At 51.2% G+C, this 121896-nt stretch overlaps 1 protein-coding gene, 1 long non-coding RNA gene and 1 pseudogene across 11 annotated transcripts; 2 read left to right on the plus strand and 1 right to left on the minus strand.

Moving 5' to 3' along the window:
* Positions 1-3647: 3647 nt before the first annotated feature.
* FHAD1 (forkhead associated phosphopeptide binding domain 1) lies at positions 3648-121123 on the plus strand. 10 transcript variants are annotated; one of them, XR_008292229.1, is made up of 34 exons: positions 3650-3844; positions 3935-4041; positions 23206-23412; positions 31690-32011; positions 40734-40843; positions 43876-44112; positions 47986-48109; positions 52598-52728; positions 55542-55631; positions 56666-56770; positions 60414-60521; positions 63190-63273; positions 64028-64180; positions 65372-65567; positions 74230-74300; positions 76798-76950; positions 79791-79898; positions 80134-80241; positions 83896-84003; positions 87298-87405; positions 92978-93151; positions 94739-94955; positions 96305-96389; positions 96921-97027; positions 98863-99022; positions 100214-100346; positions 103674-103800; positions 104456-104580; positions 107815-107904; positions 108329-108549; positions 109034-109199; positions 116996-117358; positions 117458-117568; positions 120899-121123. XR_008292229.1 is itself a non-coding variant. In XM_053207393.1 (34 exons), the coding sequence occupies exons 1-34, from the start codon at positions 3733-3735 to the stop codon at positions 121013-121015; spliced, it is 4545 nt and encodes a 1514-aa protein (XP_053063368.1). In that variant the 5' UTR covers positions 3651-3732; the 3' UTR covers positions 121016-121123. The 10 variants fall into 10 exon arrangements, 2 of the variants coding, with proteins under 2 accessions (XP_053063368.1, XP_053063351.1); XM_053207393.1 differs by lacking the exon at positions 117458-117568 and adding an exon at positions 114368-114448 and having other exon boundaries at positions 3651-3844; positions 31690-31957; positions 116996-117049; XR_008292230.1 differs by having other exon boundaries at positions 3652-3844; positions 31690-31957.
* Positions 49000-52561, plus strand: LOC113599530 (60S ribosomal protein L19-like; annotated as a pseudogene).
* Positions 65563-88506, minus strand: LOC128312669 (uncharacterized). The gene is made up of 3 exons (XR_008292251.1): positions 88186-88506; positions 87202-87563; positions 65563-65728 (listed from the first exon to the last, which is right to left on the minus strand). It is a non-coding gene; the product is annotated as an uncharacterized LOC128312669 (long non-coding RNA).
* Positions 121124-121896: the final 773 nt, after the last annotated feature.

Raw genomic sequence — 121896 nt, forward strand, 5'->3', positions numbered from 1 at the left:
TGTTCTGCCCCCCTGCAGAAGGGGCTGGTCTGAAACAGGTGACATGGGGGTGGCGGGAGTTCTTGGGATTTGCATGTTTCCTCCCTCCAGCCCGGTGCCCATGGTGGGGGCTTCAGGGACAGTGGTGACTGATGCAGGTCAACTCTGGGACCCAAGGGATGTCTGTAGAGATGAAGAACAAATGAATGAATAAACGTCAGTGTTGACAAGAAAGGGCAGGAACATTGTTAGCGGGGTTGGCGGTTTGGAAATATCCTTTTCCCAGCACATGGGAAAAAAGCCTCATTCTTTCAAAATCGTTCCTTCCACTCCATCCCCCTCCCATCCCCCTCCCACCTGGGTGGTGGTCCCCCCCCAGCTTACTCTATTTTCTCGTCTGCAGCAGAGAGGACTAGAGATTCGGGTGGGACAGGAGCTACCAACCCCTGAGCTTCTCCGGGTTCAGCACCTTCCCCCTCCCACCCCGTCTTCACGCCTCCAGCCAGAGCAAAGGATAGTGCGCAGGAAGGATTCTCGCGTCGGCTCCTTCCTCGCTGGAAAACCGTGGCCTATCTCTGTGACCTCGGAGCCTCCGTGTCCCCATCTGTGAAACGGGCCTGTGGAACCCCTGGTGGCGGGCCCGGGGATGCCCCAGGGCGCCGCCGCAGGCTGGGCTCCTCGAGGGCTAGCCGCGCACGCCGCCGGGGTCCCCACGCCCCCCGCCCCCGCCTGCCGCGCAGGCCACGCCCCTCACGGCGGCCCGGCGGCGTTGCCATGGCGACGCACGTACACAGGCCGGGCGGGCGCGCGGGGTGCTGGCCGCCGGCTGGAGACTCCGCGGGAGCGCGGCCAGGCCGCCTCGCCCGGGAGCGGGCCGGGCGCTTCCCGAGCCCGCGGGGCTCTCGGAGGGCGACTGGGCGTGGGCTTCTCCCTCCGGCCAGGTGAGTGCGGCACCGGGAGGAGGCAGCGGGCGGAGACCTGGGGCCCCGACCGGGTCGGCCCTGCGAGGTCAAGAGCTTGGAGAGGAGGCTCGGGACCCGGCCCCACCCACCCCGAGCTCGAACTCCTCTCCGGTCCACACTTGGGTCCCCGGGAGCACCCCAGAGCAGGTGTCCCGACAGCAGTCCGTCCTCCCTAAAATGCAGGTCCCCCCACCCACTCTGCCTCCAGAAGTAGCCTGCGCGGGAGCTTCCAGAACCTTCCTTGGCACCACATGTGCCGCTTTAAGCTATCCGATGGGGTACAGCCGAGATTAGCGGGGTGCCAGGGCAGGTGACTGAGGTTCTTTTGCTCTTTCCTATGCCTGGTGTTTCAGGGCACTAAGAACGAATTTACAGAGTTTAACACGTTTCAAATTACTTTCTACCGTGTTTTCAGGCAGGGGAGTGACTGCACAGGGCAAGATTAAGGTGGAGAAATACCGTCCAACCCAAAAGCTACAGATAGAATTTAGGTTTTCCAAGAAGGATGTCTAAGGCAGACGCTGAATAGGGAGATTCGTAGCCAACTGGCTGCACAGATTTGCTTTGATGTGCCGTTTGTATTTCCCTTCATTCGGCTAGTGTTTATTGAGCACCTACTGTGTGTCAGACACTCCTCCAGGTGCTGGAGATGGGGTAACCAGCAAAACTGCCAGGAACTGCAAAGGGTCTGAGGTTTTACCTTGTGTGTGAGCTAGTGAGTTAGCCTGGCCAGCTTATAGATGCTGGCAGAAGACACAGGACAAAATTTGTCAATGCCTTTGCTCCAAAGATGGGTACCAACACGAGATACCCATGAAGAATTGTCCCTTAACAAAAACAACACAGTTCTGGCTCTCCTGGAGCACACATCTCAGCGAAAGGGAAACAAACAACAAACACAACTAAAGAAAGGAACAAGAAAATGTCAGAGAGTGATGAGTACAAGGAAGGAAACGAGGCTACGTGGCAGGTGGCCACAAGGAGGGACATCTGAGCAGAGAGAAGGCACCAGCCCTGGGAACCTCTGGGGTGAGAGCTAAAACTCAGACATGCACCTGGCCCAAGTTCTGGGGTTCAGTTTAGTGGCATTTCCCGTGGTTTTCCTGCAGAAGAGACGTTTCTCCCAGGTTTGCGTTAGGTTTGAACGTGTGGCTTGACAACGTGGTCCTCTGCAGCTGAAGTAAATAACTGAAGTCATTTGATGACAACAGAGCATGGTTCTTTTGGAAGAGGAGATGCCTATCCCCTTCTGTTAGTGACAGTGGACTTAACAAAATGTATCTCTCACTCTATGAGATCATCAATACTTATGAGGCATCTGTAGCTCTCGGAGTTTACAAATAGAAAACAAACTATCTGGCTTATTTTTATTTCTCTTACTCCCCCCAACACCCGTGGGGTCTTTTCTTCCTTTCAGGGGGTGGAATCCTGGTTGTCAAGGACTCTCTGTTACTGCACATCCCAAGGGTCGACGGACAGTGCAGCTCCCCCCAGCCCGCTCTGCCCCACCCAGCATTAGCGGAGTCGTGCCGAAGGCTGAGCTGCGGGCGGATGGTCCAGCAGTTACATGCAGAGGCTCAGAGTTGCCTCCCTGACACTTGCCGCAGAGTGACCCTAATCTCTCCGAGTCTCAGAGGGACTGTAGAGTGGGACAGTACCAATATACCTACCCCGCAGGGTTGTTCTGAGGTTGAAAAGAAGCAGTTGTGTGTAAAAGGATAGCACAGTGCCTGGCACTTAGTAGGGATTCAATAGTTGATGATGGAGACGTCGATGAAGAGTAGAACCAGACCCGAGACTCTGTACGATCACGGCGAGAGGGTCTTTGTTTTTCTCCGCAGTCCGACAGCTTCACGTGTCAGGGACCGTTCAGTTGAAAAGAGAGGGACTTCCGTTCCTTGGCCTGGCCGTGGCGATGGGGGATGTCACACTGTGTGACTGGACGTATCTCAAATCAGAATCCAAGCACCATATGAATTATTAGCGTTTTGGATCCTACTGAAGTCACTGACATTTTTCCATGTGAGGAAACCAGTATAGAACTTACTTTGAAATGCATCAGACTATAAAATGGTTAGGTGAATGGATAGATGGATGGAGGTGTGGGTAGAGCAAAAATAGCAAAATGTTACTTGTAGGATCTAGGTGGTGGACAGGAAGGAGTCCTTTCAGCGGTCCTGCATCTTGGACATCTTCCTAATAAAACATTGGGGGAAAATAGGTGCAGAGTCCTGATCATATCTCCAAGCTAGAGTCTTAATACTTTGCCTTTCAAAGTCACCCCTCTTCCCTTAAGTGTATCAAGGAACGGAGTGACTCACCATGATTCAAAGAAAGTATCGTTTAAAGTCCATTCCCTCACCGACTGACTCATCAGTTTCAGGAATTCTGTAGAAGCTTAGAATTCTTTAGATCCAAGATTTGTAACAATAATAATAATAGGACAGATGTCCACTCTGAATGTTTCATACGTATGTTTGCATTTCATCCTCATGGAACCCTTCGGGGTACAGAGTATTATTGATCCCGTTTCACAGATGAGGAAACTGAGGCATAGAGAGAGAAGTAACTCACCCAAAGTCACAGAGCTAGTAGGGGGCTGCTTAGGAACACGATTACTGACTGTGTCAGATAACTCCCCTTGTGCTTAATGGGAGGCGCACAGCGATTATCAGTGGAATTCAGATTTGTCGTTGGGTTTTTTCAGCTACTGGTGGTTTGTGCTCCGAGTCATGTAAAAAAAAAAAAAAGTCTCCTGTCTGATTGTCAGAACCAAGCTCGTCTTTGTTAAATGTCACTGTTTAAAAGGGGAGTCTCAGAAATCTGCAGAATCAAAAGTGTGATCATTGGGGAAGTCCGTCTACCTTCCCCTACCCCTGCTGATTTCTCCTTGGAACGATACGGTGCGTTTCGTCCCGTTCTCAATGTGGTGGTGTTGAGTAACCAGAAGACTGCATTTTCCTAACGGAGTTTTTTCTGAAAACCTTATACAGGGAAAGCAGAGAGTATGAAAGCCTACCTAAAGAGCGCAGAAGGCTTTTTTGTCCTGAATAAAAGCACTACTGTTGGAAGGCATGAAGACTCAGACCTTGTTTTAGAGGTAAGAGCTGTTCCCCCCGCCCCCCCCCCCCCCCACGCAGCCTTACTGTTCTTGTGGATTCCAGGCTCTTCTAAAGCGCACCCTCTGGCTTACATCTGTGCTTCACGTGCTACCAGTAACCCAACTGCCGAATATATTGGGTCTTCCCAGCATATGTAGCAGGGAAGGGTATGAGGCAAAGTGTGATGTGCCGTCTGTCCTCTGCTGGCCACGTGTACAGCTGTCCCACCCATTATCCCCTCCCCAGCACCCATTTAGAAGGGGGGCATGGAGCCCTGCTCTGGGTGTTTGACCCCTGCTCTGGGCCTGACAGCGAGGGCCATCTGAAGTACCTGGCTTGGGCAATGGCCTCTCGCCCTTTCTAGAGCTTTCGGAGACTGTTGTGATGTGTATAACATTTTGAAAATGTTATATAAATGGACCTTTTGAGGTCATTTGTGGGTTTTTTTTCCCCTCACTTAGCATAACGTCCTTGAGATCACCTGTTATTTTTTATTGTTGAGTAATATCCCGTGGTATAGATGTTGAGTAATATTCCATTTGTTTAACCGTTCACGTATTGAAGGGCATTCTGGTTGTTTCTAATTTGGGGGCTGTTACGGATAAATCTGCTTATGAACATTTGTGCACAGGTTTTTGTGTGAACGCAAGTTTTTATTCCTCTGGGATAAATGCTCGGGAGAGTGCTTGCTGGATCATATGGTGGGTGTATGGTTTCCAAAGAAAGTGCCAGACTGTTGTCCAGAGCGGCTGGACCATTTTGCATTCCCACCAGCAGTGTATGAGACACGGTTTCCCTGCATCCTCACCAGCAACTCGTGTTATCACTGTCTTTTATTTTACCTGACTTTCGAAAAATAAATTTCAGGTTTTTTGAAGTCTCATGCTTTTCGAATCACGTCTAAGAACATGTCACCGGGTCCTTGATTCCCGAGGATTTCTCATACATTTTCTTCTGAAAGCTTTATAGATATTTTATGTTTAAACCTATGCGCCATTTTGAGTTCGTTTTTGTATATGATGCGAGATTTCAGTCCGGGTTCATTTTGATTGCATGTGGATATGACGTGGCTCCGGCACCATTTGTTGGAAAGACCATCCTTTCTCCGTTGGACTCCTTTTGAAACTGTCAAAAACCACTTAGCCGTACTTGTGGGGGAGCTGTTTCTGAGTTTCCTGTTACGTTTCGTGGATCTAGGTGTCTGTCCCTCTACCAATACGACGTGGTCTTCGTTACTGTAGTTATGCGAGTCTTGAATCGGGTAGAGCGGTTCCTCCCACTTTATTTTTCTTTTTTAAAAAAATGTCTCTTTACCTATTTTAATTCTTTTGCCTTTCCACACAAATTTTAGTAAAAGCTTGTCTATATATACAAAATATCTTGCTGGAATTTTCTTTATTTTTTTAAAAATTTTTTGGGGCGCCTGGGTGGCTCCGTCGGTTAAGCGTCCAACTTCAGCTCCGGTCACGATCTCGCGGTCCGTGAGTTCGAGCCCCGCGTCGGGCTCTGGGCTGATGGCTCAGAGCCTGGAGCCTGCTTCCGATTCTGTGTCTCCCTCTCTGCCCCTGCCCCGTTCATGCTCTGTCTCTCTCTGTCTCAAAAATAAATAAAAACGTTAAAAAAAATTTTTTTTTTAATTTTTTTAAGTTTATTTATCTATTTTGAGAGAGGCAGAGACAGCATGAGAGGGGGAGGGGCAGAGAGAGAGAGGGGGGGAGAGAGAGAGAATCCCAACCAGGCTCCGTGCTGCCAGCACAGAGCCCAATTCAGGGCTCAGACCCACAAAACTGTGGGATCATAACTTGTGCCAAAATCGAGAGTCAGACGCTTAACCAACTGAGCCACCCAGGTGTCCCTCTTGCTGAAATTTTAATAGGAATTGTATATAAGCCTATAATCAGTATGAGAATTGGTATCTTTACTATATTGTCTTCCAATCCATGAACATGGTATGTCTCTCCTTTTTTTCAGGGGGTCTTTGATTTCTTCCACAAATATTCTGTCATTTTTAGCATACCAGCGCTGTGCATGTTTTGCTAGATATACACTTAAATATCTTTTTTAAAATGATTATAAGTGATGTCATATTGTTGGGGCACCTGGGTGGGTCAGTTAGTTAAGCATCTGACTTCAGCTCAGTTCATGATCTCACCGTTCATGAGTTCAAGCTCTACATTGGGCTTCCTGCTAACAGCATGGAGACTGCTTGGGATTCTCTCTCTCTCCTTCTCTCTCTGCCCCTCCCCCACTCTGTCTCTCTCTCAAAATAAATAAACTTGAAAACGGTATTATAGTGTTAATTTGGTGTCCCCATGTTCATTGACAATATAGAGAAACAATTGATTTTTGTATACTTAAATGATATCTTGCAACTGTAACTGAGCTTTCTAGAAAGTTTTTATAGATTTGTTGGGATTTTATACATAAACAGTCATGTCATCTACAAATAAAAACAGTTTTATTTCTCCTTTCAGGAAAGGAGATCTGAATACCCTTAATTTCATTTTTTTTGCTTTATTGCACTGGCTAGCATTCTGTTGCATAAAAGTGATAAGAGCAATGTAAATCTTTATACTTGCCTTTTCCTAGTTTCTGAGAGTGTTTATCATAAACTCTCAGACTTAAAAATAAGTCAGTGGACCTCCCCTTGAGGTTCTCATCCATGGTGTGGTCTCCCTACAAGGACACAGAAAACCCGTTCAGTGCACAGTCAGGGTAAAGAAAAAGAATTGCAGATTCTTCTTTATCATAACAAGGGACAGGTCTTGGGTAGTTTTATTTCTTGTCTGGCCAAGGTAGAAATAGAGATCTGTGTTTTGAACCTGAGTATGATATTAGAAAACTATAGTAATGTTTAAAAGTTCAGGCTTTGGGGGTGCCTGGGTGGCTCAGTCGGTTGAGCATCTGACTTCAGGTCGTGATCTCCCAGTCTGTGAGTTGGAGCCCCATGTTGGGCTCTGGGCTGACAGCTCAGAGCCTGGAGCCTGCTTTGGACTCTGTCTCCCTCTCTCTCTGCCCATTCCCCACTCAATCTCTCTCTCTCTCTCTCTCTCTCTCTCTCTCTCTGTCTCTGTCTCTGTCTCTCTCTCTGTCTCTCTCTCTCTCTCTTAAAAATAAATAAACACTTAAAAAAATTAAAAGCACAGGCTTTGGAGATAGACAGACAGGCCTGGGTTTGAATCTCACTAAGTCACTTGCTGGTTATGTGACTTGAAGCAAATGACTTGATCTCTCTGAGCTCATTTTCATTGCCTATAAGCCACTTACCTGACAGGATCATTGTGAGAATTAAGTGAGAAATGCACAGAAAGTGCCTGGCACGTGCTTCTAACTAAATGACACCACGGTCATTATTATGGGCTCATAAAATGGAGACTGAGAAGAATCCTCAAAAGTGCACAGACAGGGGCGAGACGAGGAACCGTATGGAAAAAGGAACTAATGAGGACAATTTTTACACAGACAGGAATTGAGTTGCAGTCACCGTATAAAAATAATTGACTGCCTCCCGCTCCTCAGACTTAGTTTAAGAAGTAAGTCACCACCGCCAGCCACAGTCGCACTGATTTATGAAGCAATCAGCTGTGTTTCCAGAGGCACAAGCTTATATTGGCTCCCCAGAGAACAGATGACACACGAGTTGCCAAATATTTTGTGAGCAGACTTTTGATGGGTGCTTCTATCTGCTCTTAGACAAATCCTCTTCCCAAAGCTTAAATGGATTTGGGAGAGGAGATTTGCTTTGAAAAGGGTTGTAGGGACACCGGTCCATTTTGAAGACCTGGAACCCGCAGACGTGACAGCATTTTCTAGTTTTATAAAACAAGACAAAGTGAAAATCGCTTCTCTGCTGACTTCCTTGGGTCTTTCTGATTAGAAGAATCACCCTTGGGGACACCCAGGTGGCTCAGTCGGTTAAGCATCCGACTTCGGCTCAGCTCGTGATCTCGCAGTCCGTGGGTTCGAGTCCCGCGTTGGGCTCTGTGCTGACAGCTCGGAGCCTGGAGCCTGCTTCCGATTCTGTGTCTCCCTCTCTCTCTGCCCCTCCCCCACATGCACTCTGTCTCTCTCAAAGATAAATAAGCATTTTAAAAAATCAAAAAAAAAAGAATCGCCCTTGGTTAGCTATGGTCCACGCTGAGGAATAATTCAACAGTCGATTTATAGTTCATGTTATTTGTGCTACTATAGGTCATTCCCCTAAACAAAGTTCAGAAATCCATATTAATAAAAAGCCTTCTTCAAAATTAGGCAGAGGGCACAGCCAGCAAATAAAAATGATTGTTTTACTTACCTGAGTAAGTCCTAAAGAATAGGCAGTCATACTTCTCGAGATTTAGACTCAACTGGCCAGGCTGACAGATTGTTCTGGTCATCGATGTTGCCACCATTCACTTTTTCTGATAACAGAAGGCAGTTACGTGCTTATTGTTTTAAAAAAACTGGGAGAAAGCAAAGTGTAAGGGAGAAAATAAAAATCACATGTAATCCTCTGGCTCAGGGAAAAATCAATATTGATATTTGCAGGGTTTCGCCCTATAGACCTTTTTCTGTATCCTGTAAGGAGTTTGGTTCCCCGACGGCAATAGGAAGCCTGTGTTGGCGGGGCCAGGTTTTACCACTGTTATCACCCATTCCTTCCACAAATATTTACCTGGAGCCTCAGCACTGAGGCAAACCTGGGGATAAGGCAATGGCAGAATCAGGCATGGTCCGTGCAATCAGAAAGCTCCCAGGAGAGAGACACAGAAGTCAGGGGATCCCACAGAGACATATGTTGTTTTATTCACACTGGGGCTCTAAAGAAAAGGAACATGGAGGATAAGGACAACTTAATGGACAAGGGGGAAACGGAAGGACATGTGCAAAGGCCCTGGGGTAGAGGAGTGTATTATGAGCCCAAGGGACTGAGAGAAAACCAGCGTGTCCAGAAGGAAGAGTGGGAAGGAAGAGAGCTTAAGAAATGAGTAGGCCTCCTTCAGGCCACCCTGTCTGAAGAGAATGGGAAGAAACTGGGGTACTCTGAGCAAGGGAGGCGACCTCCATTTTGGAAATTTTGAAATGACCAGCCTGGCTGCCACACACAGACTAGCAACGAGGGGCTCCGTTCAGAATCTCCCCTCTCGCATTTCACACCGTTCAAAAGCCTCGGCCTTGCTCATTTCAGACATAAACCTCGTGGATTTTAGTTTGTGTGATTGGCTGTGGCCTGTGAACTGGGATTTTTGGAGTTTAGAGCTGTTACTCAGACTCCGCCGAGAAAGGAGCTCAGTTCCTCCAGAGTGAAGAAATCCTGCCAGCCTGTAGTTGTCGAATTTTCCGCACGTGTCCGCGTGCTTGTTAAACGTGAACCCCTAGACATGCTGCCCCACAGGGAATCTTCACATGAGACACGCTCCCCAGACTCAGGTCGGGAGTGGGGTTCCGTGGCGATGGCTCCAGGATCGTGCTTCAGCACCCTCCCTCTCTCTCCTCGGCCACCCGTGGCTCCCCCCTCATGATGCTGTGGGAGCACCTGTGTCGACGGAGGAGCGTGCATGCTGTTCCAGTGAACTCTGTTTAGAGGTGAGGAGAAGGAAGAGCTCAACAGTGGGCAGCTGACCCACCCCAGCCCCTCCCCGAGAACTCACCCGGCCACACCGGGGAGGTTTCTGAATCCCCTCCAACACCAAGCTATAGACCAGCCCAAGGCAGCGCAGCGCTGTGGCTGGGAGGGTGGGGGGTGAAGGAGCAGAGCAAAGGACCGAAATAACGGGGGGGGGGGGGGGGGCGGGGATGCTTGCTCCGCCCTGGCCTGTCCACCCTGGGTGTACAGCGCCCTACCAGCTGGCTCCTTCCCGATTGGAACAGTCTCGCGTGTTGCACCCCCTTCTCGCGGGGGATCTCAGGATCACGGAACAAGATGGATCTAACACACACCCCAGCACCCAGACAGCTGGTTGACGCTTGTCCCTTTGGCTCCTGCCAGTTCTGGGCTGCCTCTTGGAAAGGAACCATCATCATGAGTTCGAGCCCCACATCGGGCTGTCTGCTGTCAGCACAGAGCCTGCTTCCGATCCTCTGTACCCCCTTCTCTGCCCCTCCCCTGCTTATGCTCTCTCTCTCTCTCTCTCTCAAAAACAAAATAAACATTAAAAAAACAATCATCAGAGCCTACATCGTATTCTTGTTTATTATTATTAAACAAGGCTGCGGTGATCGTCCCCTCGTTTACGTCATTTCTCAGACGTGTGGGTATATCTGCTGTGTCAAAGGCCACGAACATCTGTGCCTCTGATGGGCGTCTCCAAATAGGCCACCAGGGGTCCACCGACGCGGTGTCCTGCCAGAATGGACGCCTGTTTCCCAACCCTCCCCGGTGCGTGTTGTCTACCGATTGGATCTCCACTGACCTAACAGATGACACATCGCGCCTGTGTCATTCTAATTTGTGCTTCTCTTATGAGCGAACCCCTACGTGTTGAGAGACGGGGTGACAGGTGGACCTGGTCCGGAGAAGCATTCTCACCCCTGCTCAGAAATCCCCTGAAGATCACAGCCCGGACACAGAGCAGGTCTCCTCTGTCCTCGGGAAACTCTTCCCTCCCCTGTTGGAGAGCTGGCAGCCGGAACACGGGGCCGGTCTCATCGATCACTTCCCACCACAGCCATTTATGAACCTACCTTCCCTCCGGCAGGTGGAGGGCTTCCAGGGGGGATAAAGCTCATAGAAAAGGGCTGATCGCATTTTGCTCGCTTTTTAAAAAAATTTTATTTATTTTTTTTATCGCGGCAAAGCGCACATAACACAGAAGTTTCCATCTTGCCATTTCTTCAGAGTACAGCTCAGCGGCATTAAATGCATTTACCTGGTGCAGCCATCACCCCCGTCTGCCTCCAGAGCTCCCCGTCTTGCAAAACCCTGTCCCCCTCCGCCAGCCCTGGCCACCACCCTTCTGGTTTCTGTCTGTGTGAATCTGACCGCGGTAGGTGCTCATGTAAGTGGACTCAGACAGCATCTGCCCTCTTGTGGTTCGTCCGTGGTGTATATTCCATGGCATGTTTTCAGCACATTTTGCTTATCGGCTCCTCTGTCAGTGGATGCCCGGGTTGTTTGCACCTCTGGGCTGTTGTAAATAACGTCATGAACATGGGCGTACAGATATCTCTTCAAGCCCTTGCTCTCCATTCTTTTGGATGTATACCCAAAGGTGGGCTTGATGGGTCGCACGATAATTCTATTCTTAATTTTTTGAGGAACCACCATATTGTTTTTCACATCAGCTGCACCTTTTTACATTCCCACCGACGGGGCACAAGGTTCCACTCTCTCCACATCCTCGTCAACATTTGTTTTATCCTGGTTTGGTTTTGTTTTCTTTTTAGTTTATTTGTTTATTTTGAGAGAGGGGTGGGAGGAGGGGGAGAGAGAGAATCTCAAGCAGGCTCCGAGCTGTCAGTGCGGAGCCTGGCGCGGGGCTCGATCCCATGAACTGTGAGATCGTGACCTGAGCCAAAAACGAGAGTCGGATGCTTCACCGACGGAGCCACCCAGGCGCCCCTTATCCTGTTTTTCTGATAGTAGCCATTCCAATGGACGTGAGGCAGAAGATCACAATCTTTTCGATAACACAGATGATACAAACAGCTACAGCATGCGTTCGTAGACTACTTTACCTCCCATGACTTTATACATATTGTACATCCTGAGTACGTATGCAGAAAATTACATTCTCCAAAAAAAAAAAAAAACAACCCTGTGGTGTAGGAACTGCTATTATCACTGTTATCCTCATTTAAAGATGTGCAAATGGGATGCAGAAAGGTCAAGTGAAAAATCACACAGCTGGTCACAGGGGAGGTGGGGGCCAAGTTTCAGATTCCGGGTTGTCTGACTCAGCAGTTCCAGAGAGAAGAAGTTTCATGCCTTGAGTGTAAATTTAGCTTTGGGAATATCTGAAATTCCTTCCGAGTTCCCTGGAATATCAAAGTAGCTCACTAAGCTAGGGAGGTTCCGTCGGGTGACATCCAGAGTGAGGACCGTCCGTGAAACGCGACGTGCATATTCTTGTGATTGTCCTTCACGCGACTAGCTGGGGTGGCGCCCTCCAGTGGGGGGTTCGTGTGGGGATGGAATGTTGACGCGGCACCCACTGATCAGGAGCGTGGGGGTTGTGAATTGAAGCCCCCCACAAGAGTCCTCTCGGGGGGTCAGGGAGCTCCTCAGAGAAGGCCAGACTTGAGCTGCCTCTTTAAAGAGAAGCCTGGGGAGGCCTGGGTGGTTCCGTCTGTTAAGTGTCTGACTCTTGATCTCAGCTCAGGTCTTTTTTTTTTTTTTTTTTTAAGTTTTTAAATTTATTTTGAGAGAGAGAGAAAGGAGGAGGGGCAGAGAGAGAGAGAAAGAGAGAGAAAGAATCCCAAGCAGGCTCTGCACTGTCAGCACAGAGCCCGACACGGGGCTGAAACTCACGAATTGTGAGCTCATGACCTGAGCTGAAACCAAGAGTCGGACGCTTAACCAACTGAGCCAGCCAGGCACCCCTCACCTCAAGGTCTTGATCTCACGGTCATGGGATCAAGCCATGTGTCAGGCTCTGCCCTGAGGGGGGAGCCTTCTTGAGATTCTCTCTCTCTCTCTCTCTCTCCCCCCCCCCCCCCCCCCCCCCCCCCCCCCCCGCTTGCACTGGAAGGAAGGAAGGAAGGAAGGAAAGACAAGGAAGTCTGGGGATTTTCCAGACAGAGCAAGTAGGAAAGGACACCCCAGATGTTGAAAAAGCATGTGCAAAGGTCCGGAGATGTTTGGGGAACAGTTTGGCTTGGGAGAAAAGGACGAAATGGCATGTTGGTGGTGACATTGCAAAATGGAAGCCAGGCTAAGCACGTGAAGAGGAACCTCCCCCTCACCAAAAGGCTTTGAAGCTGGGGAGGAGTTGGTGATCTTTGTTATTTGGTGGGAGAAGAGCAGGCGGAGTGGCCCCGGGACAGAGCAGTCACGTGCGTGACCTTGCCCCACCGGGCGGCCGGTTCAGAGCCTGGCTCCGCTCTCGTGGGCTGGAGGGTCTCAGACAAGTTATGCAGCTGTTGTCGGCTGGGGTCTTTGTATACGTGCCCTGGGGGTGGTTGCTGGGACCGTGTTTTGAGAGCGAATCACTGTCAAGGGCTTAGATCAGTACCTGCTGTTGTTGGCACCGTAGTAAATGTGGGCCATTGTATTTGTGTTCTATTTACAACACAGAGAGATGATCTCCCGGTTTTGTACTTCGGAAGTTGGGGTGGACTCAGCTGGTTTCTCTGTCCCTGGGCCCCCAGGTAAAATCAAGGTGCTCAGCGGACCTGGGCTCTTCCAGAGGCTCCAAGGAGAATCTGCTCCCGGATCTGTTCGGGTGCTTGGCGCAAGTTAACCTGTGCTGTTACGGACCGAGGTCCCCTTTCCGGGCTGGCTGTCAGCGGAAGTGGTTCCCAGCCCAAGAGGCCACCCGCATTCCGAGCTTGTGGGCCCCTTCACCTTCAAAGCCAGCAGCATTGGCTCAAGGCCTTTTCGTGCTTCAGATCTCTCAGATCCCTGGGGTGCCTGGGTGGCTCAGTCGGTTAAGCGCCCGACTTCGGCTCAGGTCATGATCTCGCAGTTCATGAGTTCGAGCCCCGCGTCGGGCCTTGTGCTGACGGCTCGGAGCCTGGAGCCTGCTTTGGATTCTGCGTCTCCCTCTCTCTCTGCCCCTCCCCACTTCACTCACACTCTCTCAAAAATATTTAAAACAAAAGAAAACCAACAGATCTCTCTGATCCCCTGTTCTGACTCATCTGTCCAACTCCAGCCAGAGAAAGTTCTTTGCTTTTAAGGGTTCATGGGATTAGATTAGTCGCACCTGGACAGTCCAGGATGCTCTCCCTCTCTTAAGATCACAGACTAGTAACCTTTACATCTGCACGGTCCCTTGTGCCCTGTAGCAGAGCATCCTCGCAGGATCCAGATTTGGGGCGTAGATCTCTTTTGGGGACCATTCTGCCCTGCCCACTGTGGTCAATCCTGCCTCTCACCTGCACTGTTGCCATGGGGAGGGTGTGGTGTCACGGGGCTTGTTGGAGAGCTTTTTGGAGGAACTAGTAGGGACAATGTCAGCAGCCGTGGAGAGGGGTGGTCCGTGGGCTGGGCGTGTGACGACGCCATTACCGTCATTACGGAGAGGGTTTAGGGGACAGGAGGAGGCAGGAGGCAGGAGGTGAGCGTGTCAGCATCCAGGGGCAGGTGGGCACAGGGAGGCCTGGGGATGAGCTAGGGGTTGAAAATACACGTCGGAGAATTAAGGCTCTGCAGCGGCCCCGCGGGAAGGAGAGGGAGCCAGCCCTAGAGTAGAATCTTCAGGAGCCGTGCGAGCTGGGGGCAGGTGAAGGGAGAGGCGCCAGCGTGGAGGCCTAGAAGCAGCCACGGCAGCGGCAGAGCCAGAGGCCGTGGCCGGGCCGGAGAAGGGAGCAGTAACGTGTCCGTAACGCAGCGAGGGCTCGCTCGGTGCCCGGCCCTGTCCTTGGCACGTCCGTGTGTGTTAACTCATTTCATCCTGACGATCGGCATCCCTACGAGGCAGGCGCTATCATTTCCCCCATTTTACAGATGAAGAATTTGGGGTCACACAGGGCGGGTCGGAGGCTGGAAACCACCCTCAGGCAGGCTGATTTTAGGAACCAGCCTCTTCCTGAGGCCTCACCCCTCCACGGGGCTTTCCCAGGAGGACCTGGGCGGGAGGGTCTCTGTGACAGAGGGAAGCAGAGACATTTCCCCTTCCCTTCTCCTCCCAGGCTCACGTCTCGCCAGAGCCTAGCTGTTTCCCCATATCCTCATTCTTCTGGAAACCCCAGTTTTCACTCTTTCTGCACTATGTCTCTTTCTCAAGGCAGTAAAGGGGATGTGCTGGAGTTGGGGGGGATGCATTGGCCAAGACCCAAAAGGTAAAAAAAATAGATCACACACACACACTCACGCAGACCCCACTTAACTGAAAAAATGTTATCCTACTACCTTGAAAGTTCCTCCCAACGGTACCTTTTGTCAGTCCTGTGTAGCACAGCATATCAAACCCACTTTTGCAAGGGAAGCAACCAGAGAGCAGCAAGAGACTCGCCCCAGAAGATACAAGAAGGAGACCCTCAGTGAGCCAGGACCAGACCAGGCGGGGTGACAGCAAGACCACTCTGATCCCCTTGGCAGCTGCAGGAAGGGGACTTGAAGGCCATGCCGGAGAGCTGCTCACTGCTGGAACTCTGGGTCCTGGCAGGGAGCAGAGGGCCGTCCAGAGTGGGTGCTTCATGAAGGGACACCGACAGAGGCAGTCAGGCTTAAAGAAACCAGCCAGGATGGTGTGGCACCCAGAGCCACTGAGAGTGAGGAGCTGTCCCCACCCCCCAGACCCGAAGGGTGAGGGGGTTACATCTCCTGGAATCCCCAACGGCAGCTGTGGCTTTTGGTGGAGGGTTGGGACACCAGCCCATGGTGTCCCCACAGGGAGGGAGCAAGGGGAATAAATACCCCAACCTCTCTCTGCCCTGCTCAGATCTCTGATCCCCCACTGGCCAGACCCAACCAGAAACCAGAGACAAGGAGCCCATCAGCCCATGATGCAGCCCCGTGGCCGGCCTGCTGGGGCAGAGGGCCAGGGGGAGAGGGTGGGTGAGGATTGGAGGGCAAGTGGAGGATGTGACAGGGCACAGAAGGTGAGGACCTAGAAGGCTGTTAACAAGGTAGAATGAAAAGCCAAGCACCAGGGACCGGTGGCTGGGGAGCCTGAAGAGAGCAGCATGTGACCAGACTGGGCCGACTTGAGGACAGAGTGTGAGGGTGGCAGGGAGACAGGGACAGAGGTGGAGTTGGAGGAGGTGGTGGGCCAGGCCAGGGCAGGTGAAGGGGAATGCCCACGTCAAGTGGGTGAGGGAGCAGAGGTCACGAGGAATCAAAGAGGAAGGGGGGGAGGGTGAGGAAGATGGGGGTCAGGAGGTCGTGCTCTGAGACTGGGTTTCTGAGTTCCAGAAGATGAAGGTTGAGAACTGGCTCTGAAGGAAGGTTCCAGATACATCAGGAGCTTTGCGGCAGGCTAACGGCTTCTCAGGGAGGCTTCCTCAAAGCCCAGTGGTCACCAGAGCAGATGTTTATCATTAGTAGATTTGTCGAAGTCTCAGTATTTTATGGACTCACTAAATACTTTTAAAAGGTATTTAAAATGCAGGGCACTTTTTTTTTTAATATTTTAGGAAAGATCATCTCTTTCCTCATTTGAATTGCCTTAATTTTTTAAATAGTTGTTAATGTTTATTTATTTATTTTGAGAGAGAGAAAGAGAGCACGTGTGCAAGCAGGGGAGGGGCAGAGAGAAAGAGGGAGAATCCCAAGCAGGCTCTGCACCATCAGCACAGAGCCCAACGTGGGGCTCCAGCCCGTGAACCACGAGATCGTGACCTGAGCCAAAATCAAGAGTCAGATGCTTAACCAACTGAGCCCCCAGGCACCCCTGCAGGAGACTTTTTTTTTTAAATGCATGGCCCATATTCAGTTCCACCCCACTCCTCTCTCACTATTAAATCACCGTCTACTCTCGGGGCACCTGGGTAGCTCAGTTGGTTAAGATCCAACTTCAGCTCAGATCATGGGTTCATGAGTTCAAGCCCCACGTCAGGCTCTGTGCTGACAGCTTAGAGCCTGCAGCCTGCTTGGGATTCTGTGTCTCCCTCTATCTTTGCCCCTCCCCTGCTGGTGCTCTGTGTCTCTGTGTCTCAAAAGTAAATAAATAAACGTTATATAATGTAATTAATTAATTAACCACTGTCTACTCTGAAAAGCATAGGGGACAAGTCAAGGGCACAGATCTTGGTCCCAGAAGTGCCACGTGCATCTTGATGTTGGGTGAGACACTTCATCTTAGCCACGTTTAAAACTGTGGTGAAACATAACGTTTACCATCTGAACTGTTTGTTAAGCATACGGATTAGCAGCGTTAAGTGCGTTCATGCTGTTGTATAACCAACCGGAACTTTCTCATCTTGCGAAACTGAGGCTCTATGCCCATTAAACCGTCAAACAATTCCCAGTTTCCCCCTAGGCCCTGGCAGCCGCCGTCTTACTTTCTGTTTCTGTGAGCTTGGCCACTCTAGGTACTTCGTACTGGTAGGATCATACAGCCGTCGACTACTTAGCACTGGCTTATTTCACTCGGCGTAATGTCTTCAACATCCGGCCGCGTTGTAGCGTGCGTCGGCGTGTCCTTCCTCTTTAAGGCTGAATAATATTCCATTTTATGTACGCGGCACATTTTGCTTATCCGCCCACTTCTCAGTGGACACTGGGTTGTTTCCACCTCCCCGCTGTTGGAGTAGAGTCGTGAACACGGGTGTACAAATCTCTCTTCAAGCCCTTGCTTTTCGTTCTTTTGGATGTTTACCCAAAAGTGGGCTTGATGGATCTTATGATGATATTAGTCTTAATTTCTTTAAAGTGGATTTATTTATTTTGAGAGAGAGAGAGAGGGCGAGCGTGAGCGTGGGGGAGGGGCAGAGAGAGAGGGAGAGAATCCCAAGCAGGCTCCGTGCTGTCCGCACAGAGCCCGATGCAGGGCTCAGTCTCATGAACGGTGAGATCATGATCTGAGCCAAAGTCAAGAGTCAGATGCTTATCCAACTGAGTCGCCCAGTGGCTCACACCCAGTGTGAGTAGCGGGACAGCTCAGCAGGACGGAGCTCATACATTCAGCCTATATTAGCAGCAGGGCTTCTGTCCAGTAATAGCTTTTAGCAAATCTCCAAGGAAGCGGAGGGTCTCATATTATAAGATAGTCCCAGGAAGCACTCTCTTGGCCTAACCTGTGGCAGAGGCTCCTCCCACTTTTATGGAGTCATTCAAAACTTCCTGCTTCCTTTGATTTCTTAGTAATGGCCAGGCAGCTACTGAGGAACGGAGAGGAACGAGGCTCGGGAAGAGGAAAACAAAATGCAGCACATAGAATTTCTCTCCTCGATGGGTTATCCAGGGTTCATGGAGTGTAGGGATCAGTGGGTATGGAGATGACCATGACGTGAGTGGAATTTCCCAAAGAGCTAACGTGCTGTAGTGTTTTTTTAAAAAAATGCTTTCTTTTTTTTAGAACGGATTGAGGTTTATAGGAAATTGAGCAGATAGCGTACAAAGTTCCCGTATACCCGCCCCCAGCACACACAGAGCTTCCCCTATTATTAACATCTTGCTTTCACATGGGACATTTGTTACCACTGACAAACCAATATTGGTATGTTGTCACTAACTAAAGTCCATAGTTGACATTAGGCATTGCATATTCTGTGGGTTTCGGCCCATGTCTGATAAGTACCCGCCACCGCAGCGTCATACAGAATAGTTTCACCACCCTGAACCCCCTGTGTTCCACATGTTCATCCCGCCCCACATCCACTAGAGCCCCTGGAAACCACTGACCTCTTTACTGTCTCTATATAGTTTTACTTTTTTCAGAATTTCATGTGGTTGAAGTTATACACTCTGTGGCCTTTTCAGACCGGCTTCTTGCACCAAGTGATGTGCATTTGCATGGTTCCTCTGTGTCTTTTTCTGGCTCGGTAGCTCATTTCTTTTCATCACTGACTTTTATTTCATTGTGTGGATGTACCACAGTTTGCTTATCCATTCGCCTTTTAAAAGACATCTTGGTGGCTTCAGTTTTAGGGATAACGATCCTATAAACATGTGTCCAAAGTAAATGAGTCTTAAAATTCAACAATAAGGAAACAAACAACCCAATTTAAAACTGGGCGAAAGATATGAACAGACACCTTACCCAAGAAGATCTACAGATGGCAATAAGCTTATGAAAAGATGCTGGCCATCAGGTATCATTTAAGGAATTGCAAATAAACACAGGCTATCTTTTCATGTATTTGGATCTTCTTTGATTCTTTCATCAATGTTTTATAGTTTTCTTCATATATATCTTTGCATATTCTGTTAGACTTCTACCTAAGTCTGTCTGTCTGGTCTTTCACTCTTTCTTAATCTATCTTCCTTCCTTCCTTCCTTCCTTCCTTCCTTCCTTCCTTCCTTCCTTCCTTTCTTTATCTTTTTTTTCTTTTCTTTTCTTTCTGCTGCTAATGTAAATGGTGTTGTGTTTTTCACTTCTGATTCCAGTTGTTCATTTCTGGTATATAGGAAAGCAACTGACTTTTGTATATTAATTTTGTATCCTACAACCTTGCTATAATTGCTTACTAGTTCTAGGAGTGTTTTTGTTGATTCATGGGGATTTTCTACATAGGCACTCATGTCATCTGAAAATAGAGACAGTATTATTTCTTCCTTTCCAATCTGTATACCTTTTATTTCCTTTTCTTGTCTTATTGCCTGTCCTGGCTAGGACACAGTACCGTGTTAAAAAAGCAGTGTGAAAGAGGACATCCTTGTCCTGTTCCTGATCTTAATGAGAAGGTTTCTAGTTTCTCACCATTAAGTATGATGTTAGCTTTAGGGTTTTTGTAGATGTTCTTTATCAAGTTGAGGAAGTTCCCCTCTATTCCTAATTTGCCACGTGTGTGTGTGTGTGTGTGTGTGTGTGTGTGTGTGTGTGTGTGTGTAATCACAAATGGCTGTTGAATTTTGTCAAATGCTCTTTCTTCACCTGGCTATGATCATGTGGCTTTTCTTCTCTAGCCTGTTGAGGTGATGGACAGCATTAATTGATTTTCAAATGCTGAACCAGCCTTGCTTAGCTGAAATGAATCCCACTTGCTTGTGGTGTATACATTGTTGGATTGGATTTGCTAATATTTCGTTGAGGATGTTTCATCTGTGTTCATGAGAGATACTGGTCTGAAGTTGTCCCTTCTTGTAATATCTTTATCTGGTTTTGGTATTAGACTAATGTCCTCACAGAATGAGTTAGGAAGTGTTTCTTCTGCTTCGATTTTCTGAAAGAGGTTGTAGAGAACTGGTATCATTTTTTCCTTAAGTGTTTGATGGAATTCACCAGTGAACCCATCTGAACCTGGTGCTTTCTGTACCAGGAACCAGGTGCTTTCTGGAAAGTTATTCATTATCGATTAAAATTCTTTAATAGATATGGGCCTATTCAGATGATTTCTCCTTGTATGGGTTTTGGTACCTTGTATCTTTCAAGGAGTTGGTCAGCTTCGTCTAAGTTATCAAATTTGTGGGCATAGAATTGTTTATAATATTCCTTTGTTATCTTTAATATTTATGTGATCAGTAGTGAACCTCTCTCTTTCACTTCTGGTTTTAGTAACTTGTACCCTCTCTCTCTTGTTCTTGGTTAGCTTGCTAGAGGCTTGTCAATTTTACTGATCTTTTCAAAGAATCAACCTTTGGTTTCACTGATGTTTCTCTATTATTTTCCTGTTTTTTATTTCATTCATTTCTGTCTGAATTTTTGTTTCATTTCTTCTTTTTGGGTTAGGCTTTCCCAAGGTGAAAGCTTAGATTATTGCTTTGAAGTCTTTCTTCTTTCCCAATGTATGCATTCCATGCTATAAACTTCCCTCTTAGCCCTGCTTTCACTGAATCCCACAAATTCTGATAAGTTGTATTTTCATTTGCATTTACTTTCATTTCATTTAGGTAATTTTTTTTTTATTTTTCTTGAGGCTTCTCCTTGACCCACAGGCTGCTTAGAAGTGTGTCATTTAATCTCCAAATATTTTGTAATTTTCAGTTATTTTTCTGCTATTGATTTCTAGTCTGATTCCATTGTAGGCTGAAGGCACGCTGTGTAGGAGTTCTGTCCTTTTAAATTTGTTATGGTCTGTGGCCCAGAATGGGGTCTATCTTGGGGAACGTTCCATGTGAGCGTGAGAACAACGTGCATCTTGTTGTTGTTTGGTGAAATTGTCTGTGCCTGTCAATTAGATCTAATCGATTAACGGTGTTGTTCAGTTCAGCTTTATCCTTACTAACTTTCTGCCTGCTGGATCTGGCCATTACTGAAACAGGAATGTTGAAGTCTCTAACTCTCATAATGAATTTGTCTATTTCTCCTTGAACCTCTATCAGTTTTTGCCTCATTTATTCTGATGCTTCATCGTTAGGCACATACAATTAAGGATTGTTATGTCTTCTTGGAGAACTAACTCCTTTATCACCATATCCTTGTATCTTCTCTTTATCCCTGAGAATACTCCTGGCCCTGAAGTCTTTTCCGTCTGAAATGAATATAGTTACTCCTGCTTTCTTTCTGCATTTCAATATGAAATACTTGAGTGCCCAAGTGTATGATAAAAATTTGCAAAGTGAGTAAGAACACAGACATTTGAATCAAGCAAATCCGAGTAGAAGCCAGGGTAGTCAAGCTGGGTAACCCTGCACAAATGTGATCATTCTGTGCCTCAGTTTCCTTATCTACAAAATAGAGAACTATCCCTTTGGGCTGTTGTGTAGATGAAACGGATAATGCAGGAGAGCACTTAGCACATTTCCTGGCATGTAATGTTTAATTAATATAGTCTATTAATACAAGCTGTTGTATTGCTATATAACAGCATAACATGAGCAATTAGTCTATTATTGATACAAGTGACTGGTTATTATTGCATTTTGAGACTTCACTGTCGATTTCTAAGTGCAAGTACTCTTTGTATGAAAGTTGGATGAGGCACTCCAGGAGGAGACATTTAAATGTTTATTTATTTATTTTGAGAGAGAGAGAGAGAGAAAACACACAGGTGCGTCCAAGCAGGGGAGGGGCAGAGAGAGAAGAGAGAATCCCGTGCAGGCTCCACAGTGTCAGCACAGAGCCCCATGCGGGGCTTGATCTCACGAACCGTGAGATCATGACCGGAGCCGAAATCAAGAGTTGGACGCTCAACGGACTGAACCACCCACGCGCCCCACGAGAAGATAAATTTAGAAAATAATTGCAAAGTCGCAGGCTGAAGTGGATGTCTCATAGGCAGTGTCCTGAAAAGAGAAGGGCTTCACATATGCCCTGCAGCCACAGTCCAGAGCCCCACGGCCAGGGGCATATGGTATTTCCTTCTGGCCACTGGGCCCTGCTCGGTCTTCTGATCAAAGCGAAATTACAGCAGAGCCTTCTGCCCTCCACTGCCAATTCACAGACACACCGTCTGGGGTCCCTCTCTTTTTGGAAATGTAATCACACCAGGCCTCCTATTAAAAAGTAGATCATTGGGGCACATGGGTGGCCCGGTGAGTCAAGTGTCCGACTCTGGATCCCAGCTCAGGTCTTGATCTCAGCCATGAGCTCAAGCCCCGCAGTGGGCTCCACGCTGGGCATGAAGCCTACTTACAAAAAAAAAAAAAAAAAAAAGGTAGATCATCTTCGATTAGATAAATTCTGAGTGGCTTTTAAGAAGCAATAGAAATAGCTAATCACATGGGAAAATCTTCATTGCACACCAAGGTTTTCTAAAGGTAGTTATAAAACTAGGTGATGTGCTGTGATCTCAATTTTCTTTCAACTTTTTCACAAGATTGTCAGCACAGACAGAAGACTAGAAGGATGTTCACGGCGCCTGGCTCTGGGGGGATGGGAGCCTAGGTGATTTTCATGTCTTCTTTGTGCTTTTTTCCGGTTCTCATTTTCTGTAATATTTTTTGAAATGTTATTTTTTTAATGAGTTGAACACAAAATTAATGAACGCCAATCATTAGGAACACCCCCCCCCCCCCCCCCGTTTAACTCTATGTACTTTATTCCATGAACTTGGTGTTTTCCTTACAGGAAGGTGGACAGTGGTCACTTGCCAAGTGACCTTTCTGGTTTGGGTGTGGGGCCATTTTTGCTTTCTGTCCTGCCGTTCGGGACGACCAAAAGCATACCTACGTGGGGTCAGGGATATAGAAAGTGGCCGATTCCCTGGCCAGACACGTGCTCATCCAGACTCCACAGAGTTCCCTTTGCCTCCGTGCTGCCGGATCCCCAGCCAACAACTTGGGCACCTGCTCTGGGGTCTGGAGTCAGAGAGAAGACATACCCCAGCCCCACCAGACACTATCCATGTGACCTTGGCCGGGTCGCTATCTTCCCTGACTCTACCTGTCATCGTTTTTAAATGAGGGCTGTGGTGACCAGCCAGCCATGCGAGGCGCTTAGCACCTTCTGATACCCAGTCCTCAGCAGTAAATGTGAGGGGCCGCTGCTGTTTATTCTTGTTTTCTTGGTTACAGCCACCTTCCTTATGTATTTCAGTCTCCTGACATCGACAACCATCATGCGCTCATTGAATATAATGAGGCCGAGGACAGCTTTGTTCTCCAGGACTTCAATTCCAGAAACGGCACCTTCGTCAACGAGTGCCACATTCAGAATGTGGCCGTGAAGCTGCTACCCGGAGACATCCTGAGATTTGGGTCTGGAGGGCTGACCTACGAACTGGTCATCGAAAACCCATCCTCGGTGAGACCAGACCCCTGTGCGTCCGAAGGGTGGTCCTTGTCCACCGCGCGCCCCTCGGATTTCACGCCATGCACACCGGTGACGCTGACCGACTGGACCCCGGCAAGGTTCACACCTATCCCGGTGGATCCTGGCGGGGCGTGAGTCCTGGCGCCCTCTTCTGGGCATTTCCTGGAATGACATGTAAATTTTGCACCGTGGCAAACCCAGAACTAAGCGTAGCGTTTTGCTGAAAATGCAGAGCTTGATCAGGGCAGATGGAAGGCAGGATGCGCTTTTGAAACCTCAGAGATGGATGCTTCTTTTTAGGCAGATCAGCCGTCTGCAGCTTCCTCGCTCTGTGCCCCCGAGCAGGGTTCTTTCTAGGCCTGGGTCTCGGGCTTGCCAGCACGGCCTGGCATTGATCTGGCTGTAGAGCCCCAAAGTCAGCGTCCGCCCTGAGCAGACACTCAACGCATAGCAGCTGTTCTTATGCCCCCGATCAGAAATGTCCCCGGGGTCCTGACCCCGAACGTGGCCCCGGTTTAAGCCAAATGTAATACAGAACTTACCCGTTAAACCTCAGTCACGAGGAACGTGCTGTTTACCAGAGAGGTGGGATGGGGGCGGGAGGAGGGGGTTAGCAACCCAGGCTTTGATCAGGATCCCAGCTCTGCCACTTGCATACTTTTGTGCGCTCTTGAGCGAGCCACCGGACCCCTCAGAACCTCTGTTTCCTCACCTACAGAATGGGGCCAATGGCAACAATGACCTTGCAGGCTCATCTTGAGGGTTGAGATGATTATAATCGTACAAGTAGCACAGCGCCCATTCCCGGTGAGCACGGAATGAATCTCTGCCACGCGTGTCCCAGAGAGATGGCGCATTTATCTCACCACCCCCAAGAATGCTACGTTGAGTGAGACCTCCAAGGCTTAAAATCCCTTCTGGGACAAGGCCGAGTATAAATAAATTAAATTTAGAGGATCTACACAGAATCCTGGGGTTTTGAGCCCTCAGGCAGCCCTAAATATGCACCCCAGGCAGATCAACAGAATCCCTCAGGCTGCAGGAGCCACGATGTCACATCCATCACCTTTGGCTTTGAAGATAAGGGACAGATTTTTCTGCTACTGCACAGCTGCCTTATCCCCCTTAGATCATTAAAGTGTGTTTGCTCATGGACCGTACCAGGGTCCTGTGGCAGCACCGAGGAGGGGCTTCTGACCCGGAAGGTGTTGACCTGATCAAGTTTTCAACGTGGGCTCCAAGGACCCCCCAGTACTTCAAACCCTGTGGGGAGCAGACCAAGCATGCAGATCCCTGGGCCTCACCCAGGCCCAAGGACTCGTACTTAAGGTTGACAGTTGGGGCGCCTGGGTGGCTCAGTTGGTTAAGTGTCAGCTTCACCTCAGGTCGTGATCTCACGGTTCGTGAGTTCGAGCCCCGCGTCGGGCTCTGTGCTGACAGCTCAGAGCCTGGAGCCTGCTTCGGATTCTGTGTCTCCCTCTCTCTCTCTGCCCCTCCGCCGCTCATGCTCTGTCTCTCTTTGTCTCTCAAAAATAAATTAAAAAGTTAAAAAAATAGTTTTAAAAAGATTGACAGATAAAATACAGGACACCCAGTTAAATCTGAACTGCAGATAAACGCCAAATAATTGTTTAGTGTAAGTATGTCCCAAATACTGCAAAAGGCCACTTATGCTTAAAAAAAATTATTTGGGGGCGCCTGGGTGGCGCAGTCGATTAAGCGTCCGACTTCAGCCAGGTCACGATCTCGCAGTCTGTGAGTTCGAGCCCTGCGTCAGGCTCTGGGCTGATGGCTCAGAGCCTGGAGCCTGTTTCCGATTCTGTGTCTCCCTCTCTCTCTGCCCCTCCCCCGTTCATGCTCTGTCTCTTTCTGTCCCAAAAATAAATAAACGTTGAAAAAAAAATTTAAAAAAAAAATTATTTGTTGTTTATCTGAAATTCAGAGTTAATTGGACACACTGTATTTTATTTAGGTTTTTTAAAATTTTTTTTAACATTTACTTATTTTTGAGGCAGAGAGAGACAGAGCACGAATAGGGGGAGGGTCAGAGAGAGAGGGAGACACAGAATCTGAAACAGGCTCCAGGCTCTGAGCTGTCAGCACAGAGCCCGACGCAGGGCTTGAACTCACGGACCGCGAGACCGTGACCTGAGCCGAAGTCGGATGCTTAACTGACCGAGCCTCCCAGGCACCCCTAGATTTTTTAAATCTATATATTTATGTTAAATCTGGCAACCCTCCCCAACCTCCCTGGGAACGGGGCATGCACTGGGGAATATGCGTTCTCACAAGCTCCCTGGTGATTCCGACGTGCCCCCAACACAAGGAAAACCTAAATTTGGAACTCCTCCTCTAAAGCATTTACGGATTGTTTCAGGAACCAAAGAAAACAGAGTCTCAAACGCCAAGCCTATAAACCCAAGTCTGTGAAGCGTGAGTCAATGTTTGTCAAACACGTGTGATTGATTATAAGAATGTATTTGGAATGTCCGATAAAATTACAAGTTCCCAGGCCCCCTGCCTGGGAGATTCTCATTCTGTGGCTTGCCAGTAGGGGACAGGGGGACAGACGACATCTGCCTGTTTTCACACAAAGGTATTTATGGAAATGTTATTTATAGGGACACGAAAATTGAAAGCTAGCTATCCATCAAAAGGGGACGTCATTTAAAAAAGTACAAGGAGTTCTTCGTATACGGAAAACTGTGCCGCTTTTTTTTTTTAGACACTTTATTTATTTTTGAGAGTGTGCAAGCTGGGGAGGGGCAGAGAGAGGAGAGAGAGGGGATCCCGAGCAGGCTCCGCAAGGTCAGCGTGGAGCCCTGTGTTCCACGAACTACGAACCTCGAGGTTATATGACCTGAGCCGAAATCGAGAGTGGGGCACTTAACTGACGGAGCCCCCGGGCGCCCCTGTGCCGCTTTTTAAAAACCGGCTTTTGGAGATAGACTGACAGGCAAGAAAGCCGCAGGTGTTTAAAGGATGTAACTTGATCGACTTTGACTTAGGCGTGTGCCAGACGGACCATCATCAAGGCAGTGAGCAAACTCATCACCCCCAAAGGGTTCCTCGTGACCACGTTTGCTTGCCTGCTTTTAACAGCTTCCTTGAAAATAATTTGCACCACACACACCTCACCTGTTTGTACGTGTGCCGTTCGGTGTTTGCACGTTTACGGGGTTCCGTAGCCGTCACTGCCACCAGCTTCCAGAACCTTTCCATCCATTTCTATCACCCTCCCCCAAACCTTGGAAGCACTTCGTTATTTTTGTTTGTTTTTCATTTTTAGATTTTAAAATGGTGGCAAAATACCGAAAACATTTACCATCTGAACCTCTTGTGAGCATATAGTTCCGTCACTGCACTCACACTGCTGTGCAGCCATCTCCGGAACGTTCTTCCTCTTCCCAATCCGAAACCCTGTGCCCGTTACGTGAAAGCTCCCTCCCTCTTCCTTGCTCCCCCAGCCGCCACTCTTTCTGTCTCTATGAACTTGACCGCTCCAGGCCCCTCACAGAAGTGGAATCTCACAGTGTTTGTCCGTTGGTGACCATCTCCCTTCGCTTACAGAGTGTAATGTCCTCACGGTCCGTCCGTGTTGTAGCAAGTGTCAGAACTCTCCTCTTTTTTTTTTTTTAATTTTTTCATGTTTGTTTATTTTTGAGAGAGAGAGAGAGAATGGGGGAGGGGCAGAGAGAGGGAGACACAGAATCCGAAGCAGGCTCCAGGCTCTGAGCTGTCAGCACAGAGCCCGACGCGGGGCTTGAACCCACGAACCGTGAAGATCGTGACCTGAGCCGAAGTTGGACGCTTAACCGACTAAGCCACACAGGTGCCCTGCATTGTTAACATTTTCTCCAGAACCTTCTTCAGTGTGGACAGTTGACAACACAAAACAGATCAAGCTGTGATTTACAGTGTTTGCTATTTCTGTGGTGTAAATACTCCCACCATGGCCAATCTCAAGAGACCAGGGAAACATCACTGAATACAGAGATACAGGGAGACGTGAGGTAGCACGCACATGTAGGGTTAAATCACCTCAAGAGCATGGAGAGCGGTAAAATAATGTAATATAATTCGGAAGGGTGAGTGTTAACTATGTTACTTTTGTTTCTACTATCGTTTAATTGTAAGTTCATATAATTTAATTTTTATTAATGGCTTCTTATCAACCAGCTCACAAAATTCCTGGGCATTTAATACCTGGCTCTCATGGGGGCACCGGGGTGGCTCAGTTAGTTAAGCATCCGATGTCAGCTCAGGACATGATCTCACGGTCCGTGAGTTCGAGCCCCGTGTCGGGCTCTGTGCTGACAGCCCAGAGCCTGGAGCCTTGGAATCCCGATTCCAAGCAGCGCGTGCAACATCTTGTGGTTTTCACACCGTCTCTTTCTTCCTTTCTTTTTTGGAACTTAGAAAATTTCCTATTCCCTGTTAACCGATCATCTAAGACCCTTCTGTGAGTATGGAAAGCAGTTATAAAAAAAAAATCATGACTTCAAACAAGCTTGAAGCTCTAAGAGCCCAGGTGTTAGAGTCAAACAGCATCATCGCTTCCCGGCTGTGGGACCTTGGGCAAGTCACTTACCCTCTCTGAGCTTCAGTTTCTTAATCCACAACATGGGGGCAAAAATGCCTCCCCCACCTCTGGGATTGTTCTGGCAATTAGATGAGAGCACAACACAGTCTCTGGCACCCGGGTGCCTTCCTGACGTGGTGGCTCATCGCCGGAGAAATATCGGCAATTACAAACAGCAGAGCACGTGACAGGCTCTCCAAGGGCAAAGTCGGCTTCACCGTCTGCCCAGCCTCCGGGGCGTCCTGGCAGCGTGTGTGGGTCTTGGAGGCACCCAATATGCAAACTCCCTTGGTTATTTTAGGGTGTCCCATTCAACCTGCACCCCTTACAGGGCTAGAAGCACACACTGGAAAGATAACATAAAGAACAAGTAGATAATCTGAAAAATTGGGTTATGTTTTCTTGAGTAAATTATTGACGGGTGTTTGTTCAAGCTGATACAAACTCAGTAGCGGGTGTGGCCTGGCTAATCCAGGTGGTTGACAACCTGCTGTTTTAAAGACAGTGTGGAAGAAATCAGGAGTGTAACATATGCTCCCTCAAAAACAACAAAAAACATGGAACATACCATATGGTCAGAGAAAAGGGAAAGAAAAAAGGCATTAGCCTGTATTTTTAAACTCACGTTTCTAAAAACAGACTTGTTGATAACTGACCTTGACCCCAAGCTCCGGGTACATTCTAATGTGAGCACAGCCCAGAACTAGCTTTTAACGTGAGTCCTTTTCTTGTGTTTGCTTTACCCCTGCCTGTTTCCTTATGTACTGGCAGCGATTTCTGAGAAAACCTTGACCTTGCTTATTATAGAGCAAGCATGCAAACCAGAGAAAATCAACTTTTACCTTCCAACTAAAGCCACCCTCAACCAACAAGCTTGAGAAAGAAAACAAAAAGCCTTATCGTTTTATTTTTAATTTTATTTTTGAATCCGAAAAGCCAAATGGAGCCTTTCATGCATGTATATGTCCCTGGCTCCTTACCCCTTAGGGACCCTATCATTAGGGCTCTGGGCTGCAAGTGACAGAAACCAGCTCTAGGCGGCCTCACCGGGGCTGAGCAGCTCAGGGTACCGCCCCAGCCAGGGCTCAAAGCCAGCTCCCCACGTGCAACTCCACGTTCACAGCAGCAGATGGGAACCCAAGTGCCCCAAAATGGCTAAACAAAATGTGAATTCTGACACCTGCTACAACGTGCGTGAACCTTGAGAACACAATGCTCGGTGAAATCAGCCAGTCGCCCAAAGACAAAGGCGGTACAGTTCCACTTGCCTGAGGTCCCTAGAGGAGTCAAATTCACAGAGACAGAAAGCGGAATGGTGGGTGCCAGGGGCGGGGGGGGGGAGGGGGAAGGGGGTGGTGGTGTTTAATGGGGACAGAGTTTCCGTTCTGTAAGATGGAAACCTTCTGAAGATGTGTCTCCCTTCAACGTGAGTGTCCTTGGCACTCCCGACCTGTACGCTTAAAAACGGTTAAGATGCAAATGTGGCGTTACGTGTGATTTACCACGATTAAAGCAACAGCGGCTTCTAGCTGTCCAGGCCTCGGCCCCGCTCCCTCAGGCAGGCTACATTGTCAAGTCCGCAGACCACTCCAGACCCTGCTGTCCGGCCACGGGCTCCCTGGGTCCCTTTGGCTCTGATTGGATCACACGCCTCACCGCTGAGCCAATCACTGAGGCCGGGGAATGTGATTGGCTGAGTGCTTAGCCCCACCCACAAGTCGCTCAGCGATTGGGCGGGGGATTCCCCAGACGCTCCAAAAGACCTGAGTGGGGTCTGGGCTGCCCCCCTGGGGAAGTGGATGGTATTGGACGTGCCGGACGGGCTCACTCCCGCTGGCACCCTTGCCGTTAGTTAGCGGTGAGCGTATGACCTGAGGATCCCAGCACAAAAGGGGAGTTCTTCCACGCCTCCCAGCAACCTCCAGATTTGTTTTCTAGCAGGCTGGGGTAAAGCACGTTAGAATTTACCCCTTCTCACCTTTGGCCCATGGGCCAGTGAATATTTATTTAACTGGTGGGAAAATGTTATAGGAATAATTGAGGCAAGACAGACCCTCCGAGGTGGGGAGGAGACAGGATGGATGGGGAACTTAGTGCAGGGCAGGAGCGGGACACCCTGGCCCTGGGGAATAACGAAAGGAAGAAAGCACAGGTGGAGAGGCTGAGATGTTGACACTGGAGAGAAATTGGGAAAGTGCGCGGAAGAAATAGAGCCCTGGAACACTGCCAAGTCCGTTCCTGAAGCAGGTTTAAAGTGGGCCAGTGTCATTATGAATGATGGGCCAGATGTCCCCAGGCAGTTGGAGCTCGGAGCTTGATTTCCCTGAACGCTGTCCTCACGGACTCCAAGAAAAAGTCTTCAGAGAGAATGCACAGGATCTTTGACTTGCTGGGGAAAGTCTAGGGCCTGAATGAATGGAGAATCTTCCTCTTAAATCTAACTGAAGCTGTAGGAAGTTCTATGAGTAGGTGCTCGTATTTGGAAGTGTCTCTCTCTCACTATGTGTCTCTGAGTTCATATTCTCTCCCGTCTACAGGAGACACATGAGCCCCAGGCAGGGGGGAATAGATGCGTGGCCCTACATAGTGGCAAACCTTTGAACTCAGTGTGTTTTTTTCTGCCAAGAGAATTGGAGTGGGGGAGGTGAGACAGAGGCAGGGGTCATCAGACCTCATTCCCAATTCCCTCCCCACCACTACCTGAGCCTGGGTAAATTCATTAACCTCACCATGCCTCGTTTGTAATATAGGAGTTCTGCTCGGCAGGACTATCGTGAGAAATAGATAAGGAAGGAACAATAAATGATAGCACACCCCAATGTTACGGTTGAACCACTAGGCCCAGGGAGAAACCACCATTGAAGTGTTAAACCCAGGCAGAAGCCAGGTGTCAGCATCCCTCAGCAGGTGTCTGTCCACGATTAGACAGGGTTGGGTGTGCTTCCCATATAAAGTAGCCGCAGGCCTCTTCCAAGGGTCAGATGATGAAACAATCCCTCGGTGGACGTTTATGGAGCATTTCCCAAGAGTCGGGTGTGGTACATGTTGAGGATCAAAGGTTAACGAGACAGGCGAGGTCCCTGCCGTCCCAGAGCTCTTGGCTTCAGAGGGGCAGATGGCATTAGAAGTGCCCAACAGATGCAGAGTGTGGATGGAAGGAAAGCAGGCTGGGGGTCCTGAAGAGCCCGGTGTGAATCTCAGGGATTTGTTCATTCATTCTTTCAACCAGTATTGGAGGGCCTGCTCTGTATGTGCCAGGCATTATTCTAGGTGCTGGGGACACAGCGGTGAGCAAGATAGACAGAAAGCCCTTATCCTCTTGGAGGTGATGTTCTACCAGCTCAGAGGCTCACCAGCAAATCTAGGATCTTGGAAAGTCACAAGGTCTCGCTCAGCCTCAGTCTCATGACAGAGTGTTGGGTGTATCAAACAGGGTGATGCCTGTGACCCTCTCGGCCGCATGAAGGCTGTCCCCAGGAACTGGTGGTGTGATAGTGCAATGTGACCCACGGTGGGGCCTGCCATCCCAAACTTGGGGATGGTCTGGCGGGGGACGGGGGGGGGGCTTCCTTGGGGAAGTGACTTAGAAGCTGAGCCCTAGGGCAGCAATTATATGGCTGGGACAAAGGTGGAGACCACCCCCAGCTGATCGGACCCTCCTCTGACTCTCTTCTCTGCCCCTGCAGGTCTCCTCCCCATGGATGAGTGGCCCGGTACCTTGGCCAAGACCACAGCCACCTGCGGCCACACAGCAGTCGCAACAGTCCCCCCCACCTCTGCAGATGCCCTTCCCCCTGGGGATCCGGCCCGCACCAGTGCAGAGGAGCTGGTCCCAGGGGGTTCCCAGGCCCACCATGGTCCCTCCTGCCTGTCACAAGCGGCCCGTGAGCGCCGGAGGGAAGATGTTCTCCTTTGTGATGGATGGCATCCACAGGCCTCCCATCATCAAGCAAGGTATTCGCTCGCGCTTCCAGTGGTGGTTTTGGGGATGGCCTTATAGCCACGTGGGTGGGTCTTGGTTTTTGCTTATTTTTTCCGATTCTGAAAGTAGAACATAGTCAATTATGAAAAACTCGGGGATAAACAGAAAGTAAGAAAACAGTTAAAGATCCTTTGTCACCCTCACCACCCAGCACCCCCTGTTGACTTTCTGGGGCCTGACCCTCCAGACTTTGTGCTCTGCACAACTGCACACATCGGTACTCCCGTGGCGAGCGTGCGGGCGTGGGTGTGTGTCTGTGTGTGTGTGTGTGTGTGTGTGTGTATCTGAATACATAGCAGGCTGTAAACTTACAACTTTGACTCAGATGTGCAGAAACATGGGCAGCCGAAATGCCCCTCACCCACAACAGCCTTAGGAGCTTTTAAATATTTTATTACCATTTCACAGATGACAGGAGGCTGAGGCTCATTGAGGAAAATTACATCCCAGACATGACATATCCAATCTAGTCTGATCCAACATTTTTCAGTCTGATTTAAGGCTAGTTACCTCGGTGACTATCATTCACAGCCTGGTCGCTTTGAGGACCAATCTTCACAGTTTCCTTCCCTCACCCTCTTCCCCTGAAGGCTTCATGACATTTGGGGAGGGGACTTCCTATCTGTCACCATCCTCTTGGCCTCTCCGGCAGAGTAGCCAGCTTGACTTGACTTAGTCCTTGGCATGACCCCGGTTTCCTCCATGCCTGTGATGTGAAGATCCCATTCTCTGTCCTCTGGGTCCCCAAGTCTCTCTGTAGCTCCACACCCTCGCCTGGTGTCACTCAAGACCATTCACCTGATCACCTCCCTCAGCCATTCAAATAATAGTTATTGTTGTGAAATATACAAACTGAGGAGTAAATGAAATGCAGTTATATTCACCACTATCATCAGCATTATCATCATCAAATGAACCCTTGTGGACCATCAACATCAAATGAAGTTGAGAAATTACTCAGCCATTTCCCCCTTTCATTTTCATATGAAAATTTTCAAACATACTGCAAAGTAAAAAGAATTTTACAGAGACCCTCCCACCTAATTCCACCATTAACATTTTGCCATACTCTCTACTGCATATCTGTCTATCCATCCCTCTATTCATTCATTAATCCATCTTTCATGCGTTTCAAAATAAATTTCACACATCTGTAGCCTTCTTCCTAAATATTTTAGTATATACACCATTAATCAGAATTCAACAGTTTTTGTCTTTTTGATGTAAAATTAACATGCAGTGTATATGTTGTCAATTGTTGCATGACAAATTCTCCCAAAACTTAATGGCCCAAGGGGCTGCCTGGGTGGTTCAATTGGTTAAGCCTCTGATTCTTGATTTCGGCTCAGGTCATGATCTCACAGTCGTGAGATCGAGCCCCATGTTGGGATCTACGCGGAGCGTGGAGACTGCTTAAGATTCTCTCCCTCCCTCTCCCCCTACCCCTCCCCTGCTTGCACACATGCTCTCTCGCTCTCTCTCAAAAAAACAAAACAAAACAAAAAAAACAGAAACAAAACACTCTAGTGGCCTAAAGCAAAAGAAAACAAAACAAAAAAACCCAAACTAAAACGAAAACAAAAAACCCAAACGTGGGTTTTTTATCTGATACTCTTTTTGTGGGTCAGGAATTTGGGAGCAGCTTAGCAGGGTGACTGTAGCTCAGGGTCTCTCATAAGACTGCAGGTAAGCTGTCAGCCAGGGCTGCAGTCATCTGAAGGTTTGACTGGGGCTGGAGAATCTGCTTCCAGGATGGCGCACTCACATAGCTATTGGCAGGAGGCCCCAGTTCCTCACCACATGGACCTATCCAGAGAACTGCTGGAATGTCCTCCTGAAATGGCAGTTGGCTCTTCCTGAAAAGGTGGCCCAAGAGAGCAAGATGGAAACCACAACATCTCTTAGGACCAAGCCTCAGAAGCCGCTATGTCATTTTTGCAATACCCTACTGGTTACACAGGTCAGCTCTATCTAGTGTGGATAAGACTCCCCATGGCCCTGAATACCAGGAGGTGAGAACTCCTGGCAGCCCTGTCTTGGAGACTGGCGACCACAGTCTGTCCTCTGGTCCTCAATGATTCACCACCTCTCACTTGCACAACTCCCTCACCCTCTCCCAAGCGCCTCCCCCCCCCCCCCCCCCCCCGCCACCAGGGTCTCATCCCATTCCAGCATCAGTCTAAATTCCAGAAGCTCATCATCTAAATCAAGTCCAGGTACAGGTGGAGCTCACTGGGTGTAGTTCCTTAAGCTCAGGTTCTTACATACCATTCCCAGCAATCTGAAGACTGTGAACTGAAGACATGGGTTGTCTGTCCCTCATGCACCCAACATAGTCTGGTGGGACAGAGTTTATGGACATGCCTTCTTTTCAAAAGGGGAAGAACAAGAAACACACAGGAGTCCTTGGCCCAAAGCAATTCTGAAATCCAGCCAGGAAAATGTTGGAAGTTCCTTTATTAGGACTTAGACCTATTCTTGCCCAGAAATGACCCTTCATGGCTCTTGCCTCTGCCCTCTGGTTCCTTGGTTCGGCCCTCTGAGTCCTCCTGCCTTTTCCATGAGAGGTATCACATTTGCAGCTGTGCAATTTTATAGTCTGCTACCTGCCTATAGACGCGTGGGAGTCATAGGCTTCTCTTGCTTTTGTGGGTCTCCATCTCCGTCAGTCCACACTGGTAGTGTTCCTTCTTGGGGTTCACCCTAGTAGGCAAAAGCCTTCTCGACACAAACCCTCCTCTGCCTTGGGCTTCTGCTGAGAATGGGAGGGACAGCCCTTCTTAGAAGCCGTGTGTTTTGCCCGAATCATTCCCTGACACGCCAGCTTGTATCTCTCTGCTTTCTTGACAAAGGATATTACAGTCTTCCACTCAGCTTCATCTTTGGAGCGTGCTTTCCTGAGAGTGCCCTTGATTTGGTCTTTGCCCAACCCACATCTTACATTTCATTTGCCCTCTGGAGAGGGAGGGAATTTTCAAGTCCTATCAAGTCCCAGCTCCTTGTGGTTCAACAGTCCCCCTGTTGGCCTCTCTCCCCTCCTGCAGTTCATGGTAAGTGCCAGGAAGAGGGCAGGTGGCACCTTCCAGCACTCTGCCTGGGCTCCATCCCCCAGTTCATTAGGAACATCTTCTACTTTCCGCATCACCACAGGCAATGTGTTCTAAAACTTCTTATAAGGGATCCTTATCAGAAGAGAGAGAGAGAGAGAGAGAGAGACACCAGGGATGCCTGCACATGGAGGAAAGGCCATGTGAAGACACAGAATGAAGGTAGCCATCTACAAGACAAGAAGAGAGGCCTCAGGAGAAACCAACCCTGATGCCACCTTGATCTTGGACTTCAGCCTCCAGACTATGAGAAATATAATTCCACTGTTTAAGCTGCCCAGTATGTGCTATTTTGTTATGGCAGCTGAGCTGATGATTGCAAAGTCCATCCACTATTGGAGAGGACAATCCAAAGATGTGAATACCAGCAGATAAGAACCATTGGCGCCATCTTGGAGGCTGGCCACCACACAACGAAAAGCACCCAGTCCAAATCCTGAAGACACCCACACGCTGATAATTAAGGCACCCACATGCTGTCCCTGGTGAGGACTGATAATTACCTGATAAGCACCAGGAGAGCCAGATGGCTGTGAAAATATTGAAGCAACTTCTTTCCCATTTGGCAAATAGCCACCGCTTAAAACTTCTTAAAGTGTCTCTGTCCCCCATCCTTGCCATCCCACTGTCCCAGCCATCCCATCCCTCCTTTGGGGTTCTCCCCACTGGGACCTCCAAATGATCCAGCAACTAGAGGGTTTGTTTTGAACTGAGTTAAACCAGTTGGGTCGTACATGGCCCTTGGGGTCTCTCCTTGATAGGTATTAGGAGCCAGTAAAGACATTTGAGACGGGTGACAGGAAACCACTCCAGCACCTCCCTGCCTGGGTGCAAGGAAAGCAAGTCTCAGATAAATTCTACCCCGTGCAGACTTCCAGTAAACATAGCAAAGGGATGTCAAACATCATTCAGCCTATTCTGTAGGTTTGATGAAGTCTGGACTCTGTCCTTTAAGGGCTCCGACCATCACCTAGTAGAAAAGTTCATTCAAGTCCGCCATGACAGGGGCACAGAGGCATCCGGAGTTACTCCCAGAGATGGCATTAGACAGCAGAGATCTAAACCAGGACTGGACACGGGACCCTCCCTGAGTGGGGGCACAAGCAGGGCTCCCCAGTACTTCAGCCGACCGGCAAGCATACCTTCCTGCTTTTGCCCTTTGGGAGCCTGTTTCTAACATAAAGCATACAAGGGTAATAGGCCACCCTTTTTACCAACTAAAAACCTATTTCTGGCCTCTGGTTTGCTAATCAGGAAAGCCTCCGGTGTCGCCTGCCTCTGGACTGTGGCCTGTGCAGTGTAATGCTGCCCGGCCACCCCAAGCGTGGGGACTCCTGATTGGGGCGACTGACTGCCCCTAGGCTGAAAAGTAAACAACTTGCACATATATAGCATCAAAGAGGGAGTCTGCTGAATATTGAAAAACTAAGCCACAGGCCTTGTGACCATCAGTAATGTGACACAGGGGCCTCCAGAATCCGACTGGATGTTATACTCAAAGCCTTTGCCGTAGAATTAGTGTGTGTGTGTGTGTGTGTGTGTGTGTGTGTGTGTGTCTCGCTTCTCCTGTATTCCTTTAAAAAAAAAAAAACCCAGTTATAGATGTTGGCAGGAAAGGAGAGATCAAGTGAAGAAGGAGAACAAAGGGGAGAATGTTCCAGTCAAGCGCTTTCAGATGTGATAGCCACCAGCCACACGTGGATTGAGCTAACGTGGCTAATGTGACTGAGGAACTATATGTTTAATTTCCACTAATTTAAATTTCAAAACCGACACCTGATTCAGTTTTTGGACGGTTTTAAGTACGCCTGGAACATCTTGAGTATGCAAATCTGCTTCAACTGCAAGTTTTTGTGAAGCCCAAATACAGATCAAGTCTTCCCATTGAAAATTTAGCTTCCAAGTTAAGATGCACTGGATTTCAAAGACATAGTGCCCCAAAGAAAGAGTGTAAAATGTCTCTATCTTTTTGGTCTTGATTATGTGTTGAAATGATAGTGGGTTTTTTTCTAACGTATGGGGTTAAATCTGTTATCAAAATTAATTTCATCGTTTTACCCTTTTAATGGAATTAATACCAGAAAATTTTAAATTGCCTTATATGTATAGCTCGCATTATTTTTCTATCAGACAGCACTGCACTAGACAGTTAAGTTAGGATCCAACGGCTCAGGGCCCAAGAGGGTGGGGTGGGGGGAGTGAGCTTTGAACACAAATTTTCTAATCATGAACTTGGTTGGGGGATGTTGGGGGGGCGGAGAACAGGCAGCTGCTGCAACCAGCGAGCGGGGTTCCCTCCCAAGCCCTTCTCTTGCCCCTTATTGTGTTGGGCACGCCCCTCCCCCAGCCCTTCGCGGCAGGGCCTCGCGGAATTCCGCAGGGAGGAAGCCGGAAGTGTTTGACAGAGACAAGGAGCCGCCATCTTGGTGCTTTGGGCCCTGGGCGCGGGGCCTGCGCCCCCCACGCGGAATGCTGACGGAACGTGGGAGGCACGTTCCCGGGAGTGGTGTGAGCCCAGAGCACCCAGCAGGGCCCCCTCCCTGTCCACAGAGCGGCAGGCCCCCACCATGGTGACAGGAAACCAAGTAAGTGGGTGGGGAGCTTGCTTTTCTCGACTATTTCTAGGGAGACCAACTCGTCCCGGTTCGTCTGGGTCTTTCCCGGCCTTGGTGCTGAAAGTCCCGCCGTCCCAGGAAGCCCCGCAGCCCCTGGCCAACCAGGGCAGCTGGTCTCTTTACCGGTTTCATCAGGCAGCTGCTAAACCTCCGTCTTGTGACTCCTCCAATCCAGTCCTTGGCAATCACTTGCCAAGGAGACTCCGTGCGGAACGGCTCCTCGTTGACGGGGTCTGTCACGGTGAACCAGCTCCCAAACTCCTGGTTCACGGCCTCGTCCCCACGTTCGCCACTCCGCAGTGTGCTGGTCCTGGAACCAGACCGGCGGGGTCGGACCCGACTGCCCCTTGGCCGGATGCGTGGCCTCAGTCTCTCTGCACCTGGGCTTCTCAACCGGGGGGGGGCGGGGCTGAAGCAGCACCTGCCTCACTTAGTTTTTGTGAGCTCTAGCGTTTTCGTAGGGAAAGCACTGGTGCCAGAGAAGGCAACAAGCCTGCTATGAGTTCTTGGGTATGAGCGGGCCGGGCCCTGAGCTTTTGTTACTCTGCAACGCCTTCCCGGTCCGTAAGTGCACAACAGAATTGAGACAGGTGCGGGTTTGCACGGGAGCTCGGCCTCCTTCAAGCCCTGTGAGCTTGGGCAGACGATTTCCCTCTCTGTGCCCGTTTACACATCTGTCAGATGGCAGCAGTAAGTTCATCTCAAGGGGCACAGACTGAGACATGGTCCCCAACCTCACGGAACTTACCATTCAGTCGGGGAGACAGACGTTAGCGAGAGGATCACAGAACAACGTCTATCAAATGGTAACCGCGACAACACCCGACAGCCGAGGTGCCCGGTACCCTGTGAGCTCATAACTACAAGGACCGACTTAGTTGGGGGATCGGGAGGGTATCCCCGGAAAGGTAGGCGACCTTTACCCCGAAGTGCAAAGGCGAGGGAACAGCATTCCGGGTGGAAGGTGAGTGCCGAGGCTGGAGTGCAAGGATTTGGTCGGCGTGGCTGAAGAGTGAGCTCCCAGAGGAGGAACGTGGGGACCCTGTGAAAAGAGCACGGGAAGCGATGGCCGGTGTTACCCCGGGACGGGACGTGACCCAAGGTCCAGCTACACCAGGAGGCGTCTGACTTCGGATAGGTTTGCCTCCACAGGGAGACCAACTTGGGCACAACTGAGAAGGCTTTTGCTCCTTCCCTCTTGGAAGAGTTTTGCTTGGCCAATTTGTTTTGTTGCCTATAAGGAACAGATAAGAAATCCAGCCCGCCCCAAGGTAGAACGAGGACATCGCTGGGATCCCAGCCCGTTCTGGTGCAGGAGCCCAGGCCCCTTTCCTTCTGTGTGGCGAGGGATACTGTGGCCGCAGCCGCTCATCCAACGCACAAGGCCACGTGCTCCTCCGGGCCTTTGACTATGTCCACTCGTGCTTCTGGAGTCCACAGACACGTTCAAGACCTGGGTGGGGCAGAAAACCACTGGCCCTGAAATGCATGAATACAAAATGCAGAATCAAAGCGAACGGATGATTAAATAAAATGCCCACAAACGTGACGGTGTGTACTTCCTTCATTGTCAACGTTAACATTCATTAACGTTTCGTGACCTTTGGAAACAATTGGTTCAATTTTTCACCTCACGAGAAGCCAAGAATGTGCTGCGATTGCCCAGAAGTCAGTCAGGTGGAGATTTAAACCACCACTTAAAGCCAAATGATCTCAAAAGCAGAAATCCAGAAGTCTTTTCAAAAGTTTCTACTCTGAAAAAAAATTTAATCAGTGTTCGTGTGAGTAGATTGTGTGCAGAGTGGGACCTCCACACATAATGATGCCAGGACTCCAGAAAGTCATGAAAAACCCTTGTCATATTGGGGGGCGGGGGATAAGGAAAAATCAGGAAAACCTAAACATCTGTAAAATGGATCCTGGTTAAATAAATATGTTTGGCACACTTGTATAATGGAGTACAATGCCACCCTTAAAAAGAACAGAGTATAGGAGTGCCTGAGTGGCTCAGGCAGTTGAGCATCTGACTTTGGCTCGGGTCACGATCTCATGGGTTGTGAGTTCAAGCCCCAACTCGGGCTGGCTGTTGTCAGTGGGAGCCAGCTTCGGGTCCGCTGTCCCCCCTCTCTCTCTCTCTCTCTCTCTCTGCGCCTCCCTTGCTGGCTCTCTCTCTCTCTCTCTCTCAAAAAAAAATAAATAAATAAATAAACATTTAAAAATATAATTTGAAAAACACAGTATAAGGGAATTAAAAGGCACAAACTCCTAGTTCTATTAAAAAAAAGAAAAAGGAATGTGTCATAGCTATAGATAGTGACGTGGGAAGATGTTTTCGTTCATTGTAAGGTGAAAAAATGAGCCAGATAAAAATCTCTGCAGTACAAACCCATTCTTTTAAAGACATAATTGCAATAAAAAATAGCTGACGTTTAGTGCTGAATGTTAAGGTAATGCTCCGGGGTAGGAAACTTTCTCTGTAAAGAGAAACTTTTTCTGTTAATATTTGAGACTTTGTGGGCTCTATGGTTTCTGTCACAGCTACTCCACTCTATAAGTGAATGACCGTAGCTGTTGTTTCAATACAACTTTATTTACAAAAACAGCTGGGCAGCCAGGTTGTCCCTAGGTCCGCGGTTTGCCAGCCCCTGCTGTACATCATTACTTCATTGAATCCTCAAAGTGCTCTTTATAACAGAGACTAACATGTAAGTGATATAACCAAGGCTTGGCGAGAGTAAATGGCCTGCCCGAGGTCATCAGCTCTTACGTGGCTTAGCAGAAAGCCTAGGAAGAGACACACCAAAGCCAACTGGCCTGGTTAACACCGCGACCTGGGATGAGGCAGCTCTTTCCCCTTCTCATGCTCCTGTCGTGCGTGTTCGCCATTGCTCAGTGAGCGTATACATCGCTTTGTAATTTTCTAGTAACGGGGGAGAAGATTGTGAGGTTAGTCTGAAAACAGCCTTCCGGACCTTAGGGACCCTCACCGTGTTAAGGTAACGCTCTCTGTTGATCTTGTGTGTTAGTGTGGACCAACGCTGTGGAACTGTCAGAACCGTCAGTGGCCGAAGGGATTCCCGAGGCGGGACCTTCCGGGGAGGTTTATGCGGACCAGGACTCAGACCAGCAGGATAAGGTGAGGGGTCCTGTGCACCTGACGTTCAGCTAGCTCATGAATCTTCACCGTCTTCAAAAGAGATTGTACCCCCCTCACTGGGGGTACAGTGGGGGAGCTGAAGCTCAGAGAGGTTCAGTCACTTGCCCAAGGTCACGCCGTGTGAGGGGCAGAGCTGGCATTCGACCCTAGGTCGGGTTAACTTGGAAGCTGGTACTCCTGACTCCCACACGGTAGCTGCTTGGTCAGCCACGAGTGGTGGGACACGGGTGGGGAGCACACATCTCCTGGCAGGAAGGTGTGAGCACTGATGCCGAGGCCTGGGCGAAGACGGGTTGGTTGAAGAACCAGAGAGGTTTAGAATGAAATGGGAATGGGGGCCAGAACCGGTGAATTCAAGCCACCCTGGGAAGGAGCCAGGTTGATGTCTCCCTGCATAGACATAACCCTGAAATTATCCTGAAAGAGGCAGGCCTGCATTATCTTGCTTTCCAGGGCCTGAGCCTGCAGCAATTGTCCAAGTTTGTGAGGAGCAGAACCACTTGGGGTCCTGGTTAGGCGTGGGAATCTGTGACGTCAAGTGGCAGGTGTCTGGGGACCAGACTTTGGAAGCGTTGCAGAGAGGCAAGAAGCCAGGCTCAGATGCTGTCACCAGTTGTCTATTGCTGTGTACGAGCCACAACAAAACTTAGTGGCTTAAAACAGTAATGTATTGGGCTCCTTGGCTGGTCTCCCTGAGACCCTTGATCTCAGGGTCGTGAGTTCAAGCGCCATGTTGGGTGTGGAGCCTACTCAAACCGCCCCCCCCCCCACACACACACGCACACACACACCAGAAAAAACCAGCAGTTTATTACTTCCCAGCATCTACAGGTTGACCTGGAATGTTCTTCGGCTGGTGTCCCCTGGCTTCGCTCATGCAACTGTAGTCAGCCAGCCCTTGGCCCAGCCAGTGGTCCGGGATGGCCTCTTCTCCACGTCCGGGACCTCAGCCAGCACGCCTGGCATTGCTGGGCATCTCTCTGCACATGGTTTAGTATCCGGGGCTCCTTTACAGCACGGCAGCCCCGGGCTTCCCGGAGGGCCAGAACAGAAGCTCTACGGCCTTTTAAGAACTTGCCTGAAGATTGCTCTCCATCTTTTCGGCCACATTCCCTTGGTCAAAGCAAGACACAGGACCAGCCCACATTCGGGGTAGTAGATTCTGCTGCTTGCTGTAGCCGGTCTTCAGTCCATCCCAGTTGTACGCTGGAAATATTATGCAACCAGATTTATAATTTTTTCTATTTATAAGCCATTTACGCCCTGACTTCCCAGAACTCCTTCAAATGAAAGTGCCAATAAACAAATCAGCTGAAGCAACCAAAACAAAACAAAAAGCATTTATTGGCTCATCTTCTTGAAAACTTAAAAGCCTACTAGTTTCAGGCATGGCTAGATGTACGGGAGCTTAAGTAAAATCACCAGAACATTCCCTACTACCGATCCCTCCCTTCTGTTTCCCTCGGAGTTTGGCTTTCTAACGGCACGCTGGCTTCATGTGTTGGAAAAGACCAACTCAGGCAAACAAGCCTCTAAGTTTAAAGCTCGTGATCCAAAAGGAGGCAAGATGCTCTCCCTTGGTAACAGAGGCGCCAAGTCCCTGAAAAAGCCCTGATTGGCCAGCTTGGGTCACGTGCACATGGGAGGCGGGACAGGAAGGAGCAGGGCACATGATTGACGGCCCTACCAAGACCACAGGGAAGGGGGCGTGTTTTCTCAAGGAGGGGGGGGGGGGGGGCTTGTTCCCAAAGAAAGGCAGAGGCCGCAGAGACACCACACCCTGCAGGCTTCTTGGTGCTCCAGAGCCCAGCACAGGGTCTGGCGCGTAGTAGCTGCTCAATAAATGTTTGCTGCATAAACGATAAGCGCCCGGCTGACCTTAATTGGGTGGAACAGACGCGGCTGCCCAGGTGTTTCATGCCACCCCTTGAAACTTTGCCCCAGGCATTTGCAGGGATTCAGAGAAAGGCCCTTGGCAGCAACTGGCAATGTCAGAGAGGCTTCCTCAAGTCAGAAACCCTGTCCTTCCTTGGGCCAGGGAGCTGGCAGGGCGTTAGGCTGACTGGGTAGCTAGCTCCCCAGGAAATGAGCTGGCCTACAAAAAAGCCGTTACCCCTCTTCCGACCAATGGAAAATCGCGGGAAGAGCAGGGACTATTGAAAAGCAGAAATTCTGCAGCTCCATTTGCAAATACACCTGAGGACTTGTTTTCCAGATTTTCTGACGCTGTCTTGATGACTTCTGGTGAGAAGTTTGGGGCTTATTTTCTTTTCCTTTGGGGGAAAAGCCTAACACATTCTTTGGCTGCAGAGTCTTCTCTTTCGGAGACGTGGAGAACTGGGGCAATTACACCTGGGGGTAAAGTCAGCTGGCAGTTGTTTCCCCCCCACCCCCCGACCCCAAGTTTACACGAGCCCACACAGATAAATCACCACTCCTGTCTCCTTTACTTTACAGGCTCGGTTACCTGGAGTACATTTTTCCATGAATAACGCAAAGAGGCAGGATGTACCAGAAGGGAGGAGAGGAGAAAGAAATATTTCCGAACGTATTCAATTTTTTAAGTTAAAAAATAGCCCTCATTATAGGCAGCGTGTGGTCAAATAGAATGTCATTTTCCTAACGACCTTTCCTAGGTCCCCACCGTGCTAGGCTGAATATTGTAAACAAAAATATTAGAACTAAACTCCCTAGCAACAAAAGCTCCCATGTGGGGTGCTGGTTCTCAACACAAAAGTATAATTGTATGAGAAAGGAAATTTTCAGTGCCTGTGAGGTATAAACATCTATTACAGGAGTGTGTATACAGGTGTATCATTTTCACCAAACTCTTGTCTCTGTGAGGTTTTCCACGTTATGAGGATGACTTTGAAAGTCTGCTTTTTCCCTCCCCGCCTGTCCTCACCTTCCCAAAAGAATTACGCCGCGTTTTTCCTACATTTTTTTTTTAATGGGCTCAGCCTTGCACCCGGACCCACACCTAGTAAACTCCCCATCTGGCCTCCACCCAGGATGAAATCATTCTGCTGCTGGGGAAAGAAATCAGCCGTCTCTCGGATTTTGAACTTGAATCCAAATACAAAGACGTCGTGATAGCGAACCTGCAGAACCAAGTGGCCAACCTGAGTCAGAGGCTGTCGGAGAAAACCTCCTCCAGGCAGAAGGAGAGGGGCACCTCACAGAACTTCCAGGTTTTGGATGAAGACATCGATGCCAAACAGAGAGAGATCGAGAGCTTGAAAAGCCAGGTAGGACTCAGTGACAAGTTGGTGAAGGCCTTAGAATCGGGACACAGGGCGACAGCTCCTGGGTAGAGCCGGGGAGCACGAGGGGAGCCACGCGGATAGACACGAAAGGGCCCGTAGCGTGGTGGCTTTGAGTACAAATCCCAGGAATTGGGGGCCCGACGCACACAGCCCAGTAGAACCGTGCTAACTTTGTTAAGCGCCTATAGCGTGCAGGCACCCGGCACAAGTGCCGTAGGTCCGTTGGCTTATTTAAATCGCACCGTCTCTGACATGTACCATTCTACAGAGGAGGAGACTGAGGCCGGCTCAGAGACCACGGGGAGCTTGTTCCGTTTGCCCAGTAAGTTAGGAGCAGCGGGTGTGTGCCGAATGCAGGTCCGCCCCTTCGGAGACTTCACGCTTTCACTGAGCTTCCTGTTTCTACCCAGATCTTTTGCTTCAGTGACTGGCCCTCACATCCACCCAGCCCCAGCCAGAAAGAGCTGTGGGCAGTCAGCTAGAGAGGAGGAGGAGGAGGAGGAGGAATCCCCAGTCTTCCAAACACCGAAGCCTTCGCCCAACCCCGAAGGCACTTGCTGGCTCACTTGCAGGCAATGCCATCAGACAAAAATTCTCCACCTGGAATTTCCGCACTGTCCAGGATAGTCACGTTCTTTTCTCTTGAGACAAGCTAGATTCCCCCCCCCCCCCAGATTTCTTCAAGTACTTTAAAATTGGCCATTGACCTGGTACATAAATTATGTGTCAACAAAGTTGGTTTAAATTAAAAAAAAATTGGCCACTGATGAATTGTGGTCTCAGTGCATAATGTTGCCTAGAACTAGTCATGCCTGGGGCCTCTTTTCTCTGCTTGCCTGTTCACGGCCTTTCCCTCTGTGACCAATTCAAGGTGCGTGGCCTCGATCCTAGAAACGGTGCCCTAGAAAAGGACTGAGGTCGTGCGTGGTGAACCTAGAAGATCCTACCAGGAGACTAGAAGCTCCGTGAGGGCAGAGAGTGGACCCAGTTACCTTCTAGGGCTCTGTTAGGACCCCATCTGTTCATTCATTCACTCATTCCATCAATCATCCACCCGTCCATTCAGTCACATAAGATTTGTTGGGTGACTGCCGTGTGCCCTGCCCTCTTCTGGGCTCTGGGAATTTGGCAGAGAACGAGGCAGGTATGACCTTTGCCTTCCCTTGGTTGTGTTCCCAAGAGGGATCCTAAATAAATACATACATACATAAATACATAAATAAATAAATCTATTTAAATTTATTTAAATGAACAAATGACTCCTCAGACATGTTTTGGGAAAACCAACAAAAGCAGCAGATTCTATAGGATTTCCTACTTGACGGCCGCCTTCACGGGTAGCCAACTCCTGAATGAGCATCTTTTCTTTGCTTAATCTAAACCCAATTTTGCTGTCGGACAGAGTAATTTCCCTTTCAGTTATTCTCCCATTTCAGAGATTTCCTGAGTGCAGGTGGCATGTCTTGCCCAGATCCGTGGACAAGGGGTGAATTAATTCCCATACAATTTTTTCTTTTTTAGTCAAATATATTTGACAGATAACATCACGTAATCCTCTCCTATCTCTGAGTGTGTTCAAAGTGGCTAGTGAGATCTGGAAACAAGTTTCTCACGAAGAAAGCGTCTAGAAAGAATTACACCAACCCATCGTTCTGTTGCCTCCCCGCCCCCCACCCCTTGATCTTTACTGGTAACCGAAAGAGAATATTTTGTAACAAGGCGTATCTGAACTGGAGCCTTCGGTGGGTTTGAACCCGAATCAAGTTCTGTCGGCTCACGTTGTAGTTTCTTAAATGTTCTACCACCTGCAGAACATTCAGCCAGAAGTATAAGCTGCATGGGCAGGTCGGTTTATTGTTCGGATTTCTAGGTGCTCCCTGGTCCCCCCCGAAAGTGGGTGCATCATGACCTGCTCTGAAAGGTCTCCCATCCACTGCTGTATCACTAGAAAGTACTTGCCTCTGCGTGCCCTTGAACGCCTGTGCTCATTAGCAGGCAAATTACTCTCTCGAAGCTATCCTCCTAACACTATTAGCTTTCTTATGACTCACTGCCCATCTTATTACACAGGAGAGCAGACATGAAACTTCTTGGGATGTGTGCCCGTTACAGACAATATGGGTATTCATTTCGGTAGGGAAAGAAACAAAGACGTTTGGAGCCTGGAGTTTTCTCAGAATCTGAACTCCTAAAAACTCTGATGCGTAGTTTGAATTCCATTATATCTTTCGGAAGCAGAAGCACTGGCATCTTTGGGCAGGAGGGCATGTGGTTTCCCCATCCCTTCTGGAAGTTTGTCTCTTTGTGCTGTGCCTCTGGTGTCACGCAGATAAAAGCATGGAAAAACACTCTTAAAAATTATTCCAAGTACCTTTTATGGGAAAGTTACATCCCCCCCACCCTACCGAGAACAGTACGAGGTGAAAGCAATGTTTTCACTCAGAGTTTCAAAAGCACAAACATGCCTTGGGGAGCGTGGGGGACAGTCATCTGTGTCCCCACCACCTTCTAGCGAATGCCCCCTCTCCAGTGTCTCCGATACCCCGGGGGAAAAAGAAAGTGTAACTGCCCCAATTGTCATAGAACCTGAATAACGATGGTTCATGAAATGAGCCAGAAAACTCGTGAAGCCTTGATGCTTGTGTTAATTTTACCAGTCATAATGCCAAGTCTCAGGGACAGAAACCCAGAACGAGGACTATGAGCGCCACCTGGTGGCAAGGCCCCCTGCGCCCTCACTTGCATTACCTGAGTGCGTCCCCCCCCCCCCCCCCACCATCATTTTTTACGCTTCACCTACAGCAGGATAAGCGTGTTAACAGGAATCACGGCACTTCTGCCTAACGGTCACACTGGTGTTGAAGTGAGCCGTGGCAGGGCTTACAAATGCCCGTGAAAATACTGCCAACCTACCTTCCCCCCCGACAGACTTGAGAAGACACAGGTAAAACACACCTGGTGAGGTCAGAGGGTAGTCACGGCTCCTACCCGTATGCCGTGTGCCAGGCGTGATCCGAGCACTTGTCCATGCCCTAACTTATGAAAATCCCTTTAACCATCCTGTGCGGTTGGGACCACCGTCACCCCATGTACAGAGTGAATCAGTGAGACAGAATCCGGTGTCCTCCCTGGATTCGTCAGCCTGTAAGTGCCAGAAACAGAAGTGGAGGGCTCCCGGGTCCACGCTGTGCTCTATGCTGGTTCCTAGAGCCATCCAGCAAGGTGGAAAGAGCTAGAACTGGGCACCTAGACACTAGTTGAATCATAACTCCGCTCCTGCCTAGCCGTGTGATCCTGAGCAGGTGACCTCATCTCTGCGAGACTCTGTCTGCTCAATGGGCGAAAATGGGAGCATTGACGGGAACCTCGGCCTTCTGCAGCGCTGTGACGAGCTGTCGAAGTGTCATCTGTAAAAAGGCTTTGTGAGCTCCGAGCGTCCCACGAGATACGAGCTACTGTTGTTATCTTTTGAGTGAATTACTTTCGTAACCTGCTTCCCTTTCACGAACTTTGCTCTGCCATCCAGTCAGCGCCGGACGATCTGGAACCAGCACTTGGTCTGTTTATGGCTGAGAGTCCAAAGGTGGTCGGGAGGTGTCTGAGGGATCAGGTATCCCCGGTGACAGCTGCTCCTGAGCCACTTTCTGGGCGCAAAGATAAGGTTCATGGTTTCATTCCATAGGACATGGTGATCACTGAAGGAACAGGCCCTCTCCCGTTCGAAGTCAAAAGCATGGCTTTCCCAACACCCCACCAAAGATCAATCCAAATCTGTTGCCCAGCTGTGGAGAAGTACCAGCAGATCCGGCAGACCTGGGCAAGCCCCCTCTGACTGTGTGTCGCCTCCTCCCATAGATCAGTGCCCTGCAGAAAGGCTACAACCAGGTGCTCTGCCAGACCCTGTCTGAGAGGAACTCAGAAATCACGTCCCTGAAGCACGAGGGCGAGAACCTGAGGAAGGACAATGCCATCACCTCAGGTGAGCGCTCTCTGACCTGGGCCTGAGAGCTGATGCCCTCCCCCTCCTTCCCAGGCCACGGCAGACATCGCCAGCTCACCACCGAGCCGCTGCTCCCTGATCTGGGGCATAGCCTCAGACACCTTCTCAGTGGCCTGTGTCAGTGAGTTCGAGTGCACCCTCGAGAGAGGGGTTTTGCCATCCTGTTTCTAGGGCAGGGCCCGGTAATTATTTGAGCCAAGGTTATCTCTTAGCTGTGTCTGCTGAGCGTCGGCCTCAGCCAGCTGGCCTTCGATGCAAGCCCAAACGTGGACAAAGTGGGGTCACCACGTTAGGGCACCCATCATCTCAGCCATTTCACGCCAGTGCACTCAGGCCCCCGTGAAAATATTTTCTAATTGGCCCACAGAGGTGGTTCTGTGCTAAAAGCCTTAGGGTGGGAACCAACACACTGTCCAGGGACGGCTGTTTCTTAGCCTGGATCCCTTCATTCATTCAGCATGTTTATAGAGCACTTAGTAGGTGTCAGGCCCTGTTCTAGGCACTGGGGAGAGAGAGCCCTGAGCACACCCTCCCTGTACGCATCGGGTTCACACTTGGGAGTGAGTGACAGACACTAAAAGTAGGTAAATAAACGAGCCCATTTCAGAGAAAACTGGGCAGGGTGGCAGCCACATGCTTCGGGGGCTGAAGCAAAGGGAGAATAGCTCAGTGGGTAGGCAAGGACGGGTCTTTGAAGAGGCGAAAAGGAAGAGCAGTCAGGAAGCCAGAGGGAACAGTGTTCCTGGTAGGGAGATCACAAGTGCAAAGGGCCTGTGGCCATGTGAGAGGAGCTGAAGGTGAGTGTGGCTGGAGTCCAGGGAACAGGGGAGTGGGGAGGGCAGGGTCAGAGAGGGAGGCAGGGAGGAGGGAATAGATCCTGGGGAGGAGTCTGGGTTTTCTTCTAAGGCTGATGGGAAGCCACTGGGATTTTTAGAGAGAAATCACACGCCTAGAGACCTGGAGAGGATGAAGCCATGAACAGAGGAAGGGAGGGGTGGAGCGAAGCAGGTGACTGGGGAGCAGGCAGTGAGCCTGGGTTGGGCGTATTGCTCTCACAGCACCCGGTACACAGCAGGAGACACGGCCATAGCTGTAAAAGCCAAGCTCGGCGCTGAGCCACGGCGAATCGCCATCTATCTCTATGTGAACTTGTAGGCCGTGCACCGGGGCAGCCTGACCACCGGCTTTTCCTCTATCTCACTCTGCAGTTTACCACCCCTACCTGCACCCCACCCCCCGACTTGCCAAGCCTATTTATACTCTTCCCTGATTGACAACGCCCTCGGATATTTGCTGAGCACTTCCTGCAGGCCGGGTGCTGCTCTGGGCACCAGGAACATGACACGCTGAGCCCTTGTCTCCCTCCCCGACACCAGCCTGTCAGATCTCATCCATGCTTCAGGCCTCTCTTGGATACCACTTTCTCCACTCAGGGACTGGACAGACCCGGGTTGGGGTAACACTGGGGGTGGGCTGGACCCACTCAACGTGTGGTCCCCAGACCAGCCGCATCAGCACGCCCTGGGTCCTCGTGAGGACCACAGAGTTTCAGACCCAGCCCAGGCCTCCTGCACTGGAATCTGCCCTTCGGTGAGACCCAGATGTGTCCTGCCCACATTCAAGTTTGAGAAGCACCGGGCTGGGCTATGCTGAGCCTCGGGGGCTTACAACAGACGGGCTCATGTCTTATTTCCATCTGGGGTCCATCATGGGTTAGCAGGGGCCTGGCCCGTGCTGTAGCCCCTCAGGGACCAGGCTGACACAGGCCATCACAGCGCCTGCTTCCGCAATGAGAGAGGCAAGAAAAACGTACAGGGCAGATGGGATAGCAGGGGCTGGATTGGCTCTCCTGCCTGAAACAACCACAAGAAGAAAAAATGCATCTGAAACGATTATTTCCACGTGACAGTGATCCAGGGGAGAGGGAACAAAGCAGATGATCGCCCCAGCTTACTGCCTGCAGACGGGCTCCAGACCACAGCATGGGAAGGAGAACCCAGGCACAGCCCAGTGGGCCCCCAGGTTGAGGGGACGGCATTGGAGAGGCCCACGCAGCCACAGTTTGCTGGGCAGAGTGCCCGGGAGGAGAGGCTGTGCAAAGAGACCGCGCCCGGTGACCTTTAGAGGGTCCCCCACCCCCCGCCAGTCTTCAGCTGAGTACTGAGAAGCATACACACGCGGACAGGGAAAGAGGACCCAACCGATGCAGAGCGAACAATCTCAAAGCTCACACGGGCCTGGAATGGTTCACTGTCCCAGCATCCGGAACAGAGAGGCTTCCTAATACACACGGTATCTGGTAGAGACTCAAACAGGGGTTGCCTCGCTTTCCTTTCGGGGCTGCGGCCGCAGCCATGAGCGTGCTCAGGCTTCGAAAGAGGCTTGCCTCCCGGGTCCTCCGCTGTGGCACAAAGAAGGTCTGGTTGGATCCCAGTGAGACACATGAAACCGCCAATGCCAGCTCCCACCAGCAGATCCGGAAACTGATCAAAGATGGGCTGATCATCCAGAAGCCTGTGACCGTCTGTTCCGGGGTTCGATGCCGGAAAAACACTTCGGCCCACCAGAAGGGCAGGCATACGCACACTGGTAAGAGAAAAGGTACCGCCAGTGCTCGAATGCCTGAGACGTGACCTGGATGGGGAGGACGAGAATTCTGTGTCGGCTGCTCAGAAGATCCCGTGAATCTAAGGAGATTGCCCGCCACACGTGTCTCACAGCCCGTACCTGAAAGTGAAGGGTAATGTGTTCAGAAACAGGCACACTCTCACGGAGCACATCCAGAAGCTGGAGGGAGGCAAGGCTCGCAAGAAGCTCCTGGCTCACCCCGCGGAGGCCCGCAGATCTAAGACCAGGGAAGCCCGCGAAGGGCGGTGAAGACTGGTTCCGGGCCGAAGAGGAGGAAATCGCCAAGACTCTGTCCAAGGAGGAAGAGGACGAGACCAAGAAAGAAGCCCCTCTCTGTCGTTTGTACGTTGTGGCTTCAGCAACAGCACAGATCAATTATTCAAGAAAACAAACCTTTCTCTGCAACAAAAAGAAAAAAAGAAAAAGAAAACCAAAGCGTGTTGCCTCAGTTGTAAGGCCAAATTACATCCCGGGGAAAGTTCTGGTCCCTCCTCACAAAGCATGAAGCCAAGTCCCAAAGGGACCGACCTGTTTCCGGAGTAACTTCACTGTGTCCTGTGACAGAGCCTATCGTTGAAAGGAAATTCTGGAACATCTTGTTCCTTATTTCACGTACCTTCTTGATTGTTACCTACCGACAAAATTGGGCATAATCGGGAAAGAACCATGTGAGATAATCCAACCCCACAGCACCTCTGCCCTCTTCTTTCCACGTGTCCTCAATACGAGAGCCCAGCAATGTATGAGTTACCTACTGCTACGTAACCGCTTATCCCAAAATGCAGTGGCCGAAACAACAACCACTGTTTAGCGTCTCATCCAGCGTCTGGAGTTCGGGAATCTGGGGGTGACTTGGTTCTCAGGGTCTCCCATGAGGCGCAGTCAAGATGTTGGCCGGGGCAACTGTCCCATCATCATCTAAAGCCCCAACAGGAGCCAGAGGATCTGCTTCCGGAATGGCTCGCCCGTGTGGCTGTTAGTTGGAAGCCTCCACTCCCCACAACGTGGGCCTCTCCCTTGGTGGCTTGAGTGTCCCCACAACATGGCGGTGGGCTTCCTCCGCTAAGTGAGTGATCCAACAGAGAGCAAAGGGGAAGCCGCAAAGTCCTTTATGACCCACCTAGGAAGTCCCATCTTTTCGGTAGTATCATTACTGATTAAACACCTCAGCCCTACCCGTGGTGGGAGGGTGCTGTGCAAGGGCCTGATCTGGGAGGCGGGGATCACTGGGGCCATTTTAGGAGCTGGCTACCACAAAAAATAGGTGCCACCATGTGGCAAACACTGTGAGTTAGCCACTCTCCTATGTTCTCTATATGTTTTTAAAGCCTCATAATCACTCTGTGGGGGAGATACAGTGAAAGGTACTCGTAAGGAAAGTAACAGGTCCAAGAACGCTAAGTGGTAGAAACAGGTTCCAAAGTCAGGCGAGCGCGAATCCCGCCCCTGACAGCCTCCTTCTGCCACAAGCCTTTTGTGGCTCTGGTGAAAAGCTCCTGGTGCTCCCCTGTTCTGGGCCTTTGGTCCCGAGGTATGTTCCCCATGGCGTGTCCTCTCCTGCCAAACCTGAGCCCACAGGGGCCCCGAAAGGCTTTCCGTCTCACGGCGACACTCGCTGACTTCTTGTTCCCACCGAGGTCTTAAACACCGTTCAGCTCACTTCAGTGTTATCCCTGTCCCAGCTCCGGGAGCCTGGACGCATCCTCCTCGGGTGTAGACGAGCACCAAGTGTGGCCGGGGCTTGGAAGGGGCTCGGCCATGGGTTGGCTGAGAGCTGTGGTGACAGTAAGTCTTACTGCCTCTTTGACCTCTGCGGGTCTTTGCTTTTTTCTTTAACAGGGATGGTGTCATCTTTGCAAAAGGAAGTGTCAACAAGGGATGAGCAAATTCAGCAACTCACACAAGAGGTGAACCAACTAAAAAGTGAGAACAAAGAAAAGGAACATCAGCTTGAAGCCCTCAGCTCCAGAGTGAGTGTCAGGTCACCATCACCATAGTGATGCCCCCCAAAAAGCAACCAGCAGAGTCCCATGACTCATCCCCTTTAACCTGGACCCCAGCTTCGAATGCTACTCTCTCCTCTCCCACCACCGCGAGAGGAGGCTGGTGGCCAAGAGCATAGGGAAGGCACAGGGAGTCCGACTGGCGGATGGCCCAAAACACGAAAGGCACACGAGGGGCCAGCTTCTCTGCAAGTTAAGGAGCTTTTTAAACGTAACTTTGACTCTGCAAATGCGTCCTTCAATCCTGACTTTATTTTTTTTTAACGTTTATTTATTTTTGAGACAGAGGGAGACAGAGCATGAATGGGGGAGGGTCAGAGAGGAGGGAGACACAGAATCTGAAACAGGCTCCAGGCTCTGAGCAGTCAGCACAGAGCCTGACGCGGGGCTGGAACTCACAAACCGCGAGATTATGACCTGAGCCGAAGTTGGACACTTAACCGACTGAGCCACCCAGGCACCCCATAATCCTGACTTTAGACTCCTGATCCTGTAGAATAAGGTGTTTATTTGTTTGTTTGTTTGTTTTGAAAGAGAGAGAGAGCATGAGCAGAGGAGGGGCAGAGAGAGGGAGAGAGAGAGAGAGAGAGAGTCCCAAGCAGGCTCCGAACTGTCAGCGCGGAACCCAGTGCGGGGCTTGAGCTCACAACCATGAGACCAGGACCCGAGCGGAAATCGAGAGTCAGACGGTCAACTGACTGAGCCCCCAGGCGCCCCCAGGAAGGTTCCTCGGTATTTGTGTGGTTTGTCTGTTTCCCCGAGTCGAGGAAAAACCGAATAGCTGTCATCTCAGGCGACAGCGCAAAGATTCACAGTGGTCGTCTGATCAGGGTTACGGGGGTGGAGACAGATCTTGGAGTTCCAAAGATAAGGCACAAGGAGTAACATCTGGTGCTTAGCACAACGCTGTTTGGAACTGAGAAAAGGCAGAGCGTCAGCTTTGGGGCCGGACAGACTGGGATCCGATCCCTGAGCTTTCTTCTGTGGTAACGGAACGGGTCTCCATTTCCACATCTGTGAAACGGGGGAAAACAGAGGCATTTTCTGAGAAGTGGGATGCTGATTTCAGTCGTGCTCTTCTGCCTCTGTGCCTGGCCAGCCGCCTGGTGAGCCCTGCACCGTCATTTCTCCCAGGCAGACTGATGCCCTGGACACAGGGGGTCACAGCTTTATGGGGGCGCATGCGGATTGCCAAGGGGAAGAGATACGGGACAACAGCGCCTGTTTGATTATCCAACTTCCTGAAGTACATCTGGATTCTTTTTCTCCCCATTTCCCCTCCTCATCGCCCCCAAGGGTGAGGCTCTCGTGAGCCTCTCAGATACCCGTCTTTCCTTTTCCTCCTTCCCTTTGTCACGCATGTTAATTTTAGGAAAAGAAGTAGATGAGGTTGAAAAGCAAAATTAAAGAGCTAGAAAAGACAGTGCTACCTCTAGAAATCCACATTGATACTTGAATGTATATTAAATTCCGGACTTGTTTCCATCTATTATAAATTAAAAATATATATTTAAAATTTTATACTATACGCAATTTTTTTTTTTTATATTTTAACTACTTAGTGTTTTCCCGTGTTAATAAATAAAAGCTCCTATCATGGGTCCTAAAAGCTACAAAATATCTCACTGGTCCTAAAAGTTACATAATATTTTCCTGGATGTACACAAGGTGATAAAACGATCCAGTTATCAAACATGGGTTGTTTCTTTTTTTTTTTTTTTCCTCCTTTTTTTTTTCCTCTGTTGCTAACAATACTGTGAGGAACACCCTTGAACCTACAGATTTGTTGATTTCTCTGATCATCATCCTTAAGACATACTACTAAAGTGGGAATTTCTGGGTCAAAAGAAGGCACATCTTTAAAAAAATTTTTTTTCAACGTTTATTTATTTTTGGGACACAGAGAGACAGAGCATGAATGGGGGAGGGGCAGAGAGAGAGGGAGACACAGAATCAGAAACAGGCTCCAGGCTCTGAGCCATCAGCCCAGAGCCCGACGCGGGGCTCGAACTCACGGACCGCGAGATTGCGACCTGAGCTGAAGTCGGACGCTTAACCGACTGCACCACCCAGGCGCCCCATATCTTTATGTTCTGAATGCGTGTTGCCAGGCTGCCCTCCAGAAAAGCTGTTTCCTTTACGCTTCCTCGGCCGGGGCAGATGTGTCTCTGAGATGTGACTCACAGAAAGCTCTAAGAGCCTTCCAGGTTCACTTACGAAGCTCTTCTGTGTATTCCTGAAAGCCACTTTTGGCTGGTCACAGAGGAAAACACACCCAATTCCTCCACCCTTAGTACCCAGACTCTGCAAAGCTGGGTCTGCCCTGTGGTGTAGATTGCTGACTCTTAAAAGAAGAATTTAGGGGCACCCAGGTGGCTCAATCGGTTGAGCATCTGACTTCGGCTCGGGTCATGATCTCATGGTTCATGGGTTCAAGCCCCACGTCAGGCTTTGCGCTGACAGTGTGAAGCCTGTTTCAGGTTCTCTGTCTCCCCTCTCTGCCCTTCCTCCACCCCTGCTTGCTCACTCTCTCTCTCCCTCTCAAAAATAAATAAACATTTTTAAAAATTTTTTTAAAAGAAGAATTTGGACGTGTTCTCCCCAGAACTCGTGAGAGGGTGAACTAGGAACTCCATGCATCCATCCGACACAAATGGCCTCGCCTCCCTTGGAATTTGGGGATGTGATTGGATTAAACAACAGGAACTGTTCTTAGGGGCAAATATGGGGACTCTGGACCCACGGCCAACCCCCCGGCCTGTTGACCTTTCTCTGTGTAGTGCTACATGCTGAAAGAAGAACTAAGAAAGGAGGATTCTCAGAAGGAGCACCAGGAAGCCCAAGGGAAAGAGTTAAAACTCTGCAAAATTGTGAGTTGAACCTCCTCCCTCCTAGGTGTCCCCAGAAAGGCTAGACTTTGACCTTCAGGGTTTTGGGGGTGTTGGGGAGGGGTTCCTTGGCCCATTGGATAGCACCAGCTCGGGACTTCAATGATGGGTTCTTAACATCGTCTCCTAATTCTTTGAAATGCTGCCTCCAGCCCCAAGGAAGAGATGGGTGAAAATAGGGAGGCAGGATGCTCTGGGCTTGGGTTCTGGCCACCTCACCATGTTCGCCCTGGAGCCGGGCAGGAGCTGGGCTGGGCTGGGCTGGGCTGGGGACACACTCTGTGGCCCCTGCCCCTGGCTCTGTGATGCCCAAACCTTCCTGTTCCACCGTCTCAGTTTATCATAGGCACGGGCACTGTCATTAACAGGAAATTCTCCCTGAAGTATTTTTACTGGAACATAACAATTTTACACCAATTCATAAAAACAAAGCAAAAAGAAGAGGTATCATTTGGCTTTATAGACGATGACTTTGGAAACAAATAACAACAAAAATACGAGTACTAAAATGAAATCGTTCATTCCGTGTGCCAGCCGAATCCTCTCGCATGTATGTTTCCATTCATTGGGAAATACAGCGCCTTAGACACCGGGAGACGTGCTCTTCTCTGTGTTAGGAACGTTGCTATTTTCTGCCTCAAGGGGGAAAAAAGAAAAATTTCCTTGTCCTGTCCTTCCAGACCGTGTCCATTGTGTCATCCAAGCAGCCCTTGTTTAGATTGATTTCGAAAAGAGTTTCTCAGAGGAGTTTCTGATGAGTTGATGGACATCTTGTACTGTTTAATGCAGGGTCCATGCTGATTTTCAAAAGAAACTAATCATTTTCCTATACCCAATTTCCCATATATCAATTGAAAAAAACATCTACTTTGCCCCGCAGATGTAGAATTTTCCCCCAAGGGAAGCAATTAAGCTCATACCAGATTAGGTTTCTGCCTTAATGAACCCAAGGAAATGAGCCATAGAGATTCAGAAGATTCAGCAACTCTTACTTCCTGTTGTTGAAACTCTTTCAGCAAATCCAAGACATGGAGAAAGAAATGAGGAAGCTCAGGGAGGAGCTGAAGAAGAGTTCTACTGAACAGAACGTGATCTCCAAAACGCTGCGAGAAAAGAGAAAGGTAAGACAAGGACGGGGTGGCCCAGTGACTGCCCTGGGCCCAGGCTCTCTGCACTCATCGTCTCCATGAATCTCACGACGACCCCGTGTGGTCGATACTGGTATTAACCCCACTTCAGGGCTGAGAAACTGAGGCTCGCAGAGGCAAAGGACATTCCCCAAGTTCACACAGGTAAAATATCTGTACGACTCAGAACTTGAACCCAGGTCTGTCTGACTCCAGTGCTCCCACGTGTAACCACTAGTCTAGACTGACTGCCACTCTTGTAAAAATTATCCAGAAGAGAACCGATCCATTAAACCAAGCTTGCCAATGATGTCGTTCAAACTTAAATGGTCTTTGGGTTGTTTCTTGGCCGCGTGTTCTCTCAGTCATTGAAGGGGTATATTTTTTAAAAATCTCACGATTGCAGATTTGTGTGTTCTGCTTTGAGTATCGCCAGCTTTTGCTTTGTGTGTCTTGAGGTTACGTTACCAGGTTCACTTGATCTTAGCCCAAAGGCCGAGAAGCGATACGTTACTGGGTTCGTATAAAGTTAGAATTTTAATACTGCTCGGTGGAAAAAAATCCCTTTGCTTATCATAAAATGTCCCTCTTAACTCTAGTAGTGTTTTCCCCTTAACGTCTGCTTTGTCATTAATCTAAGCTACACTGGCTTTTTTTGGTTAGAATTTTCATAGCGTATCTTGTTCCTACTTTCTCTGTCAGTCTTTAAGTTTTAGACCTATCTCTTCTAAGTAGCATATCGTCCTTATAAAATCCACTTTGACACTCTTTGCCTTTTAGCCCGTTTATATATGATGTGGTTGCTGGTGCACTGGGGTTTCAATCTATGTTCCTGCTCATGGCCACCTGTACGATCTAGGCAATGTTCCCTTTTCTTCCTTTCTTGCCCTTTTTTGAGTTAGTGGTTTCCTGTCGTTCCCTTTTTCTCTCTATGAGCTTGGAAAATCTTTTTTCTTTTACTACTCTTTTAGCAATAGCAAGACCACAGCATTCAGCCTTGACTTCCCAAAATCCAATATTAATTGAGTTTTTCACTCTTTAACTATTCTTAGAAAGGTCAGCCTAACGACTATAATCTGCGTTTTTGACTTAACCAAGATCCAACATTAGCTGATAATTGTGCCCTTCTCCTTGATAAGGCAGTGACTTTAGAACACTAACTTCACTCGCCCCCTCCAGATTTGTATGCTGTTGTTACCATTTCTAAACTATTCCCTACGTTTTAAACCCCAGAAGACCTTTATCAGTATTTCTACATAGTCAGTATTCATACCCGCACATTATGTTTTCTGCTGTCTTTTCTGCATCTCTGATCATCCATCTGGGATCATTGTTCTCCTGTTTGAAGAACATCATCCGTGTTTTCCTTCGGCGTGGCCGTGCTGATGACAAACTCTCCCAGATTTCCACACACACGCACATCTTTGGAAATGAATATTTAACCTTCGTTCTTAAAACACATTTTGACTGACTGTCAACTTAGCAATGGCATTCTTCAGCACCTTACAGATAGCATTAGGCCCATCATCATTTCATTGTCTCTTGGATCATGTTGTTTCTCTTTACAAGTCATTTAGAAGCCTAGGGGCGCCTGGGTGGCTCAGTCAGTTAAGCGTCCGACTTCGGCTCAGGTCATGATCTCAAGGTCCGTGGGTTCGAGCCCCGCGTCGGGCTCTGTGCTGAGCGCTCAGAACCTGGAGCCTGCTTCCGATCCTGGGTCTCCCTCTCTCTCTCTCTGCACCCCCCACTCTCACTTGGTCTCACTCTGTCTCTCAAAAATAAATAAATATAAAACAATTTTTTAAAAAAACAAACCTCAATAAAAAAGATGTGTAACCGCGGGGCCTTTACGTAATCTATCTTCTCTGGCCACTTGTAACTTTTTCTTTTCCCTTGATTTTTAGCAGCTGTATTATGATTTATTTGGGCGTGGGTTCCTTTTTACTTACCTCGCTTGGAGTTCTTGTGGGCTTCTTGAATCCTCGGCTGGGTGTTTTGCATCAGTCCGGCCCTCAGGTGCCATACCACACAGGCGGCGGGGAGCTGCCGGAGGCTTGTGAACAGGGAACTGGCGTGATTGCATTGTGGTTGGTGATACCGATGGACACGATGGCCATAACCCCTCACGTACCAGGCATTGTGCCAAACATTTCGTCCCTCTCAAGCGTTTATCCTGTCCAGTTTACAGAGTTGGGGATCGGGGCTCCCAGTTCCTGGTAAGGTGACTAGCCCACGGCCACGCTGTCAGCGGGTGGCAGAGCCGGGACGGGAGGCCAGGTGTGTCTGGCTCCAGACACAGAGCGTTTCCATCGCCGCAGAAAGTTCTGCCAGACCGATCTGCTCCGTGGCTTGGTCACTCTCACAGCACCATGAAGAATGTGCTGGAAGGAAAGAAACGAGAGGGAGGAGGCCACTTCTCGGGGCCCAGAGGTCCTCAGTGCCTGGAGAGGAGATCCAAGCACGGGCTTGGAGATCGCTGGGCTTGGGAGATCGAGCAGGGAGGCGGCGGAGGACGACCCCGAGCGTTGGGGTGGGGAACGGGGGTGCCATCCACCGGATGGGGAGCGCGGGTGAGGGCAGGGTCCTCTGGGGCTGCACTGGGCTTTCAGAGCATATAACAAAGTCTGCTGAAATAGAAGTCGGAGCGTGTTTAGGTGTGGGGGGATGTACGGGGAGGAAGCGAAGGCCCCGAGAGGCTGGATGGCTTTTCCGAAGTCCCATTGCTTGTTCCGGGCTCTTCTGCTGAACCCCACTGCTCAGAACAAAGCTCTACAGGGCTCTTCTGAGCCTTTCACATCTGTGGCTTCCCTCTTCAGCCCCACCGAGAAACAGCTCGTGAAGTTGTTTCAGTACCGCACCCTCACGTTTATTCAGGGGAGTTTGCTGGCTGGCCCAGTAGTGCCGGGGCCCTGGGCCCGACAGGTGCTTCCAAAATGTTCAAAAACGAGCAGCGCACCCGCAGGGTCCCATAAAAGCCAGCAGAGGGCAGCATCGAGCACCCGAAAGCTCCCCTCGCCTTGACTATGATCCAAGCAAGGGGGGAATAGATGGGCAGGTTTCCCCGCTGCAAACTCCTTCTTTTCAGGCTGTGCTTCTTAAAAGACATTGTTTAGTAAGTCCCTAAAGTTCACCGGTGAGTGCTGAAGGCAGTAATGACAAACAGTTACGATAATAAGCCCGATAAGGCACATGGTGGACGTTCCTGTCCACTTTCACAGGTTGCAACAGCTGGTGCATTTATAGACCCTCAAACAGCACTGGCGCTACTCTAAACATTTTGAATCCCCGTAATAACCCTACGAGGCGTACTAGGATCATCATCCCCATTTGACAGATGAGGACACTGGTCGCGGTGGTCACAGCACTTGCTGGGGACCCAGCAGAGGTTTGGAGCCTGCGATAGGATGCATTTGAGCCCGGGGTGCAGAGCTCGGCCCTTTCCCCTGGAGAGGGGTGGCTCCTGTGAGCCTGCCTCCACCCTGTGTGTGACTGTGACCCCCACCACCTGGGCTGCAGCCGCCCCTGCCCCCCCCGGGACTCCCCCCCCCCCCCACAGGGCCATTAGACCTGCTAGAGGAGTTCCCCTGGAGTGCGTTATCCCATTAGCAGCGAGCACATGCTTTCATCATCATTTCAGGTTGAAGAGAAGCTTCAGGAAGATTCCAGAAGGAAATTGCTCCAGCTGCAAGAAATGGGGAACAGAGAGAATCTCATTAAAGTCAATTTGGAAAGGGCAGTAGGTCAGGTAGGCGAGCTCCAGAGCCCCCTTCAGCGGCCCACCCACGTTCCCCCTGGGTCCTCTGCACCCAAGCAGCTGGTGGGGACGAGTGAGGAGGGCATCGGCCTTGGTTGAATCCTCCCTCTTATCCCAGAGGAGAAACTGTGTGTGGCTCCTGCACCCCCGTGGGCACCCCGAATAGGCTTTTCCTGCTGGGCAGCTGCCCACACGAACATGTCGCCATTGTCTGAGGCCCAGGCAGCCCGTCCCGGCTCCGTGCTGGCCCCAATTACCCCGCCATGCGGTTCCCTCTTGGGAAGAGTTTGAGCCTCTTGATCCCATGGTGTTTCTAATCCTTTCTTCCTCACATTTTTTTTTTTTTTTTGTCCTGACATTTAACATCATTTTTCTTCCTCTGGGCCCCCCGCAGATGTCAGAGTCGGTGTCCTTAAGGAAATAAAGTAACACCCCAGAATGTCAAAGCTCACGCTAGATGAGGAAGTCCCTGGGCAGGGTGGTGAGCAGGCTGACGGGCTGGTCTGGGGATGCCGTTTCTGTAATACTCAGGCCCCAGGTGGCCCAGTGGCCCTTCCTCTTATGCGTGACACAGATGTGAGGGCCAGGAGATGCAGACGAGACTTCACCGAAGGCTAAGGGAGAGCAAACAGGAAGCCAGGATGGGGGCACTGACCCTCCAGAATATGGCCCTCCAAGGGCACCCGACCCTGGACTTCTCAAGGGGTTCTCTCCTGGCAAAGCACGGCTCCAGGCAACCCAAGAACAAGTTGTGCGTGTATGTGTTGGCGCCATCGTTTTTCTGGCAAAGAGGGTTCACCGTGTCGCTCGTTGGATCCTCAGAAGGGTCTGCGAACCACCCAAAAAAGTTAAGAACCACGCCTCCGTCCCACGTGGCCCAGCTCCCAAAGCCCTTCCGAGCCTTAAGTGGGCAGCGTGACCGGGCTTTGTCAGAGGCGCATACAAGTTTAGTAACAATGGTGACTATTGGGCAGATCTTAAAGCCCCTTCAACAAATGTCCCCCTTCTCCAGTGCCATCCCCGCGAGGTGCCACCACTCAGCGAGGGCAGAGAGCCCACCGGTCTGAGCCTTCCTTTGTGCACCTTTTCTGCACTCGGTAGTCCCCAATGCACACCTGGTCCGAAGGCATGATCTTTGTCACTTGCCCAGGCACCAAGGTCCGGGTTGTGGCTCTGGGGAGAAGTCATCCCGGAGGACCCTCAGAGACATTGAGAGCCCTCCGGGTCCAGACTCAAAAGACAGAGCGTGAGCCCTCTCTCTGCCACCTTCCCATCCCACGCCCTTATTTCCATGGCCCTGTTCTCTGTCGGAGACTCTGCCCCTCCCCAGCTCCAGGCCTGAGCCCATCGTTCAGGAGGACCTACCCCTCCACCCCCGAGCTGTGCTCTCTTCCTGGGCTAGTTAGGACCCTCCCCTTGGCTGTGGATCCGGAGGATGGCCTGGAGTGCCTCGAGACCACCACCCTGCCCCCCATCAGCTTTGGGCCGGGTGATTGCCGGCGTGTCCCTAGAAGACTCACCGTTCCACTACTGGGTTCCCAGAACTCCCCAGTACATAGTAAACTTGTGCATATTAGGACCCTTTGACTTTTGTGTTGTGGTTTATTCACTTAGTTTTGAGAGAGTGAGCAGGGAGGGGCAGAGAGAGAGGGAGACAGAGAATCCCAAGCAGGCCCTGCTCTCTCCACGAAGAGCCTAACGCAGGGGCTTGAACCCACGAAGCATGAGATCATGACCTGAGCTGAAACCAAGAGCTGGACGCTTAACCGACTGAGCCACCCAGGCGCCCCGGGACCCTTTGACTTTTAAGTTGATTCGGTGGCACCTACGGTCCCTTCAGGGCTCCGTTTTAGAGGCAGTGACCGTATTTTACCAGCGAACCAAAACCCCGGGCCATGTTGGTACATTCCCGGAGAAAGGCGGGCTGCCTCTGCCCCCTCTTCTCGTGGAACTGGACACCTCGAGCTCGCCATTCTGTGTGCCCCGATCTAATCTCATTGTGCCATTTCGTCAGCTGCGATCTGAAAACGCCCGCGCCAAGGAGGCGCTCGATAAAAGCCGGCTGAACCAAAGCAGAAGACTCGGCGTTTGGCCGACGTCTCTGCATTCAAGCGTTCGGTGAATGGGGACTGAGGGCCTACTCCGTCAGGCAGTGCACCGGGCTCTGGGGACACGAAGACCGTAGGCACAGTCTCCAGGACACGCGTGGTCCAAGGCCCAGAATGGCAGAAGGGAGCACACTGTTCTCTCCCCGGGCACCCGAGCTGATTGCACCATCTCCTCGGGCTGACAGCCTCAATATTTATTTCACAGCCTGGCGCCAGCTCAGCAATTATGGAAGAGCCTCCCGGCCCCAGACTCCCCGCCGGGTAATTGGTAGCAAGTGGCTCCTCCGAGGGCGCGAGCCTGTGCGCTGACCACGCGTGTGGGTTGGGTTAGGCAGGCAGACCCAAACAGTCATCAAAGCCTGCTGTCCGGCTCTCTTCCGCGGGCCCCGCCCCTTCCGGCGAGAGGTGACCGTTTCAGTGACCCGTGGCGACCACTAAAGGCGTGCGGACCCTTCTGACTCCCGGACCCCGGCGCTGGAAGTGCCATGCGCGGGCTTGCCGGCTCCGGGCGGCCCCGCCGACTCTTGTCGCCTTCCCTTTCTGTGCTACAGCTGGAGCATTTCAGAACTCAAATCATCAAGGCCACCTACGGACAGGTGAAGCCGTTCCTGGACAGATCCGTCACCGATCAGCAGGTTTGTCTGGAGTTTTCACTTCCTTCCCTGGGACCTGGGCCCCCAGACACGGGGAGCATATGTTTCTGGTTTTGGTTGATGGCACATATTTTTCACGCTGTTGCTACACCATAAAGATTTGTTTTGATTTTATGGGATTTCCTGGCTTTTAAAGTAAAAGCCAGTTAAACTCCCTTGAAACGTTTCTCTGAAAATCAAATTAAACCACTCAGGCCTATTTCTGGTCACCAGACACACGCATTTACCCTTCGTTAGCACCTTAAAAAAAAGCGGGGGGGGGGGGGGCGGCCTCTCCGTAAACCGTGCCTTCCTTCCGAAGAGAAAAGAGGGCAGTGGGGACGGACTTCTGGCTGTAATGACCGCCTCGTCGTCCTTCCCGACTTTCTTTCCATCCCTCTGTGTCAACACACATAAGAAACCACACCAGGACCTGCTCTACAGCGGCTGCGGACGCTGACCTTCTATTAATGAGCCCACAGCATCAGGCTCCGTGTTATGAATCACCACCACAGTGCAGAAGTATCTAGAACAGACCTGTGACAGCGTTACAGATCCTTGGCTCTTAAAAGTCATCTCTGATTCTGGGAAACACATCCTGGGGACAGAGCCAATGTTCTCCTCCGGAGCCATCCCCAAGGCACACGTCAGGACCTCCCTTCTCACCTGTCGAGCCGGGAGCTTCAACCCAACGCCCCCAGCTCCCTTCCCAGAGCCGCCCTGTGCCGTAAACCTTTCTTTCCTTTTTTCTCACCAGTTAATAGAGAAGATTACCCAGGTCACGGAGGACAGCATCAACCTTCAGCAGAAAAAATGGACCCTGCAGAAGGAGACTCAGCTCCACAGCTCCAAACGGGAGGAAATCACAGAGAACGTTGAGAAGCTGAAGACATCTTTAGACAACTGCCAGGTGGCCCCCCTCTGCTCTTTACAAACGTCTCTTTCACCTCATTCTTTTTTTTTTTAATATTTATTTATTTATTTATTTATTTATTTATTTATTCATTTAGAGAGTGTGTGTGTGTGTGTGTGTGTGTGTGTGTGTGCGCGTGGAGGAGGGACAGAGAGAGAGACACAGAATCCAAAGCAGGCTCCAGGCTCTGAGCTGTCAGCACAGAGCCCGACACGGGGCTCAAACCCACAAGCCGTGAGATCATGACCTGAGCTGAAGTCGGACGCTTAACCGACTTGAGCCACCCAGGCGCCCCTCTTTTCGCCTCATTCTTGTGCTGCTTGTGTGGGAAATTACCCAGCGCTTTTGGAGCAGGTGGGGCAGAAATGCTCTGCTCTTTTTTCTTTTTGTCCTTTTCTCTTGTTGGAGAAACTTGTTTGGGAATAGAAAACAAAGAGCCCCAGGTGAACTTGGTGTGGCCAAGGGAAAGACGCCCGACACACTCCTAGTACTGACTTGGGGTAGTCCCCGACCCCAGCAGGAAAGAAAAAATAGCCCCCTAGTATTTCCAGAGAAACCAAAGAAATGTTCCTACTCTTTATTTGCAGCTTCTTTTTCTGCCCAGCGATGGAAAGCCTGATGGTCTTTGTTGTCTGTCTGTCTGTCTGTCTGTTGCCCCTTTTGCTTTTGACTCCGGTGGAGACTGGGACCAGAAGTCGGCCTGAACCCCCAGGGCTCCCACGCGGGCACAGAGCCCATCGAGCAGACAGCCCTGTCTGCTTCCTCTGGAAATAAGCAGCTGCTATTTGGGGAGTCTGTGCAGACGCGGGCTCGTCAGCACCCTTTCAAATCAGGAAACCCCACTCTCTGGCCAGCCCCTCTGTTCATCTCCACAGGGAGTTTGACGTGCAGAAGCACCCAAATCTGGTTCTCGTTTCAGCCCGTGGTCCTGGGCGATTTGGCTTTGGAATTGCAGAGACCTAAAAGCGGGGTCTCTCTGACCATCCAGAGTCCAAATTAAGAGTCCAAACAAACAAACACACGAACAAAGGCAAAAGCGGCCCCAACACGGGGGGTAAATACAACGGAGCCCGCCCCGCGCGGCCAGCACGTGGCACGGCCTGTTTCACGGCAGGGTCGGGAGCGCGGCCGTCCGGGTGCTGGTTTCTGGCGCGCGTCTGGGCTCCTCATGGTGTCGTCTCTTGCCAGGCGTGCATGAAAATGTCCTGCTGTAGCAAGGACCTGAAGAAGGAGGTGGACGTGCTTCAGAGCCTTCAGGTGAGCCCGCCCGTTTCAGGGCTCCAGAAGGTGGCACTGGACATCTTGCGCCTGGCGCTGTCCTGGCTAGAGGACACGGAGCGTCTCCTCGGGGACGTCGGGATCCAGTTATCCAGCTCCGACGCAGGTGACGGGCGCTTTTTCCTTTTTTTTCCTCTTCCTCCCATAGTTGCGTGACTCTAAAATGTCGCGTTGAATCTTATTGCGAGGGGACATCTGTTGAGGAAGGCTTCTTAGGAATGTGGCCAAGAACTCCCTTCTCCAGACTGACTTGGAGAAGTGATTTTCCTGGGGTGGGGAAAAAAAAACCCAAGTGAGACATGATTACTGAAGAAAAATGAGACGTGACAGAGGCAAAAGGAAAACTAAATCAAAATTATGCTAAATCCTCCCTTTCGGAAGGAACAACCATTTTATATATATGTATTTTATAGAGCAGTTTTAGGTTCACAGCAGAAGTGAGAGGAAAGTACCGTGCAGAGACTTCCGTGTGCCCCCTGCCCCCCGGCTTGCACAGTCCCCGCCTCCTGCTGTCAGGATCCCCCACCAGAGTGGTGCATTTGTCACAGCTGGTGAACCCACACTGACACATCAGTGCTAAACCCAGCGTCCATGCTTTGAGTTGGGGTTCGCTCTCGGTGTCGCACATTCTAGGGGTTTGAACGGGGGTATCATGACGTGTATCCACCATTGTCGGGGCACGCAGGATAGTTCCATTGCCTTCAAAATCCCCTGCTCTCCACCTGTCCGTCCCTCCCCCCCGCTCCAGCCTCCAGCTCCCTTTTACCACGGTTTTGCCTTTTCCAGAATGCCGTGCAGTTGGAATCCTACTACCTCTCAGATCGGCTTCTTTCTCTTTCTAATCTACATTTAAGTTCCCTCCGTGTCTTCTCATGACTCGCTAGCTCACCTCTTCTTAGCACTGAATGATACTCCACTGTCTGCACGTACCACAATCTGTTTAGCCGTCCATTTACCCCTTTGAGTAAACCCCGGAGGGTATGATTGCTGGAGCGTGTGGTAAGAGGATGGTTGGTTTGGAGAGAAACCACCAAACTGTCTTCCAAAGGGCCTGCCCCATTTTGCATTCCCGCCAGCAGTGAGTGAGAGGGTTCCCGATGCTCCACATCCTTGCCAGCATTTGATGTTGTCATTGCCGTTCTGTTTCCGGCGTAACTTCCACAGCATCTTCCCGGGGAAACAGCTATGTGGTTCTAGGCGAGTAACTTACCTTCTCTCTGCCTCAGTTTGCTTGCCTGTAAAATGAGGATAATAAGGAATACCCACCGCAAGGCTGTTGTCAGGCCTGAAAAATATTGGTATATGTAAAGTACTTAGAATAGTATCTGGCACAGAATAGGCACTACCTGTACATTTTTTTTTTATCGTGGGCATTTAGGTTGTTTCCCGTTTTCCATACTCACAGATAGTGCTGACGTGAACACGACTGAACACATATCTCGTCGCCTTATCTTTATCGCCTTCTAGGGGGAAGGACATTGAACCGTTTTCACTCAACAAAGTTTCACTGCGTGCCTACGAGACACCAGCCCTGGGCAGGGCAGAGATGTAGTGGGGTCAGAAGCAGGTGAACTCCAGGTCGAGGGTGTATGGGTGTTCGCTGTAAAATTCCTCTAACTTTGTCTGAAATTTTTCGTAGTGAAATATTGAGGGGGCATAGGCACCGTCCCTGCCCTCACAGACCTTGTGGTCTTGGGGAGGGGAGTTGGGCATTAACTGAAAACTCACGGCGCACATAAAACTTGGATGGTGACAGGTGCTACAAAGGAGAAGCACGGGACTCTGAGCCGGTCAGGGAGGGCAGGATAGGAGGACGCGTAGGAGTTATTTGGCAAAAGGGGGAGGGGAGGGGAGGGAAGAGAATTCTGGGCCAAGAGAGCTGTGTGGCAGCGGGGAGGGGAGCATAAAGAACAGAAGGGTCTGAAAGAAATGGGGGTGGGAGGTGGGACAGGGCTGGCAGGGGGAGTGGGCGGGGGCTGTGCCCCGCGGGCTGGCAGGGCCCCCGTAAGAAGCCCTGCTTTATCCTAAGAGCAGCAAGGAGCCAATGAAAGGCTTTAAGTAGGAAACGGACGGAACAGGTTTGCTTTTGGAGATAACGGTCTCAGCTGGGAGTGGAAAATGTGTGGGAAAATGGCCAACACGGAGCACCAGAGAATCGTTGGGACGCCGTCCCAGGAGATGATGGTGGCTTTAGGGCAGGGGTGGGATAGGGAAAGAGAGAAGGTCCCCAGGCACATCAACAGCCTCTGCGGCAGAATTGGATATGGTTAGAAGAGAAGTGACAGAGAGAAGGGAGTCTATAGACCTCCAGGTTTCTGGCTTGTGTGAAAGGACAGACGCGCTTCCTTCGCTAAAATCCAGTCTAAGGAGCGTTGCACGAAGACCAGGTTTGAAGGAGAAGATGAGTGTGAGGTGCCTGTGAGACATTCCAGATGGGGTGCGAAGGATGCAGCTGTTACCCTGTATGTCTAATCTGGAAATAGATGTTAGTAGTGGTATATCTCCAGAACCCAGAAAGGCATATACCACATAATGGGTGCCTACAAAAACCATCATTTCTATCCCGGTAACAGTGGGGCCAAGCCATGTGTGTACTGTCCCCTCCCCATGTCCAAGGCCATTTTAGTCTTTGTAGCTTATGTCCAGAAATCTAGTCATATACATGCTACCATAAAGAGAAGTGAATTATAAAGTGAATTATAAAGTCTCAGGCCAGCGATTCGAGTTATTTCAGGCAGCATTTCTCAGACCTGCCCTCTCAGGTCTGCAGAGTTCCTCCTATAACTAAGAAGCACTATGGATCTAGAAAAATGAGGTAAAGAATGTAGTGTTCCCAAAATATATTTCTCCTTTTCTACTGTCCTTGCCCTCATCTAACATCTTTGGGAATAATGTCCTATGGAACACCCGTGGGGGAAACACAGACTGTATTCCACGATTGCAACTACAAGGTCCTAAGGAGTCAGACAGGAAGCATGGCGGGTAACAACAAAAAGGTCAATAAGTGGGGCCTGTCTTTCCTTCCTTCAGCAGGAGAAGTTGATGGCAAGGGCATTTTCTCTTCCAGTACGGGCAGGATTATGGCAAGGTCCCAAAAGACTAAAAGAAAGGGATGGACTAGAGAATTCCCTCTATCCTCTGTGTTAAGGATTTCCGTACCTCATTCCCAGCCCAGAACCATCTACCCAAGGATGGCGGTGGCCGTGGTGGTGAGGGTGGTGAAAATGGTGAGGATGATGAGGACAGTCGGGGTCTGAGTAAGTAAGGAGGGTGATGGCGGTGGTGATGATGGTGGTGAGGAGGACAGTGGTAGTGCTGAGTACGACAGTCGTGGCGGTGATCAGGTTGCCATGGTGGTGATGGTAGAGGTGATAATGGCAATGACTGCGATGATGGTGGTCACCATTCACTACTGAGTCCTTCTCCTCCAGAAGCTATTCTAAGCATTTCCATATATCATTTCCGTTCATCCTCACAGCAACTCGGTGAGGCAGGTACTATTATCCTCATTTTAGAAATGAAGAAACTGGCCCCAAAACTACTTTTATGAGTATTCCAGCATGATAAGGAGACTCAGGTACTTCACATCGCCGAGGCCAGCAGGGGGTCCCCGGTCATTCACCGCCATCCACTAACACTCCAAAAGGCCTTCTGTGTTCCCAGTTCCCCAGAAAAGGGTAGGAACCATGGTTTATTTAGCTGCTGCTGAGAACTTATCACCATGTTAGGTGTTTTATATGTGTTGTGTTGTGTCCTTTTATCTTCCCATATCCTAGAGAGCGAGGTACTATTATTGTCTTTATTTTTCAGGTAAGGAAAGCAAGTCTCAGCGATGTTAAGAAACTTGTTCAAGGTCACACAACTGCCACATGGGAAGGTCAGGATTCAAACAGGTCGTTGTGATCCTAATGCGTGTGTGTTTGTCTGTGACCCCACACTCTCTCTGAAGATCCAGAGAGGTACCAGGTACACACCCAGTTCCTAGAGGACAGATTCTGTCATCAGCTTGGGCAGAGACAGAGCTAAGAGTTCTCGCTCCCCAAGGTGAGCTGCCCTCTCTGATGTGCACCACGAGCCAGGCCCAAGGAAGACTCCATTTGCACGACACAGCAGAACGTTTCTGAGCCCGGGCTTCGGAGACCAGCTGCCAAGTCTGAATCTCAGCTGTGCGCTTACTAGTTGTGTGAGAAGGTTGCTCGACTTCCGTGTGCCCCTGTTTACCTGTTCGTAAAATGGGATTAAAGTCCCATAGAGATGTTGTGAGGATTAAAATGCTGAGATGCAGGTGCCGATCATGGAGCCTGGGCCACGCGGTAAGACTTAATAAACGAGAGCTGCCTTTGTCACCAGCCTGAAATACCTGTGGACCTAATTTGACCTAAATGTGGGTCAGATAGGTATACGCACGGGCTCTCCAGCTTGATTTATTCGCACCAAGGTAACCTGGCCCGCAGCCTCTCGCCCATCTCCATTTGGCAGCAACTGGGATTTTCCGAGCCACGAGCACTCAGTTGGGTTGAACCCACAAGAGCCCTTCCCAGGCCTCCTTCCCAGAGTCATGACCATGGGCTCAGTGTCTCAACAGCCAGCTGGTAAAGGTGGGATTCGGTACAGATCCCTCTGACCTCCCAGTCCCTACTCTTAACCACCACGCTACCTGCCTTTTCCAATACTGTCCTAAGAGATAGAGTTCACCTAACAGACTGGGTCTATAAACCCTGAAATGAATCCCCCGGGAGAAGGCAGGTCGACTAATGTTAAGGGAGACTCGACTTGGAGTATTGTTGGCCACTGTCCTAAGTGGCTCAGAAGGTTGGTGTTGCCACTAAAGATGTGACCGGTCAGGGATTTGCTGTGTGGTCCATCTGGGAAGATGCAAAACGTCTCAAGAGGGACCTTGAAAGTTAGCCCCCACTCCTCCTGCCTGGTTTCTCGGCTTCTTTTGATAAAGGAAAAGAAAGAACTCTACATTTTTCCTGCAAGGTCAGTTGTTTGTGTCTATTTCTGCAAGACTTTGTTACAGATAAAAGGCTTCCCTGCATCCATAAAAAATCACTCTTTCTCAGATATCCAAAATATGCAGCATTTTTACATGAAAAATGCCAAGTTGTAATACAGTACGCACAGTGCTCCCGTTTTTAAGTATCGGTACGGAATCAAAAGAAAAGTCCGAAGAAAAAGACACACAAGCGTTGGGAGTATTTTCCCAGCGTGGTGGGACTGTGTAGGACCTTCACCTTCACTTGGTCATTCATCAACTGTTGATTGCAGGCCTACTGTGTGCCAGCCAGGGAGGCTAGAGCAGGGAACAGTCTCCACGTTATGGATGTCTGTAATGTTTGGGTTTGTGTAATAGACACATACACCTTTTGTAACCAGAAATATGATGAAGAATGGCCTCTTCTCGAAAAGAGAGAAACCCCATGATGACTACGGCTCGTCATGGAAGCCAGACGCACGACCACACACTCCCTCTTCTCCTTCGACATCCTTGAGTCCTTCCTCTCCCTAATCCTCTCTGGATCCCACTCCTGCTTTGATCCCTCCCCTTGGGTTCTTGAGTCACGGGTTGTACCCCAACTGAGCCACCCCAAATCCATCTGCTCCTGTAGCTGTTGCCAACATTACCCAGGCCACCTTGCCTTCCCTGCCGTCTTGATGTCCTCACAGAGCCCTTCTCCCGTCGCTTAAAAGAGGATGACAGACCCGGGGCTAGATTCTGCGCCTACTACTTCCCAGCTCGGTAGCTCAACCTTGCTGAATCTCTGCTGCTTCACGTACAAGGGCAAACACGTTTCCTTGCTGGGCTGTTTATCATGGCTAGAAAATACCATGCGTAAAACTCCTGGCGTGGTGCCTGGCACACAGCAGGTACTTAATACTTGATAGCTATTATCATAATATTACTGTTCTACTCTCGCAGGCTGGAAATTCTCAGAAAGTTGCACTGCCAGGGATCAAGGCCCCAGGCATGAACATATGCAGCTCCCTTCCTTTCTCTCTCTCTCTCTCTCTCCCCCCCACCTTTTCTCCCTTCCCCCTCCAAATTCCCGCTACAGTCTCACTGCTTCCTCCAGATGCAGCTCTTCCCTCCCTGTGTCTCCCATTCTCTGTCCCTCCCAGGGGAACCCGTGCACAAGGTCTGGAATTACAACGTCCTTCTCTGGCATCGACCGCTTTTCTCTTCCTCTTAATCCTTCTCTTGCCATCAAACGTGCGTTTCAAGATGGCAGTCGTTCCCTGGAACCCGCTGCTCCTTGAGCTCTTTCTCTGTTCCTGGCACTCCCATCCCACCGTGGATCTTGCAGAAGTGTGTTACGCCCTGTGTCTTCATTGCAAATTTCCTACTCTGGCTCTGCCTGCCTGCTTTACCCCTGCGTGTGACTGACATGGAGCCCCGCCTGGACTGGCAGACCCGCCATCTTTCCCCAGCCTGCATTCTCTCCGGCTCCCCCAACGCTCTCGGATCTCTTCCAGGAACCGTGCTCAGCCCTTGGCCCTCCCGGGCCTGGTGCACCCTGCCTGTCTCTTGACCTTCTTCATTTGTTTTCAGCAGCCCCTTTCCCCTATTCCTGTCCCCACCTGAGTGTTTCCTCCAATGGAGTCCTTGGCCCTCCCCTCTCCCATTTCCTTTCTTATGAAGACAGTCTCCATCCAGGCACTTCCACAACCACTCCCGTGGCAGCAATGGCCACGTGCACATCTCTACATGCCATGCCACCAAGAATGGAAGTACAGGTTGGGCACCACATAAGGCAGCAGGTGGGACCCCTGGCAGGGGCCGTGGCCACCAGGAGGAAGGGTGCTCTCTCAATCTCATGAAGACCTTGGGTGGACTGGGCCGGGGTGGTCCTGCTTTCGTCCAACCACCTCTCCTTAGAGTCCTTCTGGCACCTCAAATTCAACACGTCTGACACCGAGCTTGTAGCTCCTGCCTCCTCACCAGCCCTTCCACCACCCTCACCTGTCTTCTCTGTCTGACAACGGGGCCACCATTCTACCCCTAAGAGGAGATTTTTCTCTCTCTGTCTTTTTCTTATCCCCATTTCTCCCTTCTCCCACCCTAGTGTAGAACATCGGCCCTAAAGACCTGGACGTCCATGGGCTCCCAGCCTCTAACTCTCAGGAAGGGATTCAGCCGCCAGGAGACATCCGGCAATGTCCGGAGACATTTCGGTTGTCACGCCCAGGACGGGGGGTGGCGCTCCTGGCGTCCTGCAGTGCCCAGAACAGCCCCCACAGCAGAGAATTTGTCTAGCCCAGCTATCCACGGTGCTGCCATCAGGAAACCTGCTAGTTCCTCCGCCTCTAACTCGCCTCAGCCATTTTTCTGAAAAGACAAAAGGAGCAAAACAAGAAAACACTCCTCGTCAAGGCAGTTAGTTCACTGCTCCATCGGCAACTGAAGCAGCAGTGACACGGATGCTAGGGTCCCACTGACTCGAGCCCAAGGCCCTGCTCAGCTGTTTGCCAGCCTTGCGGCACTCGGCAGCCGCACGTCTCGGGGCCCGGCTGCCTCCCCTGTCACACGGGGTGACGATCCGGTGACACAGTGCGGTGACGCACTGATTGCTTGGCAGAGGGCCGGGCACACGGGACCTACTCTGTACACGTCAGTGACATTTCGAGCCAGTTCACACATTGTGGCTACTGTTCCGGACCGGCCACCACTCGACCCCAGCCTTCCCCCCAGCTCCACCTTCTGCTTCCCTGCTGGCGGCGTCCGAGCAGCCCAGTTAGGCGCAGCGCCCTCGAGGGCTGTGCACTCCCTTCCCCGACCCCCCACCTGCCTTCACCCCCACATTAGTTTCCTATGGCTGCTGTAACAAATACCACCAACGCAGCACCTCAACACAGCACATGTGTGTTCTCGCGCAGCCTGAAGCCTAAAGCCTGAAATCGGCTTCCCTGGGCTCGAGTCAGGGTGTCAGAGGGACCGGGTCCTTCCGAAGGCTCTAGGAAAGGACCCATTTCTTTGCCTTTCCTCCATCTTCAGAGGCAGCAGTGAAGCATCTTCCAGTCTCTGCTCCTGTCCCATCGCCCGTCTTCTGGTCTTCCCGTGTGATTTTATTGGGTCTACCCAGTAGTCCAGGATAATCCACCCCCCCCCCCATCTCAAGAACCTTAACTTGATGACATCTGCCAAGCTCCTCCTGCCCCGTAAGGAAGCATTCACAGGCTCCCAGAGATCGGGACCCGGTTATCTTTGAGGGCCGTCAGCACGTGGCCTGCCATTTCCACATTGTCCATTCAGAAATGCCCTCCCCGCCAACTCTGAATGCTGCCTACCCAGCAGTGCCCACACCCGGTGGCTCCTTGGCCCAGTAGCCTCCTGTGATCACTCTGGGTGAATGATCTCCCCTCCTCTGAGGCTCTCACACTCCCCCACTCTGTCAGTAGTCACTTAGGTGCCAGCTGGAGCCACGGCATGTTTCCTGTCAGGCAGTCAGACCCCGTCTCTCAGACTGAACCTTGACGAATGGCTTCGTAGCATCCCCACACTCGGCTCGGGGCTTTGCACCCAGTGGACACAGTCAGTAGGTGCTCTGCGGATGGGTTTTACTTTCCACCTTCAACAAGAAACTCGATTTGAGCCCAGCCAAGACTGGCCAACCATTTTAAAACCACACATCGGACGGAGACTCAGGTCTTCCTGGTGGGAGGACAGCGTTGCCCTCATCCACCTGTGCGCAAGCTCTGTTACTACGTTATTCGGAAAGCAGAGGAGGCGAAATGAATTCATACTTCTCTTTGCTTCTTTTTTCAAGGATTGTCTCTGTATCTGGAATATCTTCTGATACATTACAAGAAAATTACAAACCAAAGCCAGGAACTTCAGGTAATAGTTTAACTTTGAAAGTTCATTTCAGCTCCTCCTTGGCATCTGTATAGCACTGTGCACTGTTTTTTCTCTGTTAACCAGTCAGTCCACCTTCCCCAAGAGGTGACATGGTATCTCCGTTTGACACAAAAAGATTCAGACAGGGTGGCTAAGATCTCCCAGGAGGGCAAGGGCCAGGACAGGATGCTTGTTTCCTTCTGTCAGAATTATCAGAAAGATTTAAATGCCGTCACATCTTGGGGCACCCGGGTGGCTCAGTCGGTTAAGCATCCAAGTCTTTTTTTTTTTTTTTTTTAATTTTTTTAACGTTCATTTATTATTGAGAGACAGACACAGGGCGTGAGCAGGGGAGGGGTAGACAGAGGGGGAAACACAGAATCTGAAGTAGGCCCCAGGCTCCGAGCCGTCAGCACAGAGCCCGACGCGGGGCTCGATCTCACAGACTGCGAGATCGTGACCTGAGCCGAAGTCGGTCGCCCAACCGACTGAGCCACCCAGGCGCCCCAAGCATCCAACTCTTGATTGCAGCTCAGGTCACGATCTCACGGTTGGTGGGATGGAACCCGCTTGGGATTCGTTCACTCATTCTCAATCTCTCTCTCTTTCGAAATTAATTAAAATTTTTTTTTAAATTAAGAGATAAATACCACCACATGTTGAAAATTGTGCTTATTGAATGCAGTGGAACAACACAACTAGCAACAGTACAGGGAGACGAATTAGCAACAGTTGCGTAACGTGAACATTTGAGAGGCAGTTGATGGTTAGGGATCGGACCACTCTCGTAGCTACTGACATACAATGCTGTGTAATGAACACCCGCAACACTTCAGTGGCATTCCACAATTACTGTTCGTGGCTCACGTGTCTAGGGTCAGCCGCTAGGTGGGTGCACCAGTCTTGAACGGGCTTGCCCAAGTATCTGGGTGTTGGCTGGCCCTTGAGGCTGGCCTCAGCTGGAACACCTCTACTCTCCTCCATCTGTCTGTCATCCTCCATCAGGCTAGCCTGGGAACGTTCCCATGGCGATGCAGAAGTACAAGGGAAAGCAGCCCGATCGTAGAATGCTTTTCAGTTCTCTGCCGGGATACGTCTGCTAACATCCCATTGGCCAAAGCAGGTCACATGGCTGAATTCAGTGTCAGGGCAGGATATGGGTGGGCACTGCAAGGCCCATGGCCAGAGGGGCGCCTGGCTGGCTCCGTCGGGTTAGCATCTGACTTCGGGTCAGGTCACGATTTCATGATTCGTGAGTTCGAGCCCCCATCGGGCTCTGTGCAGACAGCTCGGAGCCTGGATTCTGCTTCAGATTCTGTGTCTCCCTGTCTCTCTGCCCTCCCCCACTTGCCCTTTGTCTATCTCTCTCTGTCTCTCAAACATAAATATTTTTAAAAAATAAATTAAAAAAGGTACATAGCCAAAGACATATGGATAGAGGGAAGGGAAGATATTGGGACAACCATTGCAATCAACCCCACAGACCATCTAGTCCAGGGGTCAACAAACTTCATCTAAAGCAAAGGGCCAGGTGGTAAATAGTTTAGGCCATAAAGTCTCTGTCACACCTACTTAACTCTGCTGCTGTAAAGGCAGCCATAGACAGACAGTATGTAAATGAATGAGCACAATGGGCATGGCTCTGTTCCCATAAAACTTTATTTATAAACGTTGGGAGGGGACCAGATCTGGCCTGTAGATAGTACTTTGTCAGTCCATGATCTAGTCCATTCTCCTTATTTTACAGGTCTGGACATGAAGCCTCAGAGGCTAGGTGACTATTTCAGTGTCATACAGCTAGCTGATGGAAGAATCAAGACAAAACTTCAGGCCTTCTGACCCTAACTAACTGCTTTTTCTCTTCCACTCAGCTAATAATAACTAATAATTCTAGCTGCCATTTACTAAGCACCTACTATGTGCTAAGCACTGTGTTAAAAGCTTTCCATCACAATCTCCCTTAATCTTTCTTTTTTAATTGTTTAGTTGTTTATTTATTTTTGAGAGAGAGAGAGACAGAGACAGCGAGAGAGAGAGGGAGACACAGAATCGGAAGCAGGCTCCAGGCTCCGAGCTGTCAGCACAGAGCCCGACGCGGGGCTCGAACTCAGCAACTAGTGAGATCATGACCTGAGCCAAAGTCGGACACTTAACTGACTGAGCCACCCAGGCACCCCACGATCTCACTTAATCTTTACTCTAAGAGGTAGATATTATTACTAACCTCATTTTCTAAATGGAGAAGCACCTAGAAGGAACCAGAGCTGAGATTCTATCCAGATCCAGAGTCTGAGTTCTTAACCACTGAACTCAACTGCCTCACTACTGGCAAGTAGGCTAAGCATTAAGAAAGTTTCGTGTAAACCTTTGTCCTGTCCCCCAGAGGTAAAGAACTTATAAAAAGAAAACAAGTTGAAATGACTCCTTTAATTAGTCTTGTCTCCCTCCCCCGCTCCCCGCCCCCCATCAGCTTCAGTTTCCTTTCCTCTCGTTTCAGATCAAGATCCACAGCTCTCAGGAAGCTCAGCAGTCTTTCATGCAAGAGAAGCTGCAGGAGCATCTGGCAGAGAAGGAGAAGCTGAATGAGGATAGGCTCCAGCAAGAGGAGAAGCTGAGAGACAGAATCAAGCAGCTGTTGGAAGAGAAGGAGGTAAGGCGGTCCCTGTCATTGTCTTTACTCCTGGAAAGTGACGGAGTGGCCTTTTCCGAGGGCATGTTCTTAGAGGGCGAAATCTCAACAACTCCTTGTTCAGTGCTATGGAACTAAATTAATTAAATGAGTGAGTAATGTTGGAGGAATTAACATGAAGCTTGAGTTCTAAGACTCACAGCGAAATTGGCTTGAAACATCGAGGTTACTGAAATTCCTGGAAACGGTAGCTTATTTGCTTAGATATCGCAGTTGGCTTAACAAGTTCAGGTCACCGTTACAGGTCCTGGTTTGTAAGTGACGGACCGCTTCTAAGGGCGTGCGGGACCGACTTCATATTATTTCCGTCTTCCGCTCTCATGTACATATCATAGGAAACAAATGGACAAAATGGCTACTTACTTTTCTAAAACCCAAGCCAGCTAGGAGATACTTTACAGCAGCACCTCTCAAACTTAAAGGTGCCCACGAAGCACCTGGGGAGGCTTTAAAACGCAGATTCTGACTCGGCAGGTCTGGGGCAGAAACTGGCATTCTGTACTTCTAACAAGCTCCCAGCTGGTGCTGAGAGCACGGGTCTTTAGACTACCTTTTCAGCAGCAAAGTCTTAGAGGAAGGTTTTCCCATAGTTGCCCGATAAGAACCAACTGGACACGTGTTAAAAATACAGATTCTCGGGCCCCAGCCCAGACCCACTAAATCAGAATCTCTGGAGAAGTCCAGGAAACTGCATTTAATGAGTCGATTCTCATCTTTGGCCTATATTCAGCCCTTTTTGATGTTCAGGGACGGCCATGAATTTACTTCACTGCCATCATCCTAGATCAGTGGCTCTTGACTTTGGCTGTGCTTTTGTCAGTTAGATTAAAAAGTGCTAGTGCTTTGCACCTCTCCCCCACCCCCATCCCCAGGCTCTGATCTAATTGAGGCGAGGGTGTGGCTCATGCACTCGGATTTCAAAGTGCTCCTGGGTGGTTCCAGAATGCAGCCATGGGTGATAACCACTACAGGCTGCCCCTGCCTGCTCCCACCCACCTCGAGACAGCCGCCCCAGATCTGCTGGACCCCAGCTCTTCCCCCCGAGGCAGATTGCACCTGCCAGTTCTGACTTCCAGCTCGGACCATCCCTCTCTGTCACACGTCAGCTCTACAGACCTCTCTGCCTCGTTAAGCCTCTGATTCATGCCCGGTTATTTCAAGAAATCTCTCTCCTCCTTCTACCTCTTTTTTTGTTTGCCCCTTTCTCTGCCTTTCTGCCTTTTATGAAAAAAAAAAAAAAAAAAAAAAAAAAGGACTAGAAAGACTAAAAAGGGAAGAACCATCTGACCAAAATTGTACGTAAGGCAGTATTAATAGCCTTAAATCCAGATGAGTCCATTTCGAAGGTCAATTAGACATAGAAAAAGCCAGTGTGTCATTCGAGAGAGAGGAAAATAAAACCAGAAAGAGCTGGAACTCTGCAAAAGCCTCACAGAGCTCTCCCCCTGCTTCCTCGCTCCTCCCTGATTATCCTCTCCCTTTCCAAATGTCTTATTTCACTTTTAATTTGGGGGTGACTTTTTCCACTGTGGGTATACGGTATTTCCGCCCTACCATGTTCAACACCAACTTGGGTACCAGCCTCCCCGACGCGCATTTATAACCTCAGTCCTGATGCAGACAGGGTTTCAACGGCTGGCTTCAAACCCCCTTTAAACAGAACAAACCTCGGCACACACCAGCCCACGAGGAGCAGAGAGCACGGTCAGGTGCCTGCCCAGACAGCACCCTTGCTCATGGTCATTACTATCCTGCTGAGGGTCATCATTCCCCAGACACTTAGTCGATCTCCTTGACCCAAGGGACTCATCTGAAAGTCCTGTTGCAGACTTAACTCCAGGGGTCCCAATTTTAAATGAACCTTCCCCACACCATACGACCCCGTCACCCCCACCCTTTCTCAAAATACGTGTGTCAAAATTCATTAGTTGAACTCCTTCTCACACATCCTGACTTGTTGAGGACACTCTTTCACTAGTAAGAAATTCTAGGTTCTTTCATCGAGCTAATACTTTTTTATCACCAACGGTTAACAACACGTAGGTAACAACATGTAACAACATACAACCATTTGCTCACACAAATGGTTTAGATTGGGGTCAGCGAACTTTTTGCAGAAAGAGCCAGATAGTATATATTTTCAGTTTTGCAGGTCACACTGTTCTATCGTGACTGCTTAGGTCTGCCGTCATAGTGCGGGAGAAGTCCTAGGCAATCTACAAACAGTGAGCAAGGAGGTATGCCAATAAAACTTTATTCACAAAGCACAGACAGCAGGCCAGATTTGGCTAGTGGGCCCTAGTTTGCCAACCCCAGGTTTGAAACACAGGCTCTCGAGTCAAATGGATCCGGGTTCGAATCCCTGTTCCTGTGATTTACTAGTAAATTTGGCAGATTCCTCAATCTCTCTGTTTCCCCTTCTGCAAAGTGAAGATCACAGAAGAACTAACCGACCGACCCTTATTAATGAATGGTGACCACATGCCAAGCAGTTCACGTTCAGCCTCTTGTCTGCCCCTCACGCTCACCCAATGCAGGAAGCACCGTTTCTGTCCCCGTTGTACAGATAGCGAGACGGGGGCTTCTCTTGCTTCTTACCTGCCCAAGGTCACGCACCCAGGAAGGACTGACCTGGGACTCTGATCTCAGCCTGCTCTAGATCCCCTGCTCCTAGCTGCCCACAGTCTCCCCCACCGGGGTCATTGTAGCAGTGAAGAGCGAACCCGGGCAGTGGCTGGCACAGAGTCCAGATTCCTGCCATGGTAACTATGTCTGTTAAAACAACAGTCATTGACTTTCAGGATTTGGAGGAAAGCATCGCTCAAGAGAAAAACAGAGCAAAAGAAGCATTAGAAGAAGAACAGAAGAGAGTCCAAGAGCTGGAGGATCGCCTAACCCGCCAGAAGAAGGTAAGCAGCTGGGGGAGACAGTCCGCCCGAGCCCCGTCAAGATCCTGCCCCCAGGAAGGACTGACCTCGGGCTCTGATCTGAGCCTGCCTGCTCTGGGTCCCTTGCTCCTAGCTGCCCCGTCTGCCCCGTGGGATTGTGGTGAGCAGCAAAAAGCTACCCTTGCAGTTCCTGGCACAGAGTCCAGATTCCTGCCATGGTAACTGTGTCTATCAAACAATGGCCATTGGATTTCAGGTTTGGGAGGAAAGCATTGCTCAAGAGAAAAACAGAGGGAAGGAAGCATTAGAAGATGAACAGAAAAGAGTCCAAGAGCTGGAGAGTCGCTTAACCTGCCAGAAGGAGGTATGCAGGGGGCGGGGGGGTGGGGAAGCGGGCTCGAGCCCAAACCTGGCTTGAGGGCCACGTGGCAGTGAGTTCCGAGCCACAGGTGATGGGGGTAGAGCGTGACAGAGCTTTCCTACAGCGACCAGTCCTTGGGAGGGCTCTGCTACCCCGGGACGCTTGGGAGCTCAGCGAGAGAGCTCTGGAGTTGTAACCTTGACAGCCAGTCAGAGAAATTGTAAACAGCACAAAATACAGTCACAGAGAGGACTTGGGAGACAAGTTGGGGCTGGTGACCTGAACATCTTCGGCCTAGAGATTATGTCCCAAAGCATAGATGTGGAGAAGGTACAGAGTCCCGGGACTTCAGGGCTGTGTCAGTCCTCCAACGACATCCTAAAATCATCCAGCCTTCAGCTCCACCATTAAGGAATTTTCGACAGGCCAGGCAGTCCGTCCCAGTGGTGATGCCTTCGGCTGGCAGAAAATTCTTCCTTTTGGTTAAGTGCCTCAAACTCATTCTCCCAGAAGAGCATCACTGGCTCCTGTAAGACCTGTCCCCCTCCTCGTCCACATAATAACCTTTCAGCTGCTTGGAAATAGAGGCACCTGCTCCTCTCCAGACCCGAATGCCCTTGTGTCTCCTTATGTGCATCCCAGGGTTGGAGCCTGGCCTTGGTCCCCTCCCCTGACCTGTCCTGTTGTCCAGAAGTCACAGATTGGCTGCTCACTGGCTGGAAAGGGCGTGTGGACATGTTAACGTTTGGCCCCAGAGTGTTTTATTTTGAATTCATAAAATATACTTAAAAATCCAGATTTCCAGGCACCCGGGTGTCTCAGTGGTTACGCGTCGAACTCTTGATCTCAGCTCAGGGCATGATCTCGTGGTTCATGAGATCGAGCCCCGCATCAGGCTCTGCGCTGACAGTGCGGAGCCTGCTTGGGATTCTCTCTCTCCCTCCCTCTGCGCCCCACTCCCACTCGTGTGCATGCCCTTTCTCTCCCTCAAAAATAAACAAACATTTTAAAAAATCCAGATTCCCTTCCTCTCCTGAAGAGTCAGCCGACCTGGCCCCATTTCCACTTGGTGGAACTGGACGGGAGCTCAGCCAAGTAGCAGTGATTTCCCACAGCCCTCACCACACCCTGTTGCGGTAAACGCAGCCCGCTTTAGTGCCGGTACCTGTCTGGCCTCTGTAGATGTCTGAGTTTGCAACCCATGGGCTGTTCTCTTCCCAAACGGGACCCAGTTCTCTGGCCGTGGTGGCCCAGGCCAGGACTCTGCTCCCTCCTTGAAGACGTCATACCTGTACTGACGTTCCCACGCCAGCTTTGGGGCAAGCGCCGTTACATTGTCGACACGGGTTTATCTTGGGGTCACCCTTGGACCGCGAGGTCTCTTTCACGCACTGCTCTCGTCAACTCTTCAGTCGTGAAGCAGCCAGACGAGACACAGGTTCGAATCCCGGCTGGACGACTTACTGGCCACAGAGGTCTCAGTACCTCCCTTCTTTTAAAAACGGTGGCCGTGAGGCGTTGGCGGTCACGTGCAGCGAAGTGTTGGACCCAGAATTGCTGCTCAGTAAATGTCGCCGTGATCACCACTTGTGTATCTTGTGCAGGCACTTCTTCCCCATCAAGCCCCTCCTCAGAGGAAAGTCCTCGCCCACCCGCCGCGGGAGGCATAAGGTCAATCTGATCTGATCCAAGGAGGGAAGATGTTTGTGTCCCAGGTCTCCTGCACAGCCGTGCTCTGCTGCCCCAGGCAAACAGTGTCACTGAGGCCTGGCCCTGGGTTATCTCTCCGGGGACGATGACAAGGAGCAGAAACTCCTGAGGGTTCCCTGGGGCCAAATGCCACCAAGAGGTCAACGGCTCAGCTCAAGAGCCTGGAGAAGGCCCTTGAATTTAGAGATGTTGAGGTCATAGGGGACTTCAGGAGAGATATTTAAGGAAGCGCGATGAGGTCAGCCTCACAGCGGGGAGGAGCCTCACCCCAGGCCCAGGCAAACGTCGGCCCACCTCTCCTGACAGAACCTCTCGGCAGTTTCTCTCTTTCTTTTCTTTTTTTTTCTCTGGGGTTTCTTGACGCAGACTCTGAGATAAAAGTCCCAGACACAGACTCCAACCAGCCTCAAACTGGTATTTGATTTTTCTTTTTATTAGACCTGCTGCCACATTTCCAGATGAATCTTTAAGGACAACAGAATGCTAGTTCATGATGGGGGTTTTGAGGTTACCGCTAGAGGTTAACTCCCATTACCTGCCCAGGAACTTGGGAGCAAAGCGGCTGAGGGGGACAGAGCCCGTGTGTGTGAGTCACGCAAGGGATGATCTTCTTCTCCTTCAAAGGAGCTGCCGGGAGGAAGGTCGGTCCTGAGTGTAGTTGTGAGATCAGAGGCCGTGGAACCGACTCGAAGTCCCTGGGAAGTGGCCTCGAGTCTCTTTCACAAATTACAGGAAAATGTCTTACCGGAATCCCACCTCACACGTTCAAAATCCACGATGTTACTGCTTTTCTGCTTCATTTAGGTGCTATGGGAACAGCTGAGCGTTGGGATTTCTTAAACGGCTTTTCACTGCAAAATATATAGTATTTCAGCCACGTTACGGCTTAAAAACGCCAGGCAGGCTGACCTGAGACCCTGACCACTGGTTATATAACGGAAACCAGGTTCCGAGTTCCAGACGTCTTGCAGCCAAGCTGATGCTTATGACTCAACCCCGTTGAAAGTTGAGGTGCCCTTTCTGGCAGTGACTGGAAACAGGGGCCTCGCCACTAATCTGTATCTTTGTGATTTGCATGAGGCCATTTAACTGAATAGCTTATCAGCAAATAACTTCCTAAATAAAATTCCGCGAGCACGAGCATCTAACCACATTCTCTTCCCTCCGTCCTCTTAGAGCGTCACTTGTGAGGTTCACCCCCGCCCGCCCCTTCCAGAAATTGGTCTGTTGTGGCTCATGAATGCGGGACACTGCCCTCATCCTGAGGCCTGATTCTCTTTAAGAGATTTATTTCAATGATAGGAAATCCATTATTAATGAGCTTCTCCTTCTTATCGGAGAGACTGCCTGGCACAGGGACGAGAGCTCAGACTCCAAAATAAGATGGGGGCGCCTGGATGGCTCCGTTAGTTACATGTCTGACCTCTTGGTTTCGGCTCAGGTCACGATCTCCTGGTTTCGTGGGTTCAAGCCCCACGTCAGGCTCTGCCTGGAGCCTGCTTGGGATTCTCCGTCTCCTCTCTCTCTGCCCCTCCCCACTTGCGCTATCTCTGTCTCCCTCAAAATAAAGAAACTTAAAAAAATTTTTTTTTTTTTAATTAAAAAAAGACCTGTTCACTTGCCCTCACCAAGGGCCTCTGTGCACGCGCGCAGGGCGCTTTTCCTCTGCACAGGGCTCAACCCCTGACCTCACCACCAACAGACTGCATGACCCCTGGGCCTTCACCGTCTGTTCCTCAGTTTCCTCATCTATAAAATGGGACCACCGACTCCTCCACCCGGGAGAGGGTTCGCTGGATGTGAAGTGCCAGCCACGCGCCCTGGCACGTGATGCCAACCCGGAGTTTTAGCTACTATCACCATTAGCATAATGAGCAGTGTTCCCTCCCCCCCCCCCCCCGACCCCAAACATGCAGGCGACCAAAAAGGCTGGTCATTGATTTTCAGGTTTTGGAGAGCAGCGTGGCCTACGAGAAAAGGAAAGCAAGGGAAGCGATAGAGGCAGAAAAGAGAAGAGTTCAAGATCTGGAGAGCCACTTGACCCAACAGAAGGAGGTATGAGAAGCAGAGAGAGGAGTGGGGCCGTCCAAACCCCTGCAGAAGGAGCCCCGAAGCCAGGCGCGAGGCCGCGATTCCGCGCCCGGACGTAGAGTCTGGCAGGAAAGTGGGCAGGCACTGGGCAGCACGCGGCCGAAGTCACACACAACTTAACTAGCCGTGTGACCCGGGGCAGGTCACTTAGCCTCCTATGCCTCAGTTGTCTCCTCTGTAAAATGGGAGTCGTAACGGTCCCTGCCTCTCAGGGCCAAGCGGATTGATGTATACAGAGTACCTAGAACCGCGCCTTGCGTGTAGACGCTCGGCTCCCCAGGGAAGAGAGACATGCTCCGGGAGAGAACCCTTGGTCTGGAGTCTGGGTCAGTCCCTCTGCCAGCACCTTCCTCCTCCTCGTTCAGAGATGTTCGTGACACGGCCCAGCGTGGCTCCTGACTCTGGTCTCCTGGCTTCATGACCTTTTGTGGAGACCCAGGCAGTGCGGAGTAAGAGTGTGGACACGCTCACGTGGCAGTCACACAAATAAGTACCAGGGTCTGGGATGGATGAGAAGAAGCGTACCCGCAGGGAGAGAGTGACAGTGATTCGGGCAGCCCGAGTGCCGTGCCCGGGGAGAGCCGGAGGCATCCGCCAGCCCGGGCCTGGGCCCAGTAGCCACACCTGCCTGGAGCCACCACTGAAGGCCGGCCCACGGCTGAGAGGGGAGGTGTCACTCAGGTTAGCCCAGACACCCACACCGTCCTCCGGCCCCCCGAGAAATCAACGAAGGGCTCTCAGGAGCTGGAGGCCAGGGAGAGGCGACCTGTAGTGACAGCTCCACGAGCTGGGCTCCGGGACACGGGGAGCACGGGCACTGGACACATGCCGGCTCCCCTGGAAGTTCCAGAAACAGGGCTAATGACTCCATGGATTGCTTAATCCTGTCGCGTTCATCCATCCACAAATATTTCCCGAGCACCCGGCACGTGCCAGGCCCCGTGGGGCGTTGGGGACACGGCTGAGCACGAGACGGATCAGGGCCGTGCCCTCCCAGAGCCTCCACACTAGGCCAGAGGGAGAGACACCACATAAGTGCACAGGGTAACCGCAGAGCCCCAAGCCTGGGGGAAGATCAAACAGGCGGGCTAGAGGTGACCGCAGGCAGGGGGGCCTCTCTGAGGGGTGACATGTGAGTGAGAGCTGGAGGGGCGACGGAGCACGAAGGGAACATCCGGGGGGAGAAAGTGCCACTGGCTACAGTGGCCTAACTGCAGAGGACGGGGACGTGGCTTCGCCAGGGGGACGGGGGCAGCGCCGTGACGAAGGGAGCAAAGCTGGAACGAGACGGAAGCCAAATGAGGGGTCGGGGAAGGGAGCCACACGGGGGAAAGCAGCAGCGCTTGGGAGGCTACAAGTGTCGATTCTGGTCCGTGTCCCCAGCCCTGCCCTACCAGGCTGTGTGACCCTGGGCAAGCACCTTGCCCTCTCTGTGCAGCCATCTGTAACGTGGCTGTAGAGACAGAACCACCGTAGAGATTTGTTGTGTGGAGTCGTTGTGTTCGTTATGAGCCACCTACCCGGGTGAGGTCAGAGTCCAGGTGGGGTGGGGAGGGTGGTTTGTCCCACGTGGGGGGGAGGGCAGACAGTCGAGCAGAGACCTCGGCAGCAGGACCCTGTCGGCCCAGGCAGGAAGTGAGGTCAAACTGTTGTCAGCTGCTATGCCCGGAGGGTCCTGTATACAAGTGGGCCGGGGGTGGGGTCTCGAAGCTCGGGGGCCCTGCGGTGGCGGGGCGGTGGCCTCTGTGCCAGACTAGCAGCGAGCATACAAGCAGGTCTGTGCCTCTGGGCGGGCTGGGGTTTTAATCAGGAGGACGCGGAAGGCAGGCTCCAGAAGCCGGGTGGCAGGACGGGTAGGTCGGGACCCAGGTGCCCAAGCGTGCGCCCCCGCTCCCCGGTGGCATGATGTCTGCGCGCTGCCCGTCCTCTTCCTCCGCTGCAGTCCCCGTGTGCTCACGGGTCAAATGTGGGTGACCGGGCAGATGCCATCTGGGGGGTTGCGGATGAGATAGCGCACGGTGGCCGGCACTCACGTTGCCGGCCTTTCGAGAGGAGTCGGCATCGTCGTCATTATCTTCAACGGTGACGAGCCGGGCAGCGCGTAATCCCACGGGGTGTGCGGAAGGGGGCTGGCAGCCTCTTACGACTGGCGGGGCGGGGGCCGGACCGGCTTAAGCAGACTTGGCAGTGGGAAAATGCCAAGCTCGTGCCGGGAGGTGAGTCAGAGCCCAGGTGGGGTGGGAGGCCCGGGCAGGGCAGGGCAGGGCAGGGCAGGGCACGGCAGGGCGGAGGGAGGCCGCGGACACCACAGGGCCGTCGGGAAGACGGTCTTCTCCAGGGCCACGCATCCCCGGAGCCTCGTCCCAGCCCCGGCAGTCGTCTTCCCTGTTCCGATTTCCGATCCATTTTCTTTTTGCCAAATAACGTACATTCGCTCAACAAAATGTGGAAGACACAGACCAGCGGAAAGAGGGAAATGTAAATTGCCATAATCTCAATCCCCCAAAATAACCGCTATTTACATTTCAGTATGTATCGCTTCAGGGCTTTGTGCATATATGCATAAATTCAAAATATTTTTTGGTGAACTTTGTGTTTGTACGGGAGCACAACGGCAAGAATTCCAAGCAGCAAATAAGAGTTTTCCAACCCCCCTGCACCGCGTACCTCCTGGGCTGATGTAGGCGAGGCTGGGCCTCAGTCCCCTCCCCGTCACCGGACCTGGGGGCTATATGTTCTCTGTTCCAAACGGTCCTGCACATCCATTTTTGGACGCAAGCCTTTGAAGGCCAGAGACTGAAGCCACAGGCATCAGGCCTGCTGGGACAGGAGGCGCCCCTCCCCCCCCCAACTCAGGCTCTCCTGCCCCATCTCCCGAGAAGCCAGGTACTTCCCAACAAGGGCCCACACTGATGCCAACACAGGCCGGTGCCGTTGGTGGCCCAGCTCCAAATGCCTGGACCCGACCACTCACCAGCGTGTCACTTCCTGAACACAGCCCAGAAATCCTGAGTGATGAACAACCCTCTCCGTTATGCGGTGACTGACCAGACACGACCTCCAGGTTCTCGCCGTGGCGAGCGTGCCAAGACTCGCATCCCTCTCTCCGATGGGCCGCGAGCATCCTGTTCCTTGAGCCCTCGCTCCCAAACCCTGACTCACTGATCTCCGTGATTAGCGATCCTGGCTTCCCTCAAGGTTCCGTTGTCCCTCCTTTCTCGAGTACGCTCCCTCAAACCGGTTGTCTCTGACTTCCAGATCTCAGAGAGCAGCATCGCCTACGAGAAACACAAAGCAAAAGAGGCCATAGAGAAGGAAAAGAAAAAGGTGCGAGATCTGGAGAACCGAATAACCAAGCAGAAGGAGGTAAGAGTCTCGGAGAGGAGCAGACACGGAGGAGCCCAGCACGGTTGAGAGCAGGGATCTGGAGGCAGGAAGGCTGGGGTCAGATCTTACCTCTGCCACTTGCTGGCTGTGCAGCCTGAGGCAAGTTTCTTACCATCTCTGTGCCTGTGGTTCCCCACCTAGGAAATCCAGGTGATGCCAATAGACCAGCCTCATCGACTTGTGAGGCTTGATCGCTAACAAGCACACCCGCGCACAAAAAAGCACGCAGCACTCAGTGGATGTTCTGTGTGTTAGCTGCTTTTATTATTTTTTATTGTTACTATTATTATGAGTCCGCATCTAGGAAGTGGAGGGACAGAACCAAACCCAGGACTGTCTGACTCCAGAACCCTGCATTGTCCCCTCCTTTCCCTCCTATCCTGTGCGTGGGCTCAGCTGCCTGGGGCCAAAGAGGGGATGTCAGGAGATGGGTGCCTAAATTGCCAACCACCTCGACGGCGATGTCTCCACCGGAACTTGTCATCGTGATTATCACGACCTTCCCAGTCAAACTGCATTCACGATTATCCCTGGGAGCAGCAGACACAGTGGGAGAACAGGCTTTTGCACAGGACCCCATCTTAGGCACCTCCTAGCTGTAGGACATAATTCACTCCTCCTGGGTCCCAACAGTACAATGGACACACACACACACACACACACACACACACACACAGGAGTTAATATCGCAGAATTCAAGGCAAGGGATTAAACACACAACCTCACCGTAGGGGGTTAAATTTAAATGCAGGTAAATACCATTTCAAAGGATTTTGAAGACCGGATGGGACTAAAAATGCCTTGGAGTCCATTCACATCACTCTTCTGATCATTTTCTTTGAAGAAAGTTTCCCCAACATTAGCATGCATAGGATCACTTGGGGTGGTTTTCAATGCCCATTCCCTGGGCCTCACCCCCGGGAAGAGAGAGATTTGCAATCACTGTCTATAGGGTGGACTCCCCAATCCCAAGGGGACTGGACGAGCCGCCCAAGTGATGTGCTGTGCTTGGAACAACACTACTCCAGAGCAGTGAGTGTCAGTAAACCACATCCAGATTAGCATCCGTCCCGGGCACTGCTTTTTGTTTTGTTTTTTTTTTAAGTTTACTTGTTTATTTTGAGAGAGAGAGAGGGAGCGAGCATGAGCGGGGGAGGGGCAGAGAGAGGGAGGTGGAAGAGAGAGAATCCCAAGCAGGCTCCACACTGTGGGCACAAGGCCCAATGTGAGGCTCAGTCCCACGAAGCGAGACGTCATGACCTCAGCCAAAATCAAGCGTCGGATGCTTAACCAACTGAGCCACCCAGGTGCCCTGAGAAATTAACATTTTTCAAGTAGATTCGTCAGGACATCAAATGGATTAGGAAGGAGGTGGATGCTAAAAACAAAAAAAAATGTGGATCAGTGAAATTGATGAACCGTCACAGGATTTACTGTAGCAGTTACAGTGGAAGGGAAGACGCAGGTGACTGTACAGCTGTCTAGATGACAATGGTCCGAATCAAAACCACAATGAGATACCACCTCACACCTGTCGGAAGGGCTAACATTAACAACTCAGGCAACAACAGATGTTGGCGAGGACGTGGAGAGAGAGGATCTCTTTTGCCTTGTTGGTGGCAATGCAAGCTGGTGCGGCTACTCTGGAAAACAGCATGGAGGTTCCTCAAAAAACTAAAAATAGAACTACCCTACAACCCAGCAATGGCACTACGAGGCATTTATCCAAGGGATGCAGGTGTGCTGTTTCGAAGGGACACATGCACCCCCATGTTTATAACAACACTATCGACAATAGCCTAAGTATCAAAAGAGTCCGAATGTCCATCGATGGATGAATGGATAAAGAAGATGGGGTATCTGTATACAATGGAGTATTATTCGGCAATCAAAAAGAATGAAATCTTGCCATTTGCAGCTATGTGGATGGAACTGGAGGGTATTATGCTAAGTGAAACTAGTCAGAGAAAGACAAATATCGTATGACTTCACTCATATGAGGACTTTAAGAGACAAAACACATGAACATAAGGGAAGGGAAACAAAAATAATATAAAAATAGGGAGGGGGACAGAACATAAGAGACTCTTTTTTAAAAAAAAAATTTTTTTTAACGTTTATTTATTTTTGAGACAGAGAGAGAGCATGAACGGGGGAGGGTCAGAGAGAGGGAGACACAGCATCTGAAACAGGCTCCAGGCTCTGAGCTGTCAGCACAGAGCCTGACGCGGGGCTTGAACCCACGGACCGCGAGATCATGACCTGAGCCGAAGTCAGATGCTTAACCGACTGAGCCACCCAGGTGCCCATAAGAGACTCTTAAATATGGAGAAGAAACAGAGGCTTGCTGGAGGGGGTGTGGGAAGGGGGATGGGCTAACTGGGTAAGGGGCACTAAGGAATCTACTCCTGAAATCATTGTTGCACTATAGGCTCACTAACTTGGATATAAATTTAAAATAAAATGAAATGAAACAAAACGAAACAAAACAAAATAAAATAAAATAAATATTTCAAAGCACAGCCAAAAAAAAAAAAAAAAGGAAAGAAAGAAAGAAAATGGGCTGATTGTTCATGGATATTGGGCCATTCTTGGTACTCGACCCTGAGAGGATCTCTCCCAAGGATCATCACATAGCGTATCCAACAACATCCTCAACAACCTTAGAACGACAGTGACATCAGAGGGTTGAGGTCTTGCGACAGCCCGCAAGTTACCCTGGTGGCATCACACCAGACACGGAGAATCGGGACCCCCCTCCCCAGGAACTCGCCATTTACCAGGAAAGACCAGGGAAGTACAAGGTCAAAGAACCAACCAGACACAGAGGTGTTTATTCCCGTGCTGTTACACTCGTCTACACAGAAGAACAAGGGAACGATTGAGGTTCGCCGAAGCGGGCATCAGAGAAAGAGGAGAGAAGGGAAAAGAAACATCAATCCAGACCCGTGCGGACGGTGGACTTTGTTCCTGTCCTCGAGGAAGCAGCCGAGCTGCCGGCAAGGAGCAGAGACACCGGGCACCGTGCTCTGCCCTGGGGCGGCTTCGTGGCCCATCAAAGAACCGGTTGGCTTGCTGTGGATTCGCCGGGACAGCCGGGGGGTCTTGCCGTGAGCTGTAGGTGACAGGCTGCTCTGTGGGACATGCCTGCCAGTGTTCTCAGCGAGCACCTTCTTTGGCCAGGTCTGCACCTTGTCCGCCCTGGGATTTCTCAACGGTGACAGCGATGGTAAGGCCCCCAGACAGAATCGGCTGGAGTTCAGTGGCGACACGAAGGGACTGGAGCAACTCCCCGGGGAGGCTCCCACGAGTCACACGGTGAAAAAAGGGCTTTTCCTGTTGTTTTTAAATCCGTTTCCTTTCCCAGTGATAAAAGGAGCAACTATTTGCTCTAAAAATTTTGAAGAAAATCTAAAACTACCCATGAGTCCACTGAGCACATTTACCATTAGTGACATTTTGATAGGATTCCTTCCAGACCTTCTGCGTGCTCATCATTATTATAGACCTCGACACCCAGCAGTTCGTTACAAAGTGACTTACCCTGTTAACACTGTGTACGCTGATCTGAACGCTTTTTTTTTTTTTAACTTCATACATTACAAAAATGTCTCTAGGTCATGGAACATTCTTCCAATACCTGCCTTGGACAGATAACCTGGGTTTGCACTCCGTTGGATGGACCCCAGTTTATTTACCTCCCCCGCCTCCCCCACCCAGCGGTTGGGCACTGGGGCTGTTTGCGTTTTCACCGGAGTAAAAACAGCGCTTGGCTGAACATCCCTGCGCATCGGTCCTTGTGCAGGTGTGAGGCGACGTCCTTAGGACAGATTCCCGAAAATGGAATCACTGGGTCACGGCGGGTAAACGTTTTCAGCCTTTTGATGTACGTTCCCAGTGACCTTCCAAGAAGGTCATGCCAGTTCGCACTGCCACCAACAGAGTCTGACAATGCCCGGCGCCACACCCCAAGGATGTATTTTAGGTTGGATTAAAGAACGCTCGTGAAAAGGCTGCACACGCACGGTGTGATTGCAACTATGCCTGTGACGTTCTGGAAAAGGCAGAAGTATGGAGACAGCGAAACGACCAGGGGTCGGCGGAGGGGGGAGGGGTGAATGGGTGCAGCACAGAGGACTTTCAGGGCAGCGAAACTACCGCATGTGATAACGTAATGGTGGATTCGTGTCCTCATACGTTTGGTCAGACGCGCGGAGGGCACGGCAGGGAGTGAACCCTAGAGTAGACTATGGGCTTTGGGTGAGCGTGAGGTGTCAATGCCAGTTCATCAGTTAGAACAAAGGTGCCAGCTGGTTCGGGGTGTGGATGATGGGGGCGGGGATGTGGATGATGGGGACAGGGGTGTGGATGATGGGGGCGGGGCCTCCGGGGGGGGATGAGAGCACATGTAAGAGGGCTCTGCGTTTTCCTCTTGATTTTGCTGTGAACCTAAAACTCTTTTTTTTTTTTAATATAATTTATTGTCAAATTGCCTAACATGCGGTGTGTACCGTGTGCTCTTGGTTTTGGGGGTAGATTCCCGTGGTTCATCACACCCAGTGCCCACCCCAGCAAGTGCCCTCTTCAATGCCCATCACCCATATTCCCCTCTTTATTTTTTTTTTTAATTTATAATGTTTGTTTATTCTTGAGAGAGAGGGAGACAGGGTGTGAGCGGCAGGGGCGGAGAGAGAGGGAGACACAGAATCCGAAGCAGGCTCCAGGCTCCAGGCTCCGGGCTGTCAGCACAGAGCCCGACGCGGGGCTCGAACTCACGGACTATGAGATCATGCCTTGAGCTGGTCAGACACTTAACCGACTGAGCCACCCAGGTGCCCCAGATTTTCCCCTCTTTCAAAATAAGGTCAAGTAGGAGCGCCTGGGTGGCTCAGTCAGTTGAGTGTCCAGCTTTTGATATCAGCTCAAGTCTTGATCTCACGGTTCATGGGTTCGAGCCCCACGTCGGGCTCTGCGCTGACAGCACGGAGCCTGCTCGGGACTCTCTCTCTCTCTCTCTCTCTCTCTCTCTCTCTCTCTCTCTCTCTCAAAATAAGTAAATAAACTTACAAAAAATAAACTCAAGTCAATGAACAAAGTTTGTGAAGCCCCCACCACAGGACCTGTCACAAAGCTCACATTCCACGAGGTTGAGGAGGGACTCAGGGAGGGGAGTGCAATTGGACAGTCTGGGGCTGGAAGAGTGGGTTCCAGGAAGAGGAACGAGGCGATTAGAGTCCACCTTGCCGGAGCCCAGGGCGAAGAGGGGAGGGCCTCCCTCCAAAGCCAGGGAGGAAGGTGCTGGAGGCAGACCCTGTGGCAAAGGGCTGAAGGAGCTCGGCCCATTTATCCCGGAAAATAAATTTAGACAGAGACATGACATCCCTCCTCAAATATTTAAAGGGCCGCCTCGCAAAATAGAAGTAAAACTTACTCAGTGCGCTCCAGGTGGCAGAACAAAAACACCTCCTCTCTGGAAGCAAGGGGAGGGGGGCGGCTAGGGCAAACGCTTATTCCTGAATTCCTGTTAATTTGCTGTTTGCCGTTTGTCCAGGAAATAGATTTGAAAGTGCAAAAAGAAGATGTTTTAAATAATAAGTTGAATGACGCGCTGGCCATGATAGAAGAGATTCAGAAAACCAAGATGGCTGAGAGCCTGAAAGCTGAGAGCCTCAGCATGGAATTAAACAAAACGTTAGCCGAACTGGAAACGGCCAGGACAGAAATGGTGAGCTGGTGCCTTCCAGGGACGGGAGACTCTTTCCCTCAGTGAAAGATCACGATACCGGGAAAACTCGTGACTTAGACCGGGGGCTCTCAGCCTGGGCACTGCTGCTGTTCCAGGTTGGATAACCCCTTCCTGTGTGCGGCTGTCCTGTTCATCACGGGCTGCTTAACATCGCCCCTGGTCTCTACCTGCTAGATGTCAGTGGCATCCTTCCCCCGGTTGTGGCAACCCAAAATGTCTTCAGACTTTGCCCAATGTCCTTTGGGGGGGGTGGGGGGCAAAATCACCCTCTATTGAGAAGCAGTGGTCTAGTCTGAAAGGTAAACAGAGGCTACGATGGCCTCTCTCCAGGCGTCGTAAGGTGTAACGCAGGGTCCTTACAGCATCTGGCTGAAGGACTGAGCAGCCCCAGAACTTAGTGATCAATGACTATTCCACAGACTTGAAGGTGATGTTTTACAATTTTAGCTCGCCATTCAAGGCCCTCCATCCTCGGGGCTCAATATTTCACTCATTTGTCATTCGTACACGCAACCAACAGGTCTGTGGGCAAGGAGGTAATAGAGGCTTCATCGGGCAGAAGCGCCCCAAAAGTGAATTTGAGAGGGACTAGAGTAGGAGAGGCCAGCTCAGGCCGGGGCACACAGTGGCCATTACAGAGTCTAGGCTCATGAGGACCTGCGCACAGGAGCAGGCCAGAAGGAGTTCCGACAAGAGAAATGGCAGGACTCGATAACTGATTGACGGGACATGAGCACCAAGGAGAGGAGGGTGCTGATCGAGACAGCCTGGGCTGTCAGGGCACCCAGGGCAACGATGGCATATGAGTGATGTGTTGATGGGAACATGGAGGTCACGGTGGCTCTTGTGGGGCAGGGTCTCTGTTGCAGAGAAGATGAAGAATTCAGACTTAGGCGCAGGTGGGGTCTCAACGTTCGACAGTGCCCCAAACTTTTGGCGGTCCAGTAGATGTGGGGGGAAAGCAAGAGAGCCAAGAAACGTGTGGTCGGAGAAGCAGGAGGGGGCGAGGAATGAGGCACTGAACACGGAGGGGCAGGGCGGCCACGGGAAGGGGTCCGATTCACCACTTGGTGATGATTGGTAGCTTTTGCTTTTAAGAACTACGAATGCCTTGGCCTTTTCTTACAACGTTGTCCATTCATTAATTCAACCAACATGTACCGAGCAGGGATGCAGGCTGTGGGTCCGTTGGTAACTAAGGCGAGTTTCTGCTCCCCTGGACCTTCCATTCTCGCGGGAATGGGAAAGAAACGAAATCGTGCAGATCACGGAAAATGAAAGAGGATGACGGACTAGAGAGCTGTCTCGGGCTTCTCCTTTAGACAGGCAGTCAGGAAGGGCCTCTCCGAGGAGGCGCCATCGGAGCTGAGACCTGATGCACGCGAGAAGGAGTCAGCCATGCGAGGAGCTGGGGGAGGAGGGTACCATGCAGAACGGACAGCCCAGGCAAAGGCCCCGAGGTGGGTCTGAGTCCCGTGCCTGTGGGTGCCAAGGGGGCATCTTGCTCTCGTCGTCAGTGGCGTCACGCCCGGGTCCCAGGAGCACACGGACCCCCTGTTCCCCCAGATCGTGATGGAGGAGCGGCTGCAGCACACAGTAAAGGCCCTCCGGGACGAACAGGAAGCACAGAAACACGGATTTGAAACCGAAGTCATGGAATACAAGGAGCAAATCAAACAGCACTCCCAGACGATCGTGAGCCTGGAAGAAAGGCTGCAAAAAGTGACCGCGCGCCACAGAAAGATAGAAGGAGAGATTGCAACTCTGAAGGACAACGACCCAGGTCGGTCCAAAGAAATGCCGAGCAGGCGTTAGCGTTCGGGACAGGGCCTGGTCACCCTGCGGGTCCCCATAGGCTGATGGGTAGGAGAAGGCTGCCCCTCGCTCATTTACTGTCTGCAGATGCTCTTTGCTTCCTGTTACACCGCAAGATTGGGGCCCTCGAGGCCCACGTCAGACAGAAGTCACGGCAATGCGAAGGGACGTCCTTTGTGCCGAGTCAGTGAGCCGGTGGGGACGCACAGGCTGCCGAGGGTATCAGAGCAGCATGACAGAGGGTGTCCTTTCCGCATGAAAACATCCTGCGCGGGGGCCTTTCAAAGGCTTCTCTCTGCCCTCAGCAATTTGCGACTTTGTCTAATGGACTTTCGTCGCCAGCCAGTGTTGGTCTCTTAAAAAATAAACCCAAAAGGGGCTGACAAAAGAACTCAGAGCTGTGAGCACTTACTCACCCCAAATGACCCAGGCAACGCAATACATTGCAAAGACGCTGAGCTCTCGGTGGGGGGGAGAGTTCTGGAACTGGAGGCCTCGGACCAGGGTTTCTCGACCCCGGCTCCAGTGACATTTGGAACTGGCTAGGCCTTTGTCGCGGGGGCCGTCCCGCGCACTGTGGGCGTTGAGCAGTGTCCCTGGCCTCCACCCCCTGCACGTCAGCAGCACCCCCACCCCAGTGGGACTACCAGAACCATCTCCGGACGTTGCCAAGTGTCCCTGGCCGGGGTGGGGGGGCACACTCACCCCTGATTGAGAACCATGGTCTTGGTTGTCAACCGAATTCCCGCCCTGACAGGTGACCCAGGGTGAACAGGGCACTGTGACAAGGGCACGAAGCAGGACTCAGTTTCCCAATCCAGTTCCAGGTCAGAGGGAGGACGGTTAAGCTGGGACCCCAAGAATGACTACTTCCTTGTGACCCCACGTTTAGCGCAGTCCCCGCCATAAAGCAGACATTCCATGAGCCCCTGGTGATTGAAAGTGAGGGGGCGAGCGTGTGACTGAGGGTGAGGAGTAAGTGGGAGGCGAGGACAGGACAAGACCTGTCTGGGAGGAGAGGAGGAATAGGGAGGAGGCGCAGCCCAGGGCTTCGGGCTCTGGCTGTCACCAGCTTAGCCGAGTGGCCACCGGCAGGTCCTGTCACTCCTGTGCCCATTTTCCCATCTGAAAATGAGTAGCCGGGAAGATTTCGTGCGCTCGCTCATACGTGGCCGGTGGGTGGGAGCCAGCCGGCGCCACAGAACACACGTGGGGCTTTTTAGGCAGAGAGGGCGGCGGGGTGGGGAGGGTTGCTAAGCTGGAAAAGACGCAGGTGTTCGAGGACAGCGATGACCCTCGCGTGTCCCCCTGATTCAGCCCAGGAGGAGGTGATGCAGCGAGAGCCCCCGGCGGTGCCTCCGACGGAGACCAGTGTCAAAGACGAAGTGGGTGACACCTTGATGTGAGTCCTGAGGGGTGTGTGCACACGAGGCCGGAGACCCCTGCTTCTGGCCATGTCCTCAGAGCCTGAGAAGAGGAGCAGAGTCCGGGGCCATCCTGCTGTTACCTGAATTTCTCAGTTCCTTTCGCAAGTCAGGATGGTGGCATGGAAAAAGATCTGGGTGGATCTATGCCCGGATCCCGAAATACAACCCCTTCCAGTTGTGAGGCCCTGGGCCCCCAGTCATGTCACCTTACTGTACCTTAGCTTCCTCGTCTGTGAAAGAAGGAGACACTTGTCATATCTCAGCCTCAGCCCAAATCCAGAGGGGATCCTCTGTTCTCTCGCCATGGGTGTGTTTGCATCGCATTCAGTTTTTGTTCTGAGGATTTTTAAAGAACACGCTTATCCCTTCTGCTGGGACTGGTGTCCCGTGGACGCCACTGATGGAGGGTCACTTTGCGTTTCTACTTGGCCCCGTCCGGGTCCAGGCCCTGGGGGTGCCACCGAGCCTGGGGTGAGCTGACGTGGCCCGTTTCTTGTGAATTTCAGAGGGGATCTACTGGCCGCTCAGAAGGAAATCCTGTCTCAGCAGGAGGTCATCATGAGGTTACGGAAAAACCTCACGGAAGCCCACAACCGAATGTCAGACTTGAGAGGTTTGTATGATGGCCTGTGTCTCTTGACTTCCTGACCCGCTTCGAGAAAGAACAGGCTTAAGAGCTGGAAAGGTTGGGGGCGCCTGGGTGGCTCAGTCGGTTGAGCATCCAGCTCCTGATGTCAGCTCAGGTCATGATCTCACGGTTCATGAGTTCGAGCCCCGCGTCGGGCTCTGTGCTGACAGCTCGGAGCCTGGAGCCCGCTTCGGATTCTGTGTCTCCCTCTCTCTCTGCCCCTCCCACGCTCGCTCACTCTCTCCCTCTCTCTTTCTCTCTCTCTCAAAAATAAAATAAACGTTTAAACCGCATTTTTAAATCCCAGTGACCTGCTTTCCTGGGCGGTCACAGAGTTTGTACCTCAGTCAGCAAGACACGTGCCTTATCAGGGGCCACTTGCCTTATCTTCTCCGCCTTGAGATGCAGCTTCTTTGGGGGAGGGGAAAATCTCCTTTTACCTAAGAGGATTTGTCTCTGGAGGCAAAGGCTGGGAGGGAGGGAGTCGTGGGCCCGCACAAACCCTAGCCCTCCCCAGCTCTGGGACCTAGAGCGGGGGTAATCTCTCCACACCTCCCCTGCATCACACCTGCTTCCTGGAGTTGGCCCCCCCTTACACTGGGGAGGGGCAAAAGAGCGCGAGCAAGTCTGGCCGAACATTCCGACTTTGCTCTTCTCGCCCCACCCCCACCCCCGTTCTTTTATTTCGGCCTCTCCCGGCTTCTCTTAGCCCTTCTCCTCCTTCCCAGCTCCAGCCTCCGTGAGGCCGAAAGGCACAGGCAGGCTGTCAGGAGATAAAACCAGGTTTAGGAAAGTCGACAGAGGGCGAGGAGCACTCCTCTTGTCCCCACCTCAAACCCCGTGCACCCCAAAACCTTCAGTGGCATTTGCTCCCTGCGGCTGTAACGGTTAATGCTCCCAAGGCGTTTACGGCTGACTTTTTCAAAGCGTGATTTTCGTTCATGCTGAGGTCTGAGAGAACGTGTAGTAGAGAGGCCGCCGAGTCCAGCTCTAGAATCAGGAGACATTGGACCCGGTTCTGGGTCTGCTATTTGCTAGTCCCATGAGTTGTTTAGGCAAGTCACTTTACCTCTCTGAGCCTCAGTTTGTGCATCTGTGAAGCGGGGGTGTTCCTGGTAACTAACCTGTCGGGTCACCATGAAAATCTGAGGCCATGCGAGTGTCTCAGTTTGGATTTCCCCAGAGGCTGACCCTGAGGCCAGAATGCCAGAATTCCAGAATTCCGAGGCAGGTGGTGTATTTGAGAGGCGATCCCAGGGGGCGGCAGTGGTGGAGGTGCCAGAGAAGCAGGACAGGGACGGGAATAACAGCTGTGCTGTCAGTCAAGGGCAGAGAGTGCGGCTGGGGTTGAGCCCTGCAGGGGAAGGACGCCAGGAGCAGGGTACAAATCAGCCGCCAGGCTGCCCGCCTGAGGGGGAGGAAGCCAGTCTCCCCTGCCTCGGCTGGAGGCTGAGAGCAGACTCCAGAGTCCTTAGCACGAACGCCCTTAGGCAAACAGGTGCAGAGGCAGGCAGCTGGAGGTCGGCCAGGGAGCTCAAAATGCCAGAAGCACAGAGGCGGGGCCCTGACAGCTTCTGGAACCTGGGGCTGTACTCTGCTGTAGTTTGCTAAGGTGCAAGCAGACCCTGGCCATTCCTAATGCCCCCGCCCACCACACACACACACACACACACACACACACACACACACACACACACATCCGGGAGAATTCCTGGAGGGTAGGCCCGCCTCGTGGTTCTTGTAGGCCTGGAAGAGCTGCTGTGGCCCTGGCGGAGACCTGAGGCAGGAGACCCCCTCCCCAGCTTTCCTGTTTCTCCCAGGGGAGCTTAATGAAAAGCAGAAGACGGAACTGGAGCGGAGCGTGGCCCTGGTCCAGCAACAAAGCAACGAACTAAAAGCGCTCAAGGAAAAGATGGCGCAGCTGACTGGCCTGGTGGAAAAGAAGGACAGGGAGCTGGAGGTCCTCAAGGAGGCACTCAGGTCTGTGGGAAGGTCCTCATGGGGTGTACACATGTACATCCTGGAGAGATGGATGGATGGATGGATGGATGGATGGATGGATGGGTAGGTGGATGGGTAGTTGGGTGGGTGGGTGGATGGATGGGTGACATGTATTTCATGCGTCGCAGCCTTATCATGTAAAGGAAGGTTTTGCTTAGTTCTATGCTCATCAAACATCCCTGCCCCATATTCCAGTGATAGGTCTCTGCTTAAATGCCACTTCCTCCAGGAAGCCCTCTGTCACTCACCCCCCACCAAACATAGCCAAGGGCTCCAGCCTAGCACTTCTCACATAGCTATGCTACTATTGACTGTTTAATTGTCCGCCTTCCCCACAAGGTCCCTGATACAGATCTTGCCTGCTGTTGACTCCCCAGCATTCGCACAGTGCCCAGCACATAGGGAACTTAATGAATATCAATTGAACAAATGTATAAACTGGGGTACCAGAGGTTAGCTTAAAATAAATGTGAAATTTCATTGTCGTCCCATGGGTTAGTCCATGTGAGTTGGCATTTTCATCCATAAAAATACGTGTGAGTTTGCATTTTCATCCGTAATGTATCCTTATTTTGACCCGAGAGTAATGTTTTCTCCAAGAAAGGTTGAGTAAAATCCACATCTCGTGAAAAACCCTGTAGCTCTATATGCCTCATGGCTCATAGCCAAGGCAGGTTCACCCAGTGGCTGAAAGAACAGGTTCCAGACCCAGGCTGCCCGACTTCAAAGCCAGCCTCCTTCACTTACAAGTTTCACGATCGTCGGCAAATTGCTGTGTGTCTGTTTCCTTGTCTGTAAAATGGGACAAGGAGAGTCTCCGGCTCGTGGGACTCTACGTGAAACAGAAGGGTTAACACATAAAAGTGTTAGAAACGGCAGACAGGGAGTACATGTCCCCAGTGAATGCCACAGCAGGTGTCCCACAGACCTAGTATGGGAAACAAGGGTGGACAGGTGCCTACTGTCCTGACCGCGACTTTTGAAGTCCCCTGAAACTAAATTCTCTAGAAACCTGCTGGCAGGAGACTTGAAGGCCTAGGGGTTTCGGTTACCTGTAAACACAGAGTTCCTTTTCCCGTTCTGCCAGTGGCTACAAAGGTCACTCGTGGCTTCCGGAACCTCATGCTGCCAGCCATCCTGCTGTCCAGTGACTCATCTTCTCTGCCCTAGGGCCTCTCAAGAGAAACACCGAGTCCAGCTGCACAAGGAAAAGGAACAGAAGCCCAAGAACACGACCCAGATGTGTGACATCTCAGTGCAGATGGAACCCGTCCACACTGACATTTTCTCGAGCAGTCAGGAGGTGAGTGCCGTCCGGTCGCGGGCGGCCAGCAGGACGTGCTACACGGGAGCCCAGTGGTGGCTGTCTTCGCTTCTGATAGTATTTGCATTCCGAGTGCCAAATGTAGGCACTTGCTTCTGTGAAACGTTCAAAGTGAAAAGCGGCCGTCCGGCCCTCCAACCCCCCCCAACCCCCCAGTCACTGGAGGTCACCGCTGCCAGTCGCATGCTATTTGTCACGTTGTGTCCTCAGCCCTTTGCCTCACAGAGACTGCCCTACCCTCCAGACAGGCGTGGTCGTGCGGTGCTCGAAGGCCAGGCTCACATCCAGGCTGCCCGGGTTTCATCCCTGAGTGGGACTCCTTCACTCGGAAACGCTGACCCCAGGGAGGTTACATGTGCCGTCCCTCTTGTCTGGGAAGCAGGAGTTAGGACAGCCACCACCCCACGGGGTCATAAAGAAACAAATTTGATTTATGCACATAAGCACACACAACCTATACATACATGTCTATATAATCTGGTTGCAGAATGATGGTATTAAGCCATACGTATATATTCATTCTGCAACTTGTTTTTTTCCCCACCTGACACAATATAAAGGCCACCTTCTCTAGTAAGTATTTAAAAACCTGCTTCGTTCTTTTAAACGAGGGCATAGAATTCCACGGTGTCCCTTTTATCCAGCCCTGTCCCCTGTTGGTGGACATTTATACGTTATTTCTACTTCCACACGTTGCTGTAGTTGATGTCCTTGTGGGTATGTATGCAGAACAGATTCCCGGATGTGAAAGTGCTGGGTCCGGAGGGCGTCCTGAACCATGCTGGGTAGGGGCCAAACTGCCCTCCCAGAGAGCCACACCACTGACGCTCCAGGCCTGTCTCTCGGTGACTTCTCTGGGGGTGCCTGCCTGGGAGCCCCGGCTGCACAGCCCCCTGCCGGCCCGGGAGGGCGCGTGTCTTTGAGTGAGAGCAGCCCATGCCACGCGGCCCCCGCAGGTGGCACTCACATTCTGCCTCCGTGGCGGGGGCCGTGGTGCCTCCCACAGTCCGTGGAAGCCTGACCACGGGCTGCAGTGGTTCCTCGAGGCCTCGGGTTTCCTGGAGTCCGGGGGGACCTCCTTTTCCCCTTTGCTTTAGGAAACCAGAGAACAGGGCGCTCCGGCAATGGGCTTTGGATTTTCACTCGGAAACGGGGCCAAATGTGTCAGCTTGCCTCCCTGCTTCCTCAAAGATGCCATCCCCCTGCCAAACAGCAGTGAGCCAGGACCGCACGCAGCTCGAACGAAAGGGCTCGGCGGCCCAGCCAGCTGTCCTTGTCACCGTCGCTGTCCAGCGCACTTTAACAGAAGTTAAAAGCCCTCGGGGCAGCCTCGGTGGGGCGGGGAGCGGGTCTCACTCCCGTCTCCGACCCGTTGGAATCCCAGGCTCTTAGTGCGGGACGCAGCCCATATTCGTTCGCTTTTCCGGCACCTACTGAACGTCTGCTGTATGCCAGGCCTAGCGCTGGGCACAGAGGAAGGCACACAGGGTTCCTGTTCGCACCAGACCCCCTCAGGCTCTGCACGAGTTTGCCAGAATGGGTTGCTGACCTGATGCCGAAATTAGTAATTTCTCTTATGTGGGGGGATTCACGGAAGAGGATGGGCGGGGCGGGGGCGGGGAGGCTGCAAGATAAAAGGGAAAAAGTATTTGTTCCTCCTCAGAATGGCTTTCCAAACTCGGGCTACTTCCTGCTTTCTAAGCCAGAGTGGGTCAGAGGGCGTAAGAGTTGTATGAGAAAGAATCTTCATCTTCTCTAAATAAACAAATTCCCAGAAGAGCCATGAGTAAGGGTCACATCGGGCTCAGACATACTCTTCAGACAGAATAAAGGCTGTCACCCAGCCTCGCTGCTGTGGCTGCCCCAACCCCCAGGTCAGTAGCCCCTGCTCTCCTCTCTGCACCCCTGCACGTGTGCACACACATATCACTCACACACACACACACACACACACACACACACACACACACGACATTTCAGGTGTTTACTCCTGGGCTGACCTACACTCTCAAATACAGCAAGGCTAGTATAGAACCAACCTAGGAAGAGTGAACCAGCCGTGCAGTCTATAAGGAGGCTGAAGACAGTATCCAGGTCAAATGAGGTCCTACTAAGTGCAGACGGGTGGAGCACCCCCTTCTTTTTTGCTGGTGAGCCTGGTCCCGGCCAGAAAGCCAGGACAGGCTCCTTCCTACTCCTGTTTCTGACCTTGGTTCGTTCAGTCTCCGTAACTATTGCGCATCTACTAAGCTGGGGCACGGGGCTGGACTCTGGGAACACCACTGGAGACGGGACTTTGTTCGCACGGAGCCCGTGTGACACACGGGGGCTTCAGGGGGGTCCCGGAACCTCCAGAAACTGTATGCAAATGTTGTGTATATGTGACTTCCTCTGAAAGATGGAACCTCGGATTCTTCCAAATCTGAAAGGTAGATATGACCCTTAAAAGATAGAGAAGACCAAGGGGCGCCTGGGTGGCTCAGTCGCTTGAGTGTCTGACTTCAGCTCAGGTCATGATCTCAACAGTTTGTGAGTTCGAGCCCCGTGTTGGGCTCTGTGCTGACAACTCGGAGCCTGGAGCCTGATTTGGACTCTGTGTCTCCCTCTCTCTCTTCCCCTCCCCTGCTTATGCTTTCTGTCTTTCTCTTGCTCTCTCTCTCAAAAATGAATAAACGTTTTAAAAAAATTTTTTAAAGATAGAGAAGACCTCTCCTTGTCTATGCCCTTCATCAGCCCTACTCTAGCTCTGTGCCTGGTGGCTACCATATTGGGTGGTGCGAATATGGAACATTCCCCTCGTCACAAGAGACCTCTGTTGGACAGTAGAGGCTCCGGAAGTCTCAGGGAAAGGTTTTCCTTTCTCCAGACCAACCATGAGCCTGTCAAACTCCCCCCCATCCTTGTTACCAGTCAAGAAGAAAATATCATGTGTTCTCATCCCAAAAATGCCCCTCCTGCAGCAGAATTTGATGGGATTATTCTGAAACAAGATCCAAAATGACAACAAATAGAAACCCAGGCTGAGCAGAATATTAGAATAAAATATAAAATGTGGGGAGGGAACATAGAGGGGGGTTTTATTTATAGATATGCTAAGTAGGTAAGACAGTTGAAAATCTTCCTAGATGTGACTTTATATTTGAAATGAAAATTTTAAATCCCTTCTGTGCCAAAGCCCCTTATAGTAGCTTCCAAGGTACTAAGTGACAGGGTCCCTACTAGCCACGAATTGTACGTGTTTCTTGGAATATAAGGGAGAAATTCTGACCCCTAATAACGCTGCTATCTGAACCATTCTGGCCGCAGGAATCCTTCAGTGATCTAGGGGCCAAGTGCAAAGGGTCCCGACACGAGGAAGTCATTCAGCGTCAGAAAAAAGCCTTGTCTGAACTGCGTGCACGAATTAAGGAGCTGGAGAAGGCGTCCTCAGCAAGTAAGTTCCCTCCCTGCTGGTCTCCCTCTCCCAGCTCACAGTCCTGAGCCCCATACTCTAGGGATCACTCTGGGCGCTGACAATCGGCCAGGACCACTGTCTCCTATCCCCATCACTTCATAACCGAAAGGACGTAGTGATACAAGGAAAGATGGCAGGCATGGTCTCAGAGTCAAGGGCAAGGCTTGGTATTTAAATAAGTAGGATTTCGTGGAAAAGTCACTACGTTGTCCTCCTTTTTCTCATTTCGCTGTGGCCCGGCGGGAACTTGGTCATAGACTAACACTGCAAGGATCGGCCTTGGGGAACCTCCTAGAACACCCTGTTTAGAGGGGATAGCATTCTCAAGACACTGCTGGGGGAAGCGCTGAGCTAGGACCCGGAGGCCAGGGTTCAAGTTCCGTCCTTGCTCCTATAGCTGAAAGTTCACCCTCTGTGCCTTGGCACTGACACCTGCGAGGCCGCAGCCACCTCCTAGCTGTGTGACCTTGGACAAGCCACCTACCTGTCTAGGCCTATTTCTCACCTGCCAAGGGAGGGGGCTGGAGATCAGCACCTGCCTACGGTAAGGGTCCCGTAAAGAGCAGCTGTGATCATTACGAGCAATAACTTCTTCCCGACCCTTTCTTTTGACTCTCACTTACTTGTTTTATAGATCCTAAGGACCACCCGAATGAATCATTTCTAGACTCAAAGGCTGTCAGAATGGAAACAAATGTCCAGAAGACATCGGACGCAAAACCTGACGTGCCAGCTTTCTCAAGAATAGAGATCAGAGCGGTAACCAAAGAAAGTTTGTCCCCGCGGTGACTGAGACGTGGAGTGCGTGGGCCTGAGGGCAGACACCAGCCGTGCGCTCTGGCACAGCCGTGAGCGTCAGAGGTTCAGGGCCGGCCCTCCCTGGCAGGCCAACATCTGTGCCGACCCCTCGGTGGCTTTGCCATAGCGGTGACCCCGTGTCTGGACAGAGAGGTTGCTTTCCGTTTGTGGCCAGCGTGGTAAACCCTTGCACTGACACTGAGCCAGGGTAATCGCTGGCGGGCCCTCCTTTTCACGTTATGTGTTCTGTTCCGCAGAAAATAGCTCAACAAGCTACTTCTTAACATTACGCCGTGAGTTTGCCTCAAGTGTGCTTTTCGTGGCGACCTGAAGAACACGAACATGTAAAGGGTAGCAGGAGGGCTGATTAAGAGGCACAGGTTCTAGAATCAGAGGGGCCCGTGTCAGAATCCCAGCCCTGCAAGCCGTGTGGCCTTGGGCGGGCTCAGCCTTTCTGGGACTCCCTTCCCCAGCTGGGAAATGACGAAGATTTAGAGGTGGCGGTGGTAAGTGCTTGGCCCCGCCACCTAGCTCAGAGCGAACACTTAATAAATTGTAGCTGTGAATGACGGTTCGAGGTATTTAAATAGCATCACTCAAGAAAACCTCCCTTTCTTAAGGGAAATGGTTTTATTTGCTAGGATTTTCAGAAGTGATTCGATTGTTATGGTGAAGGTGCCCCGTACCCTAAATGGATGTCCGGTGGGTGTCTGACACGTGACGGTGGACAGCTCAGGTCGGTGTCACTCACGGGATCCCCTGGGCTCAGCTTGCTGCCACAGCGGGATCTAAATTTTTTTGTTTTTAACGTTTATCATTTTTGAGAGAGAGACAGAGACAGGGACAGGGAGAGAGAGCAAGCAGGGGAGGGGCAGAGAGAGAGACACACACACACACAGAATCGGAAGCAGGCTCCAGGTCCTGAGCTGCCAGCACAGAGCCCGACGCGGGGCTCGAACTCACAGACCGCGAGATCATGACGTAAGCCGAAGTCGGCCGCTCAACCGGCTGAGCCACCCGGGCGCCCCGCCACAGCTGGATCTAAACCACGCACAGGCTTTTAGAAGAAATAACGGGGTGCCTGGTGGTTTAGTTGGCTGAGCATCTGACTCTTGACCTTGGCTCAGGTCTTGATCTCAGGGTTGTGAATAAAAGCCCCACATTGGGCTCCGTGCTGGGCATGAAGTCTACTTAAAAAAGAAAGAAAGAAAAAGAAAGGAAGGAAGGAAGGAGGGAAGGAAGGAAGGAAGGAAGGAAGGAAGGAAGGAAGGAAGGAAGGAAGGAAAGAGAGAGAGAGAGAGAAAGAAAGAAAGAAAGAAAGAAAGAAAGAAAGAAAGAAAGAAAAAGAAGAAAAGAAAAGACAGAGGAGGGGAGGGGAGGGGAGGGGAGGGGAGGGGAGGGAAGAACAAAATCATCCTATCTGTACCAATATTCCCCTGCGCAAGTTTTCTAGACACTTGCTAGGAATGTGAGTCTTCAAAAATGTGTTGGCTTTCTGGATAACCCCCCACTGTCTGAGGTTGGAAGGGGAGGGACAGTCTCCAGAAAAAGGCAGACTCAGCTAAGAACATATCCTAACCTGCTTCCAAGATTTACTTTCGCCTTAGCCCTGACCCTCTCCAACCACCAACACCAGAGAGCAGGAACCGCCCCCCACACACGCACCCTCTCAGAAGACCCCAATCCTCCAAGCTTGGCAATAATAAAAATTAAAAGAAGGAGCTGGAGGAAGGCTGGCTGACATCTGTGAAGTGCCTCCTGGGTGCTGGGCACTGAGCTAAACTCTCATTTGTCAATCACCCCTCCCAGCGGCCTTGTGCTGGAGTTACTATCGTGCCCATTTTACAGACACGAAAAGTCAAGACTTAGGGCGATCAGGTACGTCACCCAAGGTCACAGCATAATGCCTGATGGAGCCAGGACTGTGTCTGTGGCAGCCCGTCCCTAGCCCTCTGCTAGTCTGCAGACAAGGACAAGGGGACTGCGTGATTGAACCTTGTAGACCAGACTCTGCCTTAGGTGACCCTCCATCGGGGAAGAAGGGAACCGGAAGAGGGGTGCAGAGGACAGCGCCCAGAGCCGGGCACGCTCAGTGATGCTTCACACTCTCTTGCAGCAGGTGTGCCCAGTTGACTGTCATCAAGTCCCCTCTTTTACGCTCCTTGCTATAGACGTGGAGACAAAGAGTCCATGCTTTTCTATCCCAGTCACTTTCTGAGCTTTCCGTGTTTGTAGCTGGGCTTCCTTTTAATCTCAGGCGTTTACAGTATCGTGCCAGCAAATGCTGCGGGCCAAGAGATGCTCACGGCGAGCACTTAACCCAGTCTGCTTTGGGGGGAGATTTATGACAGTTATTTGTGGTCCGTCAGGCTCCCCGATCTGGCCGGTGGCTTTTCCGTGCGGTCCGTAGGGACTTTCAGCAGCCAGCTGGCTGATAGGGTCTTAGGGCATAGCTGCAAACACCCTTCAGCACTGTTTCTAAACAGCGTGGGTCTAAAGTGATGGCCGCCCACCAGGTTCCAGCACTGGGGGAGGGTTTGGCCAAATCGGGTGAGGGTATCGTCTCTGCTGCCTGAAAAGGAGACTCCTTTAATAAAAGGAGTCTCACTGATTCAACAAGCATGGCCACCAGGTGCCATTCTGTGCCAGGTGCCATGCTGGGCACGAGAAATGGAACAGCGAGCAAAAGCAAGGAAGCTCGTCATCTAGACCGGGGTTTCCCGACCGGAACACGACTGGTATTTTGGGCCGGGTAATTCTTTGTGGCAGAGGCCGTTCTACGTACTGTGGGGTGTTTAGCAGCATCCGTGCCCTCGACCCCCTGCGTGCCATTAGTACCCCCCATCTCTCGTTGCGACGGCTAAAAGCGTGTCCAGGCATTGTCAAAGGTCCTGGGGCATGCAGGAGAGGGTGGACAAAACCCCCTCGGTTGAGAACCACTGGTCCGGAGGGAAGACAGGCAGTAACCAGAGAACAAGGCAAGTGATGTGTCATTTCAAAGAGAGTCACAGTCTGAAGGGTAGCAGCGCAGTCGACAGAGGACTCGGACTGGATGGTCAGGAACCAACATGCAAATCCACTCTCTTCGAGTCATTCTTCGGGAACCACAGGGTGTTACCTCCAGGATGTAGAAGTTCACGATGGAATGCCGAGAGAGAGAGTTTTTACTTCTTTTTTTCTTTTTTTTCCCCGCAGCCTCAGAACGGCCCTGTCAACTCAGCCGTCCCGGACATCAAGTCAGGGAAGATGGATGTGGTTGAGGCTTTAGATCTCAGTGAAAAGTTGGTACGTGCATCCAGCGTGGTCCCCCCCTGTCCAAACGTGGGTCCCCTGCAGTCACTGTTAACCACCGGATAGGGTAACTAAACACGAGCCTCGCGTGCATATTTCGTTGTTATAAAAGCTCTGCAGGACCCATCTACTGTCCCAGCGTGGCTCAGACTTTGCAATTCCTTGAAAAACTGGGTAGCTAGCATGAATGTTTATGTCTGTTGTCACTCTTCCCCCTGGTTCTCAAAAAGGCATAGCGTAAATGGATACGGAGGAAACGAAAGTCGCACTAACAGCCCGGTCGTATTCACTTCCAAGCACGGGCTCGTTCTCTGCAATTGCAGAAACTGAACAAAACAAAATTAGACGCTTGCCTCCTCAAAGTGGCCTCCAGCGGTCTCACGCCAGGCCTCTTAACTGCCAAACGCTTTCCTCGCAGTACATGGACATGAGCAAAACACTCGGGAGCCTGATGAACATCAAGGACATGTCAGGTCACATATCCATGAAGTACCTCTCCCCCAAAGAGAGAGAGAGAGTCAACCAGCTCCGACAAAGGGACCTCGATCTGGTGTTCGAGAAGATCACCCAACTCAAGAGCCGGCTGGAGAGAAAAGAGGAGCTTTTGAGAGGCTACGAGAAAGACATAGAACAGCTCAGGTACCGCCCGTGTCCCCACAGAAAGAGCCAGGTGTCCGTTCTCGCGGCTGAACCTCGGGCAGCGGCAGACGCAGGTCCGGGACAGGCAGAGGCCTCGGGGGAGGGGGCCTGGGGCCCGACAGAAGCGAGTCTGTCTGCGAGAAAGCAGCGGTCGAGGGGGTCGGGGTTCATCCTGCCCTCTCTTGCCACGAGCGAGAGGCGCCTCGTACGAATTCTGACTCAGGGTTCGCCTTGTGTGCTTTCCAAGGCCCCGCCCTGTTTCAGCGGCCGCTGCTCCCCTACCCTCTCTGGGAAACGGGGGGCTGGTAGCACGTAGGCAGCTGATGAGGTGTCTGTCCTGCCCCGTGCGCCCCAAATCTGCTGGTGACGAAGCCACCGAGTTAGCCGCCTAGGGAAGTATTCTGAGATTCTCCCAGGTTGGGGACATCGGTGGCGAAGGAGAAAGATGCGGGAGAAAGAGGCCGTGTCTCTCCCGTCCGCTCAGGCAGAGCAAAGTATCCGTGCAGACGTACCAGTCACAGGTGGCCAAGCTGGAGGACAACATCTACAAAGAGGCCGAAGAGAAGGCCCTGTTGAAGGAGGCCCTGCAGCGCGTGGAGCTCCAGCTGTACCAGGAGAAGAGGTTCAACAGGGCCATCAGGCAGCAGAAGGTGAGAGGGCCTGGCGGGGAGCGCAAGCTCTGAGGCCGCCCCCTGGTTCCCTTTGGAAATGGCAAAGTGAGCGCCCGGGGTGGCCTGTGGGGCGTCAGACACACCCGGGTTTACACCCTGGCTCTGCCACTTGCTGTGTGACCTCAGGTGGGTTCCTTAACCTCTCTGAAACTCCTAATGTAGCTTATCCGTGTCTTCCTAACCAGTGGCTATTGTTTGTATTTTTATGGTTCTCCCAGGTGGTAGGGATACATAGATGAAAAAGCTCCCTGTGAATAAAGATGTGGGTTCACTACTCGGAGTGCTCAGCACATAGTTGACATAGGAAATATTGGATGGATGGATGGATGGATGGATGGATGGATGGGTGGATGGGTGGATGGATGGGTGGATGGATGGATGTGTGTCCTGGAAGAACATAATCCTTTAGAGCATAACAGGTAAAGCGCTGACTGCTGGCTGATTTAATGATTTAAAGTCTCTGTCTGGGGCACCTGAGTGGCTCAGTAGGTTAAGTGTCTGACTTTGGCTCAGGGCATGAACTCACCGTTCCTAGGTTCGCGCCCTGCATCGGGCTCTGGGCTGACAGCTCAGAGCCGGGAGCCTGCTTCAGATTCTGTGTCTCCCTCTCTCTCTACCGCTCCCCCACTCGCACTCTTTCTCTCTCAAAATGAATAAACATTAAAAAGTAAATAAAAAAATAGAGTCTCTGTCTGAAGGGCGCTCAGGCTGTGTCATCCAGAGGCAGGCACTCGGCCAGCCCGGAACGTCCCAGGGTTGTCTTCCAAGGGGTGACACCTTTGCACTGAGTTGCAAAGGGGAGCTGGACTCTGCCCACCACAGGCACGGGCGGGGGAGGGCGTGCGTTCCGGGCTGCGGGAACCTGGGGGAAGGGCAAGAGGACGAGAGCTCCGGCTCCTGGCAGGAACTTGGCAGTAGCATTGCCTTGAGAAACCAAGATCTGAGACTCAGGCTGGCGATCCAGCCAAAAGCAGCCACCTCCTCCCCTCAACCTGTCCTCTCCTCTGTCACGCGGCACAGGAGTCAGCTAGTCCTGGGTTCAGATTCCCCCACTCACTCACTGCGTGGCCTCGTGCCAATCCCTTCCCCTCTCTGCGCCTCGCTTCCTCACCGGTGAACGGGAACTGACCGCCCCTGCCCTGCAGGGCTGTTGTGGGCACGGTGCCGGCACCCTCACCATCCAGGCTCTCACGGTGTGAACTCACAGGCCGTGTGGCTTCAGACGGCGAGGGACACGTGTGCTCCCTCTAGAGCGGGTAGCCCAGGGCCTGGCACACGGCGGGTAGATGCCACTCTCCTCCGTGTGGCCAGCTGCCTGCACGTGGGGTCACTGGGGCAAGCTCTGCCTCAGACCCGCGAGAGTTGCAGCTGACGGTGAGGCGTGCATGACCCACAGCCAAACAGGTGCTTCGGAAGCTCCCGGCAGATCTGTGCCTGCCCCGTGGTCGGCAGAGGGGCTCTCTTTTTTTTTTTTAATTTTTGTTTAATGCTTGTTTATTTTTGAGAGAGAGAGAGAGACAAAGCATGAGTGGAAGAGGGGCAGAGAGAGAGGGAGACACAGAATCCGAAGCAGGCTCCAGCCTCCGAGCTGTCAGCACAGAGCCCGACGCGGGGCTCGAATTCATGAACCATGAGATCGTGACCTGAGCCGAAGTCGGATGCTCCACTGACTGAGTCACCCAGGCGCACCCCCCCCCCCTTTTTAAAACTCTGGCAGAGGTGTTCTCTTGTCTTCTCTGCAGTTTATATCCATAGCCATTCGCTCCTGCATTCATTTCCAAACCAGACTCTCCCTTCTTCTTAACCCTTGCCTAAACTAAAATAGGACAAACAAGGAAAATTATCATAACCATCTCGTGACCATCTCCAGGCACCGGGCTCCACCCAGGCTTTGCAGCCCTGATCGGGGTGACTAATGCCTTCGTAGGTCTGCCTGGTTGGTATGATGAGTCCCGTTTTACAGATGAGGAAACTGAGCCTCCGAAAGTTAAGAGACTTGCCCAAGCTCACACAGTAGCAGCTGGTAAGCAGAGCCTAGACCTGGCCCCAGATCTCTGACTCTAGTTTCCGAGCTCTCTGCTGGGCTCTCCCCGTTGTTCTTGTAATTGTTAGTCTGCCTGACTCAGGGCTGTGTATTTATGCATGCATGCTTGCACGTGTGCGTGTATGTGAGTGTGTATAATAAGTGTGTGTGTGCTGTAATGTGTGTTTCTGTGTGTATATTTGTGTGTGTGTGTGTGTGTGTGTGTGTGCGTTGCCTGCAGGAGCTCTAAGGAGGCCAAGCCATAGAAGGCTATAGAAGGGTGCCCTCCTCCCCAACCAGGAGGCCCTGGTCAGACAAGTTACTCGCAGAAGCCTGCCCTCCAACCTGCAAACCTCCCAGACCACAGGTTCCCTGGCTTATAGCGCTAGAAATGAATCCAGCCATCGTGCTCAGAAGGAGCCCTAGATGTGGGGTTTCTAGAGTCCACAGTCTTGAATTAAACATCACAGGCCTCAGGCAAAGGACGATTTCCTTTCACACCAGGCAACCAGGGAGAGCTGGGCCAGTGACAGAGCTCTGACTTTTCCTTTGATGTGCCCGCCAGAGAGCTCACCCCTCCCTAAGGTGCCCCCCCCAGGACTTGGCAGGCTAGCCCCCAAAGCTGAGACACCAGACCACAGAATGGGGCAGCAAAGGGCCCAAAAAAAGGCCATTGTCATGGGGCTGGCTAAAAATGTAAGAAAACCTGAGGATTTACATAATCAGGCTTTACATGCATTATTCATGAGCTGCCTCATTCATACACAATGCAGGGGCCATGCCAGCCTGTTGGGCACTGGACATCCTTCTGTGGAGAAGGAGCTGAAGTGGCCAAGTCAAACCTGCATCTGTATCCCCAGAAGAGCCGGGGCTGAGAACTTTCAAATTCATGGAAGTCACAATTTAGGGAAAGATTACGAAAAGCAGAGCCACAATCACAGCGATGCCGGTGGCATGATTTCCTGGGCACGTACCGAGGGACAGGCACCTGCTCCACGCGACACATGCTTCATCCCTCCCATCAGCCCCGCGAGGGATGCTGGCGCGTGGCCGCCCATTCAGAGCGGCTGACAGAGGGCAGCGTCACCTGGCTGCCCGGCAGCAGAAACGGGACGCCGCCCCCGCCCCAGGCCTGCTGCCCTCCCCAGCCCGAGTTCGCTTCTCCCCACCCGTTGCTCTGTGCGCCTCCTTCTCCAGGAGGTCTCCGCTCATCCCAGGGCTAGGGTTGGCATGCAAGGTGTATTATTAACACGTCGTCAGAACTTCCTATTTATCAGGAGGAAAAACAACCACCAACATAGATTTTAGGGTTTTGCTGCATTCTAAAGGGAACTTCAGGATCTGTCTTGGCCTCAGTTCCCTCCAAGGAACATATTCATCATGGAAATGATTTTTGTTTTAAGTTTGACACCTAGCATCTTCACAAGGAGCCTTCGTGGTTTCGGTCTCACGTATAAAATTTCCCCCATCCGTAGAGAACGGGGTGGCTGAGGCACCGGACCGGCAGAACCATCACCCTCCTCAAAAAGGAAAAACAAAAAGCAGGAAGCAGTTTTTAGTGTCAATGTTCAAACATCTGTTCGCCAAAGCAGAACTTTCTGGAATCAAAAGTCACACTTCCACACTCATACCTTTGGCTGTGGCAATGAGACTTGATATAAAATACTGGGGAAGACCTCAGTGCTGGGCACTCACAGGGAACCTCACGGTCATCAGCTCCGGACCCTGGAAGGCCCCCGGTCTGGAGCTCTGGCCCTGTGACAGAGGGACAATGACAGCCGTGCAGGCTGCGCTCAGTCTCATCCGCTTCCCACACCACCGTATAAGGCAGCTGTGTCTCTCAGAGTTCAGAGGCGGACTTTGGAGCCAAACGACTAGAGTCGAAGCCCCACCCCTGGCCCTGAGTGACCCCGAGCCACCGGTTTATGCCCCCCCCGCGTCTCAGATTCCTCAACACGAGCACCCAAAGATGATTAACAACGGGGCCCGGGGAGGGTTAAATGCCATAAAGCCTGCAGTGCCGGGCGCACAGCAAGCACGATTACGGGGCCTGGGCGGGGGGAGAAAAGGCAGCTCGTGGACGGGTGGGGCGAGGCCGGCAGGTCCTTGAGAGAGCTTCCTGCCGGCTGACGGCTGACGCTGTCGCCAAACCCCGAGACGCGATCCCGGGGCTCCGGGAGCCAGCAGCTGTTTTGTGAAGGTCCCCTTTAGAGTTGGTGAATACAACCAGGGCTCTGGCCAAGAAGAACTCAGATACTTTTTGTGAATGGGCGAAGGCTGGAATTTTCAATGGGAGAATTTCAAATGCACAGAAGTAGCCATCGGGGCAGCACGCACTCCCCTTCCTGGCCCTTTATTAGGGCTCCTAGCGTCTGGAAGGCTCCGGGGTGCGGGGTGCGGTGCGCTGGCTGCTTCTGGCTGGGGAAGCCCCTCAGGTCTCCAGCCAATCAAATCCTGGCCAAGAGGCGTGGCCACAGCGTTGCCGGGTGGGGTCAGTGGGGCTAGACCACCGCCCCCCCTACACACACACACACACACACACACACACACACACTCACACACACACACACACACACACACCACCTTCCCTCTGCTTAATTAGCTCAGATCCCTCATCTTTCAGATGAGAATAGTGGCTTGTAACCCAATGCGTCCAATTCAAGGAGACTGTGGATACAAGACCCTTAGCACACAGGACTACTCCATACGACCTTCCGTACCGTCATCCATGGCCTCACTACCCTACTCAAATCGCAATTTTCCGAAATTTTTCTCGAGCCCAAGCATTCTCAAGATCCAGGTTTAAAAAAAATTTTTCTTTTTTAAATCCAGGATCCCTCAGTTGGGTGCTTTTGACCGAGGAGTAGAAATCGGTAGATGGTGTACAGGATAAGAATGGGAGGGTAGGGGGTGGGGACCGTACCCTCCAGCCCACGAAAGGATGAGAATGTGAAGTGTGGTTTGTGCGGTGCGGCACGTGGTTAGAAGATGAAGCCCTTCCTGCCCGCATCTTCTGCCCACCAGTGAGCCCCAGGGTCTCCCAGAAACCTCAGAGGTGCGTCCCAGAGTGGAACAGGTCAGGACACAGTAAACGCTCTCTTGCTCCCCTGATATTTTCGCTCAGGAACGTTTAGAGGATCTCGAACAGGGAAGCGCAAAAGAACGAACGTCTCGCAACTGTTCCTTCAAAGAGAGAGAGAGGCAGGTCTGGAGAGGTTTTCTGATCTTGTAGCCAGACACAAAGCAGATACGGTGTTTTCAAGGGGTGTACGAGCCACCGTGTGCTGTGCCGGAAACATCCACACACCTCCACTGCCTTCCCTTCCCCCCGCCCCAGCCCCTGCCCCTCCCTTGCCTGCAGTCTGAGCAGATGACCTAAGAGACAGGCAAGCAACGAACCTATTATCTGGAGGTAAGGCACAGGGCAGGTGCAGGTGTGGTTTTGGCTGAGCAACCATTCTAGGCACTAAGTGATTTGGGGACTTGGAGGCAAGGTCATAAGAAAAGGAGAAGAGAGGAGTGGGGAGCCCCAGACCCCCTGCCCTAAGAGTAAAATAAATGGGTGAAAGGAGCCAAGAGTGAGGAGGAGAGTGCCAACTCTAACGCCCTTCTTACCTGTCAAGGGGGAGTCACACGTGACTGGGCTCTCTGGCAGCCAATGGGAACTGGAAAACCCAGAGTTCATGGCGTCCATGAGCTAATGATGGATGCAATGCACCTCAGTGCTCTTAGAACAAGATGGCACTGGATTGTCCCCTAGAGAGGACGCTGTGTGATCTAATGAACAATATCCCTACGAAGAGCAGCTCAGCGTTGGCTGGGCCACGTCTGAGGGCCAGGTCTGAGGACAGCTCTTGAGACAGACTGATGTCGTTACAGCCCAGCGAGTTCAGGAAAGTTCAGGAAAAGCCGGTGTGCAGGAGGGCCCAAGATCTGCCCTTCAGCGCTCAGCTGTCCACCGATTGCATTTAATCCGAGGAAGATATTTTAGAGCAATGCTCAGACTGGGGTTCCCTGGAGCCCTTGGGTGCCATGGAAAAGTGTGACCGTCAACATCCCCAGCCCACACACGCACAGGCACACACATACATACGCCTCGTTTCCCCCAGAAAAGTTCTCCCTTATTTGTTTTATATGCCAAGCTCCTCATGGGATTTTGCTTGAAGCATTCCGCTGGGTAAAAAAAAAACAAAAAACAAAAAAAAAAAACCAAGGAGGTTGCTGGCTTAAAACTACTGCTTTACAGTTATCTGGGAATTTGGTTGGTGACTATCTGCTAAGCTTAGCGCCTCTCAGCTGAGTCTGTGATGAATGTTGAGGGGCTGCAGGCTCAAGGCCTCCTCCATGAAAAATGTCCAGAGAGCAACTCAGTTAAATGCGGGCCCCTAAGCCTCCTTAGACAGTTGCCGTAAGGATGGAGTTAGCACCCTTCTGCGGATACGAGAGAGACTTGCACGTACCCATGCCCCATCCCAAAGATGGCCCCACTCCCTTCCTCCGCGAGTTTTGTGAACACCCAAGAGTTGCCAGATCTCAGGCAAAGCAAAACCCAACAGGATGCCCAGTTAAACTTCAACTGCAGAAAAACAACAAAGAGTCACTTAGTAGAAGTATGTCCCAAATATTGCATGAGGCATACTTATACCTATATATATCTATCTTTTCACGCGGATATTCAAATTTAACTGGGCGTTCTGTATTTCATCTGGCAACCCTGCCAGCAAATATTTACTAGAACCAACTGGAAGCCGAGGGGGCAGGCTCTGAAGCGGATGTCGCAAAATGGCAGCCCACAGAAGCGTTCCATTCGGCTCAAGCGTTTCCTTTTTTTAAGTAACCTCTCCAAATAAGTCACTCTCATGAAACACTCTGGATGTCCAGCTTCTCTGGGCAACTGGGAAGAAAGATCTGGTGATACCAGGCCCATGAGCCTGCGTTTTGCAGGCCCCATAGAAAGGCGCCGGGCTCGTGGGTTTGTCGCCACCCCTCACCCGGCTCACTTCACCCACTTTTTTTTACCTCCCCGGCCCCCTGGAGGCTTCTGGCTGGCACCTCCCCAGGAGATGCTCGGGGCTCTCTGAGAAACACCACCTTCCCGATATCCCTGCATGGTCCCCCCCTCCGCTGGAGTGTCAGTCGGCAAGGGAGGCCCCCCGCTCTCTCTCACCGTTGCGTCCCCAGCTCCTGGGAGATGCTCTTCCTTCAGCGAACTGTCCCTGAGGTCTCGAGGACACCAGGGTCAGCAACAGTTGGCCAATCCCAGGGGAAGGGCAAGCTGCAGCAGTGATGCTGGCTCCCAAGGAGCTCGCAGTCCCTGCCGGGGAGGTTAGCTCGCCGCTGTGGCTTTCGTCATGCCCGGGCTGTTGGGATGCCAAGGTAGAAGCCCACGTCCGTTGAGCCTCTTCCGTCGATCAGGGGGGCTCCGCTTCCACCCAAAGCAGATTTATCCTCCAAGAGAACCACAGGGTTCCCCCCAAAGGCCCCTTGCTGGACAAGCCTCCACCTCTCAGATTCCTCTGGAATCCGGAACAGAGAGCCATCCCTACGGAGCTCGGCAGGACAGGGTAGCATGGCCTGGAGTCCATGCCCCCTTCTGCACGTGCACATCCCCACCCCACCCCCATCCCTAGGAAAGCCCGACATTTCATCCAAACGGGTGGCATCTGAAAGTTGAGAAAAACCATTTTTCTTTGGCGCAAAAGGGAGAGAAGCGCGTGAGCTAAATTGTGTCAATATTCTTTCTGTGTTAAAGAGACGACTGTTTGTAGAGACAGTGAAGAACCAGAGGCAAAACTCAGGTTTCCAGGTGAGCCAGAAGGAAAAGGAGAACAATAGGACGTCAGCGGAAAAGCCAGTTGACAAAAATACCAGCACATGTGTTGTGTATCGAGCATTTAGTATGTGCCAGGCACAGAGCTAAGCGCTCAGTGTGCATCGTCCCATTTAATCTTTACAACAAACCCACGGGGCGGCTCTCGTTTCTGTCCTCCGTCATCAGACGAGGTGTCTGAAAGTCAGAGACGTTAAGCTATTTGTCCGGAGCCACACAGCTGGATAAGAGGTGCGGCTCATTGCAGATCTGACACCCAGACGAGCACTGCTTCCCCTGCTCTAGGTAATACACCTCCCGATAAGGAACCAGATACACTTCGGGTGACTTTTCTCTTGAATTTCGAGGAAACACCTCTAGAATACTCTTTTTTTTTTTTTTAAGAGTTGAGAATCGAGACTATGAAATCTTAAACATGTTGAAACGCTGCCATTCACAATTCAGCCCTGTAACTGGAGCTGGCCCAACCACACTCCCACTCTGCAGAAAATAGAGGTGAGCTCTCAGGAAGCTTGAAAGCTAACCACACTGTGGTTGAATAAGAAACAGGAACCATATTCGCTTTTGAGACAAGGTCACAATAATTCCAAGACAACAAAATTAGCATTAGAAAAACCAAAGCTATCCTAGGTAAGGGACATTTTTGGAAGATGGAACCCTCTTCTCAACCAACACCCTTATTCTAAGGCTGGAAGGTGGTTACTACCCAGAGCAGGACGTTACCGGGATAGAGTGTCCTGAGGGCTCCCCCAGCTTTGCCAGCCTGCCAAGTGGGCACGAGTGGGAGACTGGTCATTTATTCATATATATATATATATATATATATATATATATATATATATATATGTACATAGCGCGATTTTTGTCCGAGGACCACCTTGGGATGTAAGGTGACAGAGGAGATACCAGGATGGTCCCTAAATGTTGTAGGAACATTGTGCTCCTCTGAGATGTGAAGGTCCCCGGAACTTCAGGCCGTGTCTGGGCATAACAGAATGTGGCAGATGGTACCCCAGCTAAGAGCAAAGCCTGAGCCTGCTCCCAGCCCTCCAGCCCGAGCTTAGAGGTTGGGTGTCTAGGATCTCCTTGGTGCAGAAAGGTTCTCTCCACATTCTTTACAAAGTGTAGCTCGGCCATCCCCTTTCTCCACTGTGTGCCTTCCTACAGCGTGGCAGGTACTGTGCAGGTGTTGGGGTTCAATCAGGAATTCCCAGTCGGGGTAAGGTCACCCCTTGAGGGGGCGAAATTTATTTTTTTAATATATAAAGCGCACACACACACATATAGAGTGCTATCTGTCCTATTAAAATTTCATGGGACTGGAGCAATTAGAAACTGTTGTCTAAGAAGACTCCTTAGTGGGGGACACAAATGGAAACAAGGGTGAGCACTGTGGGGTTAGATCAAAGGAGAAACACACAAAATCCCCCCCCCTCCTTTCTAGCTTACACTCTCCGGCATTTTTTTTTTCAGTAAATACAATAATGATGCAATAATTACCTTGCACGCGATGTTTTGGGAACAAAGGTCGGCTGCCTGAGTTCATGAGCATATTTCACAAGGACTCACCCAGTGCAAGGGCCAGGCAGGGCCTCCCCAAAGAGGAGCTGCTTAAGCAGAGCCCTGAGGCCGGGTGGCAACAAACAGAAGGGGCCTTTCTAGAGCCCACGGCTTCCAGTTGCCTGAGGCGGCCACCCGGTGTGTCCCGAGTTCATTTCCAGCTGGGTGTCACTATCTAAATGCCCAGCTTCTATCCCTGCCCGTTCGTTCCAAAGGTGATGCATGTGGTTCCCAGACGTCTAAGCCCTAATGCATGGCGCTCGCCAGTGGTCCCTGTTCAGGGAGGGCACTGCGTGATTTCCCAGCCCTTCCTCCCACGTGCCTCAGTGTCCTCCTTTTCCCGGGTCGGCCCTCTGCCCTCTGCTCCCCGCCAACCTCATCAGGCCAGGGCACGGGTGCTCGGGAACCATCCAGGGCCGGCAATCTTACTGAAAATCCAATAAAAAGGGATGTAAAGGAAAGGTGGCTTGGGGGGGGTTTTGACATTCGCTGTCTGTTTTCATTGTCGCTGGGCATTCCGACCAAGATTTCCTATGTAGGTTCTTGTAGGGAAGCTAGCTCTTCTCACCCTGAAATGATTTTGGATGCGGTCTCAGAGCACATTTAAGGCCCCTGTCAGCCACTGGCACAGGCCTCAGGAGGTGGTTTTTATACCTCCCGAGTGAAGAGAGCTCCACAGATGGGCCTAGCAGCCCCTTCCTTTAAAATCCACCCGGAATCTTCTCTCAGTCCCTGAGGAAGACAGGATGGCTATTCTGGCCCCTATTTGACAGATGGGGAAACCGAGGGTCATAGAGTAAGTGGCCGAGCTGAAACCTGACCATCCACCAGCCCCCTTCCCAACCCCCCCCCCCACCCAAGGGCATGTGTCCTCATGGTTGGAATGCAAAACTTGCAGGAAATAGGGCTGGAATTTGAAGCCTGTTGGAGAAAACCCTTGAAGCTACGATCCCGTGTACAGTACGCAGAAATGTGGCAGAGGGAGATTCTTGGGGGGCAACTAGTGGGAACCTGCTCAGAAATGGGGAGGGGGCTTTTACAGGGATACAGGAATGCGTGCGTCAGAAAAACCAAGGGCTGAGAGGAGGTCTGGCCTCAAAAGGGAACTGGTAAGCCTCAGGTCCCAGGCATCATCTCCCTACCGCACCCCTTCTCTGCGTCTCCCTGTACCTGCTCATCTCTACTTTCTCCAGTCATATGTGATGGGAAGAGATGACCTCACCATTCCCCCCTCCCTGGCCCCAGCTTAAAGGACCGACTCAGGGAGCAAGTAGCATCTCAGAGCCGATACCCCCAAATCCTGGGCGTGATCATCTGAAAAGCACAGCCCGTGCCAAGCATCCAATCAACTGTGACCAGGGACAGCGTCACACGAGGTGTCGGGGAGGAGGGGCAGCGCTCAGAAAAGACCTAGACAGATCCCTCCAACATCAGAGACGTAAGACACAGGCACTTAGGTGACAGCTTTCCAGGAGACAGAGATTCCATCACAATGAATGTGCCCATCATAAGAAGCTCGTAGTTTTCAAAACCACAAAACTGTAAAAAAGGGGGAAATGTTAGTTGTATATCTGGAAGCATGCACAACAAAACATTGTGATGCTTACCTTCGGGTAGTGTGATCATGGTGAATCGTTTTATCTTCTTTTTTCTTTCAAGTTTATTTATTTTTGAATGAGAGAGGGCAGAGGAGGGGCAGAGAGATAGGGGGACAGAGGATTTCAAGCGGGCTCTGCACTGACAGCAGAGAGCCCGACGCGGGGCTCGAACTCACAAACCATGAGATCATGACCTGAGCCAAAGTCGGATGCATAACCGACTGAGCCTCCCAGGTGCCCCTCACTTTAGTTTCTTTTTATGTATCTCTTTCTCTCCCTCCCTCCCTCTCTCCCTCTCTCTCTATAATTATTAGTATATATATATATATATATATATATATATATAATAGTATATATATAACAGTATATTAGTATAGTATATAGTATAGTATATAATATAATATATACATTATATATAGTAATATATATAGTATATAATATAATATATATATTATATATAGTAATAGTATATATAGTATATATAGTATATATAATAATATGTAATATTAATAAATATAATATATATAAATATGATTAATATATATCATGATTTTTTACAGCAAACATTTTTCTTTCAGTAAAAAAAAAAAAAAATCATTTGAGTGGAACATTTTGAGACCTTGCCCCAATTACAGAATCTGTGCATGTGTTTCTCTTGTCATTGAAGGTTGGAGCCAGAAAAGCCACCCGAAAGATGGACCAAGAAAGGGAGACACCGAAGGGAGAAACATCCAGCAAATCCAGCCAGAGCCTTCTGTTTTCCAAGCCCGGTAGCAGGAACTAGAAATGCCATCCCGTCGGGCCTTGCGTGATGCTCCGTGAGTCCCGTATGTGACCCTTCTGTGTCAAAATACTAAGATGCTTTTATAGGACTTTAAAGGTTGTTACCCCAGCATGTCGCTTCCTAGACTGATATTTGCGCGATGCTGTATTTTGGAAGGTGCAGGGAGAGGGGTTCTTTTTGAAATTACTTACATGGGTATACACCCTCAGGGGTATGAAAAATGTAAGTTTGAAGCAGACTCCTAGGCCCGGCGGACACAGTTCTGGGGTTCCACCTTTGAGTCGTGAGGTACCCACACATCCACCTCCGCAGAGCTCCAAAAAACCCACAGCTGGCAAAACACAAGACCGGTACTGGGGCCACAGGACAGAATGGCAGCCTCAGGTCTGAGGCTGTCTGTGGGATAGCACATTCATATTGAGTTTATTATAATAAAATGAGCATGCCCAGTTGTCTTACCGCGCCTGTAATAATGTGGCACTCTTCTCCCCTAATCCCCCCCCCCAAACTCTGGGAGGCAAATTGTATCATGATCCCCATTTTACAGATGCAGAAGGCCCAGAGAGGTTAAAGTGCCTGTCTAGATTCACAAGTGGGGCCTGGACCCCGGTTTCTGATTCCCCTCCCATACTGCCCGTTCTGCTCTCCCAGTTTTTCAGGAGCCAGTCACCCAGGACAGACCAAGCACCCAGGCGCCCCAGGGCACACACTGCCCAGGGGGACACACCCCTTTTTCGCAGGGTTTGGAGAAACGCTCATTTTTCTTGCTCCCGTGTTCTGCCCTCTCTCCGTCCATCTGTCCGCTTGCTGCCTTTCTGGTGTGGCCGGGACAGCCAAACAAAATGGGAGGAAGAGCCAGAAGTCACGAATGCCATTTCTTT

Source organism: Acinonyx jubatus, chromosome C1 (genome assembly GCF_027475565.1).
Source record: "Acinonyx jubatus isolate Ajub_Pintada_27869175 chromosome C1, VMU_Ajub_asm_v1.0, whole genome shotgun sequence".
NCBI classification, from domain to species: domain Eukaryota; kingdom Metazoa; phylum Chordata; class Mammalia; order Carnivora; family Felidae; genus Acinonyx; species Acinonyx jubatus.

What these genes read in the sequence shown, in the direction of transcription:
- FHAD1 (XM_053207393.1), top strand. Translation starts at nt 3,733, where the DNA reads ATGTCACTGTTTAAAAGGGGAGTCTCAGAAATCTGCAGAATCAAAAGT. An exon ending in AGTTAAAACTCTGCAAAATT is followed by an intron (nt 55,632 to 56,665) that starts GTGAGTTGAACC and finishes AAACTCTTTCAG; the next exon opens with CAAATCCAAGACATGGAGAA. An exon ending in GGAGAAGGCGTCCTCAGCAA is followed by an intron (nt 103,801 to 104,455) that starts GTAAGTTCCCTC and finishes CTTGTTTTATAG; the next exon opens with ATCCTAAGGACCACCCGAAT.